General features: G+C 46.8%; 2 protein-coding genes and 1 non-coding gene across 5 annotated transcripts; all 3 read left to right on the top strand.

Annotated features, from left to right (window-relative positions):
- Window positions 1–39,039: 39,039 nt before the first annotated feature.
- or (AP-3 complex subunit sigma-2 or) lies at window positions 39,040–64,966 on the top strand. Of its 2 annotated transcripts, none has more exons than XM_077669184.1 (7): window positions 39,040–39,199; window positions 47,662–47,753; window positions 48,270–48,381; window positions 52,104–52,175; window positions 60,119–60,226; window positions 62,702–62,831; window positions 64,832–64,966. In XM_077669184.1, exons 1-6 carry the CDS (start codon window positions 39,191–39,193, stop codon window positions 62,819–62,821), a joined length of 513 nt encoding a protein of 170 aa, XP_077525310.1. In that variant the 5' UTR covers window positions 39,040–39,190; the 3' UTR covers window positions 62,822–62,831; window positions 64,832–64,966. The 2 variants fall into 2 exon arrangements, with proteins under 2 accessions (XP_077525310.1, XP_077525309.1); XM_077669183.1 differs by lacking the exon at window positions 39,040–39,199 and adding an exon at window positions 47,166–47,367.
- A 518-nt stretch (window positions 64,967–65,484) lies between these two features.
- GPHR (Golgi pH regulator) lies at window positions 65,485–98,224 on the top strand. Of its 2 annotated transcripts, none has more exons than XM_077669181.1 (16): window positions 65,485–65,706; window positions 66,229–66,288; window positions 68,248–68,351; window positions 70,170–70,276; window positions 73,655–73,759; window positions 73,861–73,981; window positions 77,750–77,830; window positions 79,355–79,467; window positions 82,711–82,799; window positions 86,804–86,896; window positions 88,400–88,495; window positions 89,811–89,900; window positions 90,836–90,901; window positions 91,132–91,190; window positions 93,368–93,533; window positions 98,059–98,224. In XM_077669181.1, the coding sequence occupies exons 1-15, from the start codon at window positions 65,665–65,667 to the stop codon at window positions 93,513–93,515; spliced, it is 1,374 nt and encodes a 457-aa protein (XP_077525307.1). In that variant the 5' UTR covers window positions 65,485–65,664; the 3' UTR covers window positions 93,516–93,533; window positions 98,059–98,224. The 2 variants fall into 2 exon arrangements, with proteins under 2 accessions (XP_077525307.1, XP_077525308.1); XM_077669182.1 differs by lacking the exon at window positions 65,485–65,706 and adding an exon at window positions 65,760–65,778.
- A 22,220-nt stretch (window positions 98,225–120,444) lies between these two features.
- TRNAS-GCU (transfer RNA serine (anticodon GCU)) lies at window positions 120,445–120,516 on the top strand. Its single transcript has one exon. It is a non-coding gene; the product is annotated as a tRNA-Ser (tRNA).
- The last annotated feature ends 23,663 nt before the right edge of the window (window positions 120,517–144,179 follow it).

The raw sequence follows: 144,179 nt of genomic DNA, 5'->3' as shown, positions 1-144,179 counted from the left end.
GACCAAAACAACCGGAGAAGCCCATGGACTGTTAGATGGCTGTATGACGCCCCGGCGAAGCATGTCGTCCACGTTGTCAGCAATGACTTGGCGCTCAGAGGCCGACACGCGATAAGGACGCTGTCGTAAAGGTGCGTTTGTACCAGTGTCGATTGCGTGCGTAACGACAGACGTGCGACCCAGAGCAGTGTGAGGAAGGTCGAAGGCAGAAGTGAAGTTCTGTAGAAGAGCAGCGAGTTGATCGCGTTGTGCGGGTGGGAGATCTGCGTCAATAGCTTGTTGAAGAACATCGGGTGGCGTCGAAGCGGTCGCTGTATCGCAAGAGCTGAGCACATTAACGTCTAATGAAGTAGGCGTGGCAGGAAGAGTATTTACAAGCGCGGGATCAAGTTCTTCAATACGACCGAGACACTCGCCGCTTAGCAGGACGGACGGGCACGAAAATGGATTTGAGACGTACATTGCACTAAGGCCATCTTCGATCTTGAGGACCGCAAATGGAAGCAGGAGGCAGGGATGGCGTGAAGCGGCGTCGGAAGGTGTGAAGAAGACAGTCGAACTAATAACGCTTTCACAGGAGAGTGGAACGAGGGCAGCAGAAAATGGAGGAATGTCTGTGTCACTGGCGACGAGGAGTTTTGCAGGCCGGGTAGGGACGTCACACAAGACGGTATCACAAAGAGGTAAAAAGGAAACTTCCGCGCGGGCGCAGTCAATAACGGCATGATGAGTGGAAAGGAAATCGTAGCCCAGGATGATGTCGTGTGAGCAGCGAGACAGTACAATAAACTCGATGGTGTATAAGACGTCTTCGATGAGAACACGGGCCGTGCACGCCGCTGAGGGATGAATGCGCTGTGATGAGGCGGTGCGAAGCGAAAAGTCGGAAAGTGCGGTGGTCACCTTACGAAGACGACGGCAAAGAGCTTCACTGATGACTGATACGGCAGCGCCCGTGTCGACTAGAGCGAGTACTGCGACGCCGTCGACAAACACTTGAATTACGTTAGTGGGAGAACACCGAGGACTTGAAGAGTTCGAACCAAGCGCAGTTCTTGCCCCGGGAACTGCGACTGTTAGTTTCCCTCAACGGTGCCGGTAGAACGTCGGAGTGGGGACGGGGAACGGCGACGAGGGGAAGGTGATCGGCGAGCTGTGTACGTTTGATTGTCACGAGATACAAATTCGGAACTGGGCGGATTTCTCGGCGAGGGCTGGTCTGTATTGTAGGAGTAGTTCCATAGTTCAGGTTGAGAAGGTGGAAGGCGTTGGCGGCAAAGGCGTGCGACATGGCCCGGCAGCCCGCAAGAGTAGCAGATTGGTCGGTTGTCCGCGGTACGCCAAGGGTTCGTAGGGCGTTGGCGTACCCTTGGAATAGGGACATGGAATGCAGACCCAGGCAAAGGCGAAGGAAGGTTGGAAGGAGCGGCCTGGTAGGAAAGAGATGCTGATGGCATGAGCGGCCTGGCCGCAACTTGGGCGTAAGTCAGTGGTGCCGTTACTTGCGCTGGCACGGGGCTGGGCGGCAGCACAGGGCTGGGCGGGAGCATGGAGCTGGGAGGAAGAACGTCAGCGATGTGATCTTGAACGGCACGCCGTATGGTCGGGGCCAAAGACGGAGCCATGTCAGGAACAAGGCGGCCACTATCCTGTAACTGAGGGACCAGCGATAGCTGGCGGGCGACCTCTTCTCGAACGAAGGCTTTGATTTGCTGAAGTAAAGGGCTGTCCTCTGATGGGGTAGAACCGCCCAGCGCAAGTGTAGAGATGGCGTCGTCTCTAACACCGGACCGCCGGGTAGAAGCGCGCTTCTTACGAAGCACGTCGTAGCTCTGGCAAAGCTTGATCACGTCACTCACCGTGGCAGGATTTTTTACCCAGAGCATTTGGCACGCGTCGTCAGAGATGCCTTTCATGATGTTCTCGATCTTATCCGCTTCAGTCATTAGCGGATCGACACGCTTGCATAGGTCCACGATGTCCTCTATATAACTAGTGAACGACTCATCGACTTGCTGAGTGCGCTCACGCAAGCGTTGTTCTGCCCGGAGCTTGCGAACTGCAGGGCGGCCGAACACTTCTGCAAAATTCTTTTTAAATGCAGACCAAGATGGCAGGTCTGCCTCATGGTTGCGAAACCAGAGGTTCGCCACGTCAGTCAGATAAAAGATTACATTGCTTAGCTTGATAGCGTCGTCCCATCTGTTGTAGCTACTGACGCGCTCATATGCCGCCAACCAATCGTCGACGTCCTGGTCGGCTGTGCCACTGAAGAAGCACGGATCACGCTGCCGTAGAGCTCCAGAACACAGCACGGTGGTTGGGAGGGGCGACGATGTCGTGGCAGTGTCATCCGGCATGCTGGAAGCAGAGGGTAACGTGCGGCTTCTTAGTTCCAGGGTGGACGGGAACGTACCCAGCAGCACCTGCACCAATTGTAGGGGTGTGTTTATTCGGTGAACCCAGATGATTCCAGCCGCTCAGGGGAGACTCGCAGCGAAGCGTCAGGCGTGGCGAAAGAGCAAGGCAGCGAACAACTTCTTCGTCCTTGAGAGCGGCAGCACGCGACGCATGTCAGTGGTTATATCGATGAAGATTACCACACTACAATATATATATATATATATATATATATATATATATATATATATATATATATATATATATATATATATATATATATATATATATATATATATATATATATATATATATATATTAGCAGACAAGGCCTTGGATTCGGTGACTGTTGGCTTCCTTATTATGTTTGTCAAACGAGCCCCTCAATTCATACGGCTTTTTTCGTTGCAAACCCTCGTAAAGCCTTCAGGGTGTTCACTGTAACAATGAGAGACGGTAGTTCTCTTGATGTTTGCAGTGTAACCGCAATGGTGGCCTAGTGATAAAGAAACAAAAAAGCAATGGTTGCCTAGTTGTTTGAGCATCCGCATCGCATGCGGGACGTGCTGGGTTCGATCCCCAGTTCCGCCGGGTACCCACCGAAGATACAATGGGTACAAGCTTCCCCCTGGCCTGGTGCTCAGCTTCTCCCCCCCCCCCACCCCCCCCCCCCCCCCCCCCTACTCCTCCGATCATCTAAGGAGTGATATTACACACTCTCCCTTCTAATTTTTCCCTCATCGTAATCATTCCTCCGTGACGCTAATTATTTTACTGACATAGAGGAAAAGGTTGTTAACCGCCAGCATATCATCATTTCGTCTTTTGTGGCACCCTTCGCGCCCATACCGTTGGTGTGACCAGTTGTTCAGTGCGTAAAAAACAGTAGCGCCGGCCCGTGCCCTAAATACAGGTTCGCCCTAATGCGCTCCTCCATCACTTCTGTCTCATCTTCTTGCCCAGTATGAAAGGTGGCGTAATGCACATATTATCGCATTCTCACGAAAGGAGGCAGGTGTCTCCAGTGATCGTAGTTGCTAAAATGAAAATAACCGTACATAAAACGAGGTTTCTTGGCCGCTACACATATACCTGCGGCTCGTAGAGAAGACATGGCAGACTGTCACTTTAACCGTGGCTCGAAGCACACCAGAAATTGAACGACCTATCCGAACCACTCTCAAGCAAAGCGAAGATATGCACGTTCGGAGCAACGTCTGCATTTTGCTATAGGGCCCACACAGTATGTTTGCAGAGGCGGCAGTACTATGTAGTGGTCCATTATCAGAAGTTCGGAACATGCGCTTCTAGTTCCCTTGGTTGCCACCATGTGGCGCATGGTTTCAACATTCGAAAATGGTGCGTTGACATAATCTGCGACGTAAGAAAAAAAGTGGTAAGGTATTAACGTACTTAAACCTTGTTGACGTGCGAAAGCAAGTGTTTAGCCTGGTTTGCTCATGGTTTTGCTTTGCTGGGTCGTCGGCACGTCTGGCATCGGTATTAGTTCGATGGTAGTATTAGTTGATGCAGACGACAATGTGCAATGCATAGCACGAGAGTGTGTTGCAGTTAAACACGAGGTGTTATAGGCTGCGGTGATAGCATATAGTGCTCTCGTGCAGTGGCCAGCGAAGCTGATCTGTTCGCGCTGCCGCGGGTTCGAATTCCAGTCGCGGCAGTACTTACTTATTTACGGTTTGGCCAAGGTCACCCTCAAGGTAAAGCTTCGGAAAAAAGGTCAAAGCCGGTTAGACCTCGTGAAATAGTGCTTTTACACTAAGAATCTCGAGAATAATCGAGGGGCTGCAGAGCAGACTGTGATATACCGCCAGGGTAAGCAGCGCTGGCTGGGCGCTGTCTCGTATTCCTTTTTTATAATATTCACAATTTACACAATTCACAGAATTTTAATAATTTCCAGCCGGCAGGCGCCACAGCATGCAAGCGTCGAACATGCACACGTGTGGAGACAGACCAAAGGGGAGCCTCGTTCACACCGCTCGCATGGCGACAGGCCACTATGTTGGCGCGTCGGCTTGTGTCACCTCAGGGAAGCACGTTTGCATGAGCGCCTCCGAGGCACGGCTTCGAACCGCCAGGAAAGTCCGCAAGGTCTCGCAGCCGCACGAAGATCTCCAGCGCGGCTTCCTCGATTTGTATATACCCGACGCCGAGCGACAGACAGAGGGAAAGCGATAAAAGAAAAAAAAAGCCCGAAAAAAAAAAGACTAGAAGAGTCCACTCGTCGCCGATATGCGCCTGTTTGCGACATGGCGTGATAAGGCTGGGGAAGACGGTCAAGCCCTTTTTAATTATCGCTGGAGGAAGTTCTCCCCTTTGGCTGCCTGCAGGCGGCTGGTCCCATATGTTCGGAGTTAAGCGCTCTGCCGTAGGTGACGCATATTGCCGGCTTATCTGCTGGCACGCGTCCCAATGGCCGGAGAGCTAGCTGCGTGCCCTCAATTTGCGTTTTCGCGGTCGCGTCAGCGCATGATTTGCATGTCTGCTACGAAAGCGTCGTGTTTTTCTTTTATCTCAAAATTACATAATAGCCGAGTCAGCTCTCGTGTCCGATCTGAATAGCGTAGCCAATTTTGCCCCACGCGCGCGTAACCGCGAACCCGTGTACCTACGCCACAGCGTACGTACTATCTTATCTCCTGCTGCAACTGTCTCTTTCTCTCTCTCTCTACCTGCGGCAATTGTGCGGCTTAAGAACAATTACGTAACGAGTGCGAACTCATTCCCTCCGTCCTTGTCACTGGTATTCTGAAGCTTCTTTGCGTTTTGGCTTGCTGCACCCAGTCAAGTCCGGTCGTAAGTCAAGAAAAAACAAAAACAAAACACGTGAGCACCTATGGAACATTCTGTTGATGGATCCACGAGGTCCGCAGACTCCTTCTAGCCTTGCAAAGTGGCGGTCTGAGCGAGGCAATTGGGGAGTTAATTCAAGTGTGTTTGCCGACCTCCTTCGGGCGATATTCTTGGCCGTACGACGGATTTCGATGCGTAACTAAGCGCTGCTGTCGTGAGCCTGTGATCCACAACTTCAATGCACGCGGCTCGCCTTGGCCAGTTTAGAAACCTGTCATTTAGAAGTGAAAGGAAGCATGCTTGTCATGCTGGAATCAAGCTCGAAATCTGCCTGTGAGGAGAACTCAACCTCTTAACTTTTTTTTACAATCAGCCATCCAGTGGATGCAGCTAGCGAGGTTCAAACTTATATGTGAAAAGTCCTGCGAAGTGCGCGTGCAAATTCACCAACCGCTTACGCATCGGTGCCGTACAGCCCATTCCACGAATAACGCGAAGCATTGTCGGCGTTTGAGTCCAGCGTAGCAGTACTGTCAGTCTGAACCGACATAACTGACGTGGAGGTTCGGCTTTACCAGCACGTCTTTTCTGAAAGTTAACCTAACATGCACTAAAGTGAAAGCTGCTGGACGGCAGGATAGGAACCATGCAGCCTATGACAGCGCTGGGGTCCACACTGAGGAAAGATTGCCAGCTGGGCAAGAATGTTGAAGTTTAAGCTTGAACCTATGAGGTTAACGCTAAATGCAACAGAAAGAACACAGATGACCAAGCGCATTTACTTTCCACGGTTCCGCGCAAGAATAACCTCTACACTGAGGATGTTTTTGTCTACCTTGTTAGCGAATCAGCGTCATTGACAACCTTCATATGGTTTAACCCGCACTGATAGAGGCAGATCCCAGCTGTGAATCTCAGTCAAGTGGAGCAATATTTGGTCAGGTTAAGAATAGCTAACATTTTTCTAAACTCTGCGCCGACTGGAGAACGTTTGTGAGCGTGCGTGCGTGCGTTTGCGCGCGCTCGAAAAACTCGTATTGTCCTTCGTACAACATAGACACACACGCACCATCGAATCTCAACAGTTCAGATTCGAAAGCGACCGAAAATTTCGTCGAATTATCTGAAATTTGAAGTAAGGGAAGTTAGATCATACATATGATGTGAACGGAACCAAGTGTTGGAATAAACCTAAAGATCACATCAAGCAGTTTCTTAGTATTCACTTTCGCAGTTTGCCTTTATTGTGCCTTGTATCTATGCGCTGGAAAGCATTACCTCTGTCATCTGAGGCCAAGCGCGACCTTACATTATTTAAGCGTTATCCTTGTCATACATTGTGCACGTTGAGATGTGCTCTCAAGGCTCGTTAGCGCTCACAGCAGCGCTGTCGGTGCGCTCTCATTCATATGCTCATGTCGCCGTCCCCTTCACCTCGGGTGCTATTCATTACGCGCCTTTTGCGAGCGCGTAAGTGGTCTTTTGTTAACATGTGCGCATATTCGCCTTGAACCGTTTCTCGATTACCTGTAGATTTCCAATGAGTAGGTGCAGGGGAGGATTTATCAGGCGGGAGTTTGGGGGGGGGGGGGGTGGCAGCCGTCCCTCCAAGCGAGAAATTTTACCAAGCAATACCATGCTGAACCAAATTTTTCCCACGAAAAAGCCCAAGAAATGCGTGGCTGAAATGCGATCCCCCGCCCCCAACCGCTCTCTCAAACAGTGATGCATGAATCCGTGCCTGAGGAAGAGCATTTTTCAATAAAACTTAACAAGACAGTAGCCTACTCGTCCATATAGCTGAAAAGCACCCCTGCCCTAGACTAAGGAAAACCTTAGCGGCATGCCAGCAGTTCAACGTATAGAATCTCACCGGCTGCCGTAAACTGGGGAACAATGCCGCCTTCTTGAAAATTTAACATTGGTGTTTGGGAAAAGGAAATGGCACAGTATCTGTCTCACATATCAGCGGACACCTGAACCGCGCCGTTAGGGAAGGGATGAAGGAGGGAGTGAAAGAAGAAAGGAAGAAAGAGGTGCCGTAGCGGAGGCCGTCTTCTTCTTTACTTTCTGCCTTCATTCACATTCCAGCACCGTGCTTCAGATTGTCTTGACAAAAAAATCAGTCAAGCTGTAGCCGCTCAGAGAACCATTCAAATGGGTGAATAGGGGCTTCCAAAATACCGGGAAATACGCGCAGCTAACGCGTCAAAACAATCGAGAAATTGCGCACTTATCCCGCACCACGCAATGAACTAACTGTGATGATTTTTCGAGCATCCGTAACCTGAAAAAGAAAAATAAAGCTTTTGACAGCTAACACATCACACATATTGATCACTGAAATATGTAGCCCAAGAGATGAGCACAATCCCACTGAATAAGTAATTATTCACCGACAGTAACGGTAGTGCCTATTTCCCTATTTCAGCATGGAAAGTGTGCGGAGAGCTTGAGACAACTATCTGCGGACAAAAAGATCGAGAACTCTATTGTTGGTGCTATACAAACATGCTGACGGGTACTCTTTTTGAATCGTGGCAGCAGGCTAACGTGTGCCCTAAATCCTCCATTCAACCGTCTGCCATCATTGCTTTTAAGAGCAGGATGAACTCATTTAGCAGTGAGTTGAACATTAAACGCGTTATATGAGGTCCAAGACTTGGAAGTTTCATGTGACGCTACATCACCTGCAGCTGCATCTCAGGACTTTATATGACCCATGCATGACCTGTTATATGACCTGTTACATATGGCCTGTTACATGTCGCAGTGTTTTCATAAAATTCCCTTCAAGTGAACCAAATTCCAAGCGCCTGTTCATAGCTCTGCGAGCTGCGTTATTGTTCTTTTCCATCCTTCATTTCAAAGACAGCTTTGTATGAGGCGGATCGAGTTGGATGAGGCGGATTGAGATGGATTGAGTTACACGCTGATCGCTACTGGCGTCCAAAAGGTAACGCCAGTTGCTGAGTATCCAGGATAGCTAGACACTAGACATGTAACTGCGTGGTTCAGATGTTCCTTGCGTGCTCAACAGTTACTGTGCCTTTAGTTTCCTTTTTAAAAAATCCATTTTACATATAATTAGTAAAGAAGATATTCCGTGTTGCACTTCTGATCAGTATGCTAGAGAAAACCGAAATTTTCAGGAATGATTATTGCCTTGAAGCCGCTAACAGTATAATTTACGCCAAAGCCTCAAGCGCAGTCTCGGCTACCAGCTGTCTCGTCCTCTCAATACTCCAATCCAAATTTTGTGCATCCACGCAGCTCGACAGTCGACGCACACCAACTCATGAGCGACACCCCGCGCGGCCGGCTATTCCAGTCGGCGCCACGAAAGCGTAACGCCTCGGCAGATATATATGGCGGCGCGGCACCGTATCTCACGCTGCACCAACAACTAGAACGCACGGAAAAAAAAAAGATAGACCAAATCCAAGGCAATCAGACAAGGAGGAAACGAAAGTGTTCCGGGAACTTGACCCCTTTCCTTTCCCTCTCCTTCGGGGACGCCGACTTTCTCGCGTACGCACCTGTCTCCCGTTTAATAAGCCGAGATCGGCCGTCCTGATCTGGTAAGTCGAGCTCGGCTAAGGCAGAGAGAACCCGCATCGGGTGGACCTGAATGAACGACGCCGCCGCGAAGCTCGCCTTGAGGCCCAGCTGATACCTGCCAGCCGCCACAGGCTCGCTCCGCACAACGATCCCTCCGACGACGACGCCACCGTCGCCAACGCCTTGGAGGCCCGGGAGCGGCGCGCGTGTCATACGTGAGACCGAAGGACGCCCCCCTTTCGCGCGCGCGGCCTTCTTCGCTTCGACCCGCGTTGTTAGACGACCTCCTCATACCCTTTCCCTCCCTCTTCCCTTCCCCAACTTTCCTCCTCGTCCTCTTTCTATTCTATCTCGGCGTACACGACAACGACACTGCATACGGACGCTGCCTTGACACGGACGAACTGAGGTCGGATGACATCGTGACACGGAGGCGAGCTCTGCATTAGGAGTGTCGACGCTTCTTAATGACAACGCGGCTAATGACTCTGCTCGCATCATTCGTACGTGAATAGAGGAGAGAAAGATATTTGTACTCGACGTGGGTGGAGATACTTAGGGGCGAGCTCCAGGTCAGAAGAGGTGCGCGCTGTGCAAGGCACGATAATTAGGGCCGGTTACGCCAACTCGTCCACCAGCCTTGTAAAGCAGCAAGTTTTATTTCGTTTTAGACCAAGGTCTCACCAACGCAGTTTCGCCGGTGTTGGGAATTAAAAAAAAAAAAGCAAAGGGATATAAAGTCATTCACCTCGACTCCGCCGTCATGCTTTTGTCATTGCTGTTCGATTTCAAGTCCCTGGGCGATGCAAAAGCTTCTACTGGACTTGCCTATTTGACAATACTAAATGTCTCGCTCTTTGATCGAATCGATGCCTTCGGCACTACTGCCTATGCTGTTAACTGACTTAACAAATATATAAAAACATCAGAACTTCCCGTTCAGTGCACTCTTGTGATATCACATAGAAGATGAACATTTCGAAACCGTTTTCACAGAAAGTATCTCACAAAGTCTGCCGCGGTGGCGCGGGTGTCTTGCTTCTGGTTACGAGGGCGCGGCATCGAATCCTCACCGGGGTGGCCGCTTTTTGATGGGGGCGCAACGCAAAAATTATGGGACGATCAGACATCTGATCCGACAACTGTCCAAAAGCAGCTGGTTTTATCCCCGATGATTCATTTGATGATTTCGCTCTAATGAATGCGTTTATTATCAGGATTTTCTGGACGGTGAGTCGAATGGAGGTGGGCCAGACGGTGGCGGTGAGTGGGTGGGCAGCATCCTAACACATATGCAAATACAGCCGTGTTTTTTGGGGGGTGTCAAAGAGATTTTGAGCACTCAAATTGTCCGTAGTCACATGTTCACCGTAGCAACATTTATTTCTTTCGCCATACAGTGACACAGGTAGACCGGGAAGGCGATTCTTGGCCTCTGGCGAAGAAACTTCTCCCCAACGTCTTCTTCCGAGTCGCAGGGGCAATGCCTTCCTCCGTGCAGTATATATTCATGAAGCTCCACGTAAAAGCGACGCGCCATATACTCGGAGCTCTTCAATTTCGGTTACTTGCCTTTCGCTTTTTTTCAGGCACCTGAAGGGGGAAGGGACACAGAGAGAGAGGGGTTTAAAGGGAAAGGCGCGGCCCGTCTGGGCTTCGCGAGCTCGCACTGCGTGACGGACGCGCTCAGGTGCTCCAACGCTTGCGCGCCGGTGACGTCACGCTGCCAGTTCCGGTCGGAAGCGATAAAAACGCGTTCGCATGCTTTTGCCTTTCCTCCAGCAGGAAGGAAAGTTTGGGCCGACGAAAACGCTGACTGCTCACATATTTTTTCCTTCCTCTTTGTTTATTCTTTGCCCTCCCCCCTCACCCTTTTCCAATGTATGTTCTGATGCTGGCATGTTGAACTTCCCTCGTCGTGTTGAGCTACTTTTCCGGCGTCTTCGGCGAACCAGTGCAGAGTCAGTGATCCTATTTGGATGACGAAGCCGGCGTTTAGCCGGCCTAATAGGACCGAGCACAATTACACAGTGCAGGCTAGTGAAACAACCTCTTGTCGACGTTTTCTTGCCATTTTACTTACCCCCTTTTTTGTGCCTCCCGGATGACATTGCGCAAGCCGCGCGTGCCGTAGCGGGAGGCAGCGGCGCGTGCTAGAACTAACGATCCATCTTTGCTCAGGGCGCTCCTCCGCACCCTTACGAAAACTTGTTTAGACAGTCCATAGAGTTTCCATAGACTTTTTTTTAAAGTCTGTAGACTTTCTATAGACAAATCTTATAGTCTATAGGCAAAACAAATCTTTTAGGCAATCTATAGACAGTCTGTAGATTTATGGCCATACACATTTAGAAGACTCCTTTCCAGAGCTTGTCATGGGCTATGAATAGACAAAAGGAAATATCTATAGGAAGACAATAGAGACTATAAGAAGTCTATGGACAGTCTACAGACCATTTCTATAAGGGCAAAGACTTGTGCGTTGCGTAATAGCATGTGGGCGGGGCGAATTCGAGGAATGTGTCTCACTGCTTTTGTTCCATAGTAGCGGACAGGGAGGCAGCAGGGATGGAGAGTAGAGCTTTCCAAAGAGGTTGACACTGTCGCAAAGCTCGGTTGACGTTGGCCCCCGTGAATGACAAAACAGGCCCGCCCCTGCGAAGCATTAAAGATGTGATCCGAACACGGTAGGTCATACTTCTCGTCTGCACTTCACGCGTCCTTACAAACTATACATTTAGCCTTACTTCGTTTAATAGAAACCAGCTCTCTCCTACAAAACGGCATGTAAGAGCTATCCTCGCCAACGCAATGACGTGTTCAGCTAAGCATTAAAGATGCGATCCGAACACGGTAAGTCATACTTCTCGTCTGCACTTCACGCGTCCTTACAAACTATACATTTAGCCTTACTTCGTTTAATAGAAACCACCTCTCTCCTACAAAACGGCATGCAAGAGCTATCCTCGCCAACGCAACGACGTGTTCAGCTTGCTTATACCTTTCAGCTCTGCTTGTGCGAGAAGAAACAGCTCAATACGCAAGGCAATGGTGTAGTCAAGATTAATCACAGGAGTTAAGCCTGCTGTGTGTTGCCTGAGAACCGGAAGGTCCTCGGCAGTAGCCCCTACAATGTCGCCACTGAGATCAGTGTTCACATCAAGGCAATCGCCACGGAGGGGGACCGGTTCGCATGGGCCGCCTCAATCCTGTCTCCCATCTTTTGATCACCACGGCCATCTCGTCCTCTTTTGTACGGACGGCGAGGCTGGCGCCCCCTGTCACTCCATCGTCCTAGAGAGTCAAGTGCCTCCAGTGTTGACAGTTACAGAGCAGCAGAAAAATGCTCCCATGTCCCGCACCCTAAATATAGTAACATCATCATCAACAACAACAAGCCGATGCGGAACGCTGTTCTGGTTCACACAGATGTGCGCGTTTAGAAAAGCGTATCACCGCCAAATTGGATGGCGTATCCTTGGATAGCCCGACAATCGTTCTAAATGGAATGGAGCTGTTTGGCAGCTCCTGTATAGGCAGAAGTAGGAGATCTTTGCTTTTTGACATTTTTTTTATCCACGCCGGCACTAAGAATAAATTTGAACAAGAGTGGGGTAGTGGAGAAGCCACTCCGACAGGGCTCACCAATACATGCGGATGGAATATAGCCAACGCATAGTTGATTCCGCCTGCTTACGGGGACAAATGGTGCAAGAAATTAAGCATTTTCTGTTTTTTTTTAATAAACTGCTTCACTCGCTTGATTTGAAGGGCCTTAACTATGGTATGAGAGACTTGCGGCGTATGCTAAACGCAACTGCGATTTTTCCCTTATGTGTTCTGTAATTCCCTCCACACCCTATTGGTCGAGTAAGTAAATGCACAGGGTACGTAAAGCCAAAGCCGCCTTTTCCGTTAAGTTCCTTCGCACATAGCCATCGCTACAGCTTTGGTTGACTCTGTAGCATGCTCTGTTACTTCTCTGTGATCACTTCAGAACGTTCAGTCTTTTTTTTTTTCTTGAAAGATTGCCGGATAAAATAACTTGGCTTATATCGATTGATTACCGCGTTCTGAGGACGAAGGCGTTACTTTTACTAAAAACATCTTTTAAAAGCTAGTACAGACCAAAAAATAAAATAAAATACAGGTATCCCCGCCACTGCTCTTTTTCACAAGCTAATTCTCTCATGACGCGAAGTGCTTTTTCCGCTGCGAATCTCTGAGGCTGGACTGCACTGTCATCCACTTCCCGCCTGCGATCATGAAATCACTTAACGGATATGACGTCACCATCAACGTCAAGAATTTAAATCGAGTGGCGGGAAATACATTGTGACATTTCTAACTAAATTTCTCATCAATGAACACGTATTTCGCTGCCGAGTGAACGTCAGCAAAGCCACAAAAAGTATAACACAAAACGAATTTTGCTAAGAGCAAGAATCGGGTACAGCTGTCCTTGGTGAACTTCCTGGAGTGCATAGTGTACTGAGCCATTTGCTTCGAGGATGTTTATGGGCAACACAAACCGGTACACAGCACGTTATCTCCCAGGAAAGCGTCATTAATGCGAGACCTCAACCCACATGGCGGGCCGCGTGTCCGAACGGCACGGCGACGCGCTCGACCGCCGACGAACAAAAGATGGAAAGAAGGCGGGCATCGGGGGATGCAGAAATAGACGATACTCTCTCTGACGTCGCGAAGCCTTCCAGGTATCGCTAATATTCCCCCGATGCGCAGTAAGTGGTGATTAAGGTTCGCCACTTCCGCCTACGCCTTCGTTTTTACTTTCTTGTGCGGGGGATTACGTGCCTTTTTTGTTGTGGAAAGCTTTGGAAAAATGACTGCTGCGTATAGTGCTACGGCAGACCGCAGGTATACGCAGCAAGTCGAAAGCACCATTTTTGACCGGAGAAGGCTATAGTGGTAAGAAACATAGCACTATGGTTAGCCTGGTTGTGAGCTAGGATTTAGAGTGCAAGCACGTGTCCAACGTTCTTGGGAAAAAAATTATGAATGTTGGAAAATTGTAATTGGTACAGTTTTGTAATATTAGATTGGTACACCCATGCATCACGCCAGTGAGCATGAGCAGAACAATAACGCCCTTCTGGTTATTGTTCTGCGCATGCGCAGCAGTGGGGCGCTGTTCCCCAATCCCCATAACCGATAGGGACCCCCATTCTAAAACTCCCGATTTGCGACCTCCCCGGCTTCCACGCTGCACGGCAGCCATTGCTTGCGCCACCGTTCCTACAGTGAATTAGAATACTGACAGGTATTCTAGTTCACTATAACCGTGCCCTCGCATCCCTCTTCACGCCACCTCTAAGCAGTGGTTCCCTGCGAACCGCCCATCGTCACCCGGCTTAGTGGACCCGCGGCGGTCTTCGCGCGAAGCTTTGTGTGTCCGCAGCCCTATCCGCGCCGCTGCCTAGCTAGTTTACACAGGCATTTCCTTTGTCCCTCGTGAGGTCTGCTCGCCGCAAAGCGGATATAGCGTGTTCTCTGGAGCTATTGCAGTTACTCCGTCTCATCGGACTTATTGAGCTTCCGCGCCTTGCTGCTGACCAGGTTGGAGGTGGCTCATGAGCCCTAGTTGTGGCTCATGCTCCCTAAACTGGCTGCAGAGACTTTACTTCTCTCCGAGGGTAGGTATGACTGCAGCAGGGGTATACGTCTCGAGCCAACCGCAGCAGTAACCAGCAGATGTGGACCTGCCCCCCTCCCCCCTCCCTTGCTAATGCTCAGCCATGTATATGGACTTACCTGCCACCACACGTCCTACCGCCCATTGTCATCGACTTGTTCCAGCTGTGGTGCGAGGTGCTTGCTGTTTCATTCGACTCATCCCTCAAATGTTCTCCTGGGGTACCACTCAGGAACGACATTCTCCCACCCCCCTGCCCACCAGTCATAACTGCCTGACCTGAGATTCATAGATATATGCTCACTTTAAAGGGCATGAGGGCTGCAAGCCATTATGTCCCAACGCAGTAACAATAATCCTCCTCGTCTGTTCGCATTCGTGGGTTCGGTATGATTTGCTTCTTTTATAAAATAAGTACACAATCCACCTTTACTCTTGCTAAGATAATTGGTTCACCGAGCCTGTGTAATCTCTTCGCTCTCCGGATACGCGAAGGCACGCAGCATTTTTTTTTTCATTGGACCGGAGCTTAACTGACGTCAGCTGTTTTTTTTTTTTACAGAAGAAGCCGCCATGTTGGCCCGCCAAGCGCGGTGCGCATGCAACATCTGATTCCAAATGATTTTGACGCATTTTCTTGCGCTCTTTTCGCTTACCTGTTTTGCTTTCGTGTTGCAGCCTGATCGTCAGGAACTGTGCGGCTTATAGAGAAGATACCACGGAATGAAGGAGTCATCATGTCCTCGTTTCGAGACATTACAGGCAATGGCATACATACTGTGCCTACGTGTTTGCGTTTTTTTCTTGCCTCGTCCGTGCTTCCACTGCGCTGCAGTCCTCAGCTTCACGACCAACTAGCCAGCCATTGTGTATTTAGTGCAGACATCTGACAAGATGACTCGACCAAAGAGGCAGCATGCCTCAGGAGATTCCGAATGGGATTTTAGCTGTTTCTGTCATAATGCTGCTTTTTTCTTCTACAACATTCACCTGCGTCCGATGCTGGTGTTATGATTTCTTTAGGCAAGCTCGAAGGGTTCCCGTAAATCATTTGCCGGTACATGCAAGGCTTGTATCCTTGTTGCATACATGAAGAACAAAGAACCATCACCAGTCGCTAACGGCTGATCGTAAGATTATCCTGCATTATGTCGGTTAATTCGTGCTTAGCCAGAGTCATGCGTTCACTGGCTGATACGAAACCGCCCTTATGCATAGGCGCGTTCAGGCGGGGTTGTTATAATAGAAATAGTTATTTTCATTCGATGCTATTTTAATCTTATTAGTGATATGCTAAATCACTGGCGACTGCCCGATAATCATGCTATAAGGATTATATTGCTGTCTCCTGATACTTTCCGCCCTTCGTGACTGGCCTAAGCTGTGACGCGTCATCGCCAACACATTCATTGGACACCTGGCGTCGCAGACGGAGAGAACGGAACAGAATCCAAGGAAAAGAATTGTTGCTTCACGCCGGCCCTGAAGAAAGGAACTCTATGCATAACTTGAGCAGTCTTGGCAAACGTGAACAGCGACAAGACTTCCTTTGAAATGCTCGGGCGCCTGAGTATTGCTGTTCTCGAGGTTTCGCGAGCGTTGTAAGGTCTCTGCGCTTTGTTTGAAACTGTTTGAAGCGTATCTAAGGACGTCGGCAGTACGTATGTGGCCAGAGACTTAACCAAAAAGAGAAGCCGCCATGCATGTCATTAAGCCTTCCGTTTAAGTCTCTCAGTCTATAGAGGTGCGTGCACGCTCTGTTTGCAAAGCCTTCCTCATTTGTGTGCGTGCTATCGTGACGTCAACCCCTATCATTCATCAAATCTTTCTGCTTCACTGTAGTAGATAATTGGCACTTCGACAAACGAAGATAAAGATTACGTGATAAATGAAAACAAAGAGGACACACTGGCCCACTGTTTGGTACACCTGATGTTAGAACAGGGATTGTGGCCTCGATCTTAAAAAACAAAGAATGTTTATCTGCTTCCTCTGCGGCCAGAGGAAGGTAGCTTGCTGTGAAGCGGTGCTTTGGAGATGTGTGTCACAGCGCTGAAAAAAGTGCAGAGGTCGCTGAGGCGAATCACTTGGTTCAACTGCTCAGGTGAGTTAAAGTGCGCATGCATGGCGACCAACAAGAACCCTGTCAAATGTGGCCGCTTTCGGCCTGACAAAGACAAACTTTTTTCGTCCAAACGTCAAGACTGGACACTCGCGATAACCCTTGTTTTTTAGATGATGCATTGATAACCGAAAAGTTATCCATACCCAACAATTCTGGACAAAAGCATTTCTGGACGGGGAAAAGTTTATGAATGCAATTTTTTATATATTGTAAGATTTCACTATGACAATAAATAAATTTATCCATAGATCTCCCGTCGACAAGCTGGCATTTCTTTTTTTTAGCTATTAGCATTTTTGCTGTCGTCAAAAGCGTTCCCCATTGGTTTTCTATAACTACTTGATAAAAGAAATGTTTTGCAACACATGCGAAGAATGGGCCATTACCTTCAATATTTTCATGACAGTGCTTTACAATTTTCCAATATTCAAAATTTTTGTCCGAGAATGTTGGGCATGAGTAGGCGTATTAATTTTCAACTGAGTCACTGTATGCAACAACGCGAGCTGCTCACAACAACATGGCGGATACCAAAGCGGGACCCGTGAACTGAGGAAGTGAGACTGCACCATTCTTTCATCATATGCGCATCGAGGCTTTGCTTCAGGCTTCCGTTTCGACGCACTCTTCGGACAAAGGGGTCGACAGGAAACAGGTCCCCAAATCGAAAGCCTCATCTGCATAGCCCTCGTGCTTTCTCGAACCCCGAAACGGACGTGAGTGCAACATCCGCGCTTGTTCAGACGTCGACGCCGACGTCGCGGAATCACGGTCGTCCTTTCCACTACGAACCGACCGCCGCGACACAGTCGAAGGACCGAGAGAAAAAGGGGGCCGCCGAACAATGGCGAAAGTTCATTTCGACACCGCGCAAGGACGTTGCCCGCGCAAGAGAAGATCGCGGTATTTGTGGCGACCGTTGTTTTCTTTGTCTTTTTTTTCTTTGCTTTTCTCTTTTGCACGTTCTACTTGGAAGAAGCCTTTACTAGCTGCTTCTCTTTGTCGCTTTCTTTCTAGTGATTCCGACACTGCATGTGTATAGCCCGCTGTATAAGGTACACGGGAGCCCGCTGCCTCACAGATGTCGCTGCAGTGTCGATTGCAAGCCATGCATTGCGCAATAACGCTCATCTATACCTTAGGGCACCTCTACTTAGGTCTAGTTTATTCGAGCTAGCATCGCCGATTTACGGCTGGAAGTGATGAGAAAAGAAAAAAAAGTATTAAAGTCATTGCACGGAAACAGCGCAGCAGACGGGACCAAGAAAGGAAGACACACACACGGGCAGCGCCCGTGTGTGTGTCTTCCTTTCTTGGTCCCGTCTGCTGCGCTGCTTCCATGCAAAGAATGTACCAACTAGCCGGGCTTACTCCTTTGTTGTATTAAAGTCAGCACATGTGGTTCAGGTGAATTTGCAGGTCCTGATTCATAGCGACATCTTTCGGTGTCGAAAAAAGAATCTCGAAGGATGGATTTCTAAGGTGGCGCGCGCGCGCGGATGTGTATCTAAACCCAGCGACAGTGTTGGTGGTCCATTCCTACCTAATACACATATGTATACACAATCCAGTGTCTGACAACGTAAGCCGGCCGTCGAATCAGCACAGGATCAACCCGTTGATAAGAACTGAAATAAACAAAGGAATTGTTAACCGCATGGCCCACCGCCTGCGATGCAGAACAATCTATAAAGGCATTATTTATTTATAAATAATATTGGGGAAATTTGTGTCCGGAATATCTTCGGTCCGGAATATAGCTTTCGGATCATTCATTTTCATTAATAGTTGCTACTTCAAGCACTCAGCCATTTTGATTTCAATCGACCGCTCGTTCGACCACGTGAATTAATTGAGTATTGACTCAGTCGATCGATCGATCGATCGATCGATTGATTGATTGATTGATTGATTGATTGATTGATTGATTGATTGATTGATTGATCGATCGACCGACTGACCGGCCGACCGACACCGCAGGAGCCTGAAAAAGCTGATTGATTGAAATCGCTGCTGCTGGTGCTAACGATGGCTGATCCGTAAGAAATAACGCAGAACACAGAAAATAAATTTTCACAGCATAATTTCGCCGACCAGAGTTCAGCCCAAACGGTTTCATGGGAACCGTTCCCATGAGAGTTCCCTAGTTTCGAGGCCAACTAACCCATTCCCGAAGGGCAGTCGCACGTGTCTGTTGCTGAAATGGCTCCAGCGATTCCACGCTAGCTCGGACGCGACACAGGTATGCCTCCTGGCTCGACGTATTTAGTGACAAACTAGCGAGTGACAAACATCACAGCGTCAAAAAATGGGTGGTTGTGGGCACCTTGGCCTGGTCACTTGTGCGACTATGGGGTCGGGCACTGTGAGCACTGTGACATTTTTCTATTCATGATTTTTTTTTTCTAGAAGACTAGATGCTCTCATGCACAAGGTTTGTATCACAGCCTGTTCACCTTGAGCTTTACAGTTAATGGATAACATCCTGTTGGTGCTGTTAGCGGTTTCAGCAGCTGATAAAACCAAGCAAATTTCATTGTTTTTTGTAGTCACAGAAGCTTCTTCGATTCATATTCAAGTAAAAAACACTACTAGCCCCCTCGGTGTTGTGACAGAACTGTGAGTGCATTAACAGCCCAGCGAAAGCCCATGTCATTATGCTCATCCGCCTGAACCTGAATCCAAGCATAAACAATGTGGCTTTAAAGCTGTCCTCTTGATATATCTCTGCACCTCTCATATTAGTCCTGGCGACAGGATTAGTTTTGGGTAGCGTTTGCTGAAACACTGCTGGAATCCATATGTGGAAGGACATACAGCTGTCATAGGAGGGCAACGACAGTTGTATGTCCTTCCACATATGGATTTCAGCAGCGTTTCAGCGTGTGTCACTCTTTCGTGTGACGAATCCGCGCGTACACTTGAGAGGTCGAGAGCCTTTTAAGTTATAGAGGAATGGCCAAGAGATGTCGCAACACTGAGTCTGCGTCCAGCATTTACTCTCGATACATAAACCTTCGCAATTCTCGCCCGTCCCAGGCAAGATCGCCTGGATGAACTGCAGAGAGAGAAGGATGAAGAGGGGGGGGGGGGGGGGGGGGATGAAGGCTAGAGAAACTAAAAGAAACTATGCTCGCACGGGGATCCACATTCCTCCCTATTCAGTTGCAATCGAGGAGGAAAAGATATCGCTTTCGCCCTTGAATGAGATCGGCGAGCGTCTGCGCTGCATGTGAACGCTGTGTCTTCATCGGAGAAACCCGATCAGTAATCACTGCATCGGCCGATATGGGCGTCCCGACTCGTCAGTACCGCGCAGCGCGCTGTGAGCGATCAGCATGAGTGAAACAGGTTCGCTCGCTACGATGCAAGGTTAAATAGTCCTGCCATTTAGACAGCCACATGGCTGGGAGCAAAACGGTTACTCGGATCAATTCTATACACGCTTCCTAGCGGTTACGGCATTACCCCTGGTACAAACGTAGCAGGTAAGTAGCGCAGGAAGTGCAGGTGCACTGCGGCGCTGAATCAGGTTTTTTTTTCTTAACCGTGTGACTGGCGAAATATATGATGGAGACGTCTCCAGTTAAGCGGTAAGGGGCATGCAGTTTTCCTTGGTAATGCTCTGATAAGTAAGTGTACCTTTTGTTTGGTTATGAGTCGTACCGAATGAGGTATATCAATATATGGCACATGCGGTAGTTAAGTTTGCGCCTATATAATGTGAATATATAAATACGTCTATGCCATAACGACCTACCCACGGCATAACGTTCGCTGGAAACGATATAAAATCATTTGGAGGTCGACGCTTGTCTCTGCCGCTCTGCCATCACTCCAATGTCTTGTTTGGCTTCCGTGTAGCCCAATAGCTTTAACTGCAGGATAACGAAAAAAACTGCGACTCATCTCGGACAAGCCGCTTTGAGCCAGGTAAGATTTTATAAAGGCGAGGAGACAAGAAGTGGCATATTTATTTTGGAAAGCATAATTTCTCCCGATGTGGCCGGTATTGAGCTGCAGCCATGCTATCACTGCACGCAACTAGAGCGGCATAGTGTACGCATCTCCTTTCTCCCAATGGGGGCCCCCGCTTGCTGGCTGGCTGTCGCACCCAGTTGCAGACACGTGACGACCGGCCGGGCCCCGTGACGCGCGCTTACGTATTCCGTTCGTGCATTCCTAGTCGCGCTGAAATGTCTCAATCAAACTCGTTCCCATTTCCCGCGGGTATAGAGGAAGGGGGCTGGTGCCCCGCCAGACCGGTCATCCGGCTCGTCGCAATGCCAGCGATTTCGGTGGAATCGCAGAGTGGCCCGGGCTTCCTGTGTATCCTATCTCTGCTTCACTGATATATTTTCTCGTAGAGTGCACAGTCGAACGACGTCATCCCTGATTGTTGTGCAGGTTTATCCCTGCAGTGACGTCACGATGAAAGGACTGAACGCGTTCTGACGTGAGTTCTTCGTTGTCGATAGTTCGCAGCTTTAAGATCTTCGGGCTTTTTCAAGCGTCGCAGAATCAGGCCTACTAGATGGATGACTGAAGTTCGGTATGGTAGGTTAAGGACTATGATAAATTGTGAAGGTCTAACCAACAACTGAGGAAGTACTAAAGGAAGCACTGTTAGCTGTTGCTAACGTGCCAATTATCAAGGTATTTGGAAGTAGAATGAGTGCAAATGCAAATTAATTTCATTCAGCTCAGGGAACTAACTGGTTTCCGGAAAGGTACTTTACAGCTAGTCACATTCTTGCTGTCAAGATACAGACAAGGGTGCAATACGTCGCAGGGCTTTGAACAAGCGTAGAGGGGCCACAGGAAGTCCTAGCCTTCGAGATGACCACCGCCGATGGCTCATATATACAGCGTGACGTAGCCAGACAACCATGAAGCGGGCCAACCGCGCATTCCGCGAAAATCATCCCGAGACACAGCAGCGACAAGAAAGCACTGCAGACCAGGTCAAAGACCGAAAGCCGCTACCAAGCAACGCGTTCTGGAAAATCGCCTCAGCCGAGAAGGGCCCAGGACGGGGCAAAGACCCCGCAGATACCACCACGCCACGCGAGCCGGTCCCCGCCGTTTCCTTTGAGTTTCGGTTCGCGGGGGAGACATTTGCTGAAAAATTCGGCAATCGGCTAATCCGCTTTTGTCGCGAAAAACCCCCCTAAACCCGGCGGCCAGGCGTTTTTCCATTCCCCTCTCTGCTCAGCGTGCCTCGACGCTCGTTGCAACGTAGCCAACTCGTCGCAAAGCGATGGCTAACGGTCATAGCTAGAGGGGACGCTCCAACGAGCTTTCGTGAATATTTTGCCTGAGCACTTATTTTTCGTTAATATTCAGATTGCGTGTGATGTAGAGCATTAGGACAGGTATTTTAAGTTAACGTTTAGCCCGCATTCTAGGGACCAGACGGCCTACGCAAAACAAGCTAGCATGCTACAACAACAAGCTAGTTGCACATATCCTTCAGTGGCGCCGTAGGCATTTGCTCTGCAGTGGACGTCGTACGCATGATCGATGATGTCAGTGATGGTAATGGTATTATTTAACTCGTCCCAAATAGCACCTCTTCTAGTCTTCTGCGTTTTTCTTTTCTCTCTCTTCATATCTCTTATTTCCTTCTATTCTGGTCTACTAGGCTGTGGACAGATAGGCCATGGACAGAATAAGAGATCAGGCTTTGTCTCATGCACCCAAGGCATATCGATCACCCATCTTTCAAATTCTCAACAAACCAGTCTTGAGATACCTCCTTGTTTCCCAGGTGGCTCGGGATTTCGGGCTTTCCGGAGGCCCGCTCCGGAAGCGTCATCTGTGGCGAAAAGCCGGTTGGTTCGCGCCATACTTGGATTTGATCTGAACACCCACGGCGGCCCCACAGAAGGATATGTGCAACTAGACGCTAGCCTGGTTGGCCTGGGCCGTCTGGTTCGAAATGTGAGCCTGGCTCCCCATTGATTCCTCGCGGGCTAAACTTTAATGTTAAAGCTGCCAGCAAGCTTGTAACGGTTCCAAGCTGCAGCAAAGCCTGTCCTGTTGCTGCATTTCCTGTTCACGTGCTCTCTTCTATACTGGTCTACTTCCAGGTAGCACCGAAACATTACAGCGATGTTACTTTTTTTGTTTTGGCCAAGCGTTAATATACTGTTCTTAATGTCCCTTGCTGTAAAGCTTACGAAATATTAGAAATAAAAGTTGTAATAACCTTGCCGTGACATTAATTAAAAGTTTAAACAACATAAATGCAACTTTCTCTAAAATTCTGCAGCAACATTGCAGGAGTATGCAGGCCCGGAAGTTGTGCGGGTACATAGCTTCACGCTTTGCAAGTACCAACAACAAAACCGACATCTGGATTCTACAATACACCACAGCCAATAGGCTGCATGCATCTCTGATGCAAATCGCTCATCTCCGAACGGCTACCGTGGAGACAAGCTTATATAGCGATTATCGAAGGGTGTACGTCTCATGAATGACAGTGGTTAATAGGTAAAAACCAAAATATTGCAATAGAATAATGGAGCTGTGCATGCGATTTATGACAGGCGTATTGAGAGAGATTTATTGCATAGCTAGTTGAAGAATATATTAACTGTAAGAACTGAGGGAAAAGTTTTGGGAGACTGCGCTTGAAATATATTTGTTTAGTTATTTTATTGCTATGATTTAAGCATTACATTTAGAACGCTCTATTAGAACAATGTGTAGTTTGAGGGTTAATTAATCTTTGCAATGCAACATATAGCATTATTTGTTAATACTAAACGTTATATCAACGCTTAAAATACAGAAACAGCACATTAATGTTTACTTTGAAAGTTAGGCTCGAAAGACGCCGGTTCGATCCCGGCCGCGGCGGTCGAATTTCGATGGAGGCGAAATTCTAAATGCCCGTGTACTGTGCGATGTCAGTGCACGTTAAAGAACCCCAGGTGGCGAAATTTCCGGAGCCCTTCACTACGGCGTCCCTCATAGCCTGAGTCGCTTTGGGACGTTAAACCCCTATAAACCAAACCAAACCAAAAGTTAGGCTATGTTTATGATACAACATACAAAGCTATTTGTCAATTTTTAACATTAAAATAAAGGTCCAATGCAACATCTAACATTACTTCAACTTACATAACAATTTTGTAAAATTATTTTAGTGGTCACTGCTGCCTGGGCTGCTATCACTGTGCTATTAGTGGCAAGAGTGGAAAGGGAGCTGCCTCTACCGATGCAGTTCTTTCTTATTCTTTTTTGTTAACTGCCAGCCTATGCTTCAGTAGATACGAGTTTTCCTGTTGATATGTCGACACTACTGACAGCATGGTGGTCTGAGCGACCTATAAGGAACACAAAAATAGCAATAAACCTGCAGGCGGCTTTTTCACCAAAGCTCCGCTTGAATTGGCGCTGTCAACTGATCCGCCACACGACCCCTGGGTGAATTCGTTCAAGGAATAAGGAAAGTGGCGCATGATATATACAGAGATTCAAGAGGAACAGAAGTGCTAAAGAGGTAAGAGGAAGACTAAAAAAAAAAATATGAACAGCCACGCAATGCAGGACCCTCCATGATTAAGGCTTAGGCGATCAGCCAAGAATCACGGAAATAACGTGCCACGTGTATAGCTGCTAAGGTCAACGCGTAGCGTTTCAAAGGCTGATAGATCTGCCCACTTGTTGGGACGTCTGCTGGGACTTAGGATGAGAAACAGCTGCGGCGCTTCTGCCCGCTTGTCTACCGCTTTATTTATACTTTGTTCTTAGCAGCGTCCGCTCTGGAAGCCCTGACAACAGTCCTCGGATAACGCAGCTATTTGGGGAAGGTGGTTAGGCTAGAGCTATATAGCTACTATAGCTAGAACTATAGCTAGAGTGCGGAAGGAGTAGAAGACATAGTAGAGAAGACATGACAGCGCGCTGACTAGCCAGTGAACTCTTTATTTAAATCTTTATTAGCCAGTATAGTTCTCCAACGATATTACGATGCATGGTGTGTTCTTTGCTTTTACTGTTGGTCATCAGTGTAGTATTACTTGCCGGTAAAGGTCACAGCTGTCAATGAGCGCTCTGTTATCCACCACACGACAATGTACTTTGTCTACGTTTGTAAGGCTGTATCTACGCTTGACAACAGTTTGTCTGTGCCTCTGGCATGAATGAAAGAGAAGAGAAAAAACAAGGTAGGGGGAGCTTAAAGCAGGGCTTGGTACACAAAGAGAGGGGAATAAAGGAAGCGAAAGAAATGGGAAAAGAAAGTTAAGTTTGATTTGTAAAAGCAGCATTTCTGAGGTCATTGGCCCTTTGAGGATAATATGAACAAGCATAACGCACTATAGCTGACTCTTCGAACCCTTGTAGAGTTTGACGAGCACTGCATGTGTCAGATCGGACAGCGCAAGTGCATGAGAGGCAAATGATTGCATGAATATTTAAAGATATATGAGCACCTTCAATATTCACGCGCCTGTGTTGTCGAGGTACTTTGTCGTGCGCGCGTCTTTTTTCTTTGCACAAATGCGCGCGGAGTGTAAATAATGACACTATTGTGTAATTGTTGTGTATTCAAATATGCCCTCCAGCTGTCCTCTTGCGAAGGTAAAAAATATATATGTATACAAAGACAAGATGACTCATCAAAGCGACGATTGACTGGTAAGACCTGTTTAAAATGTCTTTTTTTTTATGCACACGCAACACGCACGAAACCTGCGGCCACATGACAAAAGATCTAACCTAATGATTATTTCCTTTCATTTTTTTGCCGCTAAAGGAACAGTAACGCCCACGCTGTCTCTGGTACAGACTCCGCTAACGCTACAAACGCAAGCTACAACTAAATTCTCTGGCACTGTTTAGCACGTGCCGGTGCCTTCCCTTTAAGGCAGAAAAAGGACTGTGAGTGGAGCGCTCGCACGCACATCAGAAGTCCTTGACGTGATGAACCAAGAATACAAACTACTAGAAGGTGGTTATTGAGCACTTGAACCTGGCGGTTGTGAAGTGCACACCGTTTATGGCTGAGACGTCTGTATAGGCACGCACGTCATCATGTTCTCAGGAGACGAGTGTGCACTCGGCCGTTCGCGTTCATAAACAGGAGGACACGAATGACAGGGGTGCTTGTCGAGGTCACACGCTATGAATAGATGTGCTGCCCATTGTGTCATTCGTCTTGAATAGAACACACTGTGTGACGTCCGTGGCAGACAATAGCACGAAAGAGTACTGCCCCGCAGCCCCAGCAAGCGAAGAGAGACAAGACAGGAACGCTTTAATGGAGCGGACGCATGAGCGCATAGAAATGCCCATCCGGTGCTCTCTGAAGAAACGATGGAGGGACAACACGAATTGGAGTTCCTCCAGAAAAAAAAAAATAAACACGACCACCTAATTCCAATATGCTTGAGTAAAACACGTTTTTGGGCAAGTTGGTAACATTCTTGATTCATATTGCAGCGAAGAAGCACACACACACAGAGAAGGAACACGCAAAAAACACGTATGTATTAGCAATGTATTAGCAATGCAATGCATTAGCAATGTATTAGCAATGCAATAGCATTCGAAGCTGTTGATGCCTTTGCCGAAAGTGACTGGTGGAGCTCGTGAGACCTAGGCTTCTCTTCCCAAGCACATTTTTTTGTACACGTGTCCCCCCCCCCACGCTGCAAGCCATGTACACGGGGGGTTCGGGCTGTATCAAGTGGAAGTTGTTTCCACATTTTGCCTGAACCAACCCTCATCATTTTGCGGTGAAAATAAAACGATTGATTGATTGACTTGCCACCTGTCACTGTTGTCAGGTGGAGTCTTCTTACAGGCGAACCTGGTCTAATGACATCACTGCCGGTCTGGTGACGTAAGTTCCATTCAGCCAATGGGCGTCCTCCGGTATGGTAGTGCCACGTCCCTCCAGTTAGTGAGAATTCGCTGCTCAGTCGACATCACTGATGACGTCACTGTCCGCCAGCCAATCAAGATTTCTTTTGGACAACGCCGGACAGCGCCGAGTTTTTGCCCAATGAGGGTCTGTACTATATATATATATATATATATATATATATATATATATATATATATATATATATATATATATATATATATATATATATATATGTGTGTGTGTGTGTGTGTGTGTGTGTGTGTGTGTGTGTGTGTGTGTGTGTGTGTGTGTGTGTGTGTGTGTGTGTGTGTGTGTGTGTGTGTGTGTGTGTGTGTGTGTGTGTGTGTGTGTGTGTGTGTGTGTGTGTGTGTGTGTGTGTGTGTGTGTGTGTGTGTGTGTGTGTGTGTGTGTGTGTGTGTGTGTGTGCATATTGCGGGCTTATTTAGAGGCGGGGGAGGGGGTACGCGAAGCGCTGCAGCACTCCTCTGTCTCGTATAGAAGCGAGTGGCATGTCTAGGGACAGTTCGCACCATGCTGAAATAAACATCTAATTATCTCTATACAGAATCCAACGTCGGAATACAAGGCGCCTGAGAAAATGGAAAGGAATGAGGGGGAAGGAAAAAGGGGTGGGGGCAGAGTGGCGAGAGTTTCTCATTCGTTAAGCTATATGTTTTCTTGAGGTGTCTGAAAAATGCATGAATCCGTTGCCGTGAACCCTATCGCAAGCATATTCTGCACATCTGGCCATCGCGACTAAGCCTAGGCTAGAGAAAAAAAACCCACCAAAAATATTTTTGTTCTCTGGCTAGTTCGTTTCTTTTCTCCTGTCTAATTCCTTTTCATCTTCTTTATTTTCGTTTTCTTTCTCCCTTTTCCGATTAACCGCATTAAGACAGCTCGTTGTATACGCGTATGGCCACTTGGGACAACATCACTCATCGTTCCTTTTTGTGTGGCTACTCAAGAATCCCCGCAATAGAAAGTTAACACCCTGCAGTAGTAGTTCTCCAGCATCGCCATGTTTAAAACAGCGGCCCAGTCTTTCTCGAGTCAAGACCATAGCGGAGAGTGACAGCGAAAGTCCTCGTATGCCACTCGTTCCGAAACGGGCCCACAGCCGAAGGCAGGCACCAGTGTTTCGTGTTGGTGTACCTCTTTAAACCCCTCTGTGCTGATCCGCAAGCTAAGCGCTATACAAAGACGCAGCCAACCTTGTGACGCCAGCGAACACGTAACAGTCTTGAATGCATGAACGGTGCGGTGCCATCACAGCGGGTGGCAGACGCTGCTGTCAGTAGTATATGAGCGCATTACACCGCGCCTCAGTGGACGGGCTGAGTCACAGCACAACGGACACGAAAACTGTCAAGTCTGCTCTTAGCAGAGTACAACTCCACCTTGAGAAAAGGAAGCAAGAAAAAGAAAAGGCGGATTCTTATTTACGGTAGCCGTCTGTCACACGGATGGACGCCTGTATGTAGCCAAGTGCGAAAGGATTGCGTGCTGCGAATAATCGCGCGCGCACAGCCATAGCGCTTGTCACGGATCGCGACTCGACGGCTATCTTCAAGGACAAGACCGCGAGGCGGCCACGATGCCAGCGGCCCGCGAAGGGCGGCGATGTCCACGCAGGCACCGAGAGTCATTCCTGATCGTCAGCACGGGACTGGCGTTTGATGTTTTTTTGCAACTCAGGATCGAACAGAATGCATCACTCCATCGTGCTATGCAATCATACTGAATATCCGTCGTCCAGTGACTATGAAGCGTGCCATGCAGGCGTAGGCCTGAATATTATAGCGTAGAGGTCTCAAAGACGAGGCCCGGAAAGCCTTGTCATGAAGCCGACGGGAGACTTCATCCTCTGTTCTGGCCAAATGTCCCTTGCCCCTTTTTTCGCTCTCGGGTGACGTATAGTGGCAAATAGTAATTAAATGTGATATCTATTTATCCCTGCGGACGTCAGTTGTTTGCTTTTCTTGAGAGAGCAAGAGAGCAATTACAGGGGCTAGTATAAGGACGACAGACGAAGCGAGAACTTTCAATTAATTTTATTCCGAATGGGTTACGCTTTTTATGTGAAGCAGAGAATGACATGACGATTTTGGTTACAAAAAAAAAATGAAAAAGTGAAGGCACCGCAGTCAAGAAGAACCATCACCCGTGCTCATTACTCAGCGCGAAGAACTCAGCCACAAAAATTCGCTATCTTCAAGTGTAATGATTTTGACACAATTTTCTGTACCGGCGGTCCTAATCTTGAACGCTTCGATTATTTCCCGTTCTGTTTGTTTTTTTGCGTGGCCAAAAATTGTTGTGTCATCAAAACGTGGCTCCCATTTTCTGCAGTCTTTACAATGGTGACAATGGGAAGCCAGGTTGGCTGGGTGAGTGATCTGTTGACACTTGTTGGCATGTTCTATATGAGTCTTGTGTTTACGCACCTTCCGGTTTGTCGCCGAAGGGCCGAGAAACATTAAATATAACTTTTTTAACAAAAAAAATTGTTTTTTTTTCATTAATGGATCTCTTAGGCAGATGTTTTTACCCACTCACTTTGATTTTACAGCACAAGCTATTGTACTTTTGGTTTAGCTATACACCGTTTTATGAGCTCCGCCATCTTCGGAAAGTGGCGCCATCTAATGTCTAGGCTGGGAACTACCGCCTTGATGGTATGCGTGATAGCATTCGCGGCGCACGCACCAAAGGGGATGCAGGTGACACAAACCGGAATTTCGGAGCTTCCGCGTTCATTTTTTTTCGTTCTAAAATCTCGCACTGGCAGAAAAAGCTTTTCAAGCATCAGTGAGGCCGTCCTGTCAAGAAATGGCCTCGGCGGATGATGGCACCGCAGGTGCTTCCACCGTCATGATGACTAGTAATGCGTAAAAAAAAAAAAAAACCTGACGAGTTTGGTGTAACCTACGTGGTGAAAAGCGGCGTAGGCGTAGCGCTGGTTGCGACCAACTTGAAGTTTCGAAACTCTCCTGCCGGAGCCGGGCGCCCCTAGCCGACCTGCCCCTAGGGAGTGTGAGGGCGCTGCAGTCGACGCTTGCGCCGTCGTGGCCGTCGCGCAGTGCGGGCGACAGCGCTCATCTCGTTGTATATGGTGGTATAATATTTCCTCTACGTCCAGTTTTTTTTTTCTTGAGATGTCATGCCATTCATGGCTTTCAGTAGCAGCTAGCCGTTCTCCTTCGCAGTTTGATATGTATCAACGAAAAGTTTGAAAGGTGTAATGGACGACACTACCGCTCATGCATAAGCATCCGCTTCCTGTGACCAGGAAGTGTTATTCTTAATGAACTTCCGAGCGTTTAAGTGGTGCGGCACTGTTTTATCCTCTCCGATTGTCTGATTTTCAACAAATATGACTGCCTGCTTCATGCGCAGTTGCACCAGCGGCTGATGATATGTAAGAATGGCCGCAATTTGCTCACTATGTGACCCTCTGTTCCTGAAAAAGGGAAAAACAGGAAAATCCCTGCACTGCCAGGCTGCTCGAGAAAACACACAATATATGTGATTAAGTTTCAAACAATCACTTAGCGTAAAAGCGTATACATCAATGGTGACGTCGGGGAGATACACAAGGCGCACTGAAGAAAAAATCCGTTTTTACGCCATTTCCGATCAATCCTGCCCATACACCTGTCGTTTGCCTTCAAAAAGCGGCGATCGCCGAATAGGTTGGACGGAGTTTATAGCAGCACACAACCAGTATATTTTAAGTCGTGTTAAGAAAGGTGACACATAATTATTTGGAGAGCCCTTATCTCGCAGCTATTACCGAGAACAGTGCTTCCCACCCTACGACTTCCTCAGAATTAGATCTCGCAAGATCAAATTACTTTATTTCCGCTTTTAAAACCGGAGCCTGATCTTCTGCAAGTGCATTTTCTTATGAAACGGAAAGAAGAGACTGTTTATCTTCAAGAGAATTGAGCATCAGTTTTCGATAAGCTGCTTGGAACGCTAGATGAGCCCAATTTGTTCATTTTTATTCGGTAACACACATCCATTTTTTTTTTTTGCAGAAGTAAGATGCTGGAAGGGGGGACGCTGCTGTAGGGGGGGGGGGGGGGCGGTCGCGGCCCACGCTATGTCTTCCACGCCGGCACAGATGGGTTGCCCTGCGCCAGGCCGAACGTCGCGCGCGACCTGTCTGCCTGTGGGAGCATCGATGCTCGCACTCTCCCTTGGCCGTCGCGCCGGCCGCTCAAAGTAAATATACCACACGCTGCGCCAAGAAGTCGATTTTGGCCGTGCGCATGGATGGAACATGACGGCGTTCGAAACAGCGTCAGAGAACGGAGGGAATCTGGTCTGAACAAAATTCTAACAGAATAAATATATTATCTCAACAGCGAGCGCCCAAGCTGGTGTTGGCAACATTTCCCTCACAGTTTGGTCAGAGGCAGAGTGGCATCTCTTTCAAGAGCGCCATACCTGACGAAACGGACACGTGACAGGAGAACATCATCATCATCATCATATGTCCACTGCATGGCAGAGGTCTCCCTCACTGACCTCCAAATAAGCTTGTCCTGTGCCAGCTGCAGCCAGGCTACCCCCACAAGTTTCCTCATCTCAGCTGCCTACTCGTCTGTCTACCTTTCCCTGCTACGCGTGTGTCTTCTCTTGAAATCTACGCCGTTGCCCACAGAAATCTCAGATAGGTCTACAGATTTCGCTCCTAAATGAAAAAAAAAGCAGTCGGAAACTTCCCGCAGCATACGTAAACACCGTTAGCCTAAGCTCCACCCAAACGTCATGGCTTTTGACGAATCGCGGTGCCTCGAAATCGGTCTTCAGGTGACCACGCCTGTAAATCTTTATCTCAACCTTCGTTTCTCACCGCCGAAGGTGTATATCGATCAGTTTTTCACATTATAGTCTAAATTTCTATGGCCAGAAGATTTCCTTAAATAGTTTTTTTTTTCCTGGTACTTTTGCGGCCTATCAGTATTACACCTGTCGGCGACGGCGCACTGCGGTGTGAATCACCAATCCACCAAGTGCTGCATGCGCCAGCATGCAGAAAGCGCTGGTCCATACTCTGGCGGGGAGCAGTGTACAGGAAAAGACACTAGCACAGTATACTACGTGACCTGCGTATTTTCTCATTTTCCTCAGATCGTGGAAACCGATTGCAGATACGACCGTGGAGATGGTTGTACGACTCCTTCATCTCTCATTGAATTGGATCAGTGCTCTGCGGTGTTCTTTCCTTCACGCTTATTTGCGCCTTGTCTCCCGATTCGTAAGAAACCATGCGGAAACTGCTTAACGGTGCTTAAAGATGTCTGAGAGGCAACGACCTGCCCAGACACCTGTGACGAAAGAGGTATTTGCAGTCTAGTGTGCGAATAGAATGACGTGTCAGTGACAGCTCTGCAAAGCTGCAAAGAGCGGATCTTTTCAGCGCAGTACTGAAGTCGTTTGTAGGCTAAAAGGCTTCTCGGGTGCACCAGTCAGGCTTTCCTGGCACTAACTACACACTAGTGCGTAGTTAGCGTCCGCATTGAGGAATATTTATAGTATTACGGCGGAGTGAAAGTTCATGAATGTCATTTTCAAGGTAAGCTTTAGTTTGATATAATTATACCAGAGATATTCCTCATCGATGTTCGAATCAGTAACTGGACGTCAATATCCGCTTCCATTATAGGAACGTTTTGAACAAATTATTTGTTTAAAATTGTCACGCCAAGCTCGTTGGCGACGAGAACTCCCGGTGAGTTTTCTAGGAAATTATGGTTCTCATAATTTGGGCGAACGACATTCCAGAACTTTTTTCACTCTTTTAGCACACGTGGAAATAGAGTTATTGAAAAATAGATTTAGCTTTTTTTTTAATCCCATTAAAAGGAGTCGAAAATTAACCGATAACAGCACAGCGCAAGTCAATAAGCGAATTTTTAGCGGAACTATTACCTTAAGACAATCACCTGATATGGGCGCCGTACCAAGCGATTGGGAATTTAAAGTGACGATTTTGAATGAAACATATCGATCAATCATCAGTTATAGCTCACGAATTCCGACTCCAAAGATTGTTAATTTATCTTCCACGGAACGGTTATCAAAATCTGTCAAAAGTGTATTTCAAAAAAAAAAAATGTTATTCGCTCCTGATGCCATCGATGTTTGCCTTTTTGCGATCACGCGCTTTTTCTTTTTTAAGTTGTCTTGGGGGATGGCGCGTTAAAATTTTGAAAAGTGAACAAGCAGTCTTCACTTATGGCGGGTAATTGCGTTGTAAAGCATAAATCATGTTGGGATGAGTCGATAAATTAAGTCAGTAATGTTGCCAGTTTTGCATAGCACTCGTAGAAGCTCGGTCACTGATCGCGGTATTGAGAAGGGTGTGCAAAAATGTGCAAATTCATTCTTGCTATAAGAGTCGACACACAAGGAGGCTGAGTGCTCCAGGCTTTGTTTGGAAAGTTAAGATCGGCTACTAGTTATAGGCCGCTACATGGTACGGATGGGGAGCTGGGGCCGGGGGGGGGGGGGGGGGGTGCATAGCATGTGCCTATGTTATTTTGCGGTGAGCGAAAGTCATGAAAGGACACACTGTTTTTAGTTTGGTGCTAACGCTGATGCATGACGATGTAATACTATGAAAAGGCCGCCACGGGGGCTCAGTGGTTGTCTCTCGGCTGCTGACCCGAAAGACGCGGGTTCGATCCCGGCCGCCGCGGTCGAGAGGCTCGTGTATTGCGTGATGTCAGTGCACGTTAAAGAACCCCAGGTGGCCGAAATTTGCGGAGCCCTTCACTGCGGCGTCCCTCATAGCCTTAGTCGCTTTGGGGCGTTAAATCCCCATAAACCAATACTATGAAAAGGGACGCTTACCCCTCTTTCCGCGAGGTGCAGTGTGGTTGCAAAGTATGCACGTCTGTGTCAGCGGCATGTGCGGGTAACCGCGTTTCGTTTAACGCGATAAAAATTTTCCGTTTACATTTGTTGTGTAAATCGGGAAATTCAGCGAGAGCTACAGCGTAACCTTTGCCTATGCCATGAGTCAAGTATGAAACGTCGTCAACGCGGACACTCGATACAGCTCCGAGTTTTCCGCATTACGCAGCATATATATGGCGTAAACGCTGTCATTTTATTTTTGTACGTGATATGCGTGGGGTGGTTGCTTTCGGGCGGCACGCTTGCGAGCAGCGTCCCAGTGGCGCGTGCTCTCGGCCTTCAACCCGCTCGCGTACATGCATGGGGGACGTCACCTGCCGGCTACGTGCTGCGCGGCCGAGAGGCGTTTCGAATCCTTTGGCGCCATCTTTCGAGAGCGCGCCCCATAGAGTTTCTCAATATTACCTAGATGGAAGAGTGGCGCTGCTTTAGTTCGTCCACCATAGGGACGCGCAGGAATGCCGGGAAGATGAGATATTCGCATTTGGCTTGGCTATTGGCTATTGTTGGACATAAAACTTGGGTCCAGTCGTAACATTACTACTCTTCTCGCTGCAAACCTAAAAAAAATGCCGAGAAAGTTTCCGTACCGGCCTAACGCCGAAGTGAGTTGAGGTCGGCGTTAGGCTGGTATCGAAATTGTTTTGAATGGCTGATATGGAAACGTAAGTGAACTTCACTTACGCAAAATTCATTGAAGAAGTGAGAAACGCCGTATTAAAATAATTTGACCTGCGCGTATAGAAGAAGAGCATGAGCGACGCAGCTCGGATTTCGAGGCCGAATGCACGTCTTCGATTCAACCCTGGCCAAGCGAAAAATGAAACCTTATCTTCCCGGCATTCCCGCTGCGGATGAAGTGCTCTTTAGGAAACATGCATAGACGGTGGCGCCACCACGCTCGTGGCAAGGGGTGGGTGCGCGCAGGAGGTGCTCGCGGGACCACGGGTGAGGGCACGTCTCACTGGAGCACGACGAATGTATCGCAAGACGCCCCTTCCCCTCATCCCATGCTTCCTCCCAAGCGCAGTGCATGAAGGTGCCCCATAAACAGTTCTCGCTGTAATACGCATACAGCATGTGTCGGGGTCCGGGTTCGAACCCGACCGCGGCGGTCGCGTTTTGATGATAATAATAATTGGTTTTTGGGGGGAAAGGAAATGGCGCAGTATCTGTCTCATATATCGTTGGACACCTGAACTGCGCCGCAAGGGAAGGGTAAAGGAGGGACTGAAAGAAGAAAGGAATAGAGAGAGAGGTGCCGTAGTGGAGGGCTCCGGAATAATTTCGACCACCTGGGGATCTTTAACGTGCACTGACATCGCACAGCACACGGGCGCCTTAGCGTTTTTCCTCCATAAAAACGCAGCCGCCGCGGTCGGGTTCGAACCCGGGAACTCCGGATCAGTAGTTGAGCGCCCTAACCACTGAGCCACCGCGGCGGGGCGTTTTGATGGAGGCGAAACGCTAAGGCGCCCGTGTGCTGTGCGATGTCAGTGCACGTTAAAGATCCTCAGGTCGTCGAAATTATTCCGGAGCCCTCCACTACGACACCTCTTTCTTCCTCTCTTCTTGCACTCCCTCCTTTATCCCTTCCCATACGGCGAGGTTCAGGTGTCCGTCGATATATGAGACAGACTATGCGCCATTTTCTTCCCCCCCCCCCAAAAAAAAAAACAATTATTATTATTATGTGTCGGGGTCTCATGATAAAGAGCTAAATTTATTCACAACGCTTCTAACGCCACTAAAAAGAAAAGACACTTAATTCTGTTACGATGATACACAACTATCATTCCCACCTACATTGCCTTCTATTTTGAGGCAGGCGGTGAACTCATAAGGCTTACATACGTTACATGCGTGCCCCAGCTACATAACACAGTCAGAGTTAGCATCGTAAACATTAACTGAAATTAAAAATTTTGCAACTATATCCGTGCTTGCGACAAACATGTTACATATACATGTTTTTGCTTTCTATGCCAAGAGAAAAATGTGAGGAGTTTCCAGCCTGAACAAGTCGCAGCTTATGTCACCTTTTCGCGGCGACGCCCGTGAAGCAACTTTCGTTTATTCTTAGGCGACCAGCGGTGTTCCTGCAATGACGCCACTTTTCTTCGGGCTTATCCGGCGCCACTCAAGCCCTGCAGTGCAGCCCTTTATTAAAGACTGTTTTCAGTGAACAAGTTTCATTCTGTTTTCCACCTTCCTTCTTCCTGTTTAAAAAGAGTCAGCACATCACACCCACACGTTTCTTCAGCGCCATAGGACAGGTTTAGTAACGTTTTCTAGGTTTATTCTTAAAACACTACAGTGATGCCTGTACTAATTTGTTTTGTTTGAGAACGAATTGTGCTCGTTTTGATTAAGTGTAAGGATGCCACTGCGAGGTACATGGGCCAGGCTTTGCCGATTTTTTTTTCCCGAGCCATATCTTTCGCCCATTGCCGTTCGTCAGCCCATATGCCTTTGGTAACCGATCCAGCAATAGGCATTGCTCGTTTTGCTTTCGGTCATGACGTCACGAGTAGCAACTACCAAGGGTAGAAAGGCAAAAGAAACAGGCGGGATTAGAACCAATACAATTTAAAACACGGCCTTAAAAGCCGTTCACAGCCATTCCCAAAATGGTCTTGCGCAGGAAACAGTAAGAATGAACAATTTTGAGAACTAAGCTTATACATCGTTTTCTGCGTGTTTTTATCGCGCCGTCCGCCTATTTAAGTGGCCTAATGACGCAATAAAACTGCAGTTTTAAGTACGTACTCATGTGCTGCTTCGTATTTCTGTCCGTCGTCTGGTTTGCACTGTTTTAATTATGAGTAGCCACCAACTCGCCCAAGCTTAACTCGCGCTAATAACGATAACGGTAGTAGTACTAGCAGTAGAACTCCAACGTTTTGATGCGACACGTGGGCTATAAGAGATAATGTACGTCAAATGTTTAGGGGAATATACCACGGTGGAGTATATTTCTAGTAAGGAAGTAATTAAGTAATTACTCATTGGCATCCACCCAAGCGCAGCCGTACAGCTACAGAGGAAAGCTATACAGCTTTCTCAGAAACTTCGTAGTTAGAGAAACCAGGATGAACCACGAACCAGGACAATTTTTTCTTTCACTACAAAGGAAAGCTGTACAGCTTTCTCAGAAACTTCGCTTTCTGAGAAACTAGGACGAACCCCTGACCAGGACGAGTTTTTCTTTAACTGCGAAGTTTCTGATAAAGCTGTAAAGCTTTCCTTTGTAACCGTATGGCTGCGCTTGGGTGAATGCCAATTAGCAATTACTCCCTCATTAAACACAATGTAGTGGAGGGCTCCGCGTTCATTTCGGGGGACACCGAGGACGATTGCATGCAATTATCGTTCTCAGCGAATTGATCATCTGCTTCTCTCTGGATACGCGGACGTTTGTCCAGCAGTAAAAGACGCACTTACAGCCGAAAAAAAATTAATTTAAAAATCTTCTCGTTTCAGTTCAAATTCGAGACGTTCTTGCCGGAAAGGAGAGGTTGTCGGTATTTTGAAGTGAATGGAGGCGTAGCGTAGCCTCTGAAATCCGTTAAGAAAAAAATCGGTGCCATACGTATTACTTTCCATGGCACCACCTGTATTCTATTTTAGGCTAATTCTAACTTATTTATTGTTTTATTTATTTATTTGTGACGCTAAATGTGCCGTACGGCATCAAACGTGATGTCATTAACGAACGTTATAATACACGTTACAAAAAGGCATGAAGTCCGATGATGTATAAAAAGTCGCATAATCTTTGGGCGTAAATGTTTTTCTTTAGCCACAAGTGGAAATTGGAGTCATTGTTTGAAGGCAGGCCTGCCTCTTCAAGAGCGTGAGCGCGCACCAACGAAGTTCCTAGGCGGACCGCCGCGGTGGCAGAGTGGTTACGGCGCTCGGCTGCTGGCCCAAAGGACACGGGTTCGAACCCGGCCACGGCGGTCGAATTTCGATGGAGGCGAAATTCTAGAGGTCCGTGTATTGTGCGATGTCAGTGCACGTTAAAAAGCCCCAGGTGGTCGAAATTTCCGGAGCCCTTCACTACGGCGTCTCTCATAGCCTGAGTCGCTATGGGACGTTAAACCCCCATAAACCAAACCAAGTTCCTGGGCATGTCCACAATAGGTGATGGACAGTGGTGTCAGAAGCGGGTGCTTTGCAGTGAGGGCATTTTTCCTGCGCAGGAATTTTCTCACTTTGCCACTGGTGGCGAACTGCAGGCGCAAGGGCCACTCCGACCCGCAGCCGCCTCAGAGAGACCTGCTCCACCCGTGATAGGTTAGGGGCAAGGGGCAGGTACACGGGGGAATAAGAGCACGTGTACGCTGCCTAAGAGAGGCTGAAGATGTTAAATGTGTCAGACGTGGATCTGGTGGCAAAGAGGCAAGGGGAGTTTGTGGAACGTTCGTTAAACGGGATATCATGTCCGGTGCGATGCTATCGATATCTGTGCGAGCTTGAACCCAGCGGGTGAGTATAGGCACCGGGTAAGATTGACAAGCAGCATGTATGGCCAGCGAAACCCGAAGGGTACCATGGACTTTCTTAAATGCTTCAGAGCCTCTTGTGAATGAGTAAATAGGTGCACCTGGTTATAAGGAGTGTCATCAGGTAAAGCTTCTATGGCATTGAAAATCGCTTGCAGCTCCAAGGAAAGAGACCATGAAGTGTCAGTACAGTAGGTTCGGCGGCTTTAGAGCTGAGGGTGTGTCGGGCTTATAAAAGCAGTTGATCCCCCCGTTGCGGTTATGGCGACGTCTGTGTAAAGGATACAGCCATCATGTTGCGTAGAAAAAGCTGGTGGTAACGGCGGAGAGGAGAATTGCGACTTTTTATGACGAGCAGGTATAAAAGCTCCATTTTCGGTAGGTGTAGTATCACTGATATTCGATCGTTATCGATGCCGGTGAACTTCTATTTGTCTTCAATGCCCTCGGTGTCTTGCCTGGATGTGTTACTAGCGTCCGACAGACATATTCAGCACCTGGCACGGTTCTGCTGTCACGATACTTATCTATTGAAGTTACGACGTAACGAGGCTCTGGGCGAATAAAATACGCAATTCCTGCTCAGTCGAATCCGGCACCAGCCTGAAGAGTATCGAAGGCCGTGCGCGTCGCAGTGTTTTTCCACATGGTTTGCCCAAAAGAAAATGCTTTCTTTCTTAATCATCTTCAGCGTAAGCAGAATCTGACGCAGCATGACGACATGCAATATCTAAATGTAGTTTGCTGTGCATTGTGTTTTCTTTCTTTTTGTCTTTTTTAAGCCGCGCAGAACAGCTAGTTTCCTGTTGGTCGGCTACTATTTTTCAGGGGTGGGCGCAAAGCTGGTGACCCTTATCGCATGGTAAACAAGCGTTCACTAATCGCCGCTGTCGTCATCGTTTCCTTTCTTCACGAGAAAACTGCGTCTAAAAGAAAAGGAAACTGGATAAGCTAGCGCGGTACACAGCCACTTGAACAGAGAGGCCCTCGTTATCGGCACTGCACGTATGCATACACGCACACACGGTTGGACGCGGGGAGAAACCGGCGCCTGCTAGTGCCCAGTTGCGCACAGCGCCGCACTGGACAAGACTGCAACCAGAGGTCAGTGATACAGCAGCGGGCGCCGCGAAGTTCTCGGTGCCTCTGACGTAGTACGCCGCTCGCTCCGTGCTTGCAATGTCGAAGCGACTCCGACAACGCCACCGAAGCGACTGCTTCTGCGAAACCGCTTCGATCGGTTTACGTCTGCAGGATTCCCCACAGCCTCTACCCAGCTGCAGCCGGGGCCATCACATATCTGCGCAATGCAAAACGTAAGCTCCGGACCGTTGACGCAATGTGACAAAACTGTGCGCGCATGCACGGCCAATCGCAGAGGACAACCTTCGCGCGAAGCATGCCAAGTATCCGTAACGCCGCCTCGCGAGTGAATTCAGCCGAGGGCTAAGTGAGAAAATCTAGAACGTAGCTAATGAAAAGATTAAGGAAAGAGGTAGCGCAAAAAAAAAAAGGAATCAGTTTGAAACTTCGCTAAAAAGAAAATTCTCATTAACCGTCACACCGGCTCGCGTGTAATAAGTATCAAGCTGGCACGCCGCTCGATGCTTCCGCGAAGTGGCGTCTGCAGCCGAACGCTGGAGGCTCACAAGTGTTTTTCCTCTTGATAACAGTCGAACTTGGCACCGACACTGCATTGCTTCGCAGAGGGAATTTTAAGCAGAACTGCTCGGCTTCCCGTGCACAGACACTGGCGGAGTAGAAAGCGCACGCATTGCATCGAGTACTGGCAGCAGTAAAATAAAGAGATCCAATGGGCACTGGAACTCCATTGGACGTCTGCAGCGCGTCAAAATGTACCCGGGATGTTCAAGGGAGCTTCAGTGCCAACTGGGCTCGAGAGGGCGCCCTTGTAGCTGCTTAACGGACTTGGACCAAGAAGCAAGGAAACATTGTCAAAAGCTCTGGAAACAATCATAACAAATAAACAAATTCCGGTCAGCTAGCGACAGTTTACAATGAATTTTATGTATAAAGAGAAAATACATAGGATGCACATAAAATCCTTCAGACCAATTCCAATAACATCTGTTATATACAGGCTGGCAATGCAGGCGGCGAAATTAACAATGCAGTAGATGCTCGGAGAACTTCAGAACGGGTCCAGAAATGGTAGGCGCTTAGATGATAGCCTGTTTCGTGCTTGTACAATGCATAGAAATAGCTAGGGCGGAATACAGATCTCTGTATTTAGCCTTTTTGGACATAAGCGGTGCATACGACAATGTGAACAGGGTACTCCTGTGGAGCATACTTAAAGCTGAAGATGTTAGTCATGAGATAATTTATTTCCTACAGAAAATATACCGAGATAATACATTTGAAATTACATGGGAAGGGATAAGAAGCACAAGTGTCGAGGCTTAAGGATTAAGGCGAAGTTGTCCTCTACCACAGCTACTGTTAGTGCATATGGTAAATATGTAAAGAAGGGACTACAAGAAAATAATCTAGGTTATAATCTTTCGTACATGGTTATGCGGATAGGTCTTATAGAAGCTGCTTCCCGGTTTAATGTATGAGAACGGTGTTTGACTGTTAGCAGATAGCCAGGAAGATTTGCAAACTCTGGTTAATTCCTGTGAGGATTAAGGAGACGCTCTAAGCTTCTCTTCTAGCGCAATTAAGTCAGGTCTGATGATTTTCAGCGATTCAACTGATCAGGTGCTCACAGTACAAGGCCATGAAATACCCAGAATGGCAGAATACAAATATCTCGGGGTATGGGTAAACGAAGGACAGGCATACATGGGAAAGCACGAACAGACTGTTAGGGCGAAAGGGCGAAGAAATGCCGCTATAATGAAGCATTGGGCAATAGGGGGGTACAACAGGTATGAAGTACTGAGAAGTATTTGGAAAGGTATATTGGTGTCATGGCCTACTTTCAGGAATGCTGCTTTGTACCTATATAAAGGCACAAATTCGGTCGGGAAGAGAAATAAATTAGAGAGCTGTTGGAAAATTAGCACTAGGTGCCCACGGGAAAGCCACAAGCGAGGCAGTACAGGGGGCCATGGGCTGATAATAAAAGCTCATAGTAAAATATTGTACGAAGAACGCGTGAAGAAATTGGACGATAACAGATGGGTCGCTAAGGTGTTTAAATACTTTTTACAGAAAAAGCGTTGTCGCAGAAAAGAAATAGGAAACTAGCCAGTAAGTATACGGGACACAGGGACGGAGAAATAGAGCTTTAAACGACAGGCAAAAAAACGCAGAAGGTAAAAACTGGATTAATTGAATGGAAAGGAAGCAGTGTGCAGAATTATTTTGAAATTGGAAAGTGCCGATCAGGAAGGAATCGTTCTGTGATAATTCAAGAGGCAGTGTCCTACTCTGAAACTAGATCAGAGTGTCTTATAGAACGCGAAGCTGCAAGAAATTTAGCGAAAAACATTACATACGTGCGATGTGTGGTAAATCGGTAGAATAATAATAATAATTGGTTTTTCAGGAAATGAAATGGCGCAGTATCTGTCTCATATATCGTTGGACACCTGAACCGCGCCGTAACGGAAGGGATAAAGGAGGGAGTGAAAGAAGAAAGGAAGAAGAGGTGCCGTAGTGGAGGGCTCCGGGATAATTTCGACCACCTGGAGATCTTTAACGTGCACTGACATCGCACAGCACACGGGCGCCTTTGTGTTTTTCCTCCATAAAAACGCAGCCGCCGCGCAATTGAACATCTTATACTCGAATGTGGTGGTATCCATCCGTATGTCGATGCAGGCTCAGTCACTCTCCCTGAGGTCGGGCTTAGAGATAACAATGATCATCTGAATTAATTGTGTGCAGTGGTAGTTAGCAAAAAGCGATTGAAAGATTGTTGGCTCAGAAGCAGAGAGCTGACATAGGTTATAAGTGTAGGATTAAAAATATTGTTACGAAGACGAAGAGGGCAGTGGCGCGGGACGAAGCGCTCGCGCTAGTACCGCCGCCATTAAATCATATTTTCATCTGTCATAATGTCGTCCCGTTCCTTCGCTTGCCACCTCGTAACATTTGGTGCGAGGTGTGGGTTCCCCATCGTCATCCTGGTCCCTGGAGCCTCACCGCCTTCTGCTCGCCTTCGTCGTCGGCCGAGGGGGCCTGGACTCCGCCGCCCGGCTCAACCCCAGCTCGACCAGACCACAACCGCCCAGCCGGTTTCCCCGCCCCGTCCCCAGCCCCGACCACAAGACACGACGACCAGGACCAGACGCACTATGACCCGACGACGACCCGAATCGAGACGGCACCCCCGCCCAAGCTGTCCGGCGAGTCCTTAAGCCTTCACCTTCGGCTGTGGGCGACCGACCGCTGGGCCTGAACCTCTGGGAACTACCGTTCATCAGATCATCTCGTTCATCTTGGTGGCAAGCGTTTCATCTTCTTCTATCCTTTCTGATCATGATCATCGTCACCTCTCCATTCAGAATTCAAGCAATCGATCGGGACTATCGCTCGGAGGACCCGGGTAATGCTACGAAGGCGAAGAAGAGGTCAGTGGCGCGGGGCAGAGCGCTCGCGCTAGGCCCGCAGCTATTAAATAATATTTTCATCTGTCATCATGTCGTCCCATTCCTTGGCTTCCCACCTCGTAACGATATATTTAAAGAAAATGGCGAATCTTTAGACCAAATTATCACACCGTTAAAAAAAATAAAAAGCCGAGCATATGGTGCCAACTGTCACCACCCCGTTTCAAAGGGGACGCCTTTATCTTTCGGCCATTAGTGTTCCTCTATGTATGCTCCCACAGCATGGCAAGCAGGCAGCAGAGTTGGTCAATTGTTTTCCCTGCGCCTCTCGTAGCACTGTTCACGGAACGGCGATCATGTGACTCCGCTGACGTCAAACGTTCCAATTCGTTTCGGCTCATACCCAACGTATACGAGCTGGAGGGGGCCAGCCGCTCCCATCGTGAGCGCGCTCTGCTTTGTTATCCGACTGAGGGTGTATTGCATAGCCACCACTGGGAGGAGGAGGAGTGCCTCCAAACTGTCTTCTCGTGTGGCAGGAGCCACACGAGAAGCGGCTTTTCCGCAGAGCTTGGAACATATGACGGACCTTCGAGCAACACTGCTTTTTGTGGGAGCATATGCAGCACCATCCATCCATCCATCCATCCATCCATCCATCCATCCATCCATCCATCCATCCATCCATCCATCCATCCATCCATCCATCCATCCATCCATCCATCCATCCTTCCATCCATCCATCCATCCATCCATCCATCTCTATCAGAGAGATTTAGCATACCTGAGACGTACTGTAATGTATACCGTTTTACCGGAGGCCGGCTGCGCATGCGCACTGGCACGGGTGGGGCCAGGCGAAGCCACTGCGCATGCGCAGCCTGCGTCCGGTAAGCCGGTATGCGTCAATGTCTCCGCTAGGCTAAATTGGCTAAATCTCTCTATGCTAGCCGGTTGAGAAAGGCATTCAGATGTTCTTGCGCGCGGCTTTGATTGGCTGTGTCCTCTCCCAAACCTACCTTCCCTCCAACTCCCATTTTTCTTTCTCCTTCTCAAAGCGATGTCCCGTGCGAAGGTGGCAGAATAGAGCATCATCCCCAACATCAACGAAGTGACCAGTCTAATGAGCTAAGTGGCTGAAAAGAAAGAGGTGTGAAGAGTGAGCAGCAGTAAAGAAAAGCCAAGCGGTTTGTTTACTGTGCCAGCCCGTACACTGCAAGAGCTGCTCACTGTGTTTGTTTGATCTCCTTGATATCGTGCACCTGTCAAAATAAAATGTGTTGCCGTGTCGTAAAAGTTCCCGCAATGAGTCGATATCATATGTTTTCACGGCTCCTGACATTCTCGCCAGATGATGGCATTGACGAGGTTGTATAGCGAGTTAGCTATTCTTCATAGTGTCATTAGTTTTATTGAAATATGGCTTGCACGTGACGTCACAAGTGCTATGATGGAGGGCAACGCATGTCTTTCACCTTCCTTGAGTGCGTAGATAAAAGTTTGTGGTTCATTTTTGTTTAGGTCAGGTGCTCAATTTAATGTTGTTATTGGCCCTTTTTTAACATTTTTGTAACGTTGCAAATAAGCATTGGAATAACCTTTTCGTAACATAAATAAACATTTAAACAACATAAATGTAACATTCTCAAATGGTGAAGCAACCCTGCACGAGCATGCCGCACCGACACTTGTGACGATATACAGCTTCCAACGCTTTGCAAGTATCAACAGCGAGGGCGACACTAGAGCTCGTAAATCGTATACACTCATCTCCGTAAGGATACCATATGGAATCAAGCTTATATACCCATTACTGAGGGGTGGCCCGTGAGCATGGTGTAAGAATATCTTGTGCACGCTAGTAATTGTGGTGAATGGGTAACAAGCGAAGTTTTCTAGCAAAATAATCAGGCTGCGCATGCAATCTATGGCGGTCATAATCTATGATGTTTAGTAGCAAAGTAATGCGCTATTTCAAAAACATTTTAACAGTAAGAACATTGGGAAGTTATAGGACCCAGTGCTCGAAATATATTTTAATGTTGTTTTATCGTTATGATTCCAGCACTCTAATAACGTTTAGAAGCCTATACAAAACTATGTTTATCTGGAACGTTAAACTAATGTTTATGACACGACACATAAAATTCATAATAACATTTTGAAGTCGGCTTTAAAATAACGTTTACTTTCAATGTTTAACCAATGTTTCGATTTGACAGATAACGTTATATAATAACTTCTAAAGTTATATAATGTTACGTCGCCATATATAACGTTACTGCAACCTACATTACATTTTTATAACATTGTTCTAATGTTCGCTACCTGGACCACTTTCCAACGACAACTGAAGCGGTGCGGCTGGTGGTCGCGTTGAGCAAAAATATTTTTGGGCTGGTGTTTTATTATCGTTAAATATAATGAAAGACTTTCACTTCGTTGAAGATTCAGAAAATCTTTCATCAGCAATTCCTAAAGCACCAAAAGTGGCTACAAATGACACAGTTTCTGAAAATAAAGCTTCAGTCAAAACCTCCTTTTTTTCATGCTTACAAGCATAGAGTTCTTTCCTTCCTTCATGTTCTCAAGGAAGAGCGTGAAATATGGGGCAGCAGTGATGAGGAGGAGGAGGAGGTAAACTTTATTAAAGAAGAGGTCTTAGGCGCGGGTTGGGGTGACGTTCCCCTCCCCGCGGAGGGCTCCTCTTCTAGGCCGGACGCCAGGTGGCCGACCAACGATGTCGTTCGGCGACCTCTTCGGTCCGCTTCGTGACTCGGAGTTGAACCTCCGGGTCCGAGCTGAGCAGCGCGGCCTCCCACTGCGATTTGGTAGAGAGCTGCAGACTGTTCGAAGGATTGTCTTGATTACATGAGTATAGGATGTGGGGTGTGTCTGCCTTATGGTGTCCACAGAGAGAAAGACGGGGCTGAACTGCTCTGGGAACCATATGGAGAACATGTGCGAATTAAAGAAAGTGTCTGTTTGGAGCTGCCGCCATCTGACTTGTCGGGTTTTACTTAGATATCTATGTGGTTCTGGGAAGACTTGTCTTTCTTTCTTGAAGTGGGTAGTAATTTCTTTGTAGGTCGTCACTCGCTCCTTGGCCGACCTGAGCTCGGGGTAGCGCACCTCCCGGTTAACTACGAATCCTCGGGCAAATTGGTGCGCCGCCTCGTTTCCAGGATGGCCCGAATGGGCGGGGACCCAGATCAATGTGATCTGGCGGGTATTAGAGATTTTTTGTAATATTTTGATGGCTGCGGAGTGAGCCCTTCCTTTGGCAAAAATTCGAAATGCGGTTTTAGAGTCGCTGATGATGTATTTGGCAGTGTTGGAGGTAATGGCTAAAGATATGGCAGTTTCTTCGGCCTCCTCCGGAAATTTTGTTTTATCGATTGTCGCCGATGCGAGGGAAGAACCTCGATGATTGAGGAAAAGGCGTCTCTGTCCGCATGTTCTGCCACGTCCACATGCGCCGTGTCTTTCTGAACTGAAAATCTATCGTGAAGTTTTTGTGTCCTAGCCTTTCATCTGTCCATATCGTGGTGTGGATGCATGTTTTGGGGCAGAGGATGGACTATTAAGTGTTCGCGCACGTGTCTAGTGAGTGGCAAGGTGTGTGCACGGATTCCTTCATATTGTATTCCTGCCTTATGTAGGATGAAACGTCCCGTTTCAGTGCCTGATAGTCTTTCGTATTGTGCGGTGAGGTGTGCTTCCATCATTTCCGCTAAGGTGTTATGAATTCCTAACTGTAGTAGTTTTTCATTTGGGGTATGACAAGGGAGGTTGAGCGCAATTTTGTAGGATTGTCTAATTAGAGAATACAGGTCGTCTTTTTATTTGACTGTGAGGGTGACATATGGTGTCGAGTAGATGACTCTGCTAAGAACGAAGGCTTGGATTAGTTTCCTGGTCTCGGCTTCTTTAACTCCTCCTCGCCTATTAGCGATGCGTCTAATAAAGAGGGAGATTTGGTGTACGGTGTTTCTCAGTTTCTTAATTAGTGTGTCGTGTTTTTTTTTTTTTTGGTTTGACTGTATCAGCATTTCCAATATTCTTAGTGCTTCCACTTCTGGGATGGCTGCCCCTTCCGCGTACATTTTGATCTCAGGCGCTTTATTCTTTCTTTGACGCTTTAGGTGTAGGATGAGGACTTCAGATTTTTGGGGGGAACACGCAAGCCCCGCGGGTTGTGCTTCCTCTACTACTACATCTGCCGCTTGTTGTAGCGTATCCTGTACCGTGCCGATACTCCAATTGGTGGTCCAAAGGGTGATATCGTACGGCAGCGATATCAATGGCAGCGGTAAATGCGGTGCCTCACGGAGTATTCGAAGCACGCGCTTCTGTTGTAAAAATTTTGAATTTCGCGCTACTTGTTCAGTCGGTGAATAACGCCATCTGTGAACATGTCCTGGCGTCTATAACTTTATCAATGATAATTTTCGCGCAAATCTGGCTATGAAAACTTTTATTTACCTAACGAATTAAGCTAGGTGGCCGCAAACGATGCTGCTTCAGTTTCAAACCCTAACAAGTACCAGAGCTTTTCCTTTTTCTTTCCTATTTTTTATTTGAATTCCTTGGATCAAGTAGAGTCAGTAGTATTTCTTAGAAACTTCATGGCTCGAGGCTCCAAGTTACGTTGAATGTCAAGTAACCTGACCCGAAAATGCTCAAGCAAGTGTCAAATCTAGACAATTTCAATAATAACCGGCAACCAAGATGTGGATTTCATTGGATTCTTTTATGGCTTTGAGTCTGTAGGTATGGATACGTCTTGCCCTGTCTGCTGCTGATCGCTACTTCCTGCAACTTGTGCCATTCCCCGCAAAATTGTTGTGTGTGTGTGTTAGCGATGCGTGTTTAGTTCTAGCAAATCGACGATGATAAAAGCAATATTAGTCTTCAACAACCACGGGAAACCCAGGCTCACTAAGTTTTATCAGTATTACGTGAGTATTCGCCCTTCGTTTATGACAACACTCGGGTTGCTCCACATGAAAAGTGCGTGCGTGATTTATTGACTGTTTGCCAACGCCTCGCTGCCGGGTAAACTAGTAAGCCGTGAGCTGAATGCTATCACGGTAAGAACGCGAAGTATGTGTGCAGCATACGGCACCATGCCACAATATGCAAGCTGTCCAGTGACAACTTTCACTTAAAAAAAAAAAAATCGGGTCATATTTGTTTTTTTTTATTTTACCTTGTTTTTGTGATATATATGCGTTTATTTTTTATTTGTACAGCCCGAAGACTCGCAGCAGCAGATCATTCGGGAAACATTCCAGCTTGTCTCCAAGAGGGACGACAATGTGTGCAACTTTTTGGAGGGAGGAACGTAAGTTTACTATTCGAGGGGATTTAACGGTGTAGAACCGTTTTGAAATATTCTGTATAAATTAATTTGAAGGTCATTGAATTTAACTGAATTTAACAATTAATGAGCGACTTGTACGTGGCATATAAGTATAATGCGTACAACTGTTGACCACCAACTTAGGCTGAAGTGACTAGACGGATGCCAAGAAAAATATAACGTGGTTGGGGACGATAGAGGGTTAGGTGTAGCGGTGTGGTTGAGAAAGGCTCTAGGCTGGTGCAAGACATGGGTAACTCGAGATCAGTGTTCCTGTCATGAAGCAGGCTGATGACGATCTGCACAAGATGCCAGCAGAGAAACCCATTTCCCCGTTAGCTTTTATATCAAGTCGTTTGTTTTGCTGGTCTTGCTGCATGAATTACATTCAGTGCACAAACTGCTTCTTGGTACAGGTTGTTAAAGCCCTGTAGAGTGCCCATATCCATGTCCTTGCGTGGTTTGTTAAATAATTTACTGATGCGCCATTTGTTGCAGGCTCATAGGAGGCTCGGACTACAAGATCATTTACCGCCACTATGCTACCCTGTATTTTGTGTTCTGTGTGGATTCCTCAGAGAGTGAACTTGGCATCTTGGATCTGATTCAGGTGAAGAAGCACCCATTTTGTCAAAAATGCACAAATATAGGCCGTTGCAACGCTCGACACGCACCATAAAAAGTTTCTCTTTGTTAAACCACTTGCTTATTTATGCTGTAATTTGATGCAGAGATGCATACGACAGTCATACTTTTTCAGTAACTAGTTTGGATGATGTACTTTCCTGATTTCATCAGAATTAATTATAAATCCGCGTCATCTGCAGCATTGGCGACTCCCCATAACAAACAGCTTTCGCATAGTGCACGTTTAGCAGTGCAACAGTCTGTAGGTATGCATGCAGATGAGTTTCAGCAGCATTTCATCTATCAGTTATAGAATCCAAGCTGCTATGTCACCCCAAAAAAATAAGTCAGTTGGTACATGCTTGTGAAGTTGTGATAGATATTGTAATGAAGGCTGCGGAAAACAGAGAATTATGACAGATTATTTTCTGACTACTCTGTGCAATAGCTGGTCCATCATTACAGACTGAGAGTAATTAAGTTGTGCAGGATTCTTCTGCTAAGCACAAGGTCTACGGCCAAATCTCAGCCACGGCTGTCTTTTTAAGTGGGGCTGTCCTGTGTTAGTGCATGTTAAAGAAACTTGCAACAGCACTTCTCATAACGCACATGCATCTTCAGAACATTAAAGGCTACATACCGTAGCCATCTGTTGACCGAAGCTGTTGAAATACCATAGCCATGTGTTGACTATCTCTTGACCGAGGGCTGATTGAGGCGGTGCAGCACTCTTCCTGGTGCTGTCTCATTTTGTCACCTTTTTTTTTACACAACAGAGAGCGCGGATCAATATGAGAGGTACTATGTGAGCTTCTTTTTCGTAATTTGTGCTGCATGATTTGACTTGTCTTTGTCAGTCATATGTCAGATGCAGTAACTGGTGACTCGCTGATATAGTACTCACGCTTGCATTTTTGAGCAGGCAAATTGTTTTTCCTGGTGCGTTCCATTCATAGACGACAAGGAGCACAAGTCACAAGTGCATGTATTTTATTTTTCATAATAGTAGTCCCAACTGTACAAACTGGCTAAGTTAACATATATATAATGTTACATGTCCATTGTTCATACAAAACAAGTTAGAAATCACAATGTTAACAAATGCTGAAAGCGAAAATGGTTGTCGACAATGCACATTGAACTCACTGCACTCATTTATGTGTGCACGATTGAGGTTTAATACCATTTGAATAGTTATGTTATAGGCTCTAGAAATAGCAGGGGAGAGTTATTAGTCGAATTCGCGGATAGAAATAATTTACGGATCATGAATACCTTCTTCCGCAAACGAGAAAACAGGAAGTGGACCTGGAAGAGCCCCAATGGTGAGATTAAAAATGAAATCGACTTCATACTATGCACTACACCTGGCATCATTAAGGATGTGGCCGTCCTCGGAAGGGTGCGTTGCAGCGACCATAGAATGGTAAGGTCTAGAATTAGCTTAGACTTGAAGAGGGAACGGAAGAAGCTAGCGAAGAAGAAGACCATTAACGAGTTAGCCGTAAGAGGGAAAGCACAGGAGTTTAGGATAGCGCTGCAAAACAGATACTCGGCTTTAACTGAGGAAGATGATCTTGATGTTCATTCAATGCACGATAACCTGACATCAATAATTACGGAGTGCGCAGTAGAAGTAGGCGGTAGGACAGTTCGAAAAGATACCGGGAAGCTATCTCAGGTGACGAAAGATCTGATTAAGAAGCGCCAAAACATGAAGGCATCTAACACTACCAATAGAATAGAACTAACGGAGCTATCAAAGTTAATAAATAAGCGCAAGGTAGCCGACATAAGGAAGTTTAATATGGAGAGAATCGAGCATGCTATAAAGAACGGAGGTAGCCTAAAAACAGTGAAGAGGAAACTAGGCATAGGTAAAAACCAGATGTATGCATTAAGAGAGAAGCAGGGCAATGTCATTAGCAATATGGATAAGATAGTTAACGTAGCCGAAGAGTTCTACACAGACCTGTACAGTAGCCAATGTAATCAGAGCGCTAATGAGAAAGACAGCAGTGCACAGCAATGCGTCATCCCGCCAGTAACGAAAGATGAAGTAAAGAAAGCCTTAGAAGCAATGAAAAGGGGAAAAGCAGCTGGGGAGGATTAGGTAACAGCAGATCTGTTGAAGGATGGAGGGGACATCGTGCTAGAGAAACTAGCCACCCTGTATACGCAATGCCTTATGACCTCGACTGTACCAGAAGCTTGGAAGAATGCAAACATTATCTTAATTCATAAGAAGGGAGACGCCAAGGACTTGAAAAATTACAGGCCGATCAGCTTACTATCCGTTGCCTACAAAGTATTTACTAAGGTAATCGCTAATAGAGTCAGGGCAACGTTAGACTTTAATCAACCAAATGATCAGGCAGGCTTTCGTAAAGGATATTCTACAATAGATCATATTCACACTATCAATCAGGTGATAGAGAAATGCGCAGAATATAACCAACCTCTATATATAGCTTTCATTGATTACGAGAAAGCATTCGACTCAGTGGAAACCTCAGCAGTCATACAGGCATTGCGTAATCAGGGGGTAGAAGAGCCTTATGTCAAAATACTGGAAGATATATATAGCAACTGCACAGCTACTATAGTCCTCCATAAAGTCAGCAATAAAATTCCAATAAGGAAGGGCGTCAGGCTAGGAGACACGATCTCGCCAATGCTGTTCACCGCATGTTTGCAGGAGGTATTTCGAGGCCTGAATTGGGAAGAGTTGGGAATAAGAATAAATGGAGAATACCTAAATAATCTGAGATTTGCTGATGACATTGCCTTGCTGAGTCACTCAGGAGGTGAACTGCAAATCATGATCAACGAGTTAGACAGGCAGAGCAGATCGATGGGTCTAAAAATTAACATGCAGAAAACCAAGGTAATGTTCAACAGCCTAGCAAGGGAACAACAGTTCACAATTGGCAGCGAGAGCCTAGAAATGGTGCCGGAATACGTCTACTTAGGGCAGGTAGTGACAGCTGATTCGGATCATGAGAGGGAGATAACTAGAAGGATAAGAATGGGGTGGAGCGCATATGGCAAATTCTCGCAGATCATGAGTGGCAGTTTACCAATTTCCCTCAAGAGGAAAGTGTACAACAGCATAATCTTACCGGTACTCACCTACGGGGCAGAAACGTGGAGGCTAACGAAAAGAGTTCAGCTTAAGTTAAGGACAACGCAGCGAGCCATGGAAAGAAAAATGATAGGTGTAACGTTAAGAGATCGGAAGCGGGCAGAGTGGGTGAGGGAACAAACACGGGTTAATGACATCCTAGTCGAAATCAAGAGAAAGAAATGGGCTTGGGCAGGGCATGTAATGCGAAGGCAAGATAACCGCTGGTCTTTAAGGGTAACGGAGTGGGTTCCAAGAGAAAGTAAGCGTAGCAGGGGCGGCAGAAGGTTAGATGGGCGGATGAGATTAAGAAGTTTGCAGGCAAAGGGTGGATGCAGCTGGCAAAGGATAGGGTTAATTGGAGAGACATGGGAGAGGCCTTTGCCCTGCAGTGGGTGTAGTAGGGCTGATGATGATGATGATGATGATGAATAGTTATGTACAACCGTGGTTATGTTTGGCTACAGCTATGGTTAGGTGAAAGTGGTGTGGTGCATGCCAGTGGGCATTTTATTGTGAGTACAGCATATTTCACATATGAGTGGTTTGAACAGCTTTCTCCCATTTTTTTCATCATGCAGGTGTTTGTAGAAACACTGGACAAGTGCTTTGAGAATGTGTGTGAATTGGACCTGATCTTTCACGTGGACAAGGTACCTATCCAGCAGTTTTACTAGTCTTATTTCTTGTGTTTCTCACAGAACAAATCAGAATATTTTGTTAATCTATGTATCCCTGATGTTCCCATTGAGCTTGGCAAGATATCATTTGCGACAGATGGATAGTGCTGCTATGAATATCTCAACGACGTTTCATGATTCTACACGGTGTGCAGTGTTCACAAATATACTGCAGAAGTAGCATCTCATTCGTTTCTTAACCCTTTAAAGCCCAGTAGCGAGAATTCACAATGTACCGTTTGCACGCTTTGTAGAAACTGCATGGAGCTTGCATACGAGGTTTGATGTCAACATGTTCTCAGCAGCCAGCGCTTACCGCCAGAATGTTTGGCGTCACTGTGAGAAATCTGCGTGAAAAAAAAAGGGGGCATTAATGTGAAACTACCAGCCAGCATCCAAAAATTCCTCACGCTCTCATTTCCTGACAAACGTTTTAGAAAAAATTGGAACGCAGTTGTTAGATAAAAAATAATTTGTTGTCTCTCGGCCTTTGAGTTGATTCATGCCCTTTGATTTAGTCTTTCACACAACTCAAACTATCGGCTCAGAATTGACCAAATGGAAATTTTTTCTAATTGGCAATGTGCCGATTTCTGAAATTTTAGCAGTGCTAACAGAATTTTGATATTGGCTCTTGATTATAGGTATTTAGATAGCATCATGTGGAGGTATTGATTTCTCCTTTTGATTCCTTCGTAGTTTGGGCAATGTAAGGATAAGGTTCCTCTATGACATAATACTGCAGCTGTTAATAAGGATAGTTGGCGCTCACATTGAATTACACTACTGCTCAGGGGAGCCGATAGCCCAAGGCAGTGGGGCCGGCCATGGCTTTAGAAAGCAGGATGGCCTTGGGGACTCAAGTCAAGAGAAAGCAAAAAAGAAAATTCAGATTTAGGAAAGCAGCATAAGCTAAATATTGTGCATTTTATTTGCCTGTTCATGTTGAGCGTTTAGGAAAAACCTCTTTTGGCACGACATGCTGTCCTGATCATTTCACAAGATCATCCTTGCTGCTTCCAAGCCATTTCTTGAGATCATCGAGATGGTGCTTCAGGTGTCTTTTAATGTTTATTTTTGTGTGCTATGAAAAGTGGGCTACACCATCCTAGAAAGGGCTAGTGCACACATGTATTATTTTTACTTTTACATATTTCGCAGATTTGGACAGTGGAATGCAAAAAGATATGATTCTGGGCATGTGTGACCATTTGTACATGTGGAATTCAGTGCAGTCTCCTAGAGATTGACTGCCCAATTCATAATTCAGGGCACATCGTGTTACTTTTAATGTAAAAATGTGATTGCCCAGCTTGTTTCTTAAACGCAGCCAACCATGCATACCAACCATTATCGGTGTCTGCACACTGGTTCTCTAATACCCCTTTCAAGCATGCAAGTTAAGTGCACTTACTGGGAGTGCACTTTGGCATCTCGAATCACAGCTTAGGCTACGTAGTCCTAAATGGGAAAGCAAAGTGCACTCATAGTAAAAAAAAAAAATGGCCACAGAAAATGAGCGCAGTTTTGAAAATGTCGACGAAAAAAAAGGGGGGGGCTCTTAAAGATTGATTGTTTGACTTGATAGTGCAAATAAAACGAGCTTAAACAGTTTTTAACAATGAAAATAAAAATAGAAAAAAAGGCCCAAGACCAGCCAAGACTATCCAGAACTTTGACAACTGTTGCATTTGGGTTGCAAGCCCCAAGGGTAGCGTTGGCCTGGCGGCCTGGGGCAAAGCTGGAAACATCCGAAGGTCCCGGCAAAGGATGAGTCGACTGGCAACAGAACAACTTGTTTATTCTGGCATCTCAAAAGAGCAGCCGGTCAGGGCGACCACGTTACTCCAAGGAAGGAATCGAAGTCTCCTCTCGGCGTCCGGGGCAGCGGCGTTTTATACCATCGGAGTCGAGGGCAAGAGGGAACGGCTTGGGAAGAGTCATCCGATACGGCGTCGCTTCGACATGTCCAGACGTGACGGGCGCGTCCGCCAGGCCGGCGCCGGTCAGACCTCCTCGCCTCCCAGTTGGGGAGCTCCTCTCCCCGGCTGCCGCGCTTTGACAAGCGTGGGCAAAACATGCACACACACACACACGCACGCACGACGACACGTGGCACTGAAACCTGCCTGGACGCGCTTGGCGGGAGGCGTTGCGGCCGCGATGAACGAAGCCGCGGCGTCCGTTGCATCCGCGCCGGCTATACCGCGCGTTGTAGGCGAGACGTAACAGACCGCCCCGCCGGGAGAAGGAGATCCCGATGGTCAGGGGACTGCATCCGCTGTCCAGAGGGATGTCGCTCGATGATGCTCGTAAACGAAACCGGTCGTCCCTCGACGTTGCTTGAGCGCAGCGCACAGAGAAGGCCTCGTTCTCAGGTTCAGGATCACACAGGGCACTGCAAAGTCACTTCAGGAGAGTTGCCATTTTTGTGCTCGTTCCCAGCAAGCGTTAGAACTACGCCGAAACGCAACCGCTCAGTCAGCAAGCACGAGACAACCCTCACTAAGCTCTGCCAGGCTCTTTCCCCTTTTATTCTACTGCCTAGTTCCTTACAGTAGTCAAGCAGCACTCAGAACGCGTCCACAAATTGGAAAATTGCACTAGAAAGCACATAATCACTTTGAAACACTAAACAAAAGCAATATGTTAAAAATCCTGCCTCAGGAAGAAAACATCACTAACAAACAACTTTGAGGCGGATTCCTACGTTAGGGGCTTCGACTTAAGCCATCGGCGTTACCGTTGAGACTCCCCTTTTTGTAACGCACCTCAAAGGAATATTGTTGCAAAGCGAGGCTCCAGCGCAGGAGGCGGCCATTTTTGGGAGATATGGTCTGCAGCCATTGGAGAGGGCAGTGATCCGTCTCAATGATAAACCTCGAGCCGGCTAGGTAGCATGACAATTTCTGAACGGCCCACACGAGACACGCACACTCTTTCTCGGTGGCGCTGTACGCCTGCTCACGACAGGTCAGCTTACGACTAGCATACAGGACGGGGTGTTCCACTTCTCCATTGTCCCTTTGGCACAGTACAACGCCCATGCCTCGCTCACTAGCATCGCACTGAACAACGAACCCTTTTGTGTAGTCTGGCGATCGTAGCACAGGCTGGCTTGTTAGGGCGCTCTTTAAGGCGCTAAAAGCTCTTTCCTTTGTCTCGCTCCAAACGACTGTTTGGGGCTCTGTTTTTCTTAGAGCATCCGTCAGGGGAGCCGCGATATCGGAGTACCTGGGGATGTACCTCTGATAGTAGCCGGCGACACCTAAGAACGACCGAATATCGGTCTTCGTGCGCGGTTGCGGGAAGTCTCGCACAGCGGCCACCTTTATTTCAGAGGGGCGGCGACGACCCTGTCCAATCACGTGACCGAGGTATACAACCTCGGCCTGTGCTAATTGGCACTTGGGAGCTTTGACTGTCAAGCCCGCTTCGCGCAGGCGGGTTAGCACTGCCCGCAAGTGTGCCATATGCTCAGACCAGGATGCGGAGAATATCGCTACGTCGTCTAAATACGGTAAAGCGAATTCTTCCTGTCCTCGCAACACTTTGTCCATGAGGCTTGAAAAGCAGTATGGCGCGTTCTTCAAACCAAAACTCAAAACTTTAGGACGGAATGTTCCCATTGGTGAAATGAACGCCGCATACCTACTAGCCTCTTCTGTAAGTGGAACCTGCCAATAACCCCTGACAAGATCTAGGGTGGAAATAAACTGAGCGCTACTAACTTTCTCAAGGCGCTCCTCGATGTTAGGGATCGGATAAATTTGATCCTTAGTAATGGAATTAAGCCTGCGGTAGTCGACGCAAGGACGAGGTTCCTTGCCCGGTACCTCAACTAAAATCAAAGGGGAGGTATAATCACTCTCACCCGCCTCAATAACACCGAGCTGTAGCATTTTCTCTACCTCAGCCTCCATAATATCGCGCTGGCGGGGTGACACCCGGTACGCCTTGGATCGTACTGGCTCTGGGGAGGTAAGTTCTATATCATGAGTAAGGACAGAAGTCCTACCAGGCCTCTCAGAGAACTGACCTTGAAACTCTTGTAAGAGTTGGTGTAGTTCGGTTTTCTGCTCAGGCGACAGCTGTGCTTTACTGAGTAAGTCACTAATGACCTGATCAGTGTCTTCCCTGTTCGTCACTGCGCCTAGTCCCGGAAGCTCGACCGGAAGCTCTTCTAACTTTCCCTTGTCGGGCATTTCCTCTCCAGTACCTGGTGCCTTCAACGCTACAGGCTCAATTTTATTCAGTTCTGACGTGCTCGGAATATCAGCTTGCTGCGCCTCCGACCCTTTCTCATTGTTCGACAACGTCGGCCCCGCAACTACCGCCTTTGCAGCGAGCTCCCGAACTCTCGATCTGGTTAAGGCCTGAACGCTAGCCTCACCAAACAAAAGCCCCTTCTCGCGCAGGAGGTGATCGGACCTGTTCGAAAATAGGTACGGGTACTGGGGGGGCAGCATAGATGACACTGCGGCCTCCGTCTCAATTGCTCCGAAAGGTCCTTCAATAAGCACTTTTGCTACGGGCAGACACACGCTATGAGCTTCCAAGGCTTGCTTGATCCATGCGCACTCGCCCGTGAACATATCGGGTTCTACGTAAGAGGGGTGAACTACATCCATTGTAGCTGCGGAATCACGAAGCACTCGGCACTCTTTCCCGTTCACGAGGAAGTCTCGCATGTAAGGCTCGAGAAGCTTCATGTTCTCGTCAGTGCTACATAATGACAAACACACGACTTCTCTTTTTGTTTCTGGACACTGCGCCGAAAAGTGACCCGGCTTCTGGCACGTATAACACACGCGCGCTTGCCTCCTCTCGAACCGCTTTCTGCGTTCGGCTTCGGCTGCCGCCGTCTCCTTACGTTCGGTCGGACTGCTTTCACTCGCATCCGCACTACGTGTGTCCCCCCTTGCTCTCATGGGTGTGAACTTCGGCCTCTCAGGCTTGGAGCCAAATTCACCCTTTTGACCGTCCTTTGCTCCGCGAGCCCGACGCGTCACAAACTCCTCGGCTAGCTCGGCGGCTTTAGCCACTGTACTAACGTCTGGCCTATCCAAGACCCAGTACCGCACGTTCTCAGGTAACCGACTATAAAACTGTTCTAGCCCGAAACACTGCAGAATTTTCTCGTGGTCACCAAACGCTTTCTCTTCTTTGAGCCACTCCTGCATGTTTGACATAAGCCTGTAGGCAAACTCTGTATATGACTCATTTCTGCCTTTTTCATTTTCCCGAAACTTCCGACGGAACGCCTCCGCTGACAGCCTGTACTTTTTTAGCAGACTCGATTTCACTTGGTCGAAATCCTCTGCCTCCTCTCTCTTCAAGCGAGCGACTACGTCGGCCGCCTCGCCGGGTAACAAAGTGAGCAAGCGCTGTGGCCACGTTTCCCGAGAGAACCCCTGCTTCTCGCACGTTCGCTCAAAGTTAACCAGGAACAAACCAATGTCCTCTCCAAGCTTAAACGGCCGCATCAGGTCAGTCATTTTGAACGATACCCGTTCTCCTGCACCGTGTGCCTGACTTCCATTACGAGCGCGTTCCATCTCTACCTCGAGACGCTTCATTTCCAAAGCGTGTTGACGGTCGCGCTCTTCTTTCTCTTTATCTTTTTGCTCTTTACGTTCGCGCTCCTCTTTCTCTTTTTGTTCTTTACGTTCGCGCTCGTTTTTCTCTTTTTCTTTTTGTTCCCTCTCCTCAATCGTCTCAAGGCATTCCGACAGCTCGTCATCCTCAGCCTCCAACTCAAGAATAGCCCTTAGCAGTTCTGGTTTTCTGAGTTTGTCTGAGACATCCAGACCCAACTCTCTTGCAAGCTCCAGCAATTTCGGTTTGCGCAACGACTTCAAATCCATGGCTGCTCCGAATGCTGCTTTCTCTACTGCCTACTATTGTCTTGCCGCAAACTAACCCGGCAGCAACGACAACACAATTACCAGCTCTGTTTCTGACACTAACAAAAGCCTGGCAAAACTCAGAAGAAGAAAGTCCCGCACTCACCAAACCTCGCAGCCAAGAATTCAGCGCAGTCGTTCCGCTGCAGGCAACCAGTCATCACACAGGGCTCGTTGCACTGCTCCCGGATGGTCGTTGTGCTGCTCAGCATACAGTTGAACGCATATCTTCGCTGCTGGCCTCCGCTGTCGGGATCCCACCGCTGGCAACCAGTTGTTGCATTTGGGTTGCAAGCCCCAAGGGTAGCGTTGGCCTGGCGGCCTGGGGCAAAGCTGGAAACATCCGAAGGTCCCGGCAAAGGATGAGTCGACTGGCAACAGAACAACTTGTTTATTCTGGCATCTCAAAAGAGCAGCCGGTCAGGGCGACCACGTTACTCCAAGGAAGGAATCGAAGTCTCCTCTCGGCGTCCGGGGCAGCGGCGTTTTATACCATCGGAGTCGAGGGCAAGAGGGAACGGCTTGGGAAGAGTCATCCGATACGGCGTCGCTTCGACATGTCCAGACGTGACGGGCGCGTCCGCCAGGCCGGCGCCGGTCAGACCTCCTCGCCTCCCAGTTGGGGAGCTCCTCTCCCCGGCTGCCGCGCTTTGACAAGCGTGGGCAAAACATGCACACACACACACACGCACGCACGACGACACGTGGCACTGAAACCTGCCTGGACGCGCTTGGCGGGAGGCGTTGCGGCCGCGATGAACGAAGCCGCGGCGTCCGTTGCATCCGCGCCGGCTATACCGCGCGTTGTAGGCGAGACGTAACACAACATACAAGATGGTGGTAAAGTGTACTGGAAGAGGTGGCGCGCAGCAGAGTTGCATCTGATCACTTTCTTTTGTTGCGCTGTTTCGCTTGTAACTATAACAAGAAGTCTTTTTTAAAAACAGTGTTATAGCAGGTAAAATTGACTTGTAGGACTTCTTTATGCACTATACATACTATGCCTTGGAAGTCACTGGTGTCGAGGCTGCGCACTCGGCCCTCAATATGTGTCCTGTGAACGTTCTCCGACTTGAGTGCACTCTTCGGCGAGTGCACTTATATTACGCCATTTAGCTGTGCTCGAGTGCACTTTCAGCAAGTGACGCACTTCATAGGAACACTTTATTCTGCATGCTTGACTCTGGTATTACAGGGTTTTGTGGCAGCAAGCGTTCAGCATAGAGGGGTCACGTTAACCACTTCAGCTTGCACTAAGCATTTAGTTGTCTTGCATATTTATTATCTACTATCTTGTCACTTGTTTGATCTGATTGCATTGTGCACTCATTGAATCTCATACTTATATGCAGCTAACTGTTCGTTATACATGTGTGCTGAAAAACACGTAATTATGTATTCAGCTTCATGTTTTTTTAGTACTTTAACTGGAAGAGACTTAACTAGCCCATGCAGGAACTTAATACTTGAACTTGATCTTTATTTACCAAAAAGGCTGGTGGGTCAGCATGCAGTCAGCTGCATGCTGACCCACCAGCCTGCATGCAGTCAGCTTGTCGTTGCTTGAGAGGTAAACTGTGAGAGCTGGTAAGGAGCTGCTTTTACAGTCCTTTCTGTGCCCTTGTTGTGTAGAATAATTTGATAGTGTAACATTACTAGTGCAATAAAGAAGCTTGTGCAAAGAAGGTTCTCAAGAAAATATCTTGGTGCCCTTTTAGTTCTTATTCATAGTTATTTGAAAGAGTAGACAGAAACTATGACTCCCATTTTTTGCAGTGAAGGTGTTAATGGTTCACTTAGCATGGGAGTGGTGTTGTTGATGTAACACATCACGTGACCATCTTGTGGTCATGCGACCATGATGTCACTGTCATAGGGTGTCATGTGAAATGTTGTATGGGGACATTACCAGCAGCTGTGCTGGTGAAGCACATTAATGAGAAAGTCTAATCATAGAGGAATTTTTTTCTGCTGCCTCTTAAATTAAGACGTTTTCTCTTTTCACTTTAGGTTCACTACATTCTCAACGAGCTTGTCATGGGGGGCATGGTCCTGGAAACCAGCATGACTGAGATCATCACACGTATCGAAGATCAAAACAAGATAGAGAAGCAAGAGGTATTATTGCAGAAAAAGACTAGACGAATTCAGCAGTCAAGTGGCGGACACCAGAGTCTGCTCTTAGAACTTTCCTTTCAGCACATACTTCTCACGTCAAAGCAAGACCTACTGAATTTCAGACCCTAACGGATACACTGTTCTAGCACACTTACTAGGTTTAAGCTTTGCAAATTTACATACTGGAGGTGTCCATCAATGTGGTCTGTTGAGTAATGTCATGTGACACTTCGCCACAGTTGCAGCGATGGGTGTGAACAGGAAGCGCCAAACTTCAGGGCGAAACTGCAGCCTGTAACTCTGTTTTTTTTTTCCTTGTCGCTGTCATTAATTACAGGCAGTTTTTCTGTCTTAGTGTGAGTGTAATGATACTGGCTGGTACAGGCTGCCTACAAAAAGCACACACAGAGTGGTCATTTACTGTTTGGTGTGCTGCTTTCTATGCTATGCTACTGAGCCCCGTGCAAGCATTCAGATGTACCTGAAGGATCAGCAGCAGCAATGAGTGTGGTTAGTCAAGGAGAGGATGGATAAATAACCCTGCTTCTCCCTTTGAGGGTGCAGGAAATAGTCTGCTCACACAAGCACTGTCTGAAGCTGAAATCTCCAACCATCACTGTGAAATGTCCTGCTCTGGGTACAGCAAACACCGTGTACTTAAATGTTTTTAATATTGTGGTCGTTTTCTTCTTTCATTATTGATACGAAAATATAAGAGCTGAATCTTTTAATGAACACTCCAGAAATCCTTTAGCAACTAAATGCAGCTGCTAAGGGCACACTGAAAAGCTAACAGCAGCCAGAGCTGCTGAAAGAAAATCTGTGTGCACAACCTGAGCACCCCACCATCTGTGCGCCACTGCGATGGCTCAGTGGTTATGGCGCTCGGCTGCTGACTCGAAAGACGCAAGTTCGATCCCGCTCATGGCGATCGAATTTTGATGGAGGCGAAATTCTAGAGGCCCGCGTACTGTGCGATGTCAGTGCACGTTAAAGAACCCCGGGTGGTCGAAATTTCCGGAGTCCTTCACTGCGGCATCCCTCCTAGTCTGAGCCGCTTTGACATGTTTAACCTCCGTAAACTAAACCAAACCACCATCTGTGCAGTTCTGGAGGCTCAGCCTGGGCCACGGGCTTGCTTTAGCTCACTTTGTTGTTAAAGGGACACTGAGGACAACTCCACTCGGTTGTTTCTCTTAGGAAAAATCGATTGTTTTGCTTTTTGTGGCTTTGTTGACATCCAAAAGCAAATCGTGCATATATTGCCATGAAAATGGAATATATTTTTCATCCCACTTGGACTTGAACTCTTGACATTGATGGTGAATGTCAAGAGAATTAGGGACTGCATGATCGCTGTCTGGTAGTGGATGGTGGCCTGGTCTGACTTTAAAGATCCATTGATAAAAATATGACTTCAAATCGCCGTCAGTTCTTTAGGCACCTAATTTTATTGCATGTTTTCTTCATCCAAATGATGCTTTAGACCTAAGAATACATGGATACCAATGTGGTATCTGCCTGTGACCGCTAAATAATTTATTATTGAATTCCTTCTCTCATGCTGTTTCGGTTTCATCAATGGAATGATGGCTGTGACATGTAGCTGACCTGTGGGTCACACAAGGCATGAAAAAACTTCAATACAAACCAGCCTGCTTCAAAACTAGAATTACAGCAAACGACGTATCAGCAGTTATATTGTTGTTTTTTCATGCCTTGTGCAACCTAAAGGTCACCTACACATCACAACCATCATTTGGTTGGTGAAACCGAAACTGCATCAGAGAAGAAATTCAGTTATAAATTATTTAGCAATTGTAAGCGAATAACATGAGGTGCTCCATGAATACCGAGGTCTTAACACATTGTTTGAAAGGAGAAAACACACAAGCAAAAATTTGGTGTCTATAGTCTTTTAAAGTGGGTGTTTCTTCTGAGATTCCAGCAGTAAGCTTGAGCGGTTTGGTGAGAGCATGCAAGGATGTGATATTCTTGCCACAGACATCTGCATTCAGAGGTGGCTGTGTGACGTTGGAGCTTACCTATGCGTTGGCAGCAGATTTGAGGCTGTTTTTTGCTACCAAATGACAAAAGAGGGATGACGGACATCAAAGCTCTGTGTGTATTTTACATTGACTAAATTCTGCAGTAAGGAATATGAGATAATGCTTTATAACTTTAAGTGAAGAATGCAGTGTTAGCATTATTGTACATCTTTACAATGTCTTTCGGGCTTGCAGTGCACAATGTGTTTAATGTAAAAGAGATCACTTAAATGGCACTCAGATGCTAATTGCATCATGGTTTGTGTTCAGCTGTCAGTATCTGCCCAGATTTCATGTTGAAGAATAGACTCCATGATGCTTTTCTGAAGCGGCTTTGACGTAGGCTTCTGAGCGCTGCCTGGATATTTCCTGGAGCATACTTTATGCACACACTTCCATGACTTCTCTTTCTGTATCGTGCTTGCAGGCGGGCCTCTCAGCTGCTCCTGCAAGGGCTGTGTCAGCCGTCAAAAACATGAATCTGCCGCAACAGATCAAGGACATCAAGCTGCCAGATCTGCCATCCATCGGAAATCTCAAGTTTTAGTGTTCACCAGGTAAGTTACCTGGCTTGCATAAAGCAGGTTCTTGCCATATATTTAAGTGCCACAGTAGTGCTTTGTTGAATAGCCTGGATAACACTTAAAGGCACACTGAGGACAGCTCAATCCATTTTTTTTTTTCTGAGTAAAATTTGATTGTTCACATTTTTCTCACTCTATTGACTTTCAGTCATCAGAAAAAGTCTTGTTTATTGCTGAGAAATTTGCAGGGAGTGCTTTTCTCTCCCACTTGATTCAAATTCTTGGTGTTGATGATGAGTGCATTTCGAAGTGAATTGCAGTGTAGTCAAGCCTTGGACATCTGCATAGAAAAAATGATGGTCGATTTGTGTAGTTAGGCCAAATAGGTATTATATGTGCTTGCACTTCTTTCAATTGGGTTCTGGTGTTCAGATCCAGTGTTCACGGACGGCAGTTGTTCGGATAGTGATAATGGGTTAATGTACATATATATATGGAGTTGGTTATTCTCTCCTTTACTTTCATAGGTCCGTGGGTGTCCTCATACCGCTCCTGGTGTATTAATGCAGCGGTCAAGCAATGTGCCACCCCAGGTGCTGCCATCAGTGGGACTTGAGTTGCTTGAGTTGCTCTTCCCGAGCAGCATCTCGGGGTTAATTGAGCTGCCACATCTCACTCACTCACACACACACACATATGCACGTGTATATGCATGCATGCACATACATGTGCACGCACACATACCTGGGCAAGTTGCCCACTGCCCAGTCGGAAGATGAGCAGCTTGCTACAAAGAAGGCTTCAGGTAAACAAGCAGGCAGACAAACAAACACACACAGCAGCTAAATGCAGGGAATGGCCACTATAAGTGCTAGTGGACTATAAAAATAGAACTCGATGTCAATACAGTTTGCTTGTAAAAATGACCAATGTGCTAGTACCTGTATCTCATTTTGCGACTTTTTAGTGCGCTAGCACTTACAGTGGCCATTCCTCACATATAGGCATTGTATGTTTGTCTATCTGGTCTGAAGCCGGTTTTATGGCAGACTGCTCACTTGGCCACCTTGTCAGACAGCAGCCCATTTAATCATGAGAAGTTGCTCAGGAAGAGCAACCTGGGTCGCAACCCAAGTTCCACCAATGGCAACACCTGCCTTAGCACCTGCCTTGGGCCGCTGCGCCCACCGGGTGGCTCACTTGCCAAGGTGTAGCCGCTGGTAACGAGGCGAGAACCTGGGGTGCTAATTAGGCAGCACCACCCCTAGTGCGCTGAGCTAAGTGGAATGAGCAGCAGCGTTTAGGGGAACATGATTCAAATGATGCTTGGACAACAGCTAAAATGAAGTTGGGTGGTAATTAGGTGGTAACCCGGTACCACCTAGTAGGTCGTAGCTCCAACCGACAATTGACGCCTTGCTTGTTTACATACACGCATTTTGCCTGATTGCCCAAATCAACTGACATTTTTTTTCTGATTGACAAATGCTTTGCTGCAAGCTCCCACAGCATGCGTGCAAGGCATGGTCCTGATTGATAGCGACCACTATCATACCTGGGCAAATGTTACAGGAGAGTTGAATATGATTTCCTTTGAGCTTTTACAGCATTAGCTGTTCTTAGCTCTTTCCTCTGTTTTGCACCGTTGTTGGCATCTGCAAGCCCACTGCCGGGCACCAACTGGTACAACGCACCTTCCACCCAACACTTCCAGCATTTCTCAATGCCTCCCACATCTCCCGGCACCTCCCATGTACAAAGCGCATGCACTAACCACTAGGCCACTGCTGCGGTGGCGTAGCGGTTACAGCATCCACTCTCATATGTCTCCATTTTTTCTTGATCATAAGCCAGCTTAAACTGGATCATTCGCGTTACGAACTCGTAACCATCCTGTTATTTCTTTTATCCTCTTGCATTTTGAATTTTATAAGCAAGATAACTTTCATTCGCGCCTGCCACCATTCCTTTTGCACTGTTGTTGTCATTGCAGAAAATTTTGACTGTGTCATGTTTCATTTATTTGCTTGCAGGTGCGGCCAAGCATGGAGAAAGTTTTTCTTGCTCTGTGGGCTCTTTGCCAGTGCATTTCATTCTTACGCAACGTCGTCTGAAGTATTTTCTCGTTTCCTGTAAATAAAACAATTGGAACGGCGCAAGCTCTCATACCCTTGTTGCAGTTTGTCCAAAACATCCATTTGAAGCCATCAGAAGTGATCAGAAGGAAACATGCATCGTGATGACAGCTGGTGTGGACAGCACAAAAGGTTTGTTTAGCAGCAGCACGAAGGAAGTATACATTCTTTGCTGGAAGAGGCAGTACGCAAGTTTGGATACTTAGTTTTTTATGGTTATTTTTTAGACATCGTCACAAAGAGATGAATAAAGAAAGGGGGGGGGGGGGGGGGGGGTACGTCTTTGACTCGAGAAATAATTAGAATGGAATGGAAGCGACCACGGAGCTGGAACGCACAATGGGCAAGGCGAGCCGATGATACGTCCGGTAAGGCGATATGCGAGCATGGATGCGCAAAAGATTAGAACACTCATATGTTCCAAAAGCAGCTAGTTTTTTCTTTATCGTTGACACACTCTTACAAAGCAAACCATGCATGTGCCCCTATGATGACGTGGCCGCAGCAAAACCGAAACTCGGAAACGTCGGCGAAAGCTGCGTTGGTCTGGCGACACTGGTGTCAACATTGCCAAGATTCGATTGTCCGGTTTCGGGTGGTGGTCCCGACGCTGCCGACAGGCCGATTTATGTCCGCCAGGATGTGGTGGTCAAGTTTAGACAAATATTTAAGCCCTTGAGAACAAGCTAGGACAATTTGTTTAAAGGGCTGCGCGAAGCTGACATTGCGCCATGTCGCTTCTTACAGATTTTCTCGTCGTGACCGTGTCGCAAGTACGTACTACGTGCTTCCTACGTGTCGATGTAGACGCACTTTCGGAGCTGTGTAAAGTTTAGCTGTGAAAGGTGCAAAAATTTTACATTTCTTGGTTTAAATCGGGCTGTTTCTAGACAATCGGCTCGGCCTGTTGGCACTTTATGATCAGATTTTCACAGCACGAATGTGTTAATAAATTTTGCTGTTTTTAGTCATTTTCCCAACTATTGAATCGACCGCGGCCTCAACCTTGAAATTGTTTAAATGATATTCTAGCTGATCATGTTTCTGCTGAACTGGAATTGGGCATATTCATTAGTCTTGTATTTGTTACTGTGGTGGAAGTAGTGTGATGGTTTTAATTGCTGAACCGTAGTTCATGCTGATGACACAAAAATGTCATTTGAAAGTGTCAAAGCCGCTGCGTTGCCCACCTGATTCTGTGCTTTAGTGCGATTGATTACATATGCTTTCAATGCGTCAAAGCGCAGGGCCGACGTGTCATATCTTTATTAAATGTTCGAACTCTTGTATTTCAGGTATTCTTCTTTGCGGGCGGATGGGTATTCTTTATGAAGAAGCTGTTCAAAGACTATGAGGTAACTGGCTCATGAAATGAAAACCACTTGTGTTGCAGAATGTCAACTGGTGGTTTTGCGCTGGTTTTGCTTTGCGTGTAGGAATGAAGTTTGCAGAAAACATTTTCGCAAGTAGCAGTGTAGTATGCTGAATTAAATTTTCTAAATTCGGTTCTAACCGAAAGAGGTAATTATCATTAACACGCATTCCATATTTAGCTGGATGTTGATTAGGACATACTCAAAGAAGACAATTAACAAGAGTACATAAGCAAGGGCCATGGTGAGACTGCAGTACTTTTGGATTGGCATGTTGTGCACTTTGAGGCAGTGCTGCGCTACTTACACGCTTCTGGAAATCAGGAGGCTCCACCTGCTCGCCGTCTGCTAGCAAAGCGCTAACTGGTCATGCTGACAAAAAGGCCAAACTAAACTCCAAGTACTTCACAGGAATGCCACATTATATCACTGAACAAAATCGGTTAATCACTTGCTGAAAATAACCTTCTGTAAAAAAAAAAAAACTGCATTCTGGAATAAATACCAGAAAAGTTCCACCAAATTTTCAAAAATAAAAGTCGAAAATTTTAGCTTCTAGTTATGCAACAGAAGTAGCACAAAGTGTTAACTGGTATATGTCTTGTAATGCACCTGTTCTGTTACACAACAAAACACTGTTCTTACTTGGATCTCTTACTAGGGCATAACAGTCTTTTCTCAGCCTTGTGAAACTGCAGACTTGACTGGAGCAGTGTTGCACGATTTCATGTTCCTTTCTCTCAAACACATGACACCCCAGGTTCCAGTTAAAGGAGTATAGACATCTAATTTTCAGTCCTGTGTTTTCTTCTTTGCAATTATGTGCAAGACATTAGTAATATGGAACACCACGTGGTATTTGTCTACGACCTCTAAATAAATTATAATTGAATTTCTCTCTCGTGCTGTTTCAGTTTCAACAGCCAGACTATAGTTGTGATGTCAAAGATCTGTATAGGTCATGCGAGGCATGAAAAAAATATTTAATCACTGCTTCATTGTTCTAATTCACTACAACGCTAAATCCAGCCTGCCTCAAGAGCTGGAATGGCAACTAAAGAAGCAGCGATTAGCAGCCATAGGTAAACACCACATAGTGATCCATGTATAATGTTGTGTTATGCATCATTATAAAGCAGAAAATACAGACCCAAAAATTAGTTGTCTATCCTCCTTCAAGCACTGCCTCCCACCAGCAAAAAAGGAGTCATTTCATGAGAGTGGAAAACAACACTGTTCGAAGCAAGTGTTTGCATCAGTGCTGTAGCACAGTGGGTTAGCGTTACATTTTTTGCGCATGCGAGACGGCATTTCAGCTTTTCTTGCTGTAATTGCTTTTTGTTTTGTGGGCAGTGGCATGCTCAAAATAACCTGCATGCAAACTATTCATGGTTTCCCCTGTGTGTGTGTTGCCGTTTAGGAGAACTATTGTGATGCTCCTACGCCAAAATCTTTGTTTAAAAAGCGGTGAAGCATAACCAAAAGTTGCGGTGCTTTGTCTTTTAGGTAACGAAATTACGCCTTCATGATCGCCACTTGGTCCAATGTTTTAGGGGAATCCTCAAGGTGAAGTAGATTTGGAATAAGGGAGTGATTACTCATTAGCATCCATCCAAGCACAGCCATACGGCTATAAAGAAAAGCTATACAGCTTCCACCGAAACCTCATAGTTAGAGAAAAAAGAACCCCAAACCAGGACGAATTTTTACTTCAACCTTGAGGTTTCTGTGGAAGCTGTGTAGCTTTCCTTTGTAGCCGTATGCCTGCACTTGGGTGGATGCTAATGACTAATTACTCCCTTATTGTGATTGCCACTTATGGCTTCAAGTTTATTTGAGCATTCATTTGATCTGAGCTGCTAATTTTGCATAAAGAAGTGTGTTTGTCTTTTTGCTGCTTTTCTTTCTTTGATGACTTTTGCATTTATACTTTATGCACAGGTTCATCACTTGTCTGTACAGCTGCTATTTTCAGTAACCTTCTCGTTGTCATGCACAATGTTTGAGTTGATCATCTTTGAAATCTTGGGATTTCTCGATACAAGGTAAACACATGCGTTTTAATAGTGCAGTTATCTTGTTTTATGCTGTCGTGGCATCAGCTATTAGACCAGCAGTTTATGATGCCTTAGTTTCATCAAAAAGGCTAAGAAAAGGCCATGATGTGTTTGCACTCACATCCATTAAGAGGGGCAAGTTATGTCTCCTTTATCATTACAGTGGCCACTATGTTGAAGAGAGCATGGCTAAAGGCTGCCCATTTATCCTATCTGCTTATCGCAACCTGCTCTGCTATGCACAGAGAAAGTTGTCCACAGTGCACCATCATGGCGCCCATGGTATCGCATGGTACGCATCTGTTAAAACCTTTCCACAGCACTTTCCTCGGATGCCAAAACCTTTCCAAAGCACTTTCCTCGGATGTCTTTGATAGCCAGCATAATTTGTGAGCGACCTTTAGGTAATCTTCGAGAACCTCAGAATGCCTAGCCTTCCTCTTCTCCAAGAGTTTGCCTTTTCCATTCCACCACTCCTTTTCATTTGGTATATGCAGCTGTACAGGCCATGTGGTAAGCGGGCATCGGCATGCCTTTCTGCACAGTTTATTCACAGGCCCACTTTGCTGATGCCTCCAGCTCTGCTCTCTGCGCTATGCATGCACGCACTGATGGGCAGGTGGACAAGTTCCGTAGCACATCAAATACAGTGTAAAAATGCAGGGATGGAAAAAAAGAAATCTTAGCTGAATGCCGGTCATATGGTGCATGCCATGGTAGCAATATTGCTGTATTATTGTGTTTGCAACTGTGCTTCAGATATGCACTGAAGAATAAAATGAAACTATTGCCACTGCACACGGATCGCCTCATCTGCACTTTGTGACAGAAATGCAGTCATTATTGCGGAGATTTAAACTGCATTGAAAAGCCATAACAGTCGCCGGCAGCAAAGTTAAATGCAGTGTTTGTATTTGTCTAATATTAAAATTTTCTACTACGCTCACTGTAAGTAAACTATGCATTAGGCGTATTACTCATTTACACAGTCACATAACTGTGACTGTTGCTGTGCAAAATATTATTCCTTACCCATTCTTCAAGAAAGAGAATGCTGATTTTTTAACAGAAAATACCAATTATTAATTTTTATATGCACTTAAAAATTTTACAAATTGTCAAAATAGTTGGAAACTGTACCACAATTTATGAAATCGGCACTCTAGTGGTTGTAAGACCATTCTGTGTTTTGACAATGCACTTTACACAAAAAATACACAAAAAAAGACATCTTTACTGGTGGCAAAATCTGTCAAAAGAAGCACCCTATTCGCAAGGTAAAGAATGCTAAGTTTGCCTGAAACGAAGAATTTGTGCTGGCTAGAGCAGACTGTGAGAAAAAACTGTGACTTCACAATGTATGCAGTTATGTAGAAAGTGCCTTTTTAAAAAGGTTAAATTTCAGCAGCACACATACCATGTGCGAGGTGCGTGTAAAAGTGCAGACATGTTGATTTTGCATTCTCATGTGTTTTTGCTGTTTAGAGAAGAGTTGCTATAAATGTTTGGGTCTAATGACACTGTAACACCAATATTCATCACTTTGTAGCATTCATCTGAATTGATTTTATCTCTCCTGGTTTTCTCGACATGTTTGAATTGTGCTTGCAAAGTTTGTCACGAGGGAACCTATAAATATTGAAAATAATTCTGCGATGTTATTTTTGTTGATAAAAAGCTGATAGAAATGTGCACAAAGTAATTTAAAGGTTTTTATTTTTCTGGTGCACTGTATTTCTAATGTATATATTTGTATTAGAACAGAATTTTCAGGGTCTATATTGTTGTTTTAATTCTCTCTCTCAGATCGCGATATCTGCACTGGAAGCTTGGATTGTATGCAATTTTGTTCATGCTGATAGTGCTCCTTCCTTTCTACATTGGCTACCTTATTATAAGCAACACACGTTTCCGTAAGTATGTCATCTTCAGCCTATGGGTGTTATTTGCCGTGCAGTACTGCATACTGCTCAGCTCTGCCACATTTGTCTTTTTCTTTGGTTGCACACTGTCAAAACGAAGTCGCTTCACAGCAAAAACACGAATAATTGAGCAAGCATAGGGCAGGAAAAGCCCTTTGTGCCTGTCACAGACACACAGTCAAGCCCTCATTTGGTATTTTGGCAGCGAATAAAGTTGTGAACATCAGAATCCATTTATGAGAGCCAAGATGGCACTTGACACGAATTTTTTTAGCCAACTGATGAGAGTGGTATTGGGGATAAAGTACTTGTATGGGCTTGTTGGTTCTTGAAGAGCAAACTGGATGAAGCCAAAATGAATTTCTTGCTGAATTTCAAAATCTGTACCTTTCTGAAGCCATCGAAGTTTCATTGAAGACTGGTACAGTGGACTGTTGTTAATTTGAACTCGCTTAGTTCAACTTATGATTATTCAAACTGGTGCATTGGCCCCATCAGCACCAAAAGTATTAAGGATGCTGAAAGTTTTGGCACTAACTGGTTACTCACGTCCACCTTACTATGATGTCGCTGACAAATGAGGCGGATAAGCAGGAGCACTGGCAGAACCGGGCCATAGCTCGGCAGAACTGAGGGTATTATATTTGTTGTTGTCATGGCACTAGAGCAGTGGATCACGTGAGTTGTCATCATCTTCGTGATCATCATGATCGTCATGTAAGCTATGGGCAAGGCTTGACAGTCAGTCTACCTCTGTCAGCATCTGTGCTGTGCAGGCATTGCAAGTTGTAAAACTGACCAGTGTCCTTTATAGAGCTTGTGCTGTAAAGGGCTCTGGGCATCAGTCAAACAAATTTGCAAACTTCTCTGTGTTTGAATTATCGAGGGCCAACTGTGGAGGTAAGTCTGTGAAATATATGCTTTTTGCATGACAAGGGAAAGTGCAGTTGTTTTGCTTTTTAATCTGCAAGTACTATCTTTTGTTTGGTTGGTTGGTGTTGTGTAATTGAGCATTGTACATAATAGTAAGTGTTTGGGTCTGATGACCTTGCAGCAGTTTTATTCACCTCGGGTTAGCTTTCATCTGATGCACATGTGCTGGACACCAGTGATGTCAGATGTAACAGGGCTGAGTTTCTTTGCATGTCAGAGGTATTCAAAGGAGCGATCACTAAGTTTAAGAACCTTGTTTTCTTTGAGATCACCAAATATTTAGTGCCGAGGTCCCTGATTCCACAATCGTGTTGTTAGAAATCGTGCTGTAGAAGATTTTGACCGTGAATTTTTCTGCCAGTAAATGCGCTTGTTTTTTATGTGTCCGGATGCTGCGAACGATGATCAGTGAGTGCAGTAGCGACAGCTAGCTGGCAAAAGTGGTGAACTAAAAACTTATGTAGCCTCGGAAGCCAAACAGTTATTAGACAGCTTTAGTACAGCTTAGCACCCATTTGAGTGTCCACACCGAAAGCTGTTTTGGTACAGTGCCGTACATGTCGAGAGCAGTTTTAACGGATCGTGGTTAACACTTCAACCAAGGAGTGCAAAGCACTGTCCTACCTTCTAGTGAAAAACGCTTTTCTTCAATGGGCATACTGAAGAGAGTGCAAACTTTAATAGATATGGCAACCACTCTGAAAGGAAAAAACACGAGGCGCATAACTCCATACAAGTTATAGATTACCGAAATGTGATTACTTGGTGGAATATGGCGATAATGGCAAAGTTTAACAGCAAGATGTCTGCATCAGCTTGTTTTTTACGATTTTAAATACCAGATTAAAGTGGTATATTTTCATTTCTTCAATATTTCAGCGTTCCATTCTTACAATATGAGACATGGTTTTTTTTTTCATTTCCATTGTAATCCCATGACATGTTTTGGACAGTTTTCAGTCTCTTTAATCTGCCTATTGAAAGGCTTTTTACAGTGATATCTGTCGGGAGGACTTTTATCAGGCATAAACAGCATCAGTATCACCACTGGCATTATTATGTATGGTAATTAAACGGTCCCACTGTCACATGCTACCTATAGACAGCGTATGAACTTACAACAATTTTGTAGATGAGGGAGTGGGCACTCTGAAAAAGTGCACCACCTATGGTTTTCATGTCCAGAGGGGCCCTGGATGTGGATGCACTTGAGGTGATGAGCTGTGGCCGAACTGCAATGCATGGCATGCACATGCGTGCTTCCAGATGTCGTCACCCTCGGGTTGTTTTGAGTGCCCTGATTTCGATTGTGTGTGAGTGATGTGGCAAACTTTAAAAAAACTGTTTCATGTGTGCTGGCGGCAGGGTTTCTACAGCACACTATGCCATTCTGTGTCAGTCTGCTTGAAGTGCCATTATGTCATGACATGCTGGCATACTTTGTTGCCACCGTACAGTAATGTACGGGCACCAAACACTTATATACTATACTAGGTACTTCGGAAGCCTCATCTTTAAAACAAGGCTCAACTTACAGTGTTTACATGAGGACAACCACAAGAGTTTGAAGGAAGGTGGTTTACATTACAGAGTCCTTATGCATATCACAGTGTACATTTCCTGTGAATGGAGATTCGCAGAGAGGAAGAGATTGGCAAAGAAAGACTTGTGAAAGGAAAGTAAGAAGCTGAGACACTGAGTAGAGCTGGCCTCCAGACCACTGTTCATTTTGTACTTTTTGTTCGAAGCAGGATCTAAAAAGCTGTCTTCGGTGTTTGAAGACAAGGACACCTACATAGTTGTTGGCTCGCCAACATGTTCACGCACACCCAACAGAAAGCAAGCGACCGCTCATGCGTGGCAGCTGCAACACACTGCAGCATTCTGTGGTGCTAAAACATTAACCCCTGGCTCATAAGAAATGGTTGCTAGAGCTGCCACAAAAAGCATTGGGAGCACACACTGACCAGTGGTGCTGTCACTTGGAAATGTGCCGCATTGCTCATAGCTGAAATATAGGCAAGCAGGGTTGCCGACAATGGGGAGCACATTGCATTTCCTACTGGCTCAGTTAGGCGGTGTTGGGATGAACTTTTGACCGCAGCTGCTGTGCTCCATTTGTCTTTTTTCTGCACCTGTAAGTTGATGTACCTGCTTGTGCCAGATTGTTCATCCAGAGTTTGAAAAACAGTGCAAAGACAATACATGATGGAAACCAACACAAAAAAAGCATGTTGCGCATTTCTATTATTTTGTGTCCCATTATTGTGCCTCTTTTTAGCTCGTATGAATTCATTTATTTCTCGTTTTTTATTTTTCACCAGTGCTGTCTGGTGTATTCTTGGTCGTAGTTTAGAATTTGAAAGGTGTAGTCATGAGTTAAGAGTGTTTGTGTATCCTATATCTTTTTCGTAACCTTTGCTTCATACTTTGCAGTGCAAGCAAGGCTTGTCAAGCCGCTCGCTCTGGGATCGTGGCTGGTGTTCGTCTATTTATTTTGGAAGATTGGGGACCCATTCCCAATCCTCAGCACAAAACATGGTTAGTCATTTTCTTTCTTTTTTTGTGTGTGTGTCCCATGCTGTTCTTGACCACTGGGCATGTGGTTACACCTAGATGTTCTTTCTCTTGCTCGCCACCAGGCATACTGTCAATAGAGCAAGTTATCAGCCGTGTGGGTGTCGTGGGTGTCACACTCATGGCCGTACTCTCGGGATTTGGTGCTGTCAACTACCCCTACACCTCCATGGCTTACTTCATGAGGTAAACGATAGTAATACTGACAGCTTCAATTACTAATGCACTCATAAGAAGGTGCTGCAAATAGTGTAAAGTGTTCATTGTCTGACGCTTTTTTTCTGAACTTGCTGCTCTTACATTGCACCTAAATTATGGAGCCATAGGTTGAGGCCTTTGTTGGGTTGCTTGCAACAGAGAGTAAAAATAAATTCAGCAGTGGGAAGCAGGTAATGTAAAATTGTAAGCACTCTGGGACATTGTGCCCCTTAAAATTCGTTGACTTTTAGTGCACATTAGGCTGCAAGGTAGTCTTTTAACGTAGTCTATATAAAACGACCTTGTTCACTTCTACAGGTTGCCTCTTGCTTTTCTCTGTACACTCAGCAGTGAAACGATTGAGAGGAAGTGAAAACGGGGTTTACATTTGTATTTCTGGTGCATTCACGTTTCAGGCATTTGATTTTATGCATATCAGGTTAGTGCACATCTTGTGTTTCTCGGTTGCTGGTTATTCCTCCGTTTTGCACACACAAACCTGTGTGGCACTAAAATGCCATGCTATGCCATGCCAGTATGCAGTGAGTAGTATGCCATGCATACTGCTCAACTTGTATTGTACCATTGCAGTTCCCAATGTAAAGCATAACTTAAGAAAAAGGATATGGTTACTTAGAAAAAATGAAGTTGATGCTGAATAAAATGAGACTGTCTTCAAATGGCTCGCATCTAGATTGACCAAGCTCTCTTGGGTCTTTATAATAGGAGGTATTCACGTGACGTCATCCGCAAGGGGCGCTAGTGGCCAGCGCAGCATTCGCCATGTTGGTGGTCGCGCACGTGGCAGCCGCAGCATTTGCCTCGCTTGTGATGTGTGAAATGTGGGTGTATTTAGCGTCTTGCCACAGATCATTTCTGTCCGACCGGTAATACCGTGGGACTGAGTGGATACGCCGTGAACTGTGCGAAGCAGAAAAGAGCGGGCACGCTGAAAATGTTACACTTTGTGAAAACGTCGACGCGTAGGAATGTGCAGGTGCCGGCGTGGTGTGCGACGTACTACAAGACAGCTGCCGTGCGTTGAATTCACCCATCTTAAGGTCCGCCTTGTGCACGGCATAATTTTGCCGACAGGCCGAGGAATTAAATCATGCAAATCTATGAGAGGGTGCAATTGCTTGACAAGCGGTCGACCCCACATCCGTGCTGAGGGTGCCGACGGCCGAAGTGCCGTTTTTCACCTAGGTGAGTAGTTAAACGTGTCTGTCCATTTAGCTAGCTTAACTTGTCATCTCTGTCTGCTGAATGTGACGTGTTACTACTGAATGTAGCGGAATCGCTGCACATCGCGTTGCTGCGAACCGGCCTACAGATTCCAGGTCTTGTGCACTGGAAGCAACGCTACGTTTCTACAATAAAACCTGCAAAACATTCTTGTTATGTCTGCCATTTGTGCTGCGAGTGCATGACAGTATTTGCTCGACCATTTTATCGCGTAAATAAAGCAGCTACGACGCAATATGCGTTTTTGCTGAAACAATGAGGCTTCGGCAGCTCGCGGACTACATCCGCTGGAAATATGAGTTTCTGCAACGTCCGTTTAGGAATATGGGTAATCAATCATGTGCTGTGTTATCCACCATGTGTCCTACACGAGTAGCTGAAAGTTATGAACTGATATTAAAATCGGCAAGTCGTGTACATTCTTGCGTGCAATGCAGCCAGCCAGTTTTGCTGCCGAGTTGCGGCACGCAGCTCGGTTAAATTACGGCACAGAATTCTGCTGCAAACTTGATGCACAATAAGCGTTCCACAAAGAAAAGTGGATGTTGGCGCATTTAACAACGTGCAAAGATGTTACGGATCACTAACAATACAGGCCGGATTCTTCACGCCGTACCGTGACACTGCGCGAGCTTTCGTGAAACGACCGCAAACATGGCGCGTTTGCCGTGGCGACGCTCGCGCCGTCTGGTAGCGCGGCCTCAGTGAATACCTCCTATAATGAGCAGTGACACACTTTGCTCAAGCATAAAAAAGCAAACTACTAATTATGCAATGACTTTGTATCCGCCAAAGGTTGCATTGATAGTATAAATCTATATTGTGGAGTTTAGAGGTCTTTTTCTTGTTGCAAACTCAGCTTGGCTGATGATGGCGATAATAGTAATGACAGTGGCTCTGCTTGCAGGCAGTGGCAAGCTGTTCATCACAAAACATTACAATAAAACAGCACCATCTTGTGTAACTTGAATTCAAATGAGCCTGGAGACACCGGCCACTGCAAATGGCAGTCACCTGCCAAACGCAAGGTCGCAGATTTGACGGCCATTTTGATGGAGGCAAAGCATCGAAGTGCCTGTGTACTGTGTGATGTAAGGGCAAGTTAAAAAGACCCCAGCTGATCGAAATTACCGTATTTACATGATTGTAAGTCGACCTGCTTTTCAAAATTTGAAAATTCGAAGTGGCGGAATGGAGGGGGGGGGGGGGGGTTGGCTTAAGATTGAAACTAAAGCATCACACCATAAGTAAAGGCGAGACAAACGAGATATCAGGCATGCTACAGCGTGGTTGCATTTTTGCTCCGTGGCTCTGTCACATCGCTTTTGGTGCTGGCCTTGAGCAGCTGCTATATCAACGCACAGAACCGGCATCCCCACCCCGCGCACGGCGGCCGATGGTGGCTGTTCATAAGCAGCAAACCGGCACCAGCACCAGCCCACTCCCCACACGTGGCCGCAGATTGCGGTTGCCGATAAGCGGCGGCGGCGGCCCGATAATGCATTCGCGTTCTACTCTTAATAGGCGTCATCCAAATTTTTTTTTTTTTTTTTTACTTTCAACTGCGCACTCGGCGCTCAAGGAGCGTCGATAGTTGATGGAAGGGCCGCTGTTCCAATTGCGGCAGAACTGCCACTCGAAACCGCAGCAGTGCTGGGGAGTGTCGGTAGCCGACGGAAGAGCTGACGCCACTCGTGTATAGTTTCTCTTTGGCTCTAGTGCATTTGGCTACTGTCAGGCGCGTTTCACATTTTTAATGTAGTGCTTCGTCATTCGCCATTTGTGCTCCGGGCCCGGTAAGCGACCGGTGCTCGCTCACAGCTATATTCAAGATGGCCGAAGAAATGAACAACTGCGCTCCGGGCTGCAAGTTCAATGTTCGCAATGGGTGATACAGGTGTGGCAGCTGCAGCGAGACAAAATTTTCAGATGTTCCACGTGATGTCGTGGTGTGGCTGTTTGCGAAGTGTGGGATTTCACTGCACGATGATCTTAGAACAACGAGTTGTGGGACCGCAGCAGCGATCACGACGGCAGCGCTAGTGAGGACAATAGCGCAAGTATGGACGAGTAGTCCAGTGGCTAATACATTGTCGTTTTGAAATGTGCCCACGAGCGCCCGCGCTCGGTAGCCGATAGCGGCTGGCGATAAGCGGAGGCCGCAGGATAGTGCTGTAGCATACTTTCATTAAAGGCCATGTGTAAACGACCTGTAAGTTTTTTTTTTTTTTCTGAAATGTGGTGTGGGGGGTAATGAGTCGAGTCGATATACAATCGTGTAAATACTGTAATCCGGAGCCCTCCCTATGGTGTCCCTTATAGCATGCAACTTTGGGACTGTACCCTACTATAATATACCATACGATGCTCATACACTTTCTGTTAGTGAACCAACACTTAATTAAAGTGCAGTGTTTTTCTCTGCAAAGTTGTAGAAAACCGTGAGGCATTAATACAAATCCAACAGGCTCATAACAAATACAGTATACTGTCGCATACATTTCCTTGCAGGGTTGTCACTACTACTGATGTTCAAAACATGGAGAAGAAGCTCCTGCAGACTCTTGACGTAATCATCATGAAGAAAAAGAGGTGGATCCTTGCATTTGTGTGCTTTGTATATCTGGTGGGAGCAAGCATGTAAGGGGAAGAAAATGATAAGCAGTGTGTACTGTAATTCTACTAGCTTTGATGGCTAGTCATCAAGTGTATATTTCAGGTTGGTTCTTTGTTTAGCCTCTGAGAGAGCATTTCCTCCTGTTATTGGCTTTGGCTTTATGGAACCTAGGGCTCTGAGCTGGTGTTACAAGGGTGCTCTTTTATGGTACATTAAAATTTGGAGACTATTTGCAATGCACTACTGAAATTTATATTCAACTAGCAGTTTCTTTAGTGGCAACATCTTTAATACTAGAAAGCTGTTAGTATCTTGTGCACTGAAGTGTCATGGTAACAAAGTAACATTCCCTAATAACATTCGGAATTATCATCCCTTCTGTCCTTGGTTGCCAGATTATGCATGGTTGTTGCAACAGCGCTCTTTTTGTTGTTTTGTTTTTATTTTCCTCTGACTGCAGGTAGCATGATGAAATGGTGTGATGAGTCGAATCTCATTATAACAAACACATATATTGCAAATTATTGCCCATATGAAACTGCTTCGAAATATTTTTGACAAGCGCAAACAAATATAACATTATATATCCAATGCGGCTGACCATAAAACTGGTATATCAAACTGCTAAGCACCAAGCTCTGCCCACTAGGATGGCAGGCAGCACGCTTTGCCTCACTACATGAGTGACTGATGGTGATGCAGCAAGTGTTCGCACTAAGTTCGCGCTTTATCTCGCTTGTGCGAACAGCGCCGCAGATGATATAGTGGGTGAAGAGTTGGTAGCCACGCAGTCAGCACCCGTTTGCACTTCTTGAACCCATTGATAGTGCCTCAGAACCAGCGGTGCTGTAGATTGTAGCCTTCCAGTAGGCATGCTGTGCTCGTGTCGACTGTCGTGGAGGTGGTGAAAACGGCAATGGTTTTCGTTCTGGCGCCCCATCTTTCACGTGACGCTGCCGCAATGTGGCGAAGCTACCCTAGCTGACTTTTGACCTGCTGCCGCTGCACGCTGCTAGTGCTGTGCGGGGAAGCCAATCTGATGTTTGGCGCTCGGTTCTTTGCGTCCTTGCAATTGCCGCGAGCGGCATGGAAACTGTGCTAAAGCTTTTGAAAAGCTTCCTCCCGCCTGGCATCTTTTCGATGACTAAATTGCGCTTCTGCGCGCGTTACTGGCAAAATTTTGTATTACGAATTTCGGATTTTTCGAATAAGGAGTAAGGGGCATACACACTTTGTTCATGTTCGGTCTTTTACGTTTCACTTTTACGGTTCATTTTATGTTTTTTTTTTAAGCTGTTTGCTATAATGAGGCGTTGCTGCACCAAGGAAGCTTCGTATTCAGTGAGTTGGTTCATTTCAGCTGTAACTACCAACTGATGATACTAGTGTCATTCTTTGTGCACTTTGTCTTGTGCTCAGCATTTCCAACAAGCATCTTCAGTTGCATAAAACCAGTTTTCAAACCTAGCACTTGCTCCTTCCCTCCTGGTCTTCATCAGGATTGCCTTGGCCATGAGGGAAAAGCAGAAGCAGTCGGCATCAGGCCGGCAGACCTCTGGTATCTGGGGGATGCTGCAGAGCGTCACTTCACTGCCATCTGGAGGCACCGAAGGTAAGTGGCAGCAGCCAATAAGGAGTAAGGGGCATACATACTTTGTTCATGTTCAGTCTAGAGATGTTCAGTCTATGTAACATCTGTGTAAAGGTTGCATATTTTGTGGTGGGGTCCAACTACCTGTGGCATCCTGCTGCCGTGCCCGAGTTCATGAGATCAAGCCCTGGCTGCAGCATTTGCATTTTTTGGGGGACGAAATGCAGAATTACCTATGTGCTCTGCGATGTCGGTGCACGATAAAGAGCCCTGGTTGTCGAAATTAGTTGAGCCTTCCCCCATGGCTACTCTCTACTCTTTCACTTTCTTCACCCCTGACCTTATGGCACAGTTTAGGCGTCCACCCTGAGTGAGGGTTACTGTGACTTCCCTTTCATTATAAGCACTTATCGTTATTATTATCACAGAAGCAGGTGTGGCCCTGTGTAGTTTGTCAGCCTTCACCTATGTCATCTGCATGCGTAAGCAGGAGTCGGGCGGCACAATGAACATGCAGTGTCTTTGACAGAGTTTGCAACCAGAATAAAACAGCATAAATATGGTGGAGCCTTGATTATGCAACCACCGTTTATGCAGCAGCACAAGATTAAAAATACCCCGTCCTGTATGACAATTAGTAGAAACAATCTGGAAGGAAAGTGACTGGTAGACCACCTTATCGGCAGACATCATGTCATGCGGAGCAAGTTTGAGTTACGATTAAGACGGAGACGTGTGCACATAACAAGGTGATCCAGTGCTCGGCTGGTCATAATTGCAGCTTGGCTGACGGTACGGGACAGCACTTCACATGTGCAGCCCACAGCTGTCTGTGCAAGGCAGCTCTTGCCTGGCCTACTTTCCCACTCACCTCGTTGCGGAAGGAATTGCGGAGATAAGCTGTTTCTTCATTTCAATCCAAAATTATCTTTTTGGTAGCAAACAAGCAATATGGCTAGGCCTTCTGTGATAAGCTGTGGCTAATTCCAAGGCACCGGCTACTGCCGTTTCAGTCCAAAGCATATTAGGCGTAATAACACGGGCTATGTGACCACTGCCTACCTACTTCTACGGCACATCATTTCAGGAAGCATGCCACCTGCATAGGTGCACTCTTGGCCTTGCTTCTGCACAGCAGGAGAAGATTATGACTTTCTTTTCCCTTCTGGTGCAAATGCCTAATACTGGCACTGGATGGTAAATCCTCCATGTGGTTGCAGTTCTAGGCAGAATGTGAACAAAATGACTTGTCACCAGCATAATTGTGCCATGTGTCGCAAAACACCTTCGAAGAGTCGGAGTGGCCATATTTCTGGCGTATCATATAAAGCACAATTTCAGCATGCATGTGCCCTCTGCTCAACATGATGATGTGACATCGCACATGCATCTCGTTCACTCTGGAAATGCCTTCTAACAGTGTGGTGTTGGTACAAATTCTTGCAGGGCAGAAACAGGAGTGCTATTATTATCCAAGTGCATCTGTGAGATTTTCTTTTGTGTACAATGCAAGGTTTGTACATAGAGCCTCGTTAATTCGAATCGTGTCAGACCATGTAAAATATTCTAATTAGGTGGGTTTCCGAATTATTCCAAATCGAAGCAAAGCAAAGAAGGCAAGTGCGAAATGTTCAACCACTTGCAGCACTTCAGAAGTTGTTAACATAGAGCTCAAAAAAAGCTACAAACTCCTTCAGCAGAAGCTCATTTGGACTCTTCGTGGTTCCCGTGTCACAGCCGATCGCCCGAAATTCGTTAAGCCAGTTTAGACATCCACAGAACATCGTTGCGCATCTCTCTTGATGTGATTGGCAAAGCTATTCGCCATTCGTCGTCACTTTCATACTTTTATGTTCTCGGGGCATGCTTGGGCAGCAGCCAAGGCCGGATACGTCAGGTTAGTGATGCGGTGCGGCTCAGGCACCTGTACAGAAAAGCACCTGTCAGTTGGAAAGGAGCATCGGGAAAGGTGTGCACACAGTCCATCTAACCAGTCCGTACGTGGCACGGTTGATTTTGTACCGATAAGTTTGGCACAGCACACAGTGTGCACCAATAGAATCTTATGTTTTATGTCAGCACCTATACGCTCTGAGCGTTCTTACCGCCACTGAACACCAGTCAGACGCTGGTAAACTACAGAGGGTCATTTTCGGTGGCATGATGCTACCATGCTGCACGCTAATTCAGAATGCCACAGCTGTCTGCTTAATGGTGTGTGAAGCACTGAAGTGTCTGATGAAGTATCACATGCTTAATGCGGGCTTGCACATTTGTTATTAAGCAGCCAAACACTGCATTACCAGTCGAAATTGTGTGTTTCTGATTTTACAGCAAGCTCCATTGCTCCCACATAGTGCCCCAGGTCCTTGAATTATCCTAGCCAATGCAAGCTGCCGGCTGAAATTATCCAGTAAAATTTACATTTGTACGAATTATCTAGGATATCGAATCAACAAAGATTCAGTTATTTAGATTTTACTTTACTGCAGTTTTGCATTGGCCCCTCGAGAGTTGTATGAGCAGGGTTCTGCAATAGAGAATGCTGTAGCCAAGATACAGGAGATGATGCCAGTAGTATCCTTTTCCTGTCATCTGAGCCACTGCGGGCTGGAACAGCTTGCAGTACTAATAGACGCAAACTGCTGTCTGCATGTGGGTTACTAGACCGCTTGATAGCTAATTGCAGTGTAACAGGGAGGGTGCTTTCTTATTCATCACACACTAATTATGTGAGTCGATGGGTAGATGTTTCTCGTAACGCTAGCTATTTGTGAAGACTCTTTATGTAATTGCTTTGAAGTTTTGATTAAAAAAAAAGAAATGCTAGGCAACAGTAAAGATGCTGGCAATTTCACACTAGCTGGTCGCTACATCCTGCCTCACTATAATACCACCTATGACTGAGATGCTTGAGCATACAGTTACCGCTGAAAATCACAGCATATTTTAGTAGTCAAGCACCATGGTAAAAATTATTAGCCTTGCCATCACCAACATAATGATTTACAAGCAGAGTGAGGAATCCTCTTAATTTTTTCATCACACATACTGTGATGCCTATCACAAGCACTTCACTTGTTCTACATTTGGAATAAGTGATTACAGACATCCACATCTTTGCCAAAGAGCAGCACCTTCAGCAGTAAGCTTTGAGCTTTGACCATGCGTCTTTTCCGGTTGTGTGCTGTATGATACAGCAGGCCGCTGCATTTGAGATTATTTGGTTGTGGCCTGACCAGGTGTTCTCTCTGTGCATTCCAGACATTGGGCAGCTGAAGCAGAGTGTAGAAGCCCTGGAGGAGTTCAGCCGGCAGTTGTTCCTGGAGACTGTGGAACTCCACAATATGCTGGTGAGACACAGTTTGACGGAAGAGGGCTCCATAAGGAAACAGGGCATAAAGTTGGGCATGTTGGTAAAGGTTCCCTTGCTGCTAGTAGCACCTGTCCTTGGTGACTTCCTTACATGCCTCTCTTTTTTTTCTTTTTTGCACTACTGTACCTGGCCTGATCCATAATGAAGCCCATTTATAGCATCCATTCACCGTAAGAGAGAAGGAAGTCAGGTTCAGTTGTGATTTTTCTCTCTTCCCTCTTATAACAGAAAGTGTGTGTGTGTGTGTTGGGGGGGGGGGGGGGGGAGGAAATGAGGGACCTGCTGAAGGGTGATTTTTTTTTATGAGTTTCTGTGGCACTTGCCTCTCTACCAATTTTTAGAGGGATACCAAGGGCATTATTTTTTTCTCGAGTTTATGGCTGCAGGTGATTTTTAGTACTGAGTGTATATACGTCACGATAAGTGTACAAAGAGGGTCAGCTTAAAATTTACTCATGCTGTAGAAACATATTTTATTCACTTCATAGCCTTCCTTTGCTCTGTCAGGATAACAAAATGGATTTATAGAACTGGGGAACGATGCTAGGTACAGCCGAGAGTCATACAGTAAGGTAAGATTAGGAAGTTTGTGTAATAGTCTGATCACAGTTGGCACGGGACAGGGTTAATTGGAGATTGATGAGAAACACCTTTGCCACCATGGATGCGGCCTGATTGATGAGATCATGATGGTGATAGTGCCACAAGACTTTGATTTGAGCTAGTTGGTTGTAGCATGACATGGTTTACGCAAAAAGCGTACAGGCGCTAAAAGACGGAGACAGCACACACACAAGCCAGGATTGGCGCCTACTTCCAACTATTAATAACCACACGAGCAGGCAAAGATAAAAGCAGAACAAATACAAGCGTTGATATATACAAGCAGTGACATAACAAAAGCACACGTGCGAAACGGCCAAGCAATGATTATATCGCTGATTATGACCCCCTAAAGAAACTAATCTCTTCTTCTGACAACGAGACAGATGGCTTGCTTATGCAGATATGACCCCTCTGCTTGATGTAATGAGCTTCGATGGTTTCACGCTCTAATCTGTCTTTAGACCTCGCAATGAATTTAGTATTTTCAAAACCCGGATGGCACTTGCAGCTTTTGCAGTGAGTGGCCATGTGGCTGCCATAACCATTTTTTATAGCAAGCTTGTGCTGCCTCATCCTTTCGTTAAAGCACTGGCCTGTGTGGCCAATATATTCCTGATGGCAGCTTAGAGGCACAACGTACACAACGTCAGCCGTACAATCAGTGGTGCGGATTTGGTGGTTCTTTTTGCACTGCTTGACCATTCTTACTTTGTTCAAGGTGCAAACGCGCGACAGCTTGCAAGGAGCAGAAAGAACCACATTGATCTTATACCTGCTGGCCACTTTCTTTATATTGTGTGAAAGCCGATGAATATAAGGAATTACCACTGTCGGTTGCTTTTCTTTATCCTTGTTTTTTTGGGCCTTCCGTGCCTGCGGGGGACGGGGGCATGGAAACATGTCTCTGGAGGTGCATGCTACATTTCTGAGGCAAACAAGAAGGCTCTGGTACAACCTGTCGGCTTGTTTTGCAGCCTGTGGCTTTTTGTAGCCTGGATGACCTTTCTCGTGACGACATTCTACTAGTAGTCCACTGGTACCCTGTTCGCCAAACCTTGCGCTTGGCATGGGGTGTTTCATTCGTGGAAAGTTCCGTAGCTTTTGTTACCTATAGGCCATACCTTGCAAAATAACGAGTGCTCAGTCAGGCTCACTCACGAAAATTTGGTCAACCTATGTGCTCACTCAAACTCACACTCACAGAGGCCTGGGCTCACTCGAACTCATAAACTCTAACTCATTTAGGCTCACAATTCACTTGGGCTCACTCAGACTCACTAGTCATCCAGTGTCAACCACACACAGAGAGACATGTCTCACTCAGACTCACGACTCATCTAGGCTCACTTACTCATTTCGACTCACGACTCATCTGGGCTCACATTTCGACCCACAACTCACCTGGACTCACTGACTCATTTTAATTCATGATTCATTTTGACTCGGGACTCATCTGCGTTCACTCATTCGGGCTCACTTGCACATTTCAACTCATGACTCACCTAGGCTCACCTTGACTCAGGACTCCTATAAGCTCACACATCTTACAGCTGAGTCGTTTTTAAGCCCAACGGCCTTAGTTAGTGCCTAAATTCCAAACAAACAATGTCAAAAACACTGATGCGATGAGCTCTTAACTGCAGCTCGCCTGGAGCTAGGCCTAGCTGAAAGGCCTGTAGCTGCCGCTTGCGGGACATAATTATCTAAGTCGACTGTGTGTGTTCTGGAACCAGTTAAAAAACTGCAAAGGGAGAACTAGAGATACAGCAAGCCGCAGCTAATATCCAACGAGACTAAGTGTGCCAACTAATCAACTTTTCTTGCCCTTTAGTAATGTTCTAGAGTGCAGCAGCCACAAAAATTACATATCCCGAAGCATGAAATCGCTCTGCGTCATCATCTCGACCAAAACCGTATTCAGTGTTACGAGAGCACAGGAAACTCGCATTTTTGAACGCTACAAACTTTCCCGATTGGCATTATAGATTAACTTGGGATCATTGGATTGTTGAACCTCACATCATCGACTCATTTTATTTGACAGGCCCGCACACTACTGGAGTGACCAGGACTCAGATCGCGATCTGAATGTTAGCCCACTCTCACTCACGACTCAGATCATGATCTGAATGCAAGTCCGAACTCACTCACAACTTGGATCATGATCTGAACGTGAGCCTGGGCTCACTGACGACTCAAATCATGATCTGAATGGAGTCCAGACTCGCTCATGACTCGGATCATGATCTGGAATTAGCCCAAGTGAGTCTGCTGACCTATGCTGTAAGCATATGCAGAATGAATGCCAGAACGGAGTAATTTTCCAGTCACGTTGTAACCCGGGGGTGCGTATTTCGGATAAAAACTTGAGGTCATACCTGGAAAGACACCTATTGTGCCCTCAGTGTAGATTGAAATACAAACATCAGGCTGAACGGTTCCTGTTAGTGGCTGTACCAACAGCTGTATGCCCAGTTTTTGTGCCCCACTTTCTACTGATGCTCCTATGTTATACTACTTAGCGTGTTGAGCTTCCCTTTCCAGAAGTGGCTATCACAATAGCTTAGTGGAGATTGGATTCAGCTACTGCACACAAAACTGATTTTTGCTGCAATGGCCTCATTTTAAGTGGAGCAAAATGCAGGTTATCTGTGTGCTTAGATTATAGTGCATATTACAGAACTGCAGGTAGTTCAGTTCATTTGCTTTATCTTGTAGTCTGCGGCATACCTTTGGCTATTGAAGTCAGTTTAATCATCTAATCTTGTTGAATGTAACTTATTCTGATAGTTGACTTAATCTCATTGAATTTAATCAACTGTTTATCAATCCATTCCTTTCCAAAGGCATTGAGACCAGCTATTTTCCAATTTGGCATTTGTGAGGCTTCACTGTTTTGGACACAAAAGAAAGAAAAGCTGTTCTCCATTTTTTTATCTTTCTAAATTATTCACATAAGCATGTAGTAAAGGATACAGTGAAAGTTAGGTGACCATGATTTTTTATTACAGCTACTTGCCTGAAGACTGCTCCCTGTCTGGTTGTGTTTGTGTTGTGTCACACTGAACAAGCGCATTTACTCTGTCCTCCATTTGTAAACAGATTTATGTGGAACTTGTGCTTAGTAACTGCTGCGGCTGCTATTATGTGTTAAAGGAACAGACAGGTACAGGAAACTGGCATATTGCCGACGAGCTGTTTCCGTGGGTGATGGTAATAAATTTAAGTCACTATATTAGAAAGGCACAATTTCCTAGTTCTTTTACTGCATCAAATTACTGCTCAATTTGCATAGTGATGTGATTATTTGCATAGTGATCTGATGTACATGCTGTTACATTTGCAATTTTTTGTTCATTTCTTTTTTTTTTTCAGGAGAGAATAAAGTGGTCCTACACATTCAAGGGCAAATATTTCAATTTCATCGGCTACTTCTTCTCGCTGTACTGCATATGGAAGATATTTATTGTAAGTGTTCTTTTTAGAGGCAAAGGGGGCATTTACGGAAACTGTATGTGTCATTACACGTAGGCACTTCATTTACATGTGCAATTGTTAAACAAATGAAACGTAGTAGTCTGAGAACAAGGCCCTAAGTGTATGTGACACTGTGTGACTCTTACTATGTTGGTTCTTGCGGATAGGTAGGTTTCTTAGAAAAGCTGTGAGACTGCTTGTGCTTTTCACATATGCTTCATTGTCTCCTGAAGCATGCATGCTTTTTATCGTGGTGCAAAATTCATGAAAGGCCACATGGTCGCGTCAGAGTTCATTCGTTAAAAGAATAAATATAGTGTGACCTAGGAAAGGCTTTGTCCTTGACTCTATATTTTGTCTTTTCGGTAATAATTTTTATCGATATATAATCTGCTGTCAACGCTTTTGGGTTGGCTGTTTATTTCTTCAATAAGAAAGAAGATAAACATTTATTTCGCCAGCCTGTGGAGCCAGTGTAGGTAGTCTTGATTCGGTGCTAGGCGGCCGGGAGCCCTTGTTCCTCGGCGACCTTGAGAGCCCACTCCACGGCCCAGAGCTGGGTCTCTGGACTGGAGCAGAGCAGCACGGCATTCCACCACTAGGGGGTCCGAAGCTGCATTAAGCCCAGTGGAGCCGGGCCCTTCAGACAGGCCCAAATTACGTGATGTTGTGTGGGTGCTGTCTGGCACATTTTCGGGAATATTGGCCAGGGTAGATGAGAGAGAAAATGAGAGGGGAAGGTAATGATTATGTTTTGAAGGTGGCACCAGGGGTTTGCGTGGGCCTTAGATATTTGTGGGGTCGGGGTAAAGCTGTCGGAGGGATCGGTTGGCCTCATTTCATGACGTCACCCTACACTACCGTCAATAAAAATGTGTGAACAATAAAAATGCATAGTGTTGTGACTGCTGTGCTGTGCTGCAGCACAGTACTGTGACAGATGCTTCAAGCAGCTCCAAGCTATTGTGTGTTGGTGGCGTCTGCTGGCTGGAAAGACGGTCACCTCTATACAGTCCTTTGAAATAGGTTAGCACTAAAAAAGACGAATACAAGGCGAGAGAACAACGACACAGAAAAGAGCGCTTTGTCATCGTTCTCTCGCCTTGTGTTCGTTTTTTTCAGCTCTAACCTATTTCAAAGAAATGTCTAACCAACTAGCCCAGTACCAAGTTTTCTATGCAGTCTTTGCGTGATTTATGGTGCTAGCTTTTATCAAAGGGCATTTTATGTTTTTTTGAGCTTGTGTAGAAACTTCAGAAGGTAGTCCCAATGGTTCGTTTTGATGTGGCTCCCTTAGGTGAACAGTAACTACCTGTTCGTTCACTGACACCAGTAGGTGCATGGTTATGGGTTCCTAGATTTGCTGGTCCGCTGTTATTGTCTGGCCTCACATGCATGTGCGCACATACACAAACACTACTTTTGCCCTGCTTTATATTTGTTTCTAATTTCTCTTTTTGTTTGTGCGTTGGTATTTTTTTGTTCTTTTTGCAGTGCACAATCAACATTGTGTTTGATCGTGTCGGGAAGGTGGATCCTGTCACAAGAGGAATGCAGATTGCTGTGCACTACATGGGATTTGACGTTGATGTGAGTAGATGCCTTCGTTTCCTCTTTTCTTTTCATCTCCCATCTCGCTCAACTCCTGTAAATTGTCACAGCAGGCATGATTTTAGAGATTCCATTCTGTAATGAAAGGAGGCTGACAGAGAAGATTAGCCGCGTACTCGAGATTTACAGTCGTGGCCCATTAATGCATTAATATTGATAGCTCAAATTATAAACAATTTTTTCCAGGGACTAAACTTTTTCAATGTATTTACACCTCATAAATATGGAAACTGGCTGTTCGGACAGTAGAGAGGTGAAAATGAACAAAGCCCACTGGGGTCTATATATTTTTGTTGCTTATTAACATGGACAATGATAAAAACAAAATTTAGACTTTAGACTCCCTAACTGTATCTTTTCTTTTCTGTATTTTGAATGCAGGACACCAGTGACAGGCACTGTGGAAATGCAATTGCCTGAGCAATGGCCCCCTTTTCTTTGTGAGGTTTCCTGCCTTACGGTGCCAAGATGCATGGTCAACATGCTTTACCGTGTGTTATATTGCGTGAATGACTATGAAGAAAACTCTGCAACTTATGCTACATTGCAGGCCGCATTCAGCACTTGTGAGCCAACTGGGTGCAGATATTTACTAGCGCTTTATCAGATTTCGAAAGCCATAGTAGGAGATATCTCATTTAAGATGCCATCATGTGCCTCATAGACCGCTACCCGCTTCAAACCGCACCACATTATTTTAGCGATAATGGTAACTAGGATAGTACACTTGGTGCTCCCAAATTTTCTGCATTGCCGCCCCCCCACTATGCACAGAAGCGAACCTTAATCACAAAAGTTTTTATTTTGCTTTTTATTTTTTTTTTATGATTCATTATTGTGGACGACTCACTTTATGGAATGGTTTGCTCAGGAACCATTGTGTCTGTATAAACAAGGCACGACTATACAGGAACACCCTGATTTCGAGTGTATATGGAATGGTTTGCTCGGGAACCATTGTGCCCGTTTTAACGAGGCACGACTATACAGGAACACCTTGATTTCGGGTGTTTGCTTTACATAGATAAATGTTGTTCGATTTCATTGAAAAACATGAGCCAACTGCTGACTGTAACATTGACTAATTTCTATGGCAAAATTTGCATTCTGCTTGCATGTTCCAAAGAAGGTACTACAGTGTACGGTTTGGCAGAAGTCCCGGGAGTAAAGGCATTTGTTTAAAAAAGAAAGATGCCAGGCATGTCCTCTGTGAAGGTTGAACTTGTAAATCCCTTTTTTTATATTTACAAATTGTACATGTCTTCGAGAATATGCTTGTTTTCTCTATTTTCAGGTGAAATTTTGGTCGCAGCACATATCCTTTATCTTAGTCGGCATTATTGTTGTCACGTCCATACGAGGTCTTCTCATAACACTGACTAAGGTGTGTTGAACTGCTTGTTCTTCCGTTGGGTTAGTCATTATTTGTTCCTTTCGCTCTTGTAACTTTTGTGCTCACCAATTATTTCTATATAGCTGTACATCAAAATCAGCATTAAAAAAGAAATGAAAGGCAAGAACAGAAACAGATTGTGGATGCATTATAGAATAGTAAAATGGTAACATTTTTGGCTGGTGGCATCATGTTATGTATTGTGGAATGATCGAAGAAAGCAAAGTTAATGCTGCCTCTGCCAACTGGTGTTCAACTAAAAACCTGCTTCCAAGTTCTTGCCAAATGCACATCAATGCATGGTGTCAAAATTTTGGCATATAATGTTGAAAGTGGACAGTTATTTTGTAGTCAGGTAGATCTACATTTGAAGAAAATCGTCTCTGCAGAAATCTTCGAACTTGTGTATTTTTCACACTACAAATGTAGTTTACCAGAACATTGGGTTAAAAATCTCAAAACAGGCATTTAGAGCTCTTGCTGTACTTGAAGTCTTGTCATCATGTGCAGTGCATGCGATATTTAGGGAGCACTGGCATAACTCTGGTAGACTGCCATCACTGCATGTTTCTAGATGGAGAAGATGATTACAGCCTGTCCTCATAACGTAGTAAGAATGCAGGTGGTCATGAAAGCTTTCAGTACATGAAGGCTGTAAAAGCGTCAGTGCACCCACTGAATGGTTCTATGAATTAGAAGATGCAAACTTGAGATAATTATTAATGACAAAGGGGGGGCTCAGTTTAATGAGGCTTTAACGAAGTGTATTTAACCACACTGATATATCCTAAACTTATCTGATGAGTCGGACATGAGTTTAGTCTTTTACTTGGGTACTGCTAGCTGCACTTGGTTTTTGTAAGCACAAGATCATGCTTCTTTTTTTTTTTTTTGTACTGTGGAGTGATGTGAGTATTTTTCCGCAGTTTTTCTATGCGATTTCAAGCAGCAAGTCATCCAACATCATCGTCCTGGCTCTTGCCCAAGTCATGGTATGCCCTGTTCAAGCTCTCTTGTGCACTGCTACCTATTTTTAAATGCCTGAATGAATTTTATTTTTGGCCCTTGTTTCAATCAAAAGCTCTACATTTGAAACAGTTTACCTCAGTCAAGCTATGGAAGGTAGCAGCAGTCATGATTTACCATCTCAAAAGCACCTGTACAATAACAAATAAAAATTGAGGCTTTCTAGTTTATGTTCACTATTTTCTGCTTGTTTCAGGGGATGTACTTTGTTTCTTCGGTGCTTCTGATAAGGATGAATATGCCTGCAGAATACAGGTGAGACCTGAAGCGGTTGTTTCTTGTGAACGATGCACTTTACAGCTCATATCCTGCACATTTGTGTTTGAAAAAAAATGTCTTGCTTTGAAACAGTTGCCTCGTTGATCACATTTTTGTCATCTTTGCTCACCTTGGCTAGCAGTGACACTGTCGATATAATCTCAACAGCTGCACTGTTCTGCGCTGTTAAATTGTACCTGAAGAAGAAATCCTAAAACATTCGACAGATTCACTGTTTCTGCCGCCCACTTAAAGAGTGTTGAAGACAGTTGGGGTTGCCATTAAGCCTTCACAGTTTAGATATTAAGTGGGCACATTCAGTGCAGGACAGTGCGGAAAGAACACCAGTAGAAGCCGCTGTCACGCAGTGGAACTTCAGTATGATAGGAATTCGTAAAATTCCTTGGCCAAAGTGCATTGTATGCAATATGCAGAATTTCTGGCATTCCGAACACTCTCCCGTGCCTCTAGAATGATATGAACACAAAAGCCGTGACTGCATCTGCGAGCAGCTTTGTGCTCATACAGCCATCTGCATGATCACAAGTGGCACAGTGCATACCTGCAGTGATTGAGTGGTAATGCGCTGCACACATTATGGATGCTGTGATCACCACTCATGCAGTACGTACCACAAGCATTGAGCACTGGCACGCAGCCGTGAATAAACCTGTCAGCGATAAATAGATTTTTCTGAATGCATTTCCTGTGCTTCAGCATGTGGATTTTGTTGTTTTACAGCGATAGCTTTAAACAGCCCATTTCTGAATTTTACATCGTAGTAGTAGCAGTAGTAGTATGTCATAGTATGTCGTAATCGTCGGTGTAACTGGTGAGTGCATTGCCATGGAAACCATTCTGAGGGTGGTTAACGGGGAAGGATGAAGGTATGATGTGAGCTGAGGATCCGTAACCAGAGAATGGTTACTGTGGAAGGGGGAGGATATGGTGAGAGCGTTATAAGGCAGAACCAGTGGGTGGTTGCTATCGGGACCAGCCAGAGGGTAGTTACCCTGGAAGGAGGAGAAGGATTACTGTGGAAGGAGGAGAGTATGGTGAGAGCGCAAGTGTAAGCAGAGGTTGCTTACCACGGGAACCGCACGGATGGTAGTTACCTTGGAAGGAGGCAAACGTTGCGACGGCATAGCGGACATGATCCATATGGTATGGACATGTCCGAGCTTTGGACAACTTGACCGAACAGATGAGTCCTGGGAAGCACTGCTTCACAATGAGGACGAAACTAAACAACGTGAAGTCATCCGTCTCGCCCTTGCCGCTGCTGAGATCCAAGAGATCCCGGTCGACGGCTGAGGGGGAGGACATGGCTGGGACCGAGCGGCGCCTCGGATACCCATCATCCTTTTGACGGGTGCTAATAAATGTTATTTCTCTCTCTGGAAGGAAGGAGGAGGGTTGCATTGGCAGGAGTAGGGTATTGCTAGAGTGTAGAAGTGCATAACCGGAGGGTGGTTGCCATGGTAGGAGGAGGGAGGGTATGGCGAGAATGGAGGAATGTAGCACAATCAATCTGCGGCAGCTGCTGTGGAGCATTCTGGCCAAGGAGAAGGTCATTGGTAGTGGTGCGTGCTTAGAGTGGCAGTCTGGAGAGGAGAGCTAGCTGAAAAGTGAATATGTGTGGGAAACTAAAAAGTGCGCTTTACAAATATACAGATTTGAACTTGCTCTCATGTTCTTTACCTCAACATATCATAAAGTACAAATACCTTAACAGCTGTCGCTGAATTTTGCATTAAACAGGGTAGAATGAGCAAGAAAAGAAATAAAATTTATATTGCCCAGCCCGCACCCGCGTTACATGATAGTAACGGTCCTGTCAAGTTTTTTTTTATTGTTATACAAATTTCGGATGATACACATATCTTTAAGTGTTCCGTGAGATTCATAGCGCAGAGATTCTACTGTTGTATAGCTGGTGGTGACGGGGATGATAGCAGCAGGAAGGAATTCTAGAGATGACAAGCCATTTATGCCACTTTGAGTCCTTTCTTGCATCACATCATGCTCTTGAGAACTTTTGACATCATCATGCCTTGTTTTCAGTACCTAATTTTCTTCCCCTCTCCAGCCATGCCCATTGATAGGACAGTGTGCCTGCTCCCACTCTCTCTGTGCTGTGAATTGTAAACCTCCTTTCTTCCACCCTCTGCCAGGTCCATCATCACTGAGGTGCTGGGTGAGCTGCAGTTCAACTTCTACCACAGGTGGTTCGATGTGATCTTCCTGGTCAGCGCACTCACGAGCATCGGCTTTCTCTACCTGGCCCACAAGCAAGGGCCCGAGCGGGACGCAGTGTCATAACCTGGCTTCTGTGATAAGGTGGCAATAGTTATTCCATTCAGTAACACTGAGTTTTACTTTTTATTGCCATTTGATAGTGCTGTTTGAACCTCCTCATGGGCACTACCTTTGTTGCTATCAGCACGAAAGCTTTGGAAGTGTGATAGTTAGTACACTGGTATTCGCTAGCAAAAGGGTCGCTCATGTAAAGTTCCAGAAACAGTTCTGTACCTACCGGGAAGTTCATACCAACGTTTCAGTCATGCATAGGTCTTTCAGAGGCTATCTCGTACAGTAGCAGATTGCTGAAAGAGCTGGCATGTACTAACAATATTTAGATTGATTTCTGTACATAGATGTAACTTCAGTAATAAGATTTAATCAGTCTTAAATACAGTAGGTGCAAAAATGGGTGTGGTAAACTTAGACATTGCTACCGCGTAATACCATACATACTCGTTTAGGGGCCGCAGTTTTTTTCCCCGAGATTTTGACGGGGTGCAGCTCTTACACGAGTCAGGCCTATATCTATCCACAAAAGCGTTGCACTGTTGCTATGACTGCTCTAAAATATTATGTAAACACTGCTAAAGGACCACACATAATTTATTCAAGGAAATTTCTCGTCATTTTCGCTCTGGCAGCTACTCGAAGAGCTCATCTCATGGACGCCTTCCCATAGGTAGTTGTCTTTGGTGCGGTCCGTCTAGTTCGATATTCCAGTCATCTTGATTCGAATTCCAGTCTGCGCCGAATGGAGAACACATTCTGGTTCATAAAGCATTGAAGCCATCCCTACTTGCTTTAAAATTCGGAAGCGGAATGCCCATGTGGCGAGCGATGGCAATGGCTTTCACGTGGATCATCTCCGTCGACACTGCATAGCCGTTTTTCCTTGTTGTCGTGACGTACCCCAGAAGTTCCTTTTCAAGCTCCGGAAACTTGCGCTTCTTTCTACTGAATGCTTTCCGGTTTCGGTTCGTACCTGCGAGCTGTTCTTTCAGTTGCTGCACTGACGCAAACACTTCTCGTTGATGTCAAACTTGCGTCCAGCCACCCGCTTGCCGTGTTCTTCGGCTTAAGCAACGACTTTCAGCTTGGAAGGCTGCAGTGTACGTCACCGCACGCAATGACCACAATGCACCAACACGCTGCCCATGACCATAGCACCACACAAAGAAAAAATGGCTTCCGGGGCAAAACGGTTGCAAAAACAAGACCGTGTCCCCAAGTGATCTCAAAGCACTGATGATGATAGAGGGTTGAAAGCAGCTAGCGCCATCTAGTTGCGATGTGTGAAATTTAACTTTTGCTGGTGCACGAATTTTCACACTTGGCTAAGAAATTTTTATTATTTTTTTTTCGAAATTTCGGCTCCAAAGTTGGGAGCGCGGCCTTTACTTGGGGCCTTCCTTACACGAGTATATACGGTGCCTTGTGAATGAGGGCAGTGCACGAGCATTGTACTGCAGCACCAGTTGAGGCTATACAAATGCTTGTCATGCTTATATTCCAGCTACGAAGTGCAGAACGTGTACCGTTATCAGTGCGAGTAAATGCTTTTTTCTTATTGTTATTAGGCACTTGTAACCACACTTTGTATCATTTGTTTGCACCTATTTGTTAAAGTTTGGTTTCACTGACAGTAATGCTTTATTAGAGGGACTATAGTGTGACATCAACTATCTGTGGCAGTTCGTCATGCACTTCTCAGCAGCACACCTAATGGCAGTTTCACAGTGAGCAAGTGTTTTGGCTGAGGCATGTCACCGGCATATTAATTCATTACAAATCACAAATGCAACAAAAAGTTCGAGCTTGCCTCTTCCGCACGTTTAGCTCAGCCGTGAACAGGCTACTACGCGGAGGCGGCTGCAAATGTGGTCGCAGCCAAACCCGTGGACGTATTCTAATATCTTTCCCGATTTGGTAAATCCGTATTGTCAGCTATGCGGCGAGCCTGCCACCTTAGACCGCATAATCTGGGACTGCACGGAGGATCCGTCTTCTCCGGCAGGTCTAGTCACATCTCCCACGCTTGAAAAATGGAAAGCTGTTGTCGCCAGCCCGGACGTTCAGTCCCGGGCCACGGCAAGAGCTCAGGAGATCGCCGACAGACTTACACTGCCGGCCACCTGGAGCGGCTAAAGCAACCCAAGAAGATCACGATCTTCTTGTTGGCAATAAAGTTTTCTCTCTCTCTCTTGATTTTGTTGCCACATGCAGCCGGCCTAGTCATTGCAAGGAAACTCTAACATTTCACTTGATGTTGTGAATTCATTCACTGTAGCTCAAGATAGAAATTTATTCAGTTTTGGTTCCTCGGCAAAAGCTAGCTTCACGTGCTGAACAAATTGGAAGGTATTTTATAGGGGCCATGTTACAGTGAAACCTTGTTTAGGTGTACCTCGTGAAACCATGAAAAAATTACGCGCAAAGTGGCTGTACGTGCTAACTGAAAATATCTTAAATATACCCGTTTACCTAATAAAGGATGATAGCTGCACTATTCCATAAATTCCATAAAGAAAAGCACATGTGGAACCTTTTATTCACTTAGGATCACTGAAATCCATGGTTCTGTCTACCGCTGAGTGGCCTCGAGGCTAGTGTAGCGTCGAAGGCATTTTAACCAGATCCAGTTTCTCCATTAGGCATCGACTGTTTTTGTCTGAACAAGCAAATCATGTATAGCCCATGTGCAATTTTTCATCAGTAAAGCCTGTGTTTGTCTTCGTTTTCCTCGTTGGTGCATTTAAAAGGAATGACGTTTTGTCAGTGACAGAGGCAGCAGTGTTATTATATTGGACCACGCTGGAAAAGTCTCAGCTTCACATATATGACTCTAAGCATCACTGGGTAACAATTCGTACAGCGCCTTCCTACAGCAAAACTTTTGCGAAGCCCTTCACAGACACAGCAGCTTTTCCAGGCAGTGAAAAAATGGCTATTGGGGCGGAGCGTCCATAAATGTAATTTCGCCAAATAGTTTAGCCGCATGACAGTGCGCTTGGCCACCTGGCGTGTTGCTCTCCATGCTGTAACTTCATTTCATCGATGTAAAACCTCTTGATAATTTGAAAGTTCTGCCACGCTTTGAACTCTGCCTTCACCACACCCCATCCTCACCCTATCTCCACGGGCCCCTTTCTCGCCCGCATTTCTGCATGACATTTGGTTCTCCACGGTTCCCGTCACCCTTGGCAACACGCAGGGATTGTGTTTTTCCTTTTTTTTGTCTTTTTCATTAGCGTCATTTTCTTCCTAAACTCAGTGTAATGAACATTCTGTGCTGCACTTATGGCACTTTGCACTACTGCTATGCAGTGCTTTTGTGTGATCAACGGCAGCAAGTGGCCTGAAAACAGCTACAGTTATTATGACACCACAAAGAGAGCATGGCGGCTTGTGCAAGAAGCAGTGGCTCTCCAGCATTGGAAGAGAGAATTTTGTTCCGACGTCGGCACCAAATGCATGAGGTTTAGTGGGAACCGAGTCGGAGATTCCATGCTACTACGTCCTAAGCGGAACTACCACTTTTTGAGAATTCCACAATATTCAAGGATTCAAATCTATATATAGGCTGCAGTTAAAGCGTGCAAAGTTTTTCTGGGCTAGCATTTAGAATGGTCATGTGATCGAGGATTAAATTTTAGGCTTCTCCTTACAGCACTAGAGATGTGCAAAGAAGCTCGACGTGACGTCACAGATAGTAAGATTTCAAATTTCCACTGCCATCAACCGCACCCATCTGATGCTGCCAAACAACGCATGGCTTTCTTCCTTCAAAGCAAGCAAGTGCCGGTACCATAGATAACGTCATCATAGGCCCGCCATTTGGTGCGTGCGCTGCGGAGAAGCTTGAATGCCGTCTCGATTTTCACCAGCAATTGCGTTACCATTTCAGATGCTAGCCCGAAAGGATTTCGCATGCTTTACCTGCAAGTTTCACACATTCTACCCCTTTAATCTCACCGAATTCTAAAAGCTCTGCAGATGCCCTTTAACAAGACTTTACTGTATTAATTTGCTCTAAATAAAATGCTCACAAATAGAGCCTGTTTCCTTTTAGTTTGAGCAATACAGAAATTTTCTTATGTATTGTTGCCCCCCTGTTTTAAGTAAAGCCAATTACATGTGCTGGCATTTCATCATGGGCCATTTATTGCATCTGAAGAGAAGGAGTCCTAACTGAAGCTGCACAAAGTTTTTGTTACTTATTTTCATGATAAGATAAAAACTACCACATTTTGTTAGGTTTATAGGCATCTCAAATCGTGAATCTCTCAAACACGTGCAGGTTTATTTGTGATTCTGTGAAAAACGAGTGAGAAGAGAGAACAGAAGCCTGCATCAGTGTTCATTGCTTATGGACGGAATTAATGATGTGGCTGATAATTGTGCATTTCAAAGTGATTAGCCTCCTCTTCTCTTGTCTGAGCCGTGCCGTGTGATCCTGTCAAAAAGCGTGGCATGGGTAGTTAGGCACATATCTGTAGCTTCATTGCAATGTGCATACTTCATTTCATTATTGCTGACTTTTTAAATTTTGTTCTCTTTTCAGGCCAGACATTGATTCTTCAGCGCTTTGTGCTTCTCACAAGATGTGTGAACACTTGACGACGCTTGGTTGGCCAAACCGCAATGGGATTATTAACAATGTTATCGGTGACGACTGGTTTGACAAAACTATACACATAGTGTGGCATAATAAACTTTAGTATAAATTTTGTTAGTCTAGTGTATTTAATGGAATACCCAAAGGTGGAATATGTTAAGGCAGGAGTCGTTCATTAGTAGGGGTGTGAAAATATTCAGAAATTTCGAATAACAAATTAGATATTATTCAATTATTCAGGTGATTAAATAGCACATGTTCAAAATGATGTATTTGAATACTTTGAATAATTCGAATTTTTCGAATTCTAAAAAATTGGCAAGAGATATGAATAAGGCAACAAAAAAAAAGTGTGCACATAGTGCCTGGGAGCATCGTGCCTTTCCTGGTAACCAGAAATGTGGAGTGAAGCTGTCCAGGCATTGTCTGTAGCTCTGCTAGATGTCAGTTCCGCTTTCAGCCTGAGCGCGATACCTGAGACCGGTGTTCCTCCACGCGTACAATATGCAGTTTGTATTGTCATCTGAAAACCCCATCCAGCAAGAAGCACACTTAGCGGGAGGTTGCAAGCAGATTGAAAACCGTTCCGAGGCTCGTTTGCGGCTGTGAGGTTTTAATTTTGGCTAGCCAACACAATTAAAGCCGACTGACATGGTGACAACTAGTTTGGCTGTTCTGCAGTGTCGCTGCAAATAAAATTGGTGCGATAAGCTGGTAGAAGGCGTCGCAGCGCCTTGTCCTGTCAATATGCCTCGAAGTTGATACCTGGCTAGAAGTTCTAGCAAAGCGAATGTGCCTTATTCCGTGAACGAAGCAGAGTCTGCTTGAAGATGAAGTGTAAAGCGCTCAGAAACGAGCCAGTATTCAGATGCCACACCAAGGTCAAATAACGACAACAAGAAATTATAAAAGAAACCTTCACCACGCTCAAGTTCACGTGCTCAACTTATGTCCTACACGACGACACAGGTTTTCAAGGGTCGAAGCATGGATGTACGTCAAGCAATCTGTTCAACACACGACCGTTGGGAGCATCCACTTGGTGCACCACGCAGCCTGTTACATGTCTCCTTGCCACTGCCGGCTGGGTGCAGTGTGGTGAAGGGCGAGCATGGAGCAACTTCGGAGTTAGGCATGGACGTTAAAATTGTTAAAAATTATTTTATCTCATAGAGCAAAAAATGTTCCGATTAAGCTTTTTTAATTGGATCTCGTTGAATAGTCCTATGCGATGTGCCATCTCGCATCTTTTTACTGCAACCAACTCGCTCCGCAATTTCACGTTAAATACACCTTTTTAATAAGTTTGCCTGTGTGGGCGCAGCCATATTTTCACTGAGCTGTGACTGCAGCATTTTAATTGGCTAATTGCGCAGAGGTAGTTTGCTGCGTGTGCGCAGCACAGTCAAAAACACATGCATAATCATGCGGTCATGTTGCAAACTATGAAAAGGTTTGTATACAGCAAAAAAAAGCAGTTTTTTCCAAGTTTAGAAGTTTATGAGGGACGCGATTTATGTTTGTGGCCCAAAACATATTTATCGGTTTCGTCGCCTTCTGGACAGCATGGGAGAATAGTTTGACTGCTGTATGAATAAATATTTTTCTAAAAATAATTCAAATTATGAATTCATAGTCCTTTCTGCATTTTTTATTCATGTAAAAATAAACGGAATTCTTATGCATTCATACTTGTAGACCCAATTTCTTTCAGTTGTCTGATAAGAATCCAATGGTGATGCATAGAATGCCTGATTAAAAAAATTTTTTATTACTCTGTTTTGCTATCAACTGTGAACTTCAAGATGGCGGCCATGGTGTGAAAAATATCTTATCTACCCCTCTCTATAGACACCGATCAATGCCGAATACAAGGCATCTACTCCAATCTACTACACATGACACAATGCCACGCCCAAGAGAATACTCTCACAAAAGAGCAGCGGGAGGCCTTGCTGCTCAGCTCGGACCCTGCAGTACAGATCATTAGTTGGGCCCGGGCTGTCGTCCAGGCCGAGAAACTCATTTAATCCCACCCCACCATAATTAAAAATGAACTTTTTCTCCACCATAAAAAACAAGCTACGAGAGCGTTTACGGATTTGCCACAGTGTTCCAATAGACAGATTTTTTTTTTTTTTGAAGAATCAAGATGGTCGAGCGCAAAGTCTGGGCCAGTTGGCGTGGAATGACCTAGAAGCCAGTTCTCGTTAAGAGGATGAGCGTCGGCTTTTTAAGGTGGCAGCTACGGGCTTAGAATTGGACCTATTCAATTTCCGGTAAGGTGTAAGCCCATGTGTTTTCCGTTGATAACTCTGTACTAATTGCTGGTGCTTGATATAGATCGTAATTTGCCTTTTCATAGTTCATAGAACGATTCCATTGTATTGCATGATGGATGACCTGGTTATTCGCCTGACTAGTGGCTTAAGGTCTTCTTCAGGGCGAAAGGGGTTCTTTAACCCTTTTTAAAGGGGCTAACCCTGTTTGCGCTACACTCTTATTTCTTTACCCCTGCTGTGCCCAGGCATGGAAAATGTCGGATAAGAGTTATGAAATTCCTTCCAGGATTTCATCACTAATGGTCCTTTCATTGCAGAAATGGAAAAAAACTGATTAAAAAAAAAAGACGATTACAGCATAATGAAATCCAGCTAATTATGATGATTTCTGGATGTCTAAAGATTTATAAAAAAAAGTCAGAAATGCGGAAACACATGCAGTGAATAAAGCAAAAGCTGCTCCGTCATCTGTAGTGCAGCTTGACGACTGCAGAAACTTTAGGCTGCTCTCCTGATACAGTTAGCCTTTGCATGGATTTATCTTCCAGCAGGCCCCCTGCATCTCTGGCGTCTGACACTTTTATCCTGCTTTGATAAGTACCTTGGAATATACCATTTCTTCGTGTATGTTGTGTTCTAATAGCGCACGTGTACCTGTAATTTCCCGCGCGGTCAATTTCTGTTAAAAGCCGCCGCGGTGGCTCAGTGGTTATGGTGCTCGGCTGCTGGCCCGGAAGACGCGGGTTCGATCCCAGCCGCGCCGGTCGCATTTCGATGGAAACCATATGCTTGAGGCCCGTGTGCTGTGTGATGTCGGTGCACGTTAAAGAGCCCCAGGTGGTCGAAATTGTCCGGAGCCCTCCACTACGCCGTCCCTCATAGCCTGAGTCGCTTTGGGACGTTAAACACCATAAACCAAAAAATTTCTGTGCAATAAAATGGCGTCTCCAAGTGCCTTTACCTTGAACGGCAACGCTGTAAAGTACCGAAGCGTCATGTGCTTGAGTAAGCTGAGGCTACGGAGTGAGTGATCTGACTCATCTGAGACTGTGGAGGCGGAGTGTGTTGGTCGCGCTTGAAGGGGCCTTGAAAGGGGGTCTCAACAAAGATGTGATGTGCCTGGGACGCTAAAGGATGCCGCTTCACAAATAACCTCCGGCAAGAATTTTTTAGATGCGTTTTGTGGAAGCTGAGTTATCTGTAGTCTAAATTTGAATTTGCTCGTCTTCGCGCCTTTCCATCTCTCGTCCACCACTGCAGGTCGCCGCTAGGCGTGGAAGCGGGAGTTTTTAAAAATGTATTGTAAATTACCGGCTCGCTTTAGACGTCTTGTACGCGGCATGAACGCTCGTTGACCTGTACTCTACATAATGCGAGCATTTTATAGCCAACCTCAAACACACTTTGCAGGGACCCTTTGAACTCTCATATAGACGTTGATCCACTCTGAGAGGGCAGTTTGATGGCTAAAATGGCTGCAGAAGAAAATAGTTTTTTTTTTTTCGCATTGCAAACGGAGCGCGCACCGTTGGAATTAAAGAGTTGGGATTTGTACACACTTTCAGCTCAATTCTTGCCTCACATGTATGGTTGGTGCAGATGCTCGTCGCGGCGTGTACTCAATCACGCGACGACGCTGCAGGATGTGCACGAGTTTCAACCATGTGCGCGCGGACGGACAAATGCTCATCAGCGACTCTGCGGAGGTCATTATATGGGCCATGGACTGTACAAGGACTTCCTTTTATTCAGTACGGAATTTATGACAGCTCTACAGTACTTTCATAGCACCGCTTTTGACGTTTGGTCATCTGTTCAGGCGAATCCGGTTCAACTATACTTGTGAATGTAATTGTTTAATAACCGAACATGTTCTAATTTATTTTCTGGTTATATGTGCCAATTACTCTATGTTGACTAAAATGACACACCCTGTATATAAGGGTGTTCAAACTTACATGAGTATAGTCGCCTAAATTTTGTGTGCCTGTTTTCTTCGTAATGATGCGTAAGGCGTTATATATACATGGATTCCCACGTGGTATTCTCCTACGACCGCTAAATAATTTATAATCGAATTTCTTTCTCGTGCTGTTTTGGTTTCGACAGCCGAAAGATGACTATGACGTCGTGTGCTTATAGGTCACGTACGTGAGACATGAAAAACTGCGATATAAACGCTGCTTCGTCGTGTTAATTCGCCACAGTGCTACAGGCAGCCTGCCTGAAGATTGGTTCATGGGGGTTTAACGTCCCAAAGCAACTCGGGCTATAAGAGACGCCGTAGTGAAGGGCTCAGGAAATTCAGATCACCTGGGGTTCTTTAACGTGCACTGACATCGCACAGTGCGCGGGCCTCTAGAATTTCGCCTCCATCGAAATTCGACCGCCGCGGCCGGGATCGAGCCCGCGTCTTTCGGGCCGGCAGCCGAGCGCCGTAACCACTCAGCCACCAACTCAAAGACGGAATGACAACAAATATCGAAACAGTGATTATATTGCAGTTGTTTCATGCCTCACGTGACCTAAAAGCGTACGTTGACGTCACAGTCACGATTCGGGATTACCCAGGTTCGAACCCGACCGCGGCGGCCGCGTTGCGATGGAGGCGAAACGCAAAAGGCGCCTGTGTGCTGTGCGATGTCAGAGCGCGTTAAAGATCCCCAGGTGGTCGAAATTATTCTGCAGCCCTCCACTACGGCACCTCTTCTTTCACTCCCTCCTTTACCATGACAGAAAAATTCGATTATAAATTATTTAGCGGTCGTAGGTGAATCACCCGATGGTGATTCATGCATAGTAGTGTCTTCCGCATCATTGTAGGGCAGAAAGCATGCTACCAAATCTAGGTGTCTATGCTCCTTTAAACTTCCTAATTTTTTTTTTTTTTAAACACGGTGATGCGCAGCTCATGAAAGTCAATTTTTGTAAGTAGGTTATGCGGCCAGGCGGACTCAGAGTGAACCTACAGTTGTAATCGTCAGTCGTCTAATTAGCTAAAATCAATAAACTTTTTCATTAATTGGAGCTAGTGTGCATGTTGTAGATTACTCCAATGAGTAGAATCCTAGCGCGCGCGTGTTCAGAGATATTCGCCTCAAAATATCGCGCACAATCCCCGTCATTGCGCATGCTTTATGAGCTGTGATGGACGGTGCAAAACTCATCCTGGAGATAACTGTTCTCGTTTGAGTCACGCTGGGCACGGTTGTGCTTCACATCGATCGTCACTGCCTCGCATTCGTATAACTATATTCGAGAATTGAGTTGAAAATTAGGAGCCGAATATCTCAGAACACGTGCGTGCCAAGATAATTCCGCGCAATGGGGTAGTTTATAGGAATACGGGCACGGCGTGTTTTCAAAATGATCATGCCCGCCAGCTTTAAGCGTATTAGTAAATTTAAATTAATTACCAGGTTGAAAAGGACATGCACCCTTGCACACTGTCCGCCTGGTCACACGCACGCACACACGCGCACACACACACAATACACACACACAGTCACACTATAGCCGTAAAAACTACAGCGGTATCCATCGACCTCGCATAAAAAGAAGACGGGTCGATTGGTAACGCCAACACCAGCAGGGGAATCGCACCGTTACAAATAGCGCTTCCGCGCTACACGGAAGCGGAAGTGGATGGCGCGCGCGTGCTTCCCCGTTTCGGCCGGAGAACGCAGGCCGCATACTCAACGTATACGTAACCACACCCACCTTTAGGTCGGGTGCGAGAACGGAGGCTGGAGAAGGGCAACAGCTTTGAGCAACAAAGGAATGGTGCGTATTGTGTGCACACATCAAGTCAAGAAACCTCCGTGCAGCCGGGTAGGATATAACGGCGTTTCGTATATATATAATAGAAAATGTGCAACAAAATGAGCACAAAAATCCCCCTCCCTCGCGACCTACTTTGTTACCACGTCCATAACCGGGACACGATCCAGGGAAGCGTCTTTGAAAAGGAACCCACCGGCGTTTGTATACGTGTGCGTGTGGGCTCCCCATTCTTGAAGGAAAGAGGGCAAGCCGAATCTTCTTTTCTTCCCGGTATTCCCTATTGTGCTCGACTGTAGGTTACCGAGGGACGTGTAACATTTTCTCTGGCAGGAAACCCCCCCCCCCCCCCCCTCCAAGGACGTTGACCTCGCGTGACGTCGAGTCCACAGAATATGTCACAAATTCCGTCTTCTTTGTTTTGCTTGTTTCTTGCACTTCGCCGGAAGATCACCGCTACAACACGTGTATAGAAACTGTATAGGGTCGCATACAGAATAATGTCACTAACAAAGCATCTCTGCTGTCCAGTTGTCACTCCAGAACATTATTCAGTTATAAACCTCGAGTGATCAGTGCACTGCTATTGCGGTTTGAAGAGAAGTGCAGAAGCTTGGCATACTGCGACTCACTACCTCCATGGCATAGTAATGCGAGATCACACTCTCAAATAGTTCCATAAAAAAAAAACCTCCAGAACATATCATAAAAATATACCTCACACTAAAAGTGCAATACAACTATACCGAGTTTTCTACGGACGGTGCTAACGCATTTCTTGCGTTGGAAGTGCAATATTCAAAAATGACCAGTAAGGCTTCCGCAGGGAGCAACAATCTTTATGGCGAATGTCACTCACTACAAATCACTGAAGCAGGGCAGAATGGTGGGCCTGTTCGTATGGCATGTTGAAGAAGAAATATGCCAGCCAAAAAAAGACGAACACAGAAGGAGAGAACAACACAGGACAACGGCTGGACTAACAACTGAATTCTTTATTGAGTACAGACCACTGAGTAATCTCAACGCATGCGCCAAGGCAGGACAGACACTCAAACATGGTTATTCAAATAATCAAGTTCTTTTATCGTCAGCGCTATCGATGGTGAACTGACGCAAGCATCGCCATGTTTAGCTATTTGAAAGGCCTCTAAGATTTCGCGGGCCTTCCGTGTTTTTCCATAGCGCGCGTTTTTCTGATGTCACCATTCTGGGCTATGGAAAAACACGGAACACAGTCAAAGCTCCTAAGCAAGTTATGAGATTTTAAAAAATGCTTCCTTCACTTTCACAGTGCAAACACATCTAACCACGAATTGGACGCATAATAGACTTAATCGTTTATGTGCAAATAACCACAATCGCAAAAAATTAATTCTAACTACCTTAGTTCGAAGGCCCTTTTTTATTGGAACTGCCGCGTTATCAGTCTCCCTTTAACTCGAACTCCGCATATTTTGGAACAAATATTCGGTTTCCTTCGAGCTCAAATTATGGAGGGTCGACTGATTTACGGGAAGGCTTATCTTCAGGCACCTGCCGCGGTGGCTCAGTGGTTAGGGCGCTTGGCTACTGATCCGGAGTTCCCGGGTTCGAGCCCGACCACGGCGGCAGCGTTTCGATGGAGGCGAAATGCAAAGGTGCCCGTGTGCTGTGCGATGTCCGTGCACGTTAAAGATCGCCGGGTTGTCGAAATTTTTCCGGAGCCCTCCACTACGGCACCTTTTCTTTCACTCCTTCCTTTACCCCTTCCTTAAGGCGCGGTTCAGGTGTCCGCCGAGATATGTGAGACAGATACTGCGCCATTTCCTCTCCCGAAAAACCAATTTTCATTATTTTTTTCCCTGACTCGCCGCGGTGGCTCAGTGGTTAGGCGCTCGGCTACTGATACGGAGTTCCCGGGTTCGAACCCGACCGCGGCGGCTGCGTTTTTATGGAGGAAAAACGCTAAGGCGCCCGTGTGCTGTGCGATGTCAGTGCACGTTAAAGATCCCCAGGTGGTCGAAATTATTCCGGAGCCCTCCACTACGGCACCTCTTTCTTCCCTACTTCTTTCACTCCCTCCTTTACCCCTCCCTTAAGGCGCGGTTCAGGTGTCCGCCGAGATATGTGAGACAGATACTGCGCCATTTCCTTTCCACAAAAGCCAATTTTCATTATTTTTTCCCTGACTCGCCGCGGTGGCTCAGTGGTTAGGCGCTCGGCTATTGATACGGAGTTCCCGGGTTCGAACCCGACCCCAGCGGCTGCGTTTTTATGGAGGAAAAACGCTAAGGATGGAGGAAAAACGCTAAGGCGCCCGTGTGCTGTGCGATGTCAGTGCACGTTAAAGATCCCCAGGTGGTCGAAATTATTCCGGAGCCCTCCACTACGGCACCTCTTTCTTCCCTACTTCTTTCACTCCCTCCTTTACCCCTCCCTTACGGCGCGGTTCAGGTGTCCGCCGAGATATGTGAGACAGATACTGCGCCATTTCCTTTCCCCAAAAACCAATTTTCATTATTTTTTTCCCTGACTCGCCGCGGTGGCTCAGTGGTTACAGCGCTCGGCTACTGATACGGAGTTCCCGGGTTCGAATCCGACCGCGGCGGCTGCGTTTTTATGGAGGAAAAACGCTAAGGCGCCCGTGTGCTGTCCGATGTCAGTGCACGTTAAAGATCCCCAGGTGGTCGAATTATTCCGGAGCCCTCCACTACGGCACCTCTTTCTTCCCTACTTCTTTCACTCCCTCCTTTACCCCTCCCTTAAGGCGCGGTTCAGGTGTCCGCCGAGATATGTGAGACAGATACTGCGCCATTTCCTTTCCCCAAAAACCAATTTTCATTATTTTTTTCCCTGACTCGCCGCGGTGGCTCAGTGGTTAGCGCGCTCGGCTACTGATACGGAGTTCCCGGGTTCGAACCCGACCGCGGCGGCTGCGTTTTTATGGAGGAAAAACGCTAAGGCGCCCGTGTGCTTGCGATGTCAGTGCACGTTAAAGATCCCCAGGTGGTCGAAATTATTCCGGAGCCCTCCACTACGGCACCTCTTTCTTCCCTACTTCTTTCACTCCCTCTTTTACCCCTCCCTTAAGGCGCGGTTCAGGTGTCCGCCGAGATATGTGAGACAGATACTGCGCCGTTTCCTTTCCCCAAAAACCAATTTTCATTATTTTTTTCCCTGACTCGCCGCGGTGGCTCAGTGGTTAGGGCGCTCGGCTACTGATACGGAGTTCCCGGGTTCGAACCCGACCGCGGCGGCTGCGTTTTTATGGAGGAAAAACGCTAAGGCGCCCGTGTGCTGTGCGATGTCAGTGCACGTTAAAGATCCCCAGGTGGTCGAAATTATTCCGGAGCCCTCCACTACGGCACCTCTTTCTTCCCTACTTCTTTCACTCCCTCCTTTACCCCTCCCTTAAGGCGCGGTTCAGGTGTCCGCCGAGATATGTGAGACAGATACTGCGCCATTTCGTTTCCCTAAAAACCAATTTTATTTTATTTTCCCCCTTTTCAGGCCTCATTGTCAGCGTTTCTTCAGCAGAACACCAAAGTAGTGCCCAATGCTGAAATGTATGCTCTTCCAACTTGCTTCAGCACCTGTTAGAAAGGCCCCCGCTCCATCCAGGCGCGAGCAGAAAGGAAAATAAAATGTTATTCTCTTTACATATTCTGATTAAGCAACTAAAATGCAATTGTAGCGTGACCATACTATTCTACAACACATGCCAGCATGAGCTCGATGCCTTAACACATCGGTCGCCTTTGCTGGTGTAGCTCTATGAAAGGAACCACGATGGGATAATCCGCAAAACATACTTGTGGGATTACAGCGGCCCCGTGAACTTCTGATACTCAGTGTTGTGCCCATGCTTGCAAAAAAAAAGGGGGGGGGGGAATGTATTTCTATTCTTTGTGTGTGTGTGTGTGTGTGTGTGTGTGTGTGTGTGTGTGTGTGTGTGTGTGTGTGTGTGTGTGTGTGTGTGTGTGTGTGTGTGTGTGTGTGTGTGTGTGTGTGTGTGTGTGTGTGTGTGTGTGTGTGTGTGTGTGTGTGTGTGTGTGTGTGTGTGTGTGTGTGTGTGTGTGTGTGTGTGTGTGTGTGTGTGTGTGTGTGTGTGTGTGTGTGTGTGTGTGTGTGTGTGTGTGTGTGTGTGTGTGTGTGTGTGTGTGTGTGTGTGTGTGTGTGTGTGTGTGTGTGTGTGTGTGTGTGTGTGTGTGTGTGCGCGTGTGTGCGTGTGTGTGTGTCAGCAAGCCTCTAGATGAATCAAAATTAAGTTCGAATAAATTGATGAATGCATAGATCCACGTGCAGAACAAAGCAGCGACGCTTACACGCGTTTTCTCGGATGGATGGACGGGTGCGGCAATGACGCTTGCAGTGAAGGCCAACTCTTGCATGCATGCTGCGCATATGTGCACCAGACTTTTGCAAGGAATTCACCTTTGCGCGCAAAAAGACCTAGTCGCGTTGAATTACCGCGGCATTTCTGCGCCAGGTCCCGCGCATTATGGGAGAAAACAGAGCACGTGACCTTGGTACAGTACAGTCGTGATAAGTATGAAAGGGAACTAACTTTTCGCACAAAACTGCAAATTTTCTAGTTACTTCTCCCAATAAATTTCAGAATGACTTTTGGACATTATACGCCAAGAGGAAAACTAATAATAATTGGTTTTTTGGGAAAAGGAAATGGCGCAGTATCTGTCTCATTTATCGTTGAACACCTGAACCGCGCCGTAAGGTAAGGGATAAAGGAGGGTGTGAAAGAAGAAAGGAAGAGAGAGGTGCCGTAGTGGAGGGCTCCGGAATAATTTCGACCACCTGGGGATCTTTAACGTGCACTGACATCGCACAGCACACGGGCGCCTTAGCGTTTTTCCTCCATAAAAACGCAGCCGCCGCGGTCGGGTTCGAACCCGGGAACTCCGGATCAGTAGTCGAGCGCCCTAACCACTGAGCCACCGCGGCGGGTGAGGAAAACTAGTTAGAAAATAGAAAAAAAAATTGTGGTTGTCACACATAATTACGGAGTAATCAATAAATGAATGCTCGAACTTTGTTCCCTATTATATTGCTCACGACTGTACCTGTTCATTTCACATGACGGTGAATAAAGCTTACCGAACGAAATACGGTCGCAGGTGCAGACGAAGTAGGGGGCAAAAGTGTAGCAGTGGCATTATTGAAGAGTTGTAGTAAAACAGGCGGGACAACTGTAAAAGACGTGGACTTATCATGTGGATGTATTTTTAAAATTATTTTACAAGAAAGTATTTGCAAAAAAAAAAGAATTGTGCTACAATTCTGTGACCGTGTAAACTGAGTTCTTAGTATACGTATATAGCACCATGCAGGGAAAACGCCCTATTCGAAACTTTATCTGGCTTCCAGCAGTGCAGTCGCAAAACGTTGTTGCTGCAACGTGGAGATATCAGGTGTTCCGCTTTGTCAAAGTTTACGATTACCATACTGCTGCTGCATTCATGCGAGGACAAGGTTCATGCAGTCAAGAGGTCACTGGCCTCCTTTTCTGTCTACAGCCTCTTAGGCGATAACTGCTTGTAGTGCTTTAAAGAGCACTAAAGAAATCTTCCCGATAAGTCATGCATTTTCTTCAGTATATATAGTTGGAGTAGTCTAAGCAAGCAAGCAAGCAAGCAAAAACAGGACCTAATGTGAACACCTTACTAGTCTTGAGAAATTAGTCTTTGGCAGCTTCCAGCGTCAGTGTGCATCCATGCTTTCAGCCCGAATCAATCCTCGCCGGGGCAGTATAAATAGAGACCTAAAGAACCGCGCCTCTAAGTACCTTCTCTTGTTTTCCGATATACGCCTGTCAGGCGAGAAGTGACAAGGCGTTTAAATATGCACGCTCGAGTTCAGCGTTTCGTTTAGAGCTGCCGAAATCTATATTCGCCTTATACGACTCGCTTCGGCTTTATCGGTTAAGTGCTTTCAACCCGTGTGAACTTGACATATGTATGCATGGTGACGCTTGCTCGCCTTTCTCCATTCAGTGCTTCCATTTGCTTAAAAAAATAATAAGAATTAGACGCGCGTTTGTTTCGTTCGGATGTACAGGCTGCCGCCTTCGTCGTATGTATTTATTTTGCCGTAAAGGAGGAGTAGTGCAGACAATAAGTATTGCGCAACAAATGTTCCGCAAGGGCAATTCGACTCAGCATAACGTTCTTACTGCGCATACGGTGCAATTTTGAGGAAACAAAATTATCTTCTGCGTCAGGCTGCCAACTGAAGAGGCCGTCATCCTCCTTTTGATGACAAAGGATCACTTTCGGTGCCGCACACAAAGTATACTGTACGAATACACTTCCAGTGAAGTGTTGGGACAACAAAGTTAGCTTCGGAGCAACTAAAAACATTGACACCACCCTTCTTTTGACCAGAAAGGAGCACCTCCGTCACCGCGCAGGTGCTTAACCACTGCGAATACCTTGCAATGTTGAGGCCACGTAGTCACCTTTGCATCGTCTAAAAATGTTGATGCTACCCTCCTCCTGAAGAGATTATAATTATAATTGGTTTTTTGGGGGAAAGGAAATGGCGCAGTATCTGTCTCATATATCGTTGGACACCTTAACCGCGCCGTAAGGGAAGGGATAAAGGAGGGAGTGAAAGAAGAAAGGAAGAGAGAGGTGCAGTAGTGGAGGGCTCCGGAATAATTTCGACCACCTGGGGATCTTTAACGTGCACTGACATCGCACAGCACACGGGCGCCTTAGCGTTTTTCCTCCATAAAAACGCAGCCGCCGCGGTCGGGTTCTCGGCCTTTTGGCTGAGATTGGGGTGTGGTATTAATTAATGTCCCGAAGCATTCATGATAGCAATCTGTTCCTCCTGAAGAGAAAGAGCACCTTCGGCGCCGCACGCATGTTATATATGCTCTGCGAACTGTAATGAAGCGTCGTGACAACAAAGTTTGGTTTGCATCAGCTAAACACGTTGACGTCAGCCATGCACTTTTGAAGAGAAAGGAGCACCTCTGTCACCGCGCACATGCTTAGCCTCTCGAATACAATGAAATGTAGAGTCCACAAAGCGAGCTTTGCATCGACTTTATTCACGTTGATGCTTATACTTCCTCCTCTTGACACGAAAGAAGCACCTCTGGCGCCACACGCATGCTCTGGGCTATGCCAATGTAATTAAGTGTTGAGACAACAAAGTTAGCTTCGCATCAATTAAAAACGATGACGTCACCCTTCTGGGTCATCCGTGTGCGAAAGCTCTCCCCCGCGATTTCACCCGTGCGCAGAACATTGCTCCTCGGAGGACAGTCGCGAAGTCTATTTCCCCAGCCCAGGTGCCCCGCGTACATTTCCTGCAGGACGTCGAAGCCGACATCCACCACCTTCTGCGGGTCTGGCCAGCACTGATATCAACCGGAATCTGTGCACCTTTCAGCAATGGGCCGTCTTATGCTGCTCGGGCACAGGGGCCCCCCTAATTGCTCCCTTCTGGGCTTCACTGGTTCACCAAACCTTTCCCCATTCACATAACAATTCGTCTGTGGTTTTCGCGGGTCGCAGAAGTCAAGAAGCGATAAGAAGGCTGCGTACGATTTTACTGGGGCCGCAGCTAAGATGTTTTCTGTCTGCGGTCATGCTGGCGTTCTCTTTTCGTAGAGCACCCTGCTGACGTGGGTATATATATATATATATATATATATATATATATATATATATATATATATATATATATATATATATATATATATATATATATATATATATATATATATATATATATGCCCATGAGTGTACGCTTATGATCCGGAGTTGAGGTTTACAGTTTGTTTACACTTAATTATTTGTTCCATGGGTAACAAACCATGCAGAAGAAGGTCCCGAAGTTAGAGTGTCAGGCGGCCTCCTGTTGAAAAGCGGATAAGAATTTCATATAATAGGCAGCATAGCAAAAATATAGCCAAACCTAAAAATAACACAGGTTTGCGTACAAAATGCGCAGTAATCAAATTCTAGCGTGAACATACGTCAGCGGGTTACAGTTTTCTCAGGACACCATCTTTTTAATGAATCTGTTTTAAAACAAAATATGCAACTGTTTATCGATATTTGATAATTAAGTGCATTTTTATCGAAAGGAAAGGAGGCGATGGGACTTTAGGATCCTTGCAGAAGTAAAATCAGTATTCGTATCAGCGCCTTCGCATCGGGCTCCGTCACTTTTCGGTAGCATTGCGCAGTTTAGGTCAGAATTGCATACATATCAGTTCTTCCGGTAACCATTCACCAGAACTCTTTATGGCGACAGCCATTACTGCCGAAAACAACTAAACGTATCATTGATTATGAGGAAAGAAGGGATGATTATGATTATGATTTATTATGAAGAAGGGATGGAGGAGAGGCTTCAAGGAGGGAGAGAGAAAATATTTTTACATTTTGTCTCCATCAAATGGACAATTTCAGCCCATCATGCGCCTCCTAAGTGACCACCGTGGATGGAGTCCCGTAGACAGTTTTCGCTGAAAAAAAAAAAAAATGAAGCTCTCTTCAAAGATTAGCATCTTGTTTGCAAGAAAATTACTCGCAGCATGAATTACCAAAGACAGAATGAGAACGATTTCTTGAAAGCACAAAATGAACAAGAGGCGGTAGGGAAGACTCAATGAGCAAGCCAAGATATAGTGCTATAGGCCTACCAACGTTTCGGAAAGAGGACTGGTCTTCTTTTGAACGAAGACAAAAACAAGGGTAGACTCTGGCTAGCAGGCAGCTCCCTCCCACACCTTGTTCGTTATGCGCCGTCGCAGCATCAATGGTCACTAGTGCTGTACAAAAAACACTCTTCAGCAGTAGTTTAACAAGTGCGGCCTTTACGCCGAAGGATCAAAATACTCGCTCGGTGGCTTATAGCGTGCCATGTTATCGCACGCCTTGAAGCAATCTGAAGCCGCGAGTTGCATGCCTGTGCCAAGGTTTCTACATTATGTACTCCCTTTGCCAAAAGTAACGGAGCAACAGGGTTTTGCTTCTCAACTGCATAACGGAGCCTTTACGGCACCACTAAAGACCGAAAGGTGTCAAAACATGAGGACAACGGCTCGCCTTACCTTACTGCACACAGATTCAGAGCATAAGGGCTGCCATAAGTGCTTCGCAACGCAGCTACGAAACAGCCACCACTGCCCGGTTACTTTTGGCAAAGACGGCACCTCAATGGTATCACTATTTCCGATGCCTTTGTACTAACGGAAACATCAACGGCATTTCCTCTGCATTCTTGATGCAGAGGAAGGTTCGCGGGCCTGCCGACTGACTTATGGCGGAGCTAAACTGCCACGTGCAAACATAGGAGACCTGAAAGGGACTTGAGAGGAAAGATTGAAGGACGTACGTCTTAGCAACAGCGTCCGCCGAAGCGAGGACGACGGCCGCGCAGCAACAGATACCGCTCATCAGTTGTGTACGCGGCACAGTAAAGTGCTGAAATGCCCCACGGCCGCTTAACTCGGATGAGGACAAAGCAGTCACTGACACGGTTGTACACACAGTGACTCAGCGAACACGCCGTCATTCCAGTTGGAGATGCTTAGTGGTCCGACGATACCTGGCAAGTCCTCTGTCACCGCTCCGAGCCCGTCGAAAGAGGCCGAAGCTTTCTTTTCCAGACCTGACCCAAGTAACAATCGCTCACAGACTACCCTCGATACACCGTGCCCACAGTCTCGTACTCCACCGAAACGTACAAAGCAAACGGATGCTCGCGACTGCCCACGGGCCACGACAGGCCAGCCATAAACGAAGGTCCGTTCATGTCGACCCCGGAGCAAGGCGTAAGGAGGAGAGGCGTTCCAAAGGGACAGCAAGCGTGGAGCTAAACAAACACCCAATAAAGCAAACAGGCGTTTGAGGGAAAGCAAAGCTAACTACGTCCTCCCAGTCCTTCTCCTCCCGAGTTACCTCCTCTCCAGCTGGGCCACGCTCCCCAACAGTGCAGCCCTATTTGGGCTACTGGGTTACGAGGCGGGGGAGTGCGGAGACAACCCCGCCTCGCTCGGCCTCCCATTGGTGCTTCGTGTTTACTTTTTCTATTTTTCATCGACGCGCTTGCTGCCTGTTTACTTGCTTACGCCGCCTGTCATCCTCCTTTCCTCTTTTCTGTTCTTCCTTTTTCTTTCTTTCCTGTCGCTGCAACGGGCTCCAGTGCAAGCGGCACGTCCGTTCCTGTCGCTCTCTCAGACCTTTCGTTTTATTGCTAGCTTTATTGTCGTCTCGTCGATTCATTTTCTCTTTATTTTTCGCACTTCGGTCCCCTTCGTATGCAGCCAACTCGAAAGCCAAAAAGTGGGAAGCGGTCCGCGGTGGCTTTCCCCTATCGTCTGTCTCCATTCGTTTTCCTCGCGTGGCCCGTCTTCCTCCCCTCTTTTTCCAACCCCTCCGTTTTTCTTTCTATCGCGGCGCTGACTCGGAGGTTCAGAGGTGTCCCCTCTTTCTCTCCCTCCCTGTCTTCGTTCCTTCCTGCCCCTGGGCGTCGGCGGCTTGCTGGGAAAAGGTTGACTTCTATTCGCGTGCGCGTCCACGGGTGCCGTTTTTCTTAGTGCACGGACATTAGAAGCGATTCGACCATAGCTGCCGGCGTGTTCCTTTCATCTGAATGTGCCCCGTGATCGGATTATTGCCGCGCCAATTGCGCCCTCGCTAGTGCTGGAGAGGAAGGACTTTTTTGTCCAAGTGAGTTCAGTGCGAAGTCTTTGCTCGACAGAAGAGGCGCTCCTGCTGGCACGTGTTGCATGTCTCTGTTGACGTCAGCTTCGAAGTAAGACTATTTGGGCATCGTCGAAATGGCGTCCGTTGTGTTGAAGTCGTGCTGTGATTGACGTACTCTGTTCGTGATATGAACGCGACTGTGTTATGCCTGTTTGTTGGCGTGCTGGACCTTGTGTTTTCGTCTGTGGACACGTTTGCTGTATGTTTGCTTGTCTGCTTCCGTGACGACTGGTGTTGAATTTTTTTGTGTGACATTTTGTAGTGTGTTCTTTGCAAAATGGTGTGTATTGGCGTGCGCTCATGTTATTTTTGCGTTATGTTCTTGAACACGCTCCCTTGGCTGTGTTAATTTTGTTGTTGTCTGTGTGGTATTGTGGGCGCTTTTACGAGCCTGCCTTGTTATGCTTCCTGTAGAACTGCTCCTGTTGTAAAGCCATTACAGGAGTGCTATACAGCGATCCGGTAAGTATACAAGCGATTAGTTACGAGTTCGGTTAGATTACACTGATTTCCGACAAGGTCTCAAAGAAGCCGAGCACTTTGCGCCCACCAGCACAGAGGTATCTGTCTCAGTGACAATTTTTAGTGAAGGCTACATCTATTTCTCTTTCTTTATCTTTTTTTTTTGTTTCTGCGTGCCCGAGCATCAGTTACGAATTGCTTTCATTGAGTACCTTGAAAAATATATGTATATTGAATAACCGTGCATGTGCCTGCCTCGTATTTACGCGAAATTAATTTTTTTCTCTCCTAAAACTCTAAGCGTTTTTGGCAGCCATCCATAGCGTCAATGCCCGTCCAAGATTCTCAGCTTGTCGTTCAGCGGCGTTAGCATCGACGGCTGATTATTCAAAAATATCGACAGACAAATAATGCGGAATTATCTGCTACGGCCCTCGCATCACGCTGAGTCAGTACAAAAAAGCCAGTCGAAGCAGAACAGAGCAAAAATTTCATGACATTAGGAGGTTCAAAATGCCACATTTTACCCCGACCCCACGAGTAAAATGAGACGCTCGTCCAAAATCTACACATTAATCAGTCTTGGGTCATTCCGTGCCAAACGCACCAGAGTTTGCGCTAGACCCCCACAGATCCCGTCCATTATATTTGTGGATGTTTATTAAATGGTCTAAAGTAATTACCTTAATAACTTTATGCAAAACAATTTCCTAGTCATGTGACAGCCTTTTGAATTTCTCAGAGCAGTGCGAAAGTTGGTCTCAGGAAAAAAATTACAAAAATCAAGTATTTTAATTTTTGCGCTCGAAAAGTATTTAGAAATAATGCATATGCATTGGGGTTTTTTTCATCGCACAAGAGATAATTTTTTAGCACAGTTTTTGTCTTGTTTTAATTCAGTATGTTTACTTAAGGAACATTGTTTTTGGTAATTTTATGCTCTTTAATATGCTTCAGCGCTTCTTTATGATATGTACTATCTCATTAAACGGTTTAAACTATATTACAACGCAATATATTTCAGAAAAAAATATGAACTTAGAAAAAGTGTGTTGTGCCGTGTTTTCGGCCATAAATTTCGTACAGAAGCGTTCTTGGCAAAAAAAAAACAAATATGATATGTAGCCCGATTGATAGCTGGCTTAATTGAAATTTCGATCAGCGATTTTCGAAGTTCAGCCCCACACCTCGAGCCATGGTTGTCCCGTACCGCCACTGAGCGGCTGGGCATGCTTTCACCGCTTCCAAAGAGTCGTACGCTGCCCGGGAAGCGCGCTGCAGCAAACATTAAAAAGATAAGAGTGATTCAGGGGGCTTTGCCTCGGCAACTATGCCTGTGTGTGGGTCGGCTGAAAAATAAAAATCAGTCCACAGCGCCATGACTATACCGTCGCGACGGCTTAACCGCAGTGGTTGAGCACGCATGACGTAGGGAAACTAAATTATGTCGTCCCCACAGCTACGTGGGCCAACCGCTAGGCAGCTCAAAAGCGGTGCTCTGATAGCACAGCAAGGTGGCTTTAATAGGCGTCGCGCTGTACCCAAGACATCGACTACTTCGTGACTTTCGGCAGTGGTGATGAAGACAGCGCAAGAACATATGCAAGCGAGCCAATCTGTGGCCTTTGAAAATCGTCATAGAGGTGAGCCACCATATTTCATTTACCCTGCGGCTAGAAGGGTATATAGCTTAGAACATATATATGAAGCGGTAATTGCATGAGACTATGTTCCTGCCGATGCGACGTACAATGGTGCCGGTTTGCCGCTGGCACATCGGCACGAAGCGAAGAGCTTTGGCTAGAGAACAACGAGTTTTCATTGTAGCATCGCTTCATGCCGCTTCAACACTTAGCAGCCTCGCGTTATCAGCAATGTATGACTGCGCCTTAAGACTAAACAGCATAAGGATTGTGATAATCCCGCTTTCATAATACACATGCGCAGTGTGCTAAACTATATTTTATGGTGCTGATAGAACAGATCAAGATATAGGCCACAACATCCTCTTTTTTTCCACTAACCGTCGTGGTGGCTCAGTGGTAATGACGCTTGGCTGCTGACCGGACAGACGCGGGTTGGGTCTTGGCCGCGGCGGTCGCATTCGATGGAGACAAAATGATAAGGCCCCTAGAATCATTTGATGCTTATCTTCCATTGCTCATGAAAATGCAACCTAAAAAGAGTCCGATAAAAATCGCTGAAAGAAGGTTCATTGAAACTAGACATAAATTGGGCTACATTTCATATTTTTACTAGGAACGCCTCTGTACGAAATTTATGGCCGAAAACGCGGCACAACACATTGTTTTTCTGAGTTCGGCATTTATTTATTAAATATATTCTGTCGCAATATAGTTTAAACCATTGAATGAGATAGAACATATAGAGTAGCGCCGAAACGTGTGATTTTGCTCAGTAATGTCGCGAAAGAGTTTTAAAAAATAGCAAAAACGGTGTTTCAGGTTGGGGAACAATAATGCATTAAAACAACACAAAAACTTTGTAATAATTTTTTTTTTCTGCCATGCGATAAAAGCCACAATGCATACGTGTTATCTCTAAAAAACGTCTCGAGCGAAAAACTAAACTATTTGATTTTCTGTAAATTTTTAGTGAGACCAACTTTTGCACTCCTCTGAGAAATTCAAACGGCTGTTAAATGACGGGGAAATTTTTTTCCCCAAAGTTATTGAGACGGTTCAATAAAGAACCACAGATTTTATGGAAAAGATCGGATGGCGTCTAGCGAAAACTTTGGCACGTTTGGCATGGATTGACCGTCTCGCTATGAGTGCTCCTGGAGTTGGCTCCACGTGGACAAACACAACATTTGTGAGTCTGTCCGCACAACAAACACTGCATCCCGACAGATCCTCGCTTTGTTTTGTTCCAAGCATGACCCCCTGTATACAGACCACACTGCAGCCAGGCTTCACGTTTAGCCTGGTTACGCGGGGCTTTTCAATTTCCTGCCATCTTCGCAATTTTTTTTTCTTTTATCATGATCGCTGTCACTCTTTCTCTCCGTCCCTGTCTAATGGGCACGCAATTTGTTCGATTCGCAATACGTGAACAAAAGCTTTCGGACGTAAGTTCTCTGCCCTGCAGAACACCACGATGTCGAGGTTTGTCTTGAGTAGTCGGACCGAGCGGAGCTTGCTCCTTTGCTAGATAGTGTTGCCCCTGGGGCGTATTTATGAGTTGCTCTTGGAGGGGAGGGGGGCAGTCTCATTTTAACCATGCTTGGAATTTTTTGGTGGGAAAAAATTATTTGGTCCAGCATGGTTTTACTAAGTAAAATTTCTCGCCACGGATGGGAAGTGCCACCGGCACGGCCTTAAATTCGCCCTAGTGTTGTACAAGTAGCCGTTCTTGCTCGCCGGCAAGAGTGTGCCACTTAGGGTACTTTTATTTATTTATTTATTTATTTATTTATTTATTTATTTATTTATTTATTTATTTATTTATTTATTTATTTATTTATTTATTTATTTATTTATCAAATACTGCCAACTGCCTCTTGGCAGTCAAAGCAGGAGTGGATACATTGTTCTTGAACAATTTCCAAGTTGCGTTTAACAGCGGCAAGGAAAGAAAACGTACGATTGACAATCAGCCACGAGGGAATGCGCACAATCAACAAATAGAAAAAAGAAAGAAGGAATACACTTCGAAAGGTGGACGGCAAGGCAAGAAGCGCTGTAAAGAAATACTTGATGCATCATAGATAAGGTGACACGGCCGTTACAAAAGATTCAACAGAGGGCATGTCAGCAACCTCGTAGAGTATAAGGCGTTCCACTCGGCTATGGTTCGAGGAAAGAATGATGAACGGTAGGCGAATTAGTTTTAACCTGCGGCATTACGATTGTCTTGCTGTGCTTACCCTCGTTTTCATGGATTCGTTGAAATGCATGTAAGTATTAAGGTTGATTTTGACATGGTTGTTGACAATATTGTACATCATTTGCAGGCGGTGTAGTTTACGGCACAGATGAATTTAGTCTAGTTCCTGCCCTTCACATTTCCCATTTTTCTTTAGCCGTTTTGTGGTGGGCGTCTCTAGGGGCACAAACACTTGGTACGGCACCGGCACTGCTTGATGATTCTCCACAACTTTTTTTGATGTCTGCTTAGCGCCAACCGCCGACAAAAATTTTCCCTGCGTGCCTTCTTACTGCCCCAGAGAGCGATAAAACAGGAATATAGCTTTTGTGGCAAGCAATAAAACCATCATCTTAGCTTGAGGCCCTGCAGGACACACCCCTCCCTTTTGAAAACACGAGGCGCTAACGTTCTTAAACGTTGCATAATGTAAGGCCAATAGCGAATAGTAATAAATATACTCTTAGGCTAATCAGGTGGTGTACATAAATTCGACCACTTCACTTTGTTTACCAAAACTCACTTCGCAATTTTTTCCTGGAAACGACCAATCTCGTCGGCCTTACACTGAGTGTCAGTGGAGGCTTGTTCAGCAAATATTCGATCAATTGTTACCAAAAAACACCGCTTTCCTTTACTTCTTCTTCTTTTTTTTTTTAACATGGCCTTTTTTACGATTCAGTGATCTTCGTCCACAACAAATACCCTTCCTTTATCTTCTATTGAAATTCGAAGTCAAGAGTTCGACGGAAGCCTGTCTGGTCGGGCTGGAACAGGACAAAAATATAAACGGCTCCAACCAAAAGAAAAGAAAATCGGAGAGAATACTTAAGCTGCGTCTTAAGGATATGACGGGAAAGCGTAGGGGGTTAGGCTTTCCATTATGAGCAGTTTGACACCTTTGAACGCATTTTTCATTGTTTTCAGTTGTTTCACTGAATTAATTGATCAATAACGCATTGTAATTTTTTTAATTAGCATCTTCAATCATTGGGTTTTCATTCTGAGCATTTTGACACCTTCGAACCCCTTTTCCTAATTTTTTTTTCAATTCTTTTAATAATCAATTAGTCGATCAGTTACAATGATTTCATTAATTCGTCATCGCCTGTCCCACACCAATCAATCATCAATCGCTTGAACCAAAAATTACCGTGTTATGATTCTTTTTTTTTTTACGCAGCCCCGCCGCCGCGGTGGCTTAGTGGTTATGGCGCTCGGCTGCTGACCCGAAAGACGCCGGTTCGATCCCGGCCGCGGCAGTCTATTTTCGATGGAGGCGAAATTCTAGAGGCCGGTGTGCTGTGCGATGTCAGTGCACGTTAAAGAACTTCAGGTGGTCGAAATTTCCGGAGCCCTTCACTGCGGCGTCCCTTATTGCCTGAGTCGCTTCGGGACGCTAAACACCCATAAACCATATTTCCGACAAGCGGCGCCGACTACTACTACGCCGTCGGCTTTTCGACCGAACGAGCTGTGTACGCTATCGCGTAAAAAAGATGACGTTTCGGCTCCCACACGGGAGCCTTGTTCACAATGAGGGCGCAATGATGAATGGTCGCCTTAAATGCAGCGCATGACACATCCCAGACACGTGGAGTTACGGGCTTATAGGGGCTTCCAAAGGTTCATAAAGAAGGCACCCCTCTACGCCCAATAGTAGACTTCAGGAGGTCTCCTGTGCACTCTCTGTCGCAGTACCTTCACGGTGTTTTGGCTCCACTGGTTGGAAAGAAAGAAACGAACGTCAAGAACTCGTTCGATTTCATCGACAAGGTAAAATCCATTGTGCCTGAAGACAACGACATCCTCGTGTCTTTCGACGTCTGCTCACTGTTCACTAGCGTACCTGTCAATCTGGCCGTTGAAGCTTGCAGGCAACGTCTCGAAGATGAGGGCTCGTGGCAAGATCGGACCCCTTTCGACGCAGCAGAGCTTTGCGAGCTATTGCGCTTCTGTCTCGCTAACACCTATTTTACTTATAATGGCACCTTTTACCAACAGACCTTCGGCACAGCAATGGGAGCAGCAATCTCGGTGACAGCGGCGAACATCACGATGGAAGTCATCGAAAACAAAGCCCTAACCACTTTTCAGCCGCACCAAAAATATTTTTAAGGTATGCGGACGACTGTTTCTGTGTCCTAGCCCGTTGTGCCATTGGCGGTGCGGGCTGGGCAACATTATCTTTCTTTCTTTTTACTCTGCCCACACTAATATATTTTTCTGTGTCCTGGAGCGCAAGCACATGACCCTTTTTCTGGACCACCTGAACTCCATTGAACCCTCAGTCAAGTTCACTTTTGAGGAAGAAACCGACGGCTGCCTCCCATTCCTGGACACCACGGTAACCCGTACTCCGACTGGCCTTGTATTTAATGTTTACCGCGAACCTACGCACACTGGAAGATATTTACATTTCAGCTCTGTGCACCCAGTCGCTCACAAACGGTCTGTGGTTGTCTCCCTGATCAACCGTGCCAGACAGGTCTGCAGTCAAGATGCCAATCTAAAGAGCGAAATGAAAAGAATATACTCTTATCTTCGAAGAAACGGCTACCCTTTTTCCTTCATCAGGAACACCGAAAGAAGAATGCCAGCGAATCAGCCTGCCTCCGAAGAACGCGAGAGCACAAAAAAATCAAAAGAAAACCGAGCTGCTGTCCCATACGTAGCGGGAATTAGCGAAGCGCTTGCACGCATTTTTCGCAAGCATGGCGTCAACATCGCGCACGTCCCCGCTGGCAAGGTGCGAACTGAACTGGTAAACGTGAAGAACAAGCTCCCTCGGGAAAGATTTCCCAGCGTTGTGTACGAGATTGACTGCGCCGATTGCTCATCAATATATATCGGTGAAACAAAGGACTTCTGGAGACGCCTGAGAGAGCACCAGAATGACGTCCGAAACCAAAAAGTAACAACTAATGCCATCGCCGAGCACGTGCAAGAGTCTGGCCACGAGATTAACTGGGATCAAGTAAAGATATTGACAACAGAAAAGAACACATCAGCACGGCAGAATCTTGAGTCCCTTATCATACAGACATCGTCTAACACACTAAACAGGAACTCTACATCTTATCTATGCTAAATCATTAAAAACTCTACTGGCTGCTACAAAAGAACGGATCCGTGCGCCGATTGCTTCATAGTGAACAAGGGAGCCGTAGTGCTCCCGAAACGTCTTTTCATCTTTTGACTTTGGCCAGTGACCAGCAATCTGCATGACCATGATTCCTGACCAGACGGTATGCCGTCAAACCCTCGACTACGTGGAGTATACTGGGGGCAGACTATCATCTTTGCGATTCATTGTATGTGCAGTCGTCGCTGATTATTCAGACGACAGCATATACAATGAATAGCAACAGTGGTAATCTGCCCCTGGATCTGCCATGCGCCGTATTTAAGGCGATGGTTATTCATTTTGGCTTCATTGTGAGCAAGGCTCCCCTATGGAAGACGAAATGTCATCTTTTCTTTTTGCCAGCGTCGTTTATTTTTCATCTCCTATTTACTTATGAGCGTAGAAGAGCTTCTTGAGGAATGAACAAAATTCATACGTTAATCTACGATAGTATGGGACATAAGTCCGCTGTTTTCATTATTCTGTCTCTGACAAGCGCTATCTGCCATCCGGGCATCCAACGGGAAAGGGAACCTCGCCTACACTATGCAATTATAAGGTGTTCGGGCAGTGTATGTGTTTCTTGTTAGTTCTTCGAAAGATTTTGCTTGTTTTTTCTCCTTTCTGTTATTGTTCCTGCACATTTGAAAGCTTGTTTCCTTGCACGCTTTCTTGTACTGTGAAGAAGCTTGCTGCCGACTCTTCGTGCCTTGGTCGTTTAGTCGCTCGTTGCGCAAATGAAAGCCTAGCGTCGTCAGCATATACCAACGTATTTTGTGTGTTGACTGTGCACGGCTGCGCATAGAGCGCCACCTCTGGCCGCATTCAGGTAAGTATCTCTTGCTTACCAGCCTCTCCTCCTGCCGGTATCACTAAAGCTAATTCTGTCTCACTAAAGATAGTACACAAAAGTTTGGCGCAGTCAGAAAAGTATTCGTGACAAATTAAGTTGTTCCCGTAGTAATCACATCCGCATGACATACAGAAACAGGTTCCTGCCGATGCGCCTTCTTCCGCCATTAGAATTTATATGGGTGGTGTCCTTCAATATAAAGTGCGGATGCTTCTGACCTTACAGACGGCGTATACCACTGTATCCGCGCAACAACTTTTCGCAGATCAACGCAGACATTGCTTCCGAGGAGCTTAGAACAAAGTCTTCTAACATCGTGCTTCTCACCGTGTCTTAATTGTTCTCTGTCTCTCTTTCTTATTTCGCAAAAATAGCACTGTCATGCTAAACAGATACGTGTGTAACGATTACGTACCTCTTTTAGTTCTATCGAAAAGACCCGTGGTATTTTCTTTAAACCATGCCTTTTTGTTTCAAAGACAATATATGAACGTTTATTTTAAAGGCATTGTTAATGAATTCATGAACTTGAAAAAATAATAATTTTCAAACAATGCTGCATAGTTCTCGTTTCTTCTGATCATCTAACACCGTGCCTCTGACTATGACCCCCTCCTCTCTTTAATTCGTTGGCCCTGACAGTGTAGATAAGCAGCTGCAACCTCTGCAAATGTTAGCGTAGCTGACTGCCAAGAATTGCTGCTCCTTGCTACATGTATAGCCTCATGAGAGCTGTGGAATGCGTGGTCAGCCTCTATGTGTATACTGGTGAAAATGTCTACCCTGCTAAATGTCTCCCTATGGCCGTGGGTCAGGACGATAACTTCGCATGGTATTCTGACACAAAACTGATATATTGATGCGTGCATAACGGGAAACTTGACTCAAAAATCAAACGATCGACAAACGGACCAATGTTATGATAACGCTTTGCGTGTAAGCATGCATGCCCGTTTAACTTATTTATAAGCATAAACGACAAAATTACTTAAAAAAGTAATAAATTTGCACTAATCATTACTTTCATGAAAATAGCGAAATGTAATTAACTTAGAGTACTAATTGTCACAAAAAAAACCAGTGACATTACAACTGCGTCCAAAAAGTAATGCAATTACTTTTAAGTTACTCCAAATTTCCGCCAATTCAACGACATACATTGGCCCAAGTCCTACAATCAATTCATATTTCTTTATTCATGAGGAAAGGAATAGTAACCAACTTGCTCAGCTTTCCGTACTTCTAAATGTCATTTCTAATAATAGTAACCAACTTAATTGCTCAGCTTTCCGTACTTCTAAATGTAATTTCTAGTTCCCTGGGCTATAATAGTAACCAACTTGCTCAGCTTTCCGTACTTCTAAATGGCGCAGTATCTGTCTCATATATCGTTGGACACCTGAACCGCGCCGTGAGGTAAGGGAGAAAGGAGGGAGTGAAAGAAGAAAGGAAGAAAGTGGTGCCGTAGTGGAGGGCTCCGGGATAATTTCGACCACCTGGGGATATTTAACGTGCACTGACATCGCACAGCACACGGGCGCCTTAGCGTTTTGCCTCCATAAAAACGCAGCCGACGTACTACAGCGGCGGCGGTGGCATGTAGATACAGTAATAAAAAAAGAGGAAACTGAGAAAGAATGTATAAAAAATAAATTAGATATATAACCTGCGTCAGTTAGACGCGAAAAGAAAGAAACCGCGGTTTTCCAAGCGCCTCAAGCGCAGCGAAGCGCACCGGGCCTTAAAGCGCACGGAAGGCTCGCGCCATCTACCGTAAACGAAGCGTGTTTCTGCCACTTGTCTCTGCGCTCGTTCGCGGCGGCAATTTTTGAACTTCGGCGCTAGTTCGCGCTTCAGGGTTTCTACTGGGACATATCGCTCAGCATACCTAATCAACAGCTTAATCTTATCACTCTCAGATAAAAAGTTGGCTTCGCTTTAATCACCGCGAAGACTATGAAAGTTGAAAAAAAAAAAAGGCGGAAAGACTGGCGTACTTGTTGCACGCAAATGATATGTAGGCAAGTTATATTTCCTAGACTTAAAGAGTCCCTGGATGGCCATCAAGGGGCTTTATCGGACATCTTCATCTAGAGCCGTATGTCAAGCTGCCAGTAGCGAACACCGCTTAACTTAATGGGGAATTTTTCACTTGTGAGAAAACTCGGGAGTGCGATTAGACGCTCCGCTAGCGTACTGATCATCTGAAGGCCTGCTCTTCCTACTCGCGCCTCATTCGGACCTATAAAATGATTCTTGCGCTCACGTCAGCTAGTTCGGAATGCCACAGAAAATTCCTTGGGTGTAGCGAAGATTCAAAATTTTACTTGCAGTTCTGAATGCTCAGAGCCACGCTGCATATTGTGGTAGCCGCGCAAAGTAAAAGCGGTTGTCGATTATGTGGGACTGGAAAGCGATCAGGTAGGTAATTGTTATGCGGTTATGAAGGCTGAGTTTTTGATCGCGAAGAAAATTTGCTGACTGTTTCTTCTCGTTGAAGCAAAAACAAGTAGCCGCAAATGAACAATAGTTTATTGCTAGTTATTTATTTCTATATTTCAGCTCGAAGGTAAATTATTAGAAGAGTTAATTTGCTACAATCGCTTGCGGAAGCCCGCAGTTCGTGTACAGTATTGAGCGAATGATGTCTGCATAAATTCATAAGTCGAAGGCGGTTTACCAAAACAAAAGTTTGTTCTCCATTTGTGTCCAAACTGAAGGCCAACTAGGTTCCCCGAAAGTAAAATTCGTGAATAAAAATGTGTCCTGGCACAGGAACCGAGATCCGGAGGCCAGTACTGAATACATTTATACCTGGTACAAAGGTCAAACCCAGCACCACCGTCTGCCTGAGGTCGTAGCTCTAAACCACGAGGCCAGCAGATGACAAGCGAGAGCTAATCATTTGGCACATAGAGGCAGCACTATCACGCGCGAAACGTCATGCTAAAATGTGCACGGTACTTAAGTTCGGGCTTTCCGAACTGCTTTTGAGGAAGAAGGGGAATTTTGGCGCAGCGTGGAAAAGAGTATGTGTTTGCGTCTGTAGTCGGTTCTCGATTCATCATCATAAGCATCAGTAGACTCACTGCGTCGAATATTGAGATGAAAAGTTGCTCGAATTGGTTGGTTTTGGTTTTTTTGGGAAGAAAGGAAATGGCGCAGTATCTGTCTTATATATCGTTGGACACCTGAACCGCGCCGTAAGGAAAGGGTAAAGGAGGGGGTGAAAGAAGAAAGAGAAATAGGTGCCGTAGTGGAGGGCTCCGGCATAATTTCGACCACCTGTGGATCTTTAACGTGCACTGACATCGCACAGCACACAGGCGCCTTAGCGTTTTGCCTCCATAAAAACGCAGCCGCCGCGGTCGGGTTCGAACCCGGGAACTCCGGATCAGTAGTCGAGCGCCCTAACCACTGAGCCACCGCGGCGGGTACGCTCGAATTATGCGGAGTTCAAATTTAGGAAAGCCATTTCGATACACTTGGTTTTGGAGTTAGTTCGTTGGTTAATTCGTTCGTTAGTTAGTTTGTTAGTACATTAGTTCATTAGTTCGTTCGTTAGTTAGTTGGTCAATCAGTTAGTTAGTTGGACAGTCAGTTAGCCAGTTGATAAGTCAGTCAATTAATTATTTGGTCAGTTAGTTAGTTAGTTAGTTAGTTAGTTTTAGTTTACATGTTCTTTTTTATATTGTCAAGGCGTTTATTTGAAGCACAGGTCGGTTGGTCTTGGTTGTCCGGCGACACAACGGGCACACTCACAGGCGTCGTTCGAAAAACCCAGCTGCACTTCGTCTGCTTCTTCGTTGTCCCGCTTGAACTCGTCCGCTTCTTCGCTGCGCTGCGCCTGTCGGTCCCATTACAATTACTCTCCCTCCGAAAAAGGAGCCATCCTGGCGACTTACGGAGAGGAGAGGATGGGCGGGTCATAGTAAGGCTTGAGGCGCTCAACGTGCACAGTTTCGCGCCCCCGGCGACGGTGGTCCGAAGAGGGAACGAGCGGCTCAACGATATAAGTCACCGGAGAAGTTTGGTGGACAACCCGGTAAGGTCCGTGAAAGCGAGACAGTAGTTTCGTGGCGAGGCCGGGAGTGGAGGAAGGCACCCAGAGCCAAACGAGGGCGCCAGATGGGTATGACGCTGGAGGGTCCGGGGAATCCCGACGGTGCTTCTGATCCCATTGTTGCTGTGTGGTGAAAGAGCGGGCAAGTTGCCGGCATTCTTCGGCATACAGGTGAGCTTCGGAGAGTAAGGTGGTCTCGGAAGGGTCAGGGTGATAAGGAAGGATGGTGTCCATGGTGGATGTAGGCTCCCGGCCATATAAGAGGAAAAAAGGAGAAAACCCCGTTGTTGTCTGAGTAGCTGTGTTATACGCGTACGTGACGAACGGGAGCACTTGATCCCAGTTGGAGTGGGCGGTGTCAACGTACATGGCGAGCATGTCACTCAGAGTGCGGTTGAACCGCTCAGTCATGCCGTTGGTCTGGGGGTGATAGGCGCTGGTGTAGCGATGAACGATTTGGCATTGTTTGAGCAGGGCCTCGACGGCGTCCGAGAGAAAAACACGGCCGCGGTCACTCAGAAGTTCTTTCGGGGCGCCGTGACGAAGAACAAGACTGTGTAGAATGAAGTGGGCGACATCGTTTGCGGTAGCAGATTTGAGAGCCGACGTTTCGACGTAACGGGTGAGATGGTCAACGGCAACGATGATCCACCGATTATTAGCCGAAGTAGTTGGAAGCGGGCCATAAAGATCAATGCCGACGCGGTCAAAGGGACGGCCAGGGCAAGGTAACGGCTGCAAAGGAGCGGCGGCGGGGTGGGGAGGTTTCTTGCGACGTTGACAGGCGATGCATGACCGAATGTACTGACGTATGTAGCGGTACATACCTCGCCAGTAGAATCGCTGACGAAGGCGAGCATATGTTTTCAGTACACCGGCGTGGCCGCATTGTGGAGCGGAGTGAAAAGAGGCACAGATTGTAGCACGGAGGTGTCGAGGGATGACCAACAGCCACTTCCGGCCGTCGGGGAGGTAATTACGGCGGTATAAGAGGCCATCACGAACGGCGAAGTGGTGGGCTTGGCGGCGAAGGGTCCGGGTCGAAGGATGCGGCGAGGGAGTGTTCAGGAAGTTTAGCAGCGAGGTGATCCAAGGATCCTTCAGTTCTTCGGAGAGCATATCAGGGATGTTGAACGAAGAGAATTCGTAGGCACAGACGAGGGCAGAGGTTGACTCGCATGGGAGTGGTGAACGAGAAAGGGCGTCGGCGTCCGAGTGCTTGCGGCCGGAGCGATAAATGACGTGTATATCAAACTCCTGGAGACGTAAAGCCCAGCGGGCGAGTCGGCCAGAAGGATCTTTGAGGGAGGATAGCCAGCATAGGGCGTGGTGGTCTGTGACGACATAGAAGGGCCGGCCGTAAATGTAAGGGCGGAACTTGGCAATTGCCCAAATGATGGCGAGACATTCTTTTTCTGTAACAGAATAGTTTGATTCCGCCTTGGTGAGGGCGCGGCTGGCGTAAGCGACGACGTATTCCGGATACCCAGGCTTTCGCTGGGCAAGAACTGCGCTCAAGCCCACACCGCTCGCGTCAGTGTGAATTTCTGTCGGACAGGCGGGATCAAAATGGCGAAGGATGGGGGGAGAGACCAGCAGGCGACGTAAAGTGCTGAACGCGGTATCGCAGGCGGGGGACCAAGACGAAAGGTTCGGGCTGCCGGCAAGAAGCTGCGTTAAAGGGGCGATGATACTGGCGAAATTTCGGATGAAGCGGCGAAAATATGAGCATAGGCCTATAAAACTGCGAAGTTCTTTTAAGGTGGTTGGTTTGGGGAAGTCAGCGACGGCGCGAAGTTTGGCAGGGTCAGGAAGAACGCCGTCTTTGGAGATGACATGGCCTAATATTGTGAGCTGCGTTGCACCGAAGTAACATTTTTTCAAGTTTAGTTGGAGGCCGGCGTCAGTAAGGCTAGTGAGTACGCGCTGAAGGCGGTGCAGATGGGAAGGAAAATCTTTGGAAAAAACGACAATGTCATCTAAGTAACACAGACAAGTTTCCCATTTGAGGCCACTGAGAATAGTGTCCATCATCCTTTCGAATGTGGCTGGAGCATTGCAGAGGCCGAATGGCATCACATTGAACTCATACAAGCCGTCTGGGGTGACGAAAGCGGTTTTCGGCCTGTCGTTCGCCGCCATCGGGACCTGCCAGTAGCCGGAGCGTAAGTCGAGGGATGAAAAATACTCCGCTCCCTGCAAGCAATCCAGTGCGTCGTCGATTCGGGGTAGAGGATAAACATCCTTGCGTGTGATCTTGTTGAGACGGCGGTAGTCCACACAGAACCTGATGGAGCCATCTTTTTTCGTCACCAAGACAACAGGAGAGGCCCAAGGGCTGTGAGAAGGCTGTATTATGCCGCGCCGAAGCATGTCGTCAACATTGTCACGGATGACGCGGCGCTCTCTCGGCGAGACTCGGTACGGTCGCTGACGCAAGGGAGCGTGGGTACCAGTGTCAATTGTGTGAGAGACGGCCAATGCGCGCCCCAAGGAGGGCTGGGAAAGGTCGAAAGAGTTGCGGAAGCGGCAGAGAAGTTCCAAGATTTGGTCACGGTAAGCGGACGGAAGGTCGGGAGCGATGTTACGACGAAAGACGTCGATGGAAATCGGATCGGGCGCTGTCGCACAACAGGCTAAGGCAGTAACTGGGGAGCAGGCACGGGTATCGGAGAACTCGGAAGCAAGAGCAGGGTCCAGTTCTTCAATAGAGCCGAGGCATTCGCCGCGAAGAACAAACGACGGGTAAGAAAATGGGTTGGTGACATAGATGGCGCAGTGGCCATCGGAAATCGAGACAACGGCGAATGGAATGAGGAGGCGCTGATGGCGAGTGGGTGCTGCGGTAGGTGTGAAAAGAACAGGGCCGCTGAGGAAAGAGTCGGGGCGGAGCGGAACGAGGGCTGAAGAGGAGGGAGGTATGTCGGTGTCGGCAGCTACAAGAAGCTTAGCGGAGCGCACAGGTAGGTCACACAACGAAACATCACACAGGGGAGAAAGCTCAAGTTCCGCACGGGCACAATCAATCACTGCACGGTGGGTCGAGAGGAAATCGCAGCCGAGGATGACATCGTGAGAGCAGGCGGTCAGCACAACAAACTCGATGGTATAGGCGACGTCGTTGATAGTAACGCGGACCGTGCAGGCTGCGATGGGGTGGATGCGCTGAGAGGTGGCCGTACGTAGTGAAAAGTCAGACAGCGGCGTTGTCACCTTACGAAGTTTGCGGCGAAGAGCATCACTAATTACTGACACTGCAGCACCCGTGTCGACGAGCGCGAGAACGGGGACGCCTTCAACAGACACCTCAATCACGTTAGCAGGAGAACACGGAGGACTTAAAAAGTTGGCAAAACACGCAGTTCTTGCCTCCTGAACTGCGGCAGTCAGTTTTCCTCTGGGAGAGGGTCCGGGCGGCGGAGCATCGGAGAAATGGAACGTCGACGAGGGGAAGGCGAGCGACGAGTAGGGTACTGGGAGCGATGTGTAGAGGAGGCAGAAGAGACATTAGGCAAGGGCGGCCCGGAATCGTACCGGAAGTTGCGCATGAAATCGCCAGAACGAGGAGATCGCTGACGGCAAAAGCGTGCGACATGGCCCGGAAGACCGCAGGAATAGCATATCGGCCGATTGTCCTCGGTACGCCAAGGGTTCGTAGGGTTTCGGCGGGGTCGACGAACCGGGACCTGCGGCGGGGGTATAGACGGCGGTGGAGCATAAAAGGCCGGGCTGCTAGGGTAGGCGGCAGAGGTGGGCGAGCGCCGTGTACCGGTGACTGCTTCAGCATAGGTGAGCGGCGCTGCCACAGGAGGAGGTGGGGGACTGGATGGCAGAACTGCAGCGACCTGCTCCTGAATAACACGACGGATTGTGGGCGTGAGAGATGGCGCCAGGTCGTGCGGAGGGCAAACGGGGTCGGGAAGGTGATGCAGCAGAGAAAGCTGGCGAGCGACCTCTTCGCGGATGAAGTCTTTAACCTGCTGCATGAACAGGGACTGCTCAGCAGACGAGCCACCAAGGGCCAAGCCAGCAAGACCCCCCGCAGGCGCGCCGGACTGCCGCGTAGATGCGCGTTGCTTGCGGAGTTCGTCGAAGCTTTGGCACAGCTGGATGACGGTGGCGACGGAGGTGGGGTTCTTCGCCAGCAGCATCTGGAAAGCGTCATCGGCTATGCCTTTAAGTATGTGGTTGACTTTATCCCCTTCGGACATGGAGGGGTTGACACGCTTGCACAGGTCAACGATGTCCTCGATGTAGCTGGTGAACGTCTCGGAAGGGAGCTGAGATCGAGCACGAAGACGTTGCTCGGCGCGAAGCTTCCGGACGGCGGGGCGGCCGAAAACGTCGGCGAAGCTTGTTTTAAAGGACGACCAGGTGGGAAGGTCGGCCTCATGGTTGCGAAACCATAGGTTGGCAACGTCCGTTAGATAGAATAGGACGTTGCTAAGTTTGACGGAATCGTCCCACCGATTGTAAGTGCTGATGCGCTCATAGGAGGCCAGCCAATCGTCGACGTCTTGGTCATCGGTGCCACTAAAAGGTGAAGGGTCACGCTGGCGCTGCACCCCGTGACAGAGTACGGTGGCAGGGAGGGGCTGCGATGGTTCACTCGGACCTTCCGGCATGGTGGCGGAGACGAGGAGCGTTCCACTTCGAAGTTCCAGGATGAGGATCGGGACGGGAACCGAGGCACCTCCACCAAGTGTCAAGGCGTTTATTTGAAGCACAGGTCGGTTGGTCTTGGTTGTCCGGCGACACAACGGGCACACTCACAGGCGTCGTTCGAAAAACCCAGCTGCACTTCGTCTGCTTCTTCGTTGTCCCGCTTGAACTCGTCCGCTTCTTCGCTGCGCTGCGCCTGTCGGTCCCATTACAATATGTTTTATATGTTCTTTTTTCATAGCCGAATTATGGCCTATCACTCATAGTAAGAACTGTTTATGTGACGGTCCCCATGGTGGCTGAGTTAAAATAATTAGAAGAATATGAAGGAGTAAGGAACAGGAAGAAGAAACAGCAGCTCTCACTGGATAATTTGACAAGTCTGCAAGCTTAGCTTACCCCTTCCTTTTTTTTGTTTGATTATAGGTTTAGGTATGTGCCTTTGATATAGATTTTTATTTTTTCCTTTCTTACATTAAAGCATAATTATTCTGCGTTGCCTAATGTGCACATTTAACGCCCAGGTATGCCGCAGAACAGGAAGAGAAATTAAATTGATTAACTAAGCAGAGATGCCCCCACTGCCTCTCCGCCCTCCAGTCTCTCTGCCTCCAGTCCATCCAGTCCGCCCCAGTGCAAGCGCATGTAATGCAACCTTCCTGCGACAGATGGCGCCAGTAGGCCCTGGGAGCTCTGGGAGTTTTTTTTTTTTTTCTAATAATGTTTAAAAAAAGCAGGAGAAAATATTCATGCACACAAAGCTGTACTTTGTAACTACAGACAGCATCTATACTGACGCCACCCACAAACAAAATCATGCTACGCCGCAGCCAAGCTCATTAGGTGAAGTAGCTCTGCTCTTTCAGAAACCGTGAACCCACGAAGGCTGCTGGTCTTGCCGAACTTGAATATATTTTATGTATGCATCACCCTATACTGGTTCTGGGCTAGGTTAGACGGTTCGCCAACATCGGAGCTCGACTTCCAACATCCAGACTTATGGTTTATGAGCGAGCTGCACACTTGAGCCTCAAAACTTTCAATTGGCTGTGGTGGTGGTGGTGATGATGTTAGTGGTGTTAATGTACAGGCGGTACTAGCCTACCAGTGGCCTGTCGGCAATTGTACCACCTGTTTCAGATTGGCCTCGTCTTCAGAGAATATACATGTAATTGTGCAAACACAGAAATGACAGAAAAGGGGATAATAAGGAAAGGGTGGGAGTGGATTTTCACTTGACTGCCCTGCACTGGGGAAATGGAACAGATGTGAAGGTGAAAGAAAGGAAAAAGTGATACGAATCACTTAAAAGAAAGACACATCGTTAAAGAGCAAAGGCACCCGTCAAATTCTAAATTAAAATAAATAAATAAATAAAGGTAGCGCACGTGACCACCAGAATGAAGTTGAGCGTGTGACGGAATCCCGTTTGGCCGGGAGCGTAAATTTGAAAAAAATAAGAGACGCCGACCAGTGAAAAAAAGGTTCGTTCTTGACGTTTCGGCTTCCACACGGAAGCCTTGTTCACAAACTTGTGAACAAGGCTTCCGTGTGGAAGCCGAAACGTCCTGTGAACAAGGCTTCCGTGTGGAAGCCGAAACGTCAAGAACGAACCTTTCTTCACTGGTCGGCGTCTCTTATTTTTTCAAAAGTTACCACCAGAAGTGCTGGACACATTATTTTTTTCCCGGTGGAGGCTATCTTGTCCAACGAGTGCTCCTCTGTATTTAAAAAAAATCGCCTGTTTCAGTGCCATAGTTATGCCGCGTCCTTATTACGTGCCCGAACAGCGGTGGCAGCATACCGCGTATACGCCGGCATGCCTCTCGCGAATAAAGGCATTGCATATTTTGCTGACATAACGACTTAAAGGACATACTTGCGGACATGCCACAATACAGATATTGAATAAGAAAAGAAGGCCGATCGCCAAGAGGCAAGGAAAGGACTGACTCTATCAAGCTGTGCACTAAGTATTTGCTGTCTTCGCCAAATCAAGCGCGGGAGGTTTGGTTTGTATTGCAGGTTTAATAGTGTGCAGAGTAAACCGTGCCATTTTCAGGGCGTAATTAAAATAGCAAAAGAAAGAAAGAGGAAGAAATGAAGAAAGTGCACGCAAGCGTGGAGAACAATAGAGAGTCGGGGAGGATGGTTTAGATTGTAAGAACAGAAAAAGAAGGCGTTAAATCACGGAGTATGAACTCTTTTAGACAGTGCAAAGGGGTGACTAAACTTTTGCTCTATATCTTGCGTTCTGAAGGCGGCAACGTGTCGCGGCTACACCTGAGCGCATCTTCACGGGACAGCAAGAAAGAAGCCACTGAAGGATAATGCTGCAGCTGACAAAGCCAAGAGAACTCATAATATGGCAGCTTGCATAGCAGAACAATAACGCACGGAGGGCTCAAGCGCTACTTTAAACGTTGGATGTCGCCATCATCATTATCAATGGCAGCTCTGTCGTTTTCACTACATGACAATGGCTTTCAAATGGTTGTAACTTCCTACGGGAGCCTTATCAGAGGCATCATCACCGGCCACCATCATCATCATCGTGATAGCCAACACTAGCCGTGTCACGAGCCATGCTTACTTCATATTTAAAGTCATGTTTTCATTCTTACAGCGTGCCTCTGGGCAAGGGCCTTGACCAAGGCCTCAACAACTGCTCCCATCCCACGTCATTTTAGTCCTCACTCATCTTGCAAGCACATGTGCGCGATGGTTCAGACTAGAGTACTGGTTAAGCATCAGTTCAACACACTTCGGGCCTAGTTATCGGAGTACACGAATGTACGATGGAGGACAGACAGACAGAAAAACTTTATTTAGCAAGTGAGTTTTAGACCCAGCTGGGTCCCTGGGCCACTGCGCGGTCCAGCACTGCATCAAGTAGGTCATGCCGGGACATGACGTCGGCAGCCCGAGTCACCGCAGCAAGCTGCGATGTCGGGTCTGCAGACATAAGCAGGACCTCCCAGTCCTCTCAGCTCGAGATGGCGTGCTGTCCCCGCGGGGGAGGGTCAGCAGGGCAGCATAAAGCAGCCCTCAACATTAGCGTAACCTTAGTTCCATGCTTTCTTTCCTCCTCTCTCTCTCTCCTCGGAACGAACGAGCGACGCCTATTTCGAGACAGCTATCTGCAGCGCTCAGCGCAGCCACGCAGCCGGCAGCCGGCACACATTTGCGCGCGCACGTGGCAGCAGCGTCCTCGTCGGTCGCGCGAGCGCACTCGCTTCGCGCCTCCATAACCTTGGAGGCAAATAAACTCGGCTGACCCCGCAGCGGCCGCCGTTGCGCTGCGTCTGGCGCTGCCCCCTCCTCCGCCTCCTCCTGCGCCGGCGTCTCCCCCGTTTCGGCCGCGGGCCCGAAGCTTTCACCCTCTCCTCGCTGCTGAGGCTGCCTCGAGCGCCCGGAAAGCGCTCTTTTCTCCCGGTTCGCTTGGCTTGGTTGCTCTGCGGAGAAGCACCCCTGCTGTGACCAGGCGCACGCACGCTGACTGTCCGGTTACGCTTAGCCGCGTGCGAGCAAGGCGTACTTTATGAAGGATACTGCTTGCTAGTTTGATACGAGCGCACTTATTGAATTTAAGTGCCCAGTAAGTTTTATTTTGCAAAGCAAGATAGCTCTGGAGCTGCGAACCGCGCCGTAGTGGAGGACTTCAATCCACAAACACCTCCGGCTATTTAACGGGTGTCGAAATCTAAGTACAGTGTGTTTCCTTTACATCACTAGCAGTATAGTCCTCTTTCAACGAAAATTCAGTGGTCGGTGTGCATGTCTGAAGCCTCCATCCCCCAGTGCCCTTAGCTAATCGGAGCGGGTCTCCTGCGGAACACGCTCCGGCGGGTGCGCCTCTAAGCACCTACCGGTAAAAATACACCTCCCACCTACCAGTAGCTTCCATCTCTCATGTCTGATTTTTTAAGTCTCGATTTCTTCCTACTCAGTGCCGCAAGCATACAAGTTCGCAACATCATGCGCGATCATTCACACGCCGTGCTAGGATGCACGCAAGGTGGCGCTCACGCGGGGTCGACTTGGCTGTGCTGCAGTGCGAGGGGTTCGTGCCGCTTGTCGGCGTGTCAAACGGATGCGCTGCCGGAATGTTTCTTCTTCGCGGCGCAACGACCTTTGTCAAGCTGCCAAGGGAAGCGCGCGCGCGGCGATCGCCCGCTCTCGACTGCGGAGAAAAGCCTCGGCCGAGTCATCGCTCGAGTCTCGCCACTTAGCGGAACTCATCCCTTCACGGACCGCGCATGGGCTAATTTCCCTCGTTATGGCAGAGGCGAGCGTTCCTCGCTGGCTGTATAAAGTGAACGGCCTTTACGAATGACCACGCTGGAAGCCTTTATATACTCCGGTCATCAGCGTCTATAGCTTTTAAGAGCCCCGTTCCTTTCTCGCGCCTGCATCGTTCCCGGATGCTCAGAACGTGCGAAGCAGTCTTTCACATTCGGCAGATTGAGTCTTCGAAGAATGTACCGTGTCTTCATAGACGGCTGCTCAAACCACCTGTGTAGAGCCAGTGAATAAAAGAAGCGAGCGATCAGCGAAAAAAGAGGAAGGAGACGAAAAAAAAAATGAGGGCTTTTCTTTAGTAGAGCTGGAAAGCAAATTTATTTTCGAGACTATATAGTTTGTACAGGGTGATCCACTCTTCGAGTGAACACGCTCTTCGGAGCGCCAGTGCGTTTGTCCCGGTCGCGATTCGAAGCGAAGTGGTGGTCGATGCCAAACACCACCTTGAGGTTCTTGAGTGCGTACGCCACTTTGCTTCGATGCGCCGCCGTGTAGAACTCAGGGGGGCTCCCATTAACGCGGCCGCACACTCGCGTGTTCATCCTAAAAGAAGGCCACCCTGTACGTTCGTTCACGTCAAGTTAAGTAACACAGAAAGTTTGGCGAGTTGGTTGAAGTTCAGCGCCTGTGTCGTCGTTTAGTCCTGTGTTTTCCCCGTCAGTTGTTTGCGCTTTTTCCAAATATGAACGTACGCATCAATGTCGACGAAATATTTGAATTGATGAAACTGCGCAAGTGACACTCCGAGGTTGCGGCTGTTGTCTTTCTTTATGCTCTGTTTTCCGGGTGTTTTTTGTTTGAGTGTATTTGCAAGTTTAAAAAATTTGAGCTGGTGAATAAACAAACAGGAGACCGATATCAAGGTTCATACTGGTATTAAAAACGTACTTTTCTTGGTCTGAGTCATCAATCGTTCTTCTATTTTTTTCTTGTTTTCTTCTTCTCACAAAAGACCTCTCACCTCGCCTCCTCCTCCTCCTACTACTACTACTACTACTAATCCTCCTCTTTCTTGACCTCTCCTTTGAGGAGCGACTAAGGCTGAGCATATATCCGGCTCGATGAGCGTGTTATATGCTTCTTGAAGGTTTCTGTAGTGTGCAACTATAACTTGAGCAGCCATAGCAAAGCACATGCCAACTACGATGCACAGCGTAGCCGTCACCCGGTTAACCTCCCTATTTCCCTTTCTTCCGTCTGCATCTCTCTCTCATCCTGAATACTTCTTCGTTCAGTCCCCCGTTTGTCGGGCAGAAAGCATTACAAGCTATTTGATTATTAATGAGTTAGCATTGAATGGTCCGTGCAAGCGGAAATGGCGAGTGCCCTCTGCGAGTAGTCATTGGTAGGTGACCCACCTGCCACGATGGGCAGGTGGTAACCTGCCCACCGGGCTACGAACTAGCTTAGAATACCATCTATACGTACTTATTATACTGTATACCTCGGATACAACGACCTTTCGAGTGTTAACCTCGGACATACGAACCCTAGCAGCCACCTCAAATACAACGAACTTTGGTGTGTTTGCCTCTGATATAAAGAACTTTTTTTAGTGTTAACCTCGGATATAACGAACTTTCATGTTAACCTAAGTGCACCACCTCAGAGACGATGCAGCGATGGCGTAGAGGTAGAACATCCGCCTCGCGTGCGAGAGGACCGGGGTTCAAATCCTGGTGCCGCGCAATTCTCCACCGGGTTAAAAAAAAAAAAATCAGCGTGTCGATGGAATCGCATAACCAGGCCTGGAGTGCGGCCTGATCTCGGTGACCAGAACCGACAACGCACTCTCTCACCAGAGCAGGATTTGGCCACCCTGGTGTAGTACTTGGCCACAACCTTCTATGATCAAACCAATTAACCACCTCGGATACAACGAGCTTTAGTGTGTCAAACTCAGATATAACAAACGTTTGGCTGCTAACGCATTCCAGCCTTCCACTGATCATCGCCTAAGAGTTTTGTAGCGATAGCTACACTATACGCCACCTCTTCGACCCTTCGGCGTGGTCACCGTGGCCACCCCTGATCACGTGGTTGGTCACGTGGTGCGGAGCAGCTGCTGCTGCCGGCGAAACCGAGCTGCCACAGCTGGGCACATGCGCTGTGTCAAGTGGGACGAAAATGAAGCCGGAACGCCCAGCGAAACGGAGCGGCGAAAGACTGACTTTGTAGTTCAACTGAGCGAGTTCCACTCGGCCAGATGTAGCTATCGCGTCACCCCAGGTTTAACCAGAGCTAAACCACAGCCATCTTTTTATTCGCAATTTATCTACACGTGGCTGTATCCTCGTCTCATAACTGAGTTGGAAAGCCAATGTTACATCCGAGTTCCACTCGGCCAGATGTAGCTATCGCGCCACTCCAGGTTTAGCCAGAGCTAAACCACAGACATTTTTTTATTCGCAATTTATCTACACGTGGCTGTATCCTCGTCTCATAACTGAGTTGGAAAGCCAATGTTACATCCGAGTTCCACTCGGCCAGATGTAGCTATCGCGCCACTCCAGGTTTAGCCAGAGCTAAACCACAGACATTTTTTTTATTCGCAATTTATCTACACGTGGCTGTATCCTCGTCTCATAACTGAGTTGGAAAGCCAATGTTACATCCGAGTTCCACTCGGCCAGATGTAGCTATCGCGCCATTCCAGGTTTAGCCAGAGCTAAGCCACAGACATTTTTTTATTCGCAATTTATCTACACGTGGCTGTATCCTCGTCTCATAACTGAGTTGGAAAGCCAATGTTGCATCCATTTATAAAATGCGATGCACCGCAACTAAGGGCCTATTTTGTAGTTATATGCCTCTATCTTTTATGGTTTTTATAAGCGCGCTAGCGAAAATCGGCTGCGAGGGAGGGAAACAATTTCTCCTTTTTTGTCTCCACCATGTCTGCTTTCTGTACTCATTCTCATAAAAACATGTAACCTTTTGAGTTCTTCAGGCCAGTGTCGCCAGTTTAATTTCCGGTTCCCTTTGCGCGAAACAATGGACAACAGATGGTCTGTTAAGCAACCTACTGGTCGCAGTATTACGCGCATTGAGGTTGAACCGGAAGAGTGCGCTGCTGTCGAAAGCCAACGCAGCAACGTACACGAATGAAGGGCGTTTCCTAGACGCGGAAAAAATAACGGCCGCTCGGTTTCGAAATGAGACTCGGCGCACGCGCGCACACGCAACCGCAATAACGCACATCATCGCCAGCTGCACAGCGGGGGAAAGAAGGAAGGCGACTGCGATGCCGCAGAAACAAAGGTCAAGAACTCAAGCGCCCAAAAGAAAAAGTAATGAACAAAAGGCGGGATTGAGAGAAGGGGTGCGGAGGCAGTTCGTCTCGGAGACTCGTTTCGTACGGGGGCTCACTCCGAGAACGTCCAACGAGAGGAAACAGGTTTTTTTACATATCCCTCTCCCGGCGCTGCGCCGTTCTCCGCTGCGTGAATCTTCTACGCTTTGCATTTATTTTCGGGCGCTCTTCGATTTCGCGCGCGCGCGAACGCTCGTTGCCGGCTAGACGGAGGTTTTCTTTCTTCCCTGCTGCTGGCTGTGCGCGAGCCCCCCTTCTTGCTCGGCTGGGTGGGAAAAGGGTGTGTGCGTGTGTCTGTCCTCCGCCTCGCAGATGGGGGCACGTCGTCTGCATGTAGCGGACGAGTCACTGCCTGCTCTTCCCCGCTCCAGCGCCTCGTCGCACGCAGTCGGAGAGTCCAGTTTCCGTTCGGTGCGTTGGCCTCTTCGCCGGTAGAGGGGGCCCCCCGCACCTATAAATCATATAACAGTGGGCCCCGGCCGAGCAAAGAGGGGCGAGTGGGGAAGGGTGTGCACAAACCACCGCGACCGGCCGTCTGTTGTTTCGGGCTTAGAAATAGAAGGGAGGGGGGCGTTGAGCAGTCCGGCAGCGGGGGTCGCGGATCCTCCCCTCTGTCTGTCGACTGGCGTTGCTCGCTACACGCCCAGACAAAGGGGGCCCCCGCGAAACAGGTTGCGCATCGGACGAGCCAACAAAAGGTGACGGACGCGCCATTGCGGCAGTTTATTGCGCCCACTGCTGTCTGTGCGTGCGCTAGTGTCTGCTGTCGCCATTACGAGCTTAAAATGCCGTCCTGACCTTTCGGTGCGGTCACTCGTTTGCAGAGGAAAAAAGGGGGCGAGTGGCGTGTCCGTGCGCGTTCGCATGTGTGCGTGTGCGTGCGTGCGTGCGTGCGCGTGTGCGCGCGCGCGCGAGGTATAGGCATTGCCTGTTTGTTCCGTGCAATTCTCGTCGTGACTTTTTCGTTGCTAGCGGAAGAAATTTATGCTGCATCCACCAATCTGGCTTGAGACTGGCGCGAGATCATTTTTTTTTTTTGCTCTGCCATCTGGCTTTATTGAAATGTACTGATTTTTCGTGCGGATCCAACTACAACCAGGTCGTTTATATGAACCCCACAAAGGCGGACCGATTTGCCTTATCGTGTTAAAATTGGTCAGTTGAACTTGCAAACGGTACCTGCTTGTGCAGAGCGACATTTTCGTCGACTCGCTTGCACAACCCATGATCCGCTTGGCAAGCAGCGCATAACCGGTGACCAGTCGAGCACTCGCTCTCAAGGGCTTGAGTTGCAACGAGAAACCGAGCCTCCGTTCGCGCGCTCTTTCGTGTGCACTCGACGCCAGGGGACGCCATAATCTCACCTTGCGAGGCCTGGTTAAAGGCACGATAAAACCGAATACTAACTCCATGCTAGCATTAGTGTCCCGCGATCGCAAGTACGTAGAGAATTACGTAAAGCCTAATGCATTCAGCGACACAGCTCGCGGATTCCTTTAACTATACGGCCCCGACAAGTGAATTCTTGGCCGGCCACGACTGGCGCATCGCACTCACGCTCTGCAAAAGTTCGTCGGGAGGAAGTAGCGAGTGCTGCCGAGATACGAGAATGCGGTGCGTCGCTGGCTCATTGGCTCATTTTCCGAACAGGTGAGGTCATCGTGTCCAGCGAAGGCGGCGAGAGCAAGCAAGAGGACAAACAAGAAGAATGTTGCGTCGATGGTCGCGCCTGGGGCTGAATGCATAGGGGCGCCATCTGTTCATGAATACTGCAACCAAAGATCGAATCTCATAAAAATGACGTAACGCCCCCTCCCACAATGTGTTGGGAGCGATCGACCGTACTGAACTCAGACACGTACCTCACACGATCATTACAGGGGTCAGCGGAAACGCTACCCAGTCCCACACGAAAGGCTATCCAAAGAGGAGGCGGTAGACTGGCGCAGACTACAAACTGGTACTTACCCGCGCCGCACAAACTACACAAGGTTTTCCCTACACAATACGTAGACGAATGTCCGTGGTTCCAGGGTAAACCTACGCTAGAGCATGTCACATGGACCTGCCCTAAGGCAGACTTAGAGCCTAGAATAGACCACCAGAGTGCGACGCAGTGGGAGCACTTGCTGGCCAGCCAGGACGAGGAAGCGCAATGATTTCTCGTACGCCGAGCCACGATGGCAGCTGTCAAGTGCGGCATCCTGGACCGAGGATCGACCACGGCGCCCAGTGACCCGTAAGGGTCAAGAACATTCACTTTGTCACAAATAAAGTTTTTTTCTATTCATCCATGCGTTGGGAGGGCTGTAAATAGGGGTCTAAATCGGGAACTTCCTTCAGCAACGCAATGGAGTCACCTTTTCGAGCAGAAAGGGCACTGGTATTGTTTGCAAGGCGTAATTGTATTGATCGAGTGGGGATTCTTCCAATAATACATTTTTTTGCGACCCTTTAAAGTTCGCTTGGAACGAATTAATGGAAACGCGGTCAAGTCGAATTCTATCGTCCCTATTTTCTGGACCCGCTAAGGTCGAGTCATATAAATGAAGCTCTAGTCAATCAAGTTTTTGGCAACGCTGGCCCCTGAAGCCTCTCAGAAGGAAGCACAGGCATAAGTGACCGCCCCTTATGACAGCAAATAATTAGCAATTAGCAATAATTAGCACCACTGCTTGCATATGCTTAGACGCTCGGCAGTATCTCAGCCATTTATACCCGGAAAAGTGCCCAACAATCAATGTGATTGATGAGGATTTGTGTTGACGAACTGAAATCACTCACAGAAACGATACTTTAGTTTGGTTTATGGTTTATGGGGGTTTAATGTCCCAAAGCGACTCAGGCTATGAGAGACGCCGTAGTGAAAGGCTCCGGAAATTTCGACCACCTGGGGTTCTTTAACGTGCGCTTACATTGCATAGTACACGGGCCTCTAGAATTTCGCCTCCATCGAAATTCGACCGTCGCGGCCCGGATCGATAAACGATACTTTAAGCTTTAGATTTGGCAATTCATTTATTTGCACGCTGTTCAGTTACCTCAAGTTGGATGTCTAATAGCCATCAATTTCTCACTTCAGTGGTGGTTCTGAGCTTCCTTCCTTACACCAAGTCTCCAGAACGGCTATGCCGGGTTTCGCCCATAATAACCCTACCAATGCTAGCTCATTAAAGCTCCACCCTCCTCTCCACATTTATAAAAAAATTTTTGCTAACTTGAACCCGGTCACGGCGGCCGCGTTTCGATGGAGGCGAAACGCAACAGGCGCCCGTGTGCTGTGCGACGTCAGTGCGCGCTGAAGGTCCCCTGTCGGTCGAAATTATTCCGGAGCCCTCCACTATACGGCACCTCTTTCTTTCTTTCTGCTTTCACTTGCACCTTCCTCCCTTCCCTCAGGGCGCGGTCGAGGTGTCCACCGAGAAGTGAGACAGTTAATGCGCCTTTCATTTCCTCAAAACCAGTTTTCATTTTTGGCCACGGTTAGGGCTCTCGACTACTGATCCGGAGCACCCGGGTTCGAACCCGACCGCTGCGGCTGTGTTTTTATGGAGGAAGAACGCTAAGGCGCCCGTGTGCTGTGCGAGTGCACGTTAAAGGTCCCCAGGTGGTCGAAATAATTCCGGAGCCCTCCACTACAGCACCTCTTTCTTCCTTTCTTCTTTCACTCCCTCCTTTATCCCTTCCCTTACGGCGCGGTTCAGGTGTCCGCCGATATATGAGACAGGTACTGCGCCATTCCCTTTCCACAAAAATCATATTATTTTCGGCCACTATAGGAACAATAATTAAATGTTTGCTCCCAGCCACTGCTTTCAACTTCCGCATTCTCATTTCTTCCTTTAAAAATGAGAGAGAATATCTGCAACATTCGTACACAATGCGAAAGCACGGCATATCCATATATGCATAATTGGTCTTTCCCTAATTATATAGTGCCTAGTATATTCTAGGCACTATATTAACATTCATAGATCCCCGGGCATCCTCGTACTACCCCTGGAGCGGTGGTGCAGCGGTTAAGCGATGCGCCACCGCCCTGAGACGGCAGGTGCTGCCACCGGTGGAATTCGTGCGATCCAGATTGCTGTTCCCGAGCCACTGCCCTGGGATGGCAGGTGGTGCAGGCCACCGGTGGAATTTGTGGAAACCAGCTGGTCGTTCTCGGACGGACAAATGCTAGACAACTTTGCTAGGCTCTGAACGTCCGGATCAGAGCTTTCGCACTAAAAAAAACTATCCACGGGGTGCCTACCACGTGATGGTCAATAATGCGCAGTCGGATATGTGGTCATTGAGTCATTCAGACCAAGTCGTTGAATCGATTTGATCAGGTAATTAAAATGACCCACATCGTTTGTAACGTAAACCAACGTGACAAGAAGGCATTCAGAAGCAATGAATTCTCGAAAAGACAGCTGCTGTCAGAGCTGGTTCCGCTTTCATTTTTCATAGCGTTCCTTGGCGGAGTCCGAAAAATTGGTTGCTTGGATTTTGGGGAAAGGAAATGGTGCCCGGATGGCAGTCGGGCATGCGTTATTTTCTAAAGTAAACTGACAGACGCTTCAAAAATGAGATAGGTCACTTGCATGCCCTGGGCCTTGA

The sequence above is a fragment of the Amblyomma americanum genome, chromosome 6 (assembly GCF_052857255.1).
Source record: "Amblyomma americanum isolate KBUSLIRL-KWMA chromosome 6, ASM5285725v1, whole genome shotgun sequence".
In the NCBI taxonomy this organism is placed as follows: Eukaryota; Metazoa; Arthropoda; class Arachnida; order Ixodida; family Ixodidae; genus Amblyomma; species Amblyomma americanum.
This window is presented reverse-complemented; position numbering and strand designations above follow the sequence as displayed.

Coding starts and splice junctions, on each gene's coding strand:
- or (XM_077669183.1), top strand. CDS start 47,299: ATGATAAAAGCAATATTAGTCTTCAACAACCACGGGAAACCCAGGCTC. Junction 47,368..47,661: donor CTAAGTTTTATCAGTATTAC/GTGAGTATTCGC, acceptor TTATTTGTACAG/CCCGAAGACTCGCAGCAGCA. Junction 52,176..60,118: donor TGATCTTTCACGTGGACAAG/GTACCTATCCAG, acceptor TTTTCACTTTAG/GTTCACTACATTCTCAACGA.
- GPHR (XM_077669181.1), top strand. CDS start 65,665: ATGTCGCTTCTTACAGATTTTCTCGTCGTGACCGTGTCGCAA. Junction 86,897..88,399: donor GCATATGGAAGATATTTATT/GTAAGTGTTCTT, acceptor TTCTTTTTGCAG/TGCACAATCAACATTGTGTT. Junction 89,901..90,835: donor TTCTCATAACACTGACTAAG/GTGTGTTGAACT, acceptor ATTTTTCCGCAG/TTTTTCTATGCGATTTCAAG.